This window comes from Macrotis lagotis, chromosome 2 (assembly GCF_037893015.1).
Source record: "Macrotis lagotis isolate mMagLag1 chromosome 2, bilby.v1.9.chrom.fasta, whole genome shotgun sequence".
In the NCBI taxonomy this organism is placed as follows: Eukaryota; Metazoa; Chordata; class Mammalia; order Peramelemorphia; family Peramelidae; genus Macrotis; species Macrotis lagotis.
In genome coordinates, this window is record NC_133659.1 from 47,840,844 (window position 1) to 47,985,022 (window position 144,179).

Here is a 144,179-nt window from a genome sequence, read left to right on the forward strand (position 1 = left end):
TGTAGGGTCAATATTTGAATGACATAAAGTATTTAAGAAGATACAGTCAAAGTAATAGTAACATGTGTCTCCTTGCCCTCAATGTTAAAAAAAGATATTGGGAAGGCCTTCAGAAACTTTAAATGGTTTTATGATGGAGGAAAAAGGATTAGAATGATCTAGAATGAGGACTGTGAACAGATTGTAGATTTCACCAGCTACGGGAGTATCCACGTTCATATGGTTCAATTTTATTTCTTTCGGTTTAAAAACATACACCTGTTAAGTATTTCTTCATAAGTTTGGTATACATTGGAATCAGGAAGACCTGTGTTCAAATCCTAAGGCATATTCTGGCTAGGTGTCCCTGAGAAAGTCCTTTAATTCAGATGAAAATTTACTTTATAGAGTTTAATGGTAATTATAGCTTTAAAAAATGAGTAAAATTATTACAAGCCCCTACACTTCTGAACTTCTCTGGATTATTAATTATCCTCATTGCTCTATTTTTTCCTGAGTAAGAAGTAGTCATTTTCCTCTAGGATAGTCATTTCATATTTCAGTGCCTCAGGTTTACCTACAAGATGCTTGAAAGAGTAAATATGTCATAGTGGATGTGGTGTGGATTTGGAATCAAAAAGTTTTGTTTAGTTGTTCCATTGGTATCTGGTTCCAAAATTAAGTGAAGGTGCTTAATATTTTTGTGACTTGTGTTTTTGTTTCAGTGAATCTGGCCTCATATCATGGTTTTCTTACCTTTTCCCTTTCCCTCCTCCTCCCACTGAAGTATGTGCCCCCCTTTTTTGCCCAGGATGAAGGTATATATTCATGGACATGGTCCCAAGACTTCTCATCATGGAGGGTGGTATTTGAGGCGTTCAGCGAGGATTAGAACCTCTTGAGTGAGGGTTTGCCAATCATTTTCAAGGCTGCTCATCCATTTGGTGTGTTCACCTTCACTGAAATTTCACCTGAATTTCTAAGAAGCTGTAACTAACATGTTCAATGGTCACATATCCATAGAGTTGTTTCAGTTGTTGTTAAATTATATCTAACCCTCTGTGATCCCATTTGGCATTTGTTGGCAAAGATTCTGAAGTGGTTTTCCATTTCCTTCTCTAGCTCATGTTAAAGAGACTGAAACTGAAGCAGGGAGGTAGGTGACTTGTCCAGGATTACATATCTATTTTGTATCTGAGTCTACATTTGAATCCAGGTCTTCTGACTCCAGACCCCTGCCCTCTGTCTACTGTGCCATTCAGTGCTGTCTCAGCAGACAGCAAAACCAGGTTGAGGGAAATAGATAAGCCTCAAACCTATCAGTGATTGGGGGATGTCAGATGCAAGCAGGTAATAATTTTCCCCAGCAGAATGGGAAAATGAGAATAATTTTTAATAATTTTTTTCCTGTATCTGTTAAGGAGGCTAAAACAGGTATTGGTCAGGCATCAGACAAACAAACATCATCTTCTGACTCATGAACTATTGTCTGTCATCTTGGCTTTTGTCTCACCTCTAGACTTCATTGATTCAGGATAAAAGAGTAAGGTTGATAAATTTGAGTGAATCTGTCTCACATATCCAATTGATAGGTAAGTCAAGACATCACCACATGGGAATATCATTGGTCTTGTTCAATCATCAGTGGTCATCATGGAAACTTTGACCTGCTCCATTTCTAAACTGGGCCATTTTCCCTAGGCTTCCTGGTGTCTCTCTGTTCTGGGGCTTGAACAAATTAGTGTACACACTTGATTTGCATTAGCCTTAGTTCAACTTAGAAATCCTGAGTTTAAGGGATCTCTCCACCTCAGTCTCCCCAGTGAGAGTGACCATAGGTCTGTGACATCAAGCCTGAATGGCTATACTTTTCTTTTAAAGAAAATTATTTAAATGATAATTTTTCCTCCCTACTCTGGAGGAGTTATTTACCATTTTCTATATTTGCTTTGAATTTTAGAGAAAGAATGTTTTTCAAAAAAGACCTGAAATTGACCTCAGACAATTAGTTGAGAGAATTTGAAATATGTCTATTTCTCTCTCAGGGTTTTCAAGGGTTTGGATCTGTGTATTCTCAGTGAAGGACCTAAGAGATACATCTTCAGTGTCTTTAGTTTTCATTTAAAAACAGAAATTACATACCTCAATTATGTACTCCAAGCTGTGTATATGCTTTTTTCAATTAAAAAAAACCCCAACTCTCAGTGAAATTGAGGTAACATTTGAGTATTCAGAGCATGAAACCTTATTTATTTATCTTTTTAAGCTTCTAAAAACATGGAGCCTAATGGAGTTAGTACTCTAGTTAAGAATTTTCAGATATTCCTTCCTGTCACTTGGAAAAATTAGGACACACTCCATTTGTTACCTAAAGACCTCTGCAATTGTACTCTACCCCTTACATTCTAGGCTTATCACATTCTATGTCCCATTCCAATTGCCCTACTCACTGTCACCAGTTTATGATGTTCTACGTCTAGATTGCTCCCTTCCATATACACTATCCTTTAGGTTTCTTCATCATCACCTCCACTTCTAAGATCCCCAAGCTTTTTCCAAGGATCAGTTCCAGAACAGTTTCCTATAGGAGCACCATCATGATCCAACAGTTGTTAGTTTCTGTTCCCCCCCTAAAATCACCTGGTATGGAGTTCATATTTACTTGCCTGTGTACATATTGATTTCTTCCATTAGCATGTAAATACTCTGAGGCAGGTCATATTATATTTAGTTTTCTTTTTATCCTTAGTACCTAAAATAGTGTCTCAACCTTAGTACTCTCTTAGTAGATTATAATGATTATTAGATTAAAACTAAAAGGAATTGAGTCCTTCTAATCCCAAACTTATTTTATTAATGAGAAAACTGAAACTTGAAGATGACATGATTCCCTTAATTTCACACATGTACTTAGTAGGAGAACTTGGCTTTGATCCTGGTTCCTCTCATTCTAGATGCAGAGTTCTTTGTATCATATTTTTTGTGAAACAATTGATTTCTAAAGTGTTTTACATAAGTTATCTCATTTGATGCTCACAATTCCATTAGTTAAGTGCTATCAATATCCTCATTTTACAGATGATGAAACTAAGTCTAGGGAAATAATAAAGACTCAGTAATCTTCCCAAGTTCACTCAGCTGTTCTAAATCTAAGGTCAAAGTTGTTTTTTTTAAATAAAGATTTTATTTATTTTGGGTTTTTCTATTTAATTTTCCCCCCATTCTTGCTTCCTTCTCCCACCCCCACAGAAGTCATTCTGTTAGCCTTTACATTGGTTCCATGTTCTACATTGATCTCAGTTGAATGTGATGACAGAGAAATCATATTAAGGTCAAATGTGAATAGAAATTTTAGCGACTCCATTTACTGTACTTGCTTAATAACCCCCTCCTCATTCCAGTTTATAATCTAATATTTTTTTCTCCAAGTACTAGAGCTGAAAAACTAGGGGCAAAAGTAATTGTAACTTGCTCAGGTTAAAAATCTTATTAAGTATCCAAGGCAGGATTCTTTTCAGGAGATCATGTTTCCTTCTAAAAAAGTTTCATAAATATTATTTTTTCTATTTTTTGTCCTGCATTTTCATAGAAGGCCAATGACATCAGGATTTCTTGTTTTCTTGTATGTTTCCTTATTTGTTTTATAAGGCATTGGGCTTAAGTGACTTGCTCAGGGTCACATAACTAGGTTTATAAAGAATATTTCTATATTAAGTGTCTGAGTTCGAATTTGAACTCAGGTCCTCCTGACTACAGGGTTGGTGCTCTATCCACTACATGACCTAGCTACCCCAACATTAGGATGTCTTAACTTGCAAGTGAGCTGAATTTTAGTGAATCAGAGTTGTGTAAAGTCATCAGCCTCACTATCTCCTCCAGAGACACTGGAATCCAGTAGAAGATGATTGGCAATGGGTCCACATACCTTGACCTTTTTAATTTAATATTTTCTTCAGGTCTGTTTGCCTGAGAAAATGTCCACTCAGCAATTAAAGGCTAGGTAGGAATTGAAGCAAATGATGCCTAAGGTTGCTTTCATAAAGGCATTAATCTGACCAATGAAGAGTTCCTAGCCAAAATAGAAGTTATATACACTAATTTTGAGCCATCAAACTCCAACAATGAGTATCAAAAATGCTGGGTGAATACTGAATCTCATGATGAAATAAAATGACAGTGAAAAGCCCACAACCACAAAAGAGAAAGATTATTCCTATAGCAAAACCAGGGGAGATTGAGTCGCAAGACCAAACTGAACCATCATAATTCTCAAAATCTACACAGGAAGCAGTATGTGTCTCTCTGTGTGTGTGTGTGTGTGTGTGTGTGTGTGTGTGTGTGTTTGTATATGTGTGAATATACATACATAATATACATATATTTATATCATCATGTGATATGAAGATTGGGCCACTAAGAAGATTCTCACTAAAGCATATCTGTATCTATATTTCTCTACCCATCTGTCTATCTATCTATCTATCTATCTATCTATCTATCATCTATCTATCTTTCCATCTATCTAATTTCACTTGTCAGTCAAAATGCTTCTCTTTCAGGGCAGCTAGGTGGTGCAGTGGATAGAACACCAGACTTGGAGTCAGGAGTACCTGGGTTCAAATCCGACCTCAGACACTTAATAATTACCTAGCTGTGTGGCCTTGGGCAAGCCACTTAACCCCACTGCCGTGAAACCCCACCCCCCAAAATGCTTCCCTTTCCAAGTTTTGGAGGAAATAAGCAAATTTGTTTTAGTTTGAACTTTCCCATCAAAGTTTCCCACAGAGCAGTGAACTTCTGATCTTCAGGCATCTCCCCAAGTCATTGGTGACCTCCTTCCTGTTGATACAAATTCATTAAGGATTTGAAAATGTTCTCAGTCAAATAATCAAGATATCTATAATTTCTGAGTATTCTAGAAGGACAGTTATATGCAAAGTTTTCTGATGGTGTTTTTTTCCTTTATCATAGGTCTTATAGTCATTTAGTTGTTCTAATTTTTCTCTTAAATGCTTATTTTATGGAGTAAGAATATCATTTCCCATATCTTAAATGGCTCTCTCAAGCTGGTAAGTTCCTCCATATTAATCTGAATTGCACTCTTTTTTGCAAGTATAGCAAAGATTCTTGAACCGGGTTGCTATTCCTGTAATGAGTAAACTTCTTTCCTATTAAATTTTGACTTTTCACAACTCTTGCCACTAGGGGAAAATTATATTTCTGTGTTGCTGTTTATTGAAAGAGGACAGTTTACTCTACTGATCTTCAAGCATCAGGAAATACAGTCCTTTTGGTAAAAATTAAGCAATAAATAAAAGACCTTTGGATTTAAAAGAGAGCTTAATAGAGACTCATAAGTCAATGGTAATCACAATTATTAATTGAATAGATATGACTAGGAAGCATTTTATCAGAAAACAAAATTCTAAGGATGGGGCAGGAAAGGAAGAATAGAGCATATGAATTATCAGTGTAATATGGCAACTCCTTTAGCTAATAATTGGGAGATGGCTAATTCTATGCTCATCCCTAATCTGACTACATCTGGAATAATATGAATTTAGTACTGGGCACCCCAGCTTAGAAAGGTCATTTATTAATGAAGAATAGTCAAAAATGAACACGAAGGATATTGTATATTAATTTGATGAAGAATGTATAGACCAGATAATAAGAGGAGGTGTATGATAAGTAAGTATTCAGAAGACCACCCTGTTCTATAGATCCCCAGAAGGGAGAACTAAGAAAAATAAATTGAAGTTACAAAGAGGACAATTTAGGATTTATGTCAGGAAAAGCAGAGACCCACAAAGAAAGATCAAAAACAAAAAACTTCCCAAGGTTTAGAGAGATCCAGAAGTGAAATGGGCTAACTCAACAAATAGTGAGTTCCTTTTAATTGGAAATCTTTATCCTAAGACTTTGATGAGTTTGTGGAAATTTTGAGGGAGATTCTTTTTTGTTTTTGGATTAGAGTACAACTAGGTGGGATCGAGTTCTTTTATATTTCTGAAATGCTGTGATTTTCTTCCAAAAATAGTTCTAAGTTATGAATTCTCAGTGGGCTTACAACAACCCAGCAGGCTGTTTATTTTTATTTTCTTTATTTTATTATCCTCATTCTCTTTGGTTGTTACTATATCTGATTTTTTTAATCTTCCAGAAAAAGACAGGGAATAGGAGGGGAGTAATGAGATTTTTCAACTCTTAGGAAGATTCAATGAAAATTCTTCAATAATATTTTGATCCCAAGTCACCATGTGATATGAAGATTGGACCATTGAGAAAATTCTCACAAAAGCATTTATTTATAATAAAGTTTTGGTTTTCTTCTTAAAGTTATTTTATTTTACTTATATCTGGAGAGTATTGCAAACACAAATTATATACACATATGTATTTCTATGTATGTATGTATTTTGTATTTTTAAAAACTGAATTAGGAAAGATAACATCTGAATGCTCCCATGACTAATTTCATTTCATGAAATAATATCCCCTTTCCATATTACTTTCATCTTCTACAACTGGAAGGATATTTAACACCAAACGCACCTCCCACCCATGCTTGAGTCTATTTGTACAGTCTTTGTCACATGTTTAGTGGAACTCTAATCAAATAACCTCCCAAGGCTTACTCTGATGCTGTCTCTTAGGCATCTATTTTCTGAGTTTTCAATGGATGCTTGGAAACCCTCCCTCAGAGGGACTGAGCTGCCTTGAGTACTTTGGCCTTCTTAATCTGGCTATGGGCACAAAACAGCCAGAAATGTGCCCAAATGGGTTGTTTTGCTGCTGTATCTAAAGGATGGCATCCATTTTAAATACATTTCCTACATGCCAATTAGTGTTGGAATTAAGCCAGTTCCTTCAGAAATAAATGGGATGTTTCCCTGAGAATTCTGTTCTCAGTAAATTCTCTGCCCCATCTTTCACATTGGCAATAGAGGAAAATGAGATACTAACTCCGCCTTTCTTTGTTAAAGTACACCAAGTGAAGGAATCATTGAAAAACCATTTCTAACAGCCTCCCTTTGGGAGCCAAATCTCATAAACTTGGTATTAGTAGTATTGGCCATTAATTTGTATTGCATCAATTGAATTTCTAGCTACTTGAGGATAAAATTAAACTTCCCTTGGGTAGGGCTCATAAGTAGGAAAAAAAACCAGACACTTCCTCTTTGTTTTTGATGCATTCTAAGTGACTTAATAATTAAGGGGGAAGAAAAATAGGAGCAGGAGGGGTCAGTACATATGATTTCATTTGAGATGGTAATATAAAGTCTAGAAAATCATTCCACTAATACAATAGAAAGTGATTTTATTAATTGTATAAGGTATTATTATAAAAATCAACCAAATAATAATCTTATAAAGATCCATTAAAAGTAGGATTTATCCCAGGAATGTAGGGTTGATTCAGTATTAGGAAAACAGTTAGAATACTTAATTGTATCAATTACAAACCTATCAGAAATCATTTCATCATATCAATAGATGCTGAAAAAGCTTTTGACAAAATACAGCACCCATTCCTACTAAAAACACTTAGAATAATAAGAAGTATCTATCTGAAACCATCAACAAGCCATATCTGCAATGGCGATAAGCTAAAGGCATTCCCAATAAGATCGGGGGGTGAAAGAAGGATGCTCATTATCATCGCTACTATTCAATATTGTATTAGAAGTGTTAGCTTCAGCAATAAGAGAAGAAAAAGAAATTGAAGGAATTAGAATTGGGAAGAAAGAAACAATACTCTTACTCTTTGCAGATGACATGATGGTATACCTAGAGAAATCCCCCCAAATCATCTAAAAACCTAAACTACTAGAAGCAATTAGCAACTTTAGCAAAGTCACAGGATATCAAAATAAACCCTTTTAAATCCTCAACATTTCTATTTATGACCAGCACGTTACAGCAGAAAGAGCTAGAAAGAGAAATCCCATCCAAAGTAACCTCACACAATATAAAATACTTGGAAATCTACTTCCCAAGGCAGACTCAGAAACTTTATAAAAACAATTACAAGACACTTCTCACATAAATAAATTCAAATTTAAATAATTGGGCAAATATCATCTGCTCATGGATAGGCCAAGTTAATATAATAAAAATGACAATTCTACTTAAATTAAACTATTTATTGCCTTATGAATCAAAATTCCAAAAACTTACTTTAATGAGCTAGGAAAAATTGTAAGTAAATTCATATGGAGAAATAAAAAGTCAAGAATTCCATCAGTGCAACAACGAGGGATAATTTTAGGATATTTGCGATGGATAACACCATCTGTATCCAGAGAAAGAATTGTGTAGTTTGAATAAAGACCAAAGACTATTGCCTTTAATTTTTTAAAAAAGTTATTTTATTTTGCAATTTTGATATACTTTATATTTTTTCCCTTAAGGATATGATTTCTCTCTCAACACATTCAACTTAGATTAATTTATAGTATGGAAACAATGTAAAGACTAACAGACTGCCTTCTGCGTGTGTGTGGGGGGTGCAGGGAAGCAAGATTTAGGGGAAAATTGTAAAATTCAAAAATAAATAAATAAATTTGTAAAAAGATCCCCTACCATGTACAGTTGTTTTATCACTTAAATTGCTACAAAATAATCTCTTCTCCGGTTGTACATGTCAGTAAAAAATCTAAATTGTATTTTACACTTATAAATTTGATAGTTTGCATCGCTAATTCCAGTCCATTCCTATCATTTTGAAATCTTTTTCGCTTTTGCTTTTCTTTGTTTTGTTTTTAAATACTCCTATTCCTTTCTTATATCTGAGATCATCAGTACACATCCTGAGAATGTTATTCTCATCTTCATTCAACAAACTGAATCAAAAATGTCACAAAAACCTTGAATATGCAACAAGAAGATTGTCCCTTAGTGTGTCTGAAGAGGCAAATATTCAAGAATGGCATCAATCTATTAATCAAAAATTTGGGGATCTGCCCATTTGTTAGGATATGATGACAGGATTTGGTAAATGTCTTGATGAAAAAATAACATAAACTTTTCTATCATATTCCCTAAATCTATAACTTGATAAACCTATTAAGCTATACCTCTCAGAATTGACATAAACATGGTAAAAGACATGGCAAAAGAATTCTTTTTTTTGCACAAATATATCAGATTTTCAAACTTTTTTATATGTTTTTCATTTGACAAATATGTATTAAGCATGGTACTTCAAGGATATGTAAACTACAACCCTTGCCTTTAGCGACCTCACATTCTAGAAAGAAGATAAGATACACACACACACACACATATACACACGCAAAACACATTTATGTATATATTTGTTTTAGTTTAGTGCTGTGTGTGTGTCAGAAGCACAAAAATAAATGCTATAGACCTTTTGAGATACACATCATGAAAGTATTAATTAATGTGCCAACTTCTTTTTCTAATCCTTTGGATATTGGTATTCTCTCTGGCCTAAATTTATCTCAGGTTTACTCATTTATTTACCGTTATATTCATCAATAGAATGCAAGTCCCTTAAATTCAGGGACTATTTTGTTCTGGCTTCCTTGCTCAAGATATAACAAATACTAAATAGTATCTAGAAACTTAAATATTCAGTGCAGAATAGTAGACTGGAGGGCAATCACTCTCTTCTGCAGTGATCAATAATCAGGGAAGACTTCAATAGTTGGCATTTGAATAAGGCCTGAATGGTAGTTCAATGTCTGTGTGTGTGTTTGTGTGTGTGTGTGTGTGTGTGTGTGTATGTGTGTGTAACATTTCAGACAAAGAGAATTCCAGTCCATTGGTTTTCAAATAGAACCTTGCTCACCAATCCCTATACCAATTCACCACTTGATGCTATTTTCCCATCCCTAGTTGTGGGGAGAAAGAGTTGAGAAATGAACTTTCATCAAAAGCAGTGGATATACTCCCATGTTTTTCTTTCTTTTACCACCAAAACCCTCAGGGGTTACATGTTTGTCTGAGCAAGCTGTCAGCCAATTAGAATTTACTGCTAGGGACGAAGTTGAGAAAGTTAATCCAACTCCTTCAAGGCATAGTTAGAAAGGAAATATGAATCTTAAGTAGTGCACTTTACTTCAACTGAAAACCAAAGAAGTCAAGTTAGGGAGAAGGAAAGATGATTTTAATGGCTTATTTTCATAAGGAAACCATTGCACACGCTATGTAGAAGTCATTTCCCTGCTCAGGAACAGAAAAAGTGAGACAAAAGAAAGTTGCTGGTAATATACATATACCTTCTTTTATCAATCCCTGTCTGTCCATTTTTTTCTCTCCCTCTTTCTTAATATCTCTTTTCTTCATTCCAATTCAAAATTTCCTCCCTCCTCTCTTCTCTGTTCCTCTCCCCATTTCTCCCTTCCTCACCTCTCCTCTCTTCTCTTCCATCTTCTCTTTCTCTCCTCCTCCTCTCTCATTTTCTTCTCTCCAGTCTTCTTTCCTCTCCTGCCTGACACATAAGTGCTATATAAATTCTTATTCCCATCTTCTCTTCAAAGTGCATTGTTATTTCACCTAGGTTTACATGCCCACTCTGTTGGTGACAGATGGTTGAGAAAACTGGTTCCATGATACAGAATTACACTCTAAATCAATCCCTGAGAGGCAATGGATAAATTCTAGCTAACATTTAGTTTTCCTCTCTCCAGCAGAAAGAACAGTCTAAAGAAATGAGAATGGGACAGCCAATTCCACTTTCCCCAGGGACACCCACAACTATTATTATTACACAGAAATACCACAACTAATGGACATCTATTTTATTATCAGCTCCTTTTTTTCCTATAAAATGTGCTAAACTAAATGCAATAGAACTTTCTCTCTTTGATTTTGTCAAGCATCATATCTAGCAGTAATAGAAGAAAAAATTAGGAAAAGAAAAAAATCATACAAGAGAACCATGAAAATAAAACTTAAAAGCTTAGAAAAGGAAGCACAAAAAGGAGAAAAAATGAACAAAAATTTATTGATGAAAACAACACCTCAAAATGTAGAATTAGGCAAATGGAGAAAAGGTAAAAATCCACTTGGAAAAAATTTTAAAATAAAGATTTTATTCATTTTGTCTTTTGCAATTTTTCCCCTAATCTTGCTTCCCTCCCCCCAGCCCCCCACAGAAGGCAGTCTGTGAGTCTTTACACTGTTTCTATGGTATACATTGATCTAAGTTGAATGTGATGAGAGAGATATCATATCCTTAAGGAAGAAAAATGAAATATAAGAGATAGCAAAATTACATAATACGATAACAGATTGTTTCTAAGTTAAAGATAATAGTCCTCCGTATTTGTTCAAACTCCATAATTCTTTCTCTGGATAAAGATGGTATTCTTCATTGCAGATAGCCCAAAATTTTCCATGATTGCTGCACTGATGGAATGAGCAAGTCCAAAAAATGATTCTTTTAAAATAAGAATTAATAAAATGAAAAAAGTTACAAAGTACACTGAAAAAAAACCAATACCCTAAAATTAGAATTGAGCAAATTGAAGCTAATGTTTCCATGACACAAGAAAAATATCAAACAAATATGAAAGAATGGAAAAAAGAAGAAAATGTGAAATATTTTTTATTAGAAAATCAATTGAACTACAAAATAAATCAAGATGTAAATTAAGAATTATTCATTACCTAAAATCATGATTTGTAAAAAAAAGAGCCTGGATATCATGTTTCAAGAAATTATCCAGAAACATAGTGCTAAGAGAACCAGGGAATAAAATGAGAATTAAAAGAAATCACCAATCACCTTCTGTAAGAGATAATAAAATTAATACTCCTAGGAATATTATAGCCAAAATCCAGAGGTTTTATGTCAAGAAGAAAATATTACAGGCAGTCAGAAAGAAACAAATCAAGTATCATGGAGCAATATTCATTGTTATACAGGATGTAAGAGTTTCTATATTAAAGGGACAAAACTTTGAAATATGATCTTCCAGTAGGCAAAGGATTTAGGAGTACGATAAAGATTCACCTACCCAGCAAAAATAAGTATAATCTTTAAAGTGTTAAAAGTAGATCTTCAATGAAATAGAGAATTTTTCAAAGATTTCTGATGAAAAGACCAGAACCGAACAGAAAATTTGATTTTCAAGAGAAGCAAAAAAGGTAAACCAGAAAGAGAAAACATAACACATTCAACAAGGATAAAATATTTATATTCCTGCATGGGAAGATTATACTTATAACTCTTAATAACTAAATCATTATTTTGCCAGATAAAAGGAATAAACATCAACATAGGAATATATTGACTACAATGTAATGGTATCCAAAAACCAAAATTAAGAACACAGGGGATTGCATTAAAAATGATATAATGAAATAAATTAAAAGTCGTGCAAGTTGGTAGATCTATGAATAAGGGAAGAATTTATGACCAAGAAAGAAATAGAAAGCATGTTATGATATAAAGTTTAACATTTTGCTTAACCAATGCAACCAAACTTAGAATGTAAGCAAAGAACTGGGAGGTGAAGGGGGATATATAACAAATGCCTCTAATAAAAGATTCATTTCTTAAATAGATAAATTTCTTCCAAATGATAAATGATAAAATTATATGAACAGGCAATTTTCAGATGAACAAATCAAATCTCTTTATAATCATATGAAAAAAACCCTGCTCTAAATCACTATCGATTGGAGAAATATAAATTACTAAGAAACAAACAAACTGAGATTTGTCTATTAGGTTGGCTAATATGAGAAAGAAGGACAATTATAAATATTGTATGGGATGTGGAAAAAGGGTTTACTCATGCACTTTTGGTGGAGTTGTAAATTGATCCAACCATTTTGGAGAGCAATTTGAAACTAAGAGCAAAGGGTATACTGTGCAGCAGCAATGCCACTAATCAATCTATATTCAAAGGATATTTAAAAGGGCAAATGAAACTATTTGTCTAAAAATATTTGTAGTAACATTTTATTTTAGTGTCAAAGATTTGGAAATTGAGGGGATAGCCTTCATATAATTAATGACTGAGCAAATACTGGCACATTATTGTAAAGGGATATTATTGAGTTTTAAGAAATGATAAACATAATTATTTTAGAAAAACCTGCAATGACTTACATTAGCTCATTCAAAGTGAAGTAAATGAGAAAAACATTGAACACAACAGCAGCAATTGTGCAATGAAGATTTATGAATTACTTAGCTTCTTTCAGCAATTCAATGATGAAAGACAAAAATCAAAGGATTTATAACAAAAATGTCATTCACCTCTAGGGAAAAAAATTGATGGAGTCTGAATGCAGATCAACATTTACTACTTTTTACTTTATTTTTGGTCTGTTTTCTTTCACAACATGACATATGGACATACGTTTTACATGATTGTACATATATAGCCTATGATTATATTTTTTATTGTCTCAAAATGGGGGGAGCTAAGATAAGGTAAGAGAGAATGAAATAGTAAAATTATTTTTATATATAATTGGGAAAAATAAAACAATTTAGAATTTGCACTTTCTGAAAAGTACTGAGCTGAGTGTCTCAGCTTCAGATATTTTTCAAGAGAAAAAAGGAAAGAAATTATCCCCATTGCCAATGATCTTTAATTTTATCAAAGAAAATAATAAATTCATATTATAGTTTATAGAGAATAATGTACAAAATAAACAATGGTAATTAAATTTTTAAAAGTAATTAGGAATTAGCAAAAAAATTCCATACCATTTCAAAAATCAGGAGATGATGTTTGAAGACGGCGGGGAGTGCAATATAAATACATACACACACGTACACACACACACATACACACACACACACACACACACACACACACACACACACACACACACACACATATATATATATGTATAGCCACACATAGATTCCCATGTATATAAATATGATAGACATATATAAAATGTCTTAATCATTACACATTATTATATACATATACATACATATACATGTGTATGTATATGTATTTGTCTTCCTGGCAGAACATTTCATGGATGTTTTTGAATGATTTTGGCAGGGATGAAAATCCAATACATACGTTATTTATATGCATACAATACAAATATAAGACACAAGCCCAGAAACATATAAATATTATTGCCTATTTTAAGGAATGTTAAAAAATCAACATTCTTCATCATTACTGTTTCTATAATCAACTATAAGTACAGAAACTAAGAGTTATTTCCTCCAGGAAATTTTCATCATTCCAAACAAAAAAGGAAGAAAAAGGCAAGTTATCCAAAACAAACTAAGAAAAACATTCCAACTAGAACCAAGGACATAGAATTGTGTTAACTCCCAGCCAAACCTGGTTTCATGGGTTATGTCAAGATCTGACTTTAGAAAATTTTACTAGATAACATATTCCCTTCCTTAGACTCCTTGTGGGATGTGGTCTACTCATATTTTATTACAAAACCCTCCTCTTTAGGGAGGCAGTAGGTATTTATTTTAACCACTGTCTTCTTTGATTCCCTCAAATGAAAAGGATCAATCTTGTTTCAGATCTTCATAGAGCTTGGCCTGAATTCATCTTTGCATTGATTCCAATCACCCTTATCATGGTAATGTGCATAGGTCTCTCTCCTGCTGGACTGTAAATTTCTTAAAATCAGGTTTCATATCATATCATATCATATCTATTTTTCCATTCTAAGAGCTACTTCATACTTTGACCATAGACAGTTCATAAATGTTCTATCTATTTGGGGGAAAATTATTTCATAATGGTAGTTTCTTTGAAATAAACTCATGTTATATTGGGCAAGGCAATCAAGCAGTCCAGGTTTTGAATTTTTCCTTTTATAAAAATGTATTAAAAATACTAGATATAGAAGAATTCTTCTTCAATGTGTTCAAAGGCATAAATTTGAAATCTATTATTGTTTATAATGAAAACCAACAATAAAAATAGAATTGCTTCCAGGAGAAGCAAACCAAGGATTCCTCCTCTCACCCCATTACTTGACATACTTCTAGAGATGGTAGCTATGATAAAAAGACCAAAAACAATTAAGGTATAAACATTAGTGATAAGAAGACAAAATTACTTATATTGGCAGAAGATTTGGCATTATAAGATAGGACAGTTAAGAAACTAATTGAAGTATTTCCTCCCCACAGATTTATTATTCCTTATCTCTCTGACTATAGGATATCATTCTGATGAGCTGGCAATACAGTGTGCATACCATGAGGAGCCAAGGACAGATTTGATTTATAGATTATCAAGGAGCCCAGTGAAGAGACTAGAGAATGTCTCTGAGAAAATCCTTCATGTCTCTAACAATTAGAAAGAAAAGTACTTTCAACATTAAAGGAGCTATGGATTCTACCTTTTCTGAACAATATATAAGTTTAAGCCCCCTTTCCCTTTGAGTGTATAAATACCAATGGAGAATATGTTCAAGATTTGTTGGTGAGAGCCTCAATTGTGATTCTTCTATCATCTAAGGAAATAACATTTCCTAAAAGCTATTTAATGCTCATCAATCATCAATTGAAACTGATTGGAAGAGAATTTGCTGGGACTTGTCAGTGGTATTAAAGAATCCCTCCTAAAACCCCCACTGGAAAGTTTACTATCCCTGGAAACCTGAGGGTGAAAATTCAGCCAACACAACACTAATCCTTAGTGGTTTGTGTGTGTGTGTGTGTGTGTGTGTGTGTGTGTGTGTGTGTGTGTGTGTGTGTGTGTGTGTGTGTATTCTATTGATTTTGAGCTCCTACTCACAATGTCTAACTTTAATTCCCTGAATCTCATTATAAGGTTTGTCCTTCATTCTTGATGATCATGATGACATCAGGGAGGTGATGCCATGACAAGCAATTGAATTGGATTTGAGTGAGGGGTTGTTGTGCTAAGTCACTAGTGTTACTTTCTGCTCTGAAACCATCTGGTCCAGTGACCAGACATGGATCAGGATGACTAGAGAGGGTCCTGGATGCAAGGTAGTTAGGGTTAAGTAACCTGCCCAAAGCCACACAGCTAGTAAGAGTCAAATGTCTGAGGTGGATTTGAACTCCCGTCCTCCTGACTCCAAGATCAGTGCCCCATCCACTGTGACATTTAGCTGCTCATTGTTACTGGTTTGACAGTTGAATGATTGATCTCATGCGGCTCCTGTCTACCATGTTATTAATTCTGTGGTTTCTGAGAAGGAATAGTGCTCCAAGAAAACCTTCAGTGTTCTTAAAGAGCACATTTCAGTGACTATTAGAGATATTTCAGAGGCTGATGATATGAGGAAGTCAGACATTTAGATGATCGGTCAAATTCAAAACAAAACAAAAGAAGTTACAGATCTCAAAGAAAATGGCAGCTGAGAATGAGAAAGAAAAAATAAAAGAACCAAATGTTGACATATTACTGCTGCAAAACAGCTTAATACTCAGATAATAAACAAAACATTCAGAAAGATATGGCAGTTAAAGGGGGATTGTTATTGACATTATTCAGAGGCTTCCTGTATGTTCAAGAATGGTGAGACCGGGGCAGGTAGGTGACACAATGGATAGAGCACCGGCCTTGGAATCAGGAGTACTTGAGTTCAAATCTGACCTCAGACACTTAATAATTACCTAGTTGTGTGACCTTGGGCAAGTCACTTAAACCCATTTGCCTTGCAAAAACCTAAAAAAAAAAAGAATGGTAAAACCAGTTAAAAACAATATACTTGCTATAGTCAAAACAATAGAAAGGTTGGAAGTCGGAAGAATGGAAAAAGGAAATTTTTTTTATTGATATTTTATTTTTCCAAATACATGTTATGAAAAATTTTCAACATTCATCCTTATAACTATGGATAATTTTGAGTTACAACATTTTCTTCCATACTCCCTTTCTACTCCCCTCCCCTCAATGGCAGTCATTAGGATTAAGGGAAAGAAATACATAAAAGATATTTTTTTAAAAAGTTAATGTAGTGTCCATCAGATTCTGAAGGATTTTTTGTTTTGTTTTATTTTGTTTTTCTTCCTCTGAATGGGGGTTAGCATTGTCCATAACCAGTCTAATATGGTTGTCCTTGTTCTCTGAGCAGTAGTTGCATCCATCAGGGTTGATCTTGTTGTTAATGTGTATATTGCTCTCTTAATTCTGCTCCCTTTGCTCAGTATCAGATTCTGTAATTCATTCCATGTTTCTCTAGAGTCCAACCATTTATGTTTTGTTATAGAACAATAGTATTCCATAGTATTCATGTACCATAACCTGTTTACTCATTCCCCAGTTGATGGGCATCCCCTCAGTTTCCAATTCTTTGAGAGCTGCTATGAATATTTTGGAACATGTGGGACTTTTCCCATTTTTAATCATTTCTTCTGGATATAGACCTACAATTAGAAGTACTGGGTCAAAAAGTACAGACATTTTCATTGCTCTTTGGGCACAGTTCCATATTGCTCTCCAGAATGCCTGGATCAGTTCACAACTCCACCAGCAAAGCATCAATGTCCCAGTCCTCCCACAACCTCTCCAATATTGATCATTGTCCCTTTTTCTCATATTGGTCAATCTGATATGTGTGAGGTGATACCTCACAGTTGTTGTAATTTCCATTTCTCTAATCAATAATGATCTGGAGCATTTTATATGATTATATTTAACTTCAATTTCTTCATTTGAAAACTGTCAATTCATATCCTTTGACTATATATCAATTGGGAAATGACTTGCAACCATGTAAATTTGATGAACTCCTAGTTGCGATGACTGTGTCCCAGATTTCTACTATGCTTCTAATTTTGGTAGCATTGATATTTTTAAGTGCAAAAACTTTTTAATTTAACGTAGACAAAATCATTCATTTTGCAGTTTATAATGTACCCTATTTCTTATTTGGGCATGAATTTGTCCTCTTTCCATAAATCTGATAGATAGAGTATTTCTTGGTGAAAAAGGGAATTCTTACTGATGCAATTCATGTTTTCACTCAGGGTTATAATAAAAGCATTAACCAAAAAAAGTCCAGGTGAATATTTAGGAATAGATCTCATAATGAGACTGAAAACAAAATATTTTGGGAATTTTTGATTCATTTGATCTGGACGTTTTGATACAATGTTGTATTTGCTATTATACTGAGAACTATAATTGTTCCCAAATTACAGACATTTCTAAATGGAAATGAAAATGAACAAAATGCCCTGAAAATATGCCATATAGCATGAAAGTTTGGGAAATTTATCCTAGAAATGGAGATAAACATGGATTTATCATTTGTAACTTATCTCTTTTCTAGCCCCCAGAAAATCTGTCATTTTTGTTTTGTTATTAAAGTTAAAATGAATTATAAATAATATAACATAATAATAAAATATGATATAAAAGTTAGCCTTGAGGGAAAATGGATCCTTCCTCAATCCAATTCTTCATAACAATGCGATGTGTTTTCATGATAAAGAATCAAAGAATATGTGTCAAAACTTTGTGACTTCAATGCTGAATCATATTTAATAAGTTTTTACAGCAGAAAGAGGGGATATTGTGAATTAGACATCTGTAAAAGGACACATCTTTTATTGCATAAGTCAATAAATTTTATTATTTTACTTTGTCCCAGTTAAGATGTGCAGCAGTGAGTTTGCATGTAAAACTTCTTCAAATTTAAATAGTATTAAGAAAAAACAGGAAAAATGTAAACAAGAGTAATTCCCTTCAAAATAAGTACAAAATATTTTAAGGGTTAACCTACAAAAGATTTACATGAGTAGAGATAAAAATCTATACATAGAGAAAATAATATTCATTATAAAAATATGAAACAGTCCCTTACAGATTGATTACCATAACAATCAGATTACTGTTAAAATTTTATACTTAAACAAAATAGCAAAATTCATTTGAAGGAAGGAAACATATAGAATCTCTGGGTAAATTACAATGAAAAAGTATGATTGGAGAATATAGAGAATTATCAAATATGAAATTATTTTATCTTATTTTTATATTTATTGTATATTTAATTTTGGGGGAAAACAAGCATTTTCATAACATGGTATAATCAAAATAGATGGTTGCACATGTACTTGCACATCTATTGTATAAAACTGGATATTCCTTTTATATGTAAAACAAAGCTACCACATACATTTCTTCTTATTTTCCTTTCTTCCTTTCTCTCAGTTCCTACCCTAGAGATAGCCACCATTAGACAAAAATATGTGGATATAAATGAAATCATTCTCTACATACTTATATTTAAGAGTTATTTCTCTGAATACAGATAACATCTTCCTTTATATGACCTTTGTAGTTAATTTGGGTATTTATAGCACTCAAATTACTTATTCACTCTAAGAACATCTTAATGCAATATTGTTACTGCTGTCTCCAACATTCTTATGATTCTCTTCATTTTCATTCTTCATTATTTCATGCAAGAATATGCATGATATTATTTAATGAAGGAGAGGTTATAGAAATTGCTAGACTCTGGTTTAAAAACAGATTATTAGATTAATAGGACAGAACAAAAGAATATGAGACATAGACTTCTTGTAGGAGAAGGAATATGAGCTGGGTTTTGAAGGAAATCAAAAATTGGAATTGAGGAGGGTAAATATTGCAACCAACAAGATAGTAGATTAGAAAGCTAAGGGACTTGAAGTGTGAGGGACAACCAAATTATGACTAGAACAAAGAGGGTGAAGGAGATGATTATATAAGAAAATTACCCCCCAAAAGGGGCAAGTACTGAAAAAGTTTAAAAGCCAGATGGAGGAATTTAAAGTGGATCCAAGAAGTAATAGGAAAAGAATTGAGCTTATTACATAAGTAGGGTAATAATCAGAAATTTTCTTAATGAATATTTCTTGAATATTTTCATTGTCCAACTTCCTAGGATCCAGAAGTAATTTGAAAATCATCTGTGAAATTAATTGAAATGAGAAAAGACCTGAGGTACAGAGCCAAGTTAGAATGCTATTGTAATACTCCAGGCAAGAGACTATAAGGGTTTAAATTAAGGTGATAGCTGTGGGTAATGAGAAAAGACCATAAAATATAGAGAATGAAAAAAATCAGTCATTACTATATCTATCTATCTATCTATCTATCTATCTATCTATCTATCTATCTATCTATCTATCTAATCTATCTATTGGGTAAATAGGAATGACGAGTCCAGGAATATGACAAGATTGTAAACCTAGACACCTAGGAGGATGGTAGTGACTTTTTTTATTAAATATTTTATTTGTTTTTTCCAACTATATGTTGTGGTGGATTTTACCAACCATCTTTTACAATTTTTCTCTCCCCCTCCCTACCCTACCCCCCCATCTCCCTGACAGAAAGCAATCTGATATAGACTCTATATTTAAAATCCTGCTAAACATAGATTGATATTGAACATATTGTGAGAAAAGAATTGGACTCAAATGGAAGATAGAAAATATTAGAGAGAGAAAAAATGACATAATACATAAGAGAACTTTTTAAAAACTGAAAGTAATAATCTTTGATCTTCATTTAAACTCCGCAGTTCTTTCTCTGGATATGGATGTGGTTTTCCATCAAAAAGTTTTTCAAAATTGTCTTTAATTATTGTACTGTTGAAATGAACAAGATCATCATGTTTGAATGTCATCGCACGTTGTTCTTAGTATATATAATGTTCTTCTGGTTCTGCTCGTTTCACTCAGCATCAATTCATGCAAGTCTTTCTAGGCTTTTCTAAGGTCCCATCCCTCATGATTTTTTTTTAGATTTTTGCAAGGCAAATAGGGTTAAGTGACTTGCCCAAGGCCACACAGCTAGGTAATTATTAAGTGTCTGAGACGGGATTTGAACCCAGGTTCTCCTGACTCCAAGGCCGGTGCTTTATCCACTATGCCACCTAGCCACCCCCTCATGATTTCTTATAGAGCAATAGTGTTCCATTATACACATAAGCCACGAATTGTGCAGCCATTCTCCAATTGTTGACTATGCCCTCAGTTTCCACTTTTTTGCCACTACATTTTGCCATGAATATTTTTGTATATGTGTGATTTATACCCTTTTTCATTTTCTCTTCAGGATACAGATCCATTAGTGGTATCATTGCATATAATTCCAAATTTCTCTCCAGAAAGTTGGATCAGTTTACAACTTTACCAACAATGTTTTAGTGTCCCAGTCTTCCCACATCCTCTCCAACATTGTTCATTTTCCTTTCTAGTTATATTGAGCAATCTCAGATATGTGAGGTGGTACTTCAGAGATGTTTGAATTTGCATTTCTCCAATCAACACTGATTTAGAGTAATTTTTCATATAACTATAGATAGCTTTGTTCTTTGTCTGAGAAATACCTTTTCACCATCTATCAATTACTGCATTATTGACTTTTGTTTTTGTTTTTTATAAATTTGGTGGAGTTTACTATGTAGAAAAAACATCCTTTGTCAGAAACACCTGCTGTATAGTTTGTTTCCCAATTTACTACCCTCCTTTTAATCTTGGTTGCAGTGGTTTTGTTTTACAAAAATTTTTCAATTTAGTGTAATCAAAATTACATAGTTTGGTTTTTATAATGTTCTCTTCCTTGGACATAAATTGATCCCCCTTCCAAAAATCTGACATAAATACTATTCTTTGTTCTAATTGTCTAATATTGCCTTTAATGTAAAAATCCTGCACTATTTTGGTCTTATCTTGGTATAGGGTGTGAGATATTGGTCTATGCTTTTTTTCTACCATACTAACTTTCCAGCAGTTTTTATCAAAGTGAGTTTTTATCCCAGAAGTTAGAATCTTTGAATTATCAAACAGTAGATTACTATAGTTGTTATTTCCTTCTCTCTTTTGCACCTAATCTATTCAATTGATCCAGTACTCTGTTTCTTAGCCAATATTAAACAGTTTTGCTGCATGATGTTTTATATTGTAATTTTAGATCTGGTTTGACTATGAATTTTTTCATTAATTCCCTTGATAAGCTTGACCTTTTTGTTTCTCCTTATGAATTTAGTTTTGTTTATTAATTCTAGCTCACTAAAGTAATTTTTTGGAAGTTTGGTGACACTAAATAAGTAATTTAATTAAGATTGAATTTTCATTTTTATTAGATTATTTCAGCCTACCCATGAGCAATTGACATTTGCCTAGTTATTTAGATCTGATTTTATTTGTGTGAAAACTGTTCTATAATTGTCTTCATAAAGTTTCTGAATCCATCTTGGCAGGTAGACCCCTCAAGTACTTTATAATGTGTGCAGTATTTTTTTCAAAAGGTTTTCAACATTTATTGTGATAAACATATGATTTCTCCCATGTTTGTTATTGATATGATCAATTATGCTAAGAGTTTTCCTATTATTGAACCAACCCTGCAATTCTGGTATAAAGCTTACTTGATCATAGTGTATTATTCTAGTGATAACTTGCTATAATCACATTGCTAATATTTTATTGAACTTTTTTTACATCCATATTTATTAAGGAATTTGATCTATAGTTTTCTGTGTCTCTATTGTCTTTTCCTGGTTTAGATATCAGCATCATATTGGTGTCATAGAAGGAATTTGTTAGAACGACATCTTCACTTATATTTTGACATAGTTTATTTAGAATTGGAACTACAATTGTTGTTGAATGTTTGGGAGTATTCACTTGTGAATCCAACTGGCCCTGGAGTTTTTTCTTAAGGAATTAGTTGATGACTTGTTGAATTTCTTTTTCTTAGATAGGCTTATTTGAGTATTTAATTTCCTCTTCTTTTAACCTGGGAAATTTATATTTTTGTAAATATTCATCCATTTCACTTAGATTATCAAATTTATTGGCATATAATTGGACAACAGAGTTCCCAATTATTGTTTTAATTACCTCCTCATTGGTGGCAAAGTCATCGTTTACATTTTTTTATATTAGTAATTCAGTTTTCTTCCTTTTTTAATCAAATTAAAAAAAAGGTTTATCTAGGTTATTTTTTCATAAAACCAATTCTTGGTTTTATTTATTAGTTCAATAGCTTTTTTGCTTTTGATATTATTAATTTCTCTTTTAATTTTCAGATTTTCTAATTTGATATTTAATTGAAGATTTTTAATTTGTTCTTTCTCTAACTTTTTAATAACATGCTTATTTCATTGATCTCCCCTTTCTATATTTTATTCATAGAAGCATTTAGTCATATCATATTTCCCCCCAATAATAGCCTTAAATATATCCCATAAGTTTTGGTATGTTATCTCATTATTGTTATTGTCTTGAATGAAAACATGAATTCTTTCTATGATTTGTTTTTTTGAGCTACTCATTTCTTAAAATTAGGTTATTTAGTTTCCTATTAGTTTTAGGCCTATCTCTCTATGGTCTTGTATTGCCACATTGTCTGAAAAGGATGAATTCAATATTTCTGCCTTTCTGCATTTGATTATAACACTTTTATGCCCTAATGCATGATCAGTTTTTGTGAAGGTTCCATGCACTGCAGAAAAAAGGTATAATCCTTTCTAGCCCTATTCAATTTTATCCAGAGCTCGTCTAATACTCTATTCACCTCCTTGACTTCCTTCTTGTTTATTTTGTGGTTACATTTTTCTAATTCTAAGAAATGAAAGTTGAAGTCCCCCACCAGGAGAGTTTTGCTGTATGTATATTCCTATAACTCATTTAGTTTCTCCTCTAAGAATATGGATGCTGGGGAATGGCTAAACAAGTTATGTATATAAATACTGTGGAATACCATTGTTCTATAAGAAACCATCAATGGTCAAACTATAGAGAAGCATGGAATGACTTATAGAATCTGATGCTGAGTGGAGGGAGCAGAAACAAAAGAAAAATGAATACTTAAACACTGTGATGTTGTATGGAAGCAGCATCTCTCAGCAGTCCAGAGGAAGTAAAACAAAACAAAACAAAACACACATGCACAAAACAACCCTTAAGAATCTGAACACTTTATAAAAATTATCTCTTATGTATCTCTTTCCCTTAATCCTAATTCCTCATACTGAAAATGACTAATCTGTAAATATGTTTATGAAAATATGTATATACAACTCTAACCTGACTATTCCCTGATGAGGAGAGGTGGGGTGGGAAGGGAGGATGGGAGGAAATTTTGTAAATATATACATGTGAATATATTTATGAAAATATATTTTTTAAAAAGGGGGAAAAAGAATTTGGATACTAAACTATTTGGTGCATACACATTTAATATTGAAATTAGTCTATGGTAACTCTTAGGAGATATAGTTTCTTTCCTTATCTCTTTTAATATGATCAATTTATGTAACTGCTTTGTGGGAGGATTGCTACCCTTACTTTTTTTACTTCATTTGAAGCATAATATATTCTGTTTCAGTCTTTTTTCCTTTAATCTGTGTTTATCTCCTTGCTTCAAATGTGTTTCTTGTAAGTAGTACTTTGTAGAATTTTGATTATTAATCCACTCTGCTTCCATTTTATGGGAGAATTCATCCCATTTACATTCATAGTTATCATTACTGTTTATCATCTTCCATGCTATCTCCCCTTTGTTTATATTTCCCCCTCCTTCTTTCAGCTGATCCCTCCTCCCTAGTGTTTTGTTTCTGAATACCACCTCTTTCTATGTATTTTCTCCCTTCTATCCACCACATTCTTTTCTTTCCCATTTCCTATTTCACCTTCTTCCTTCCCTCTCCTTTATCAGTCCAACCTTTCCTCCCCCACAATACTTGAAAGATAAGGTAATTTCTAAACTCAACTGAATGTGTCTGTGTGTGTGTGTGTGTGTGTGTGTGTGTGTGTGTGTGTGTGTGTGTGTGTGTGTGTGTGTGTGTGTGTGTGTGTGTGTGTGTGTGTTAATCCCTCTGTGTCAAATCTGAGCAGAGGAAGATTCAGGTGATTCTCACTTCCTTTCTTCTTTCCATTACAATTGTTCCTTTCCACCTCTGCTTGCGATCGAATTTACCTCATTAAATATTCACCTTTCTCCCATCACTTTACGGTCTTCTCTTTTTCAATGAAATATATTTTTAACCTTTCCATTAACATCTGAACATATCATAAATTTCTATAACTTCAGCCTAAATACTTTCCCTCTTATAGAGTAACAATTCTCAAGACTTATAAGAATCTTCCTCCCAGGTGCAGATGTTACCACTTAAGATTTGGGGTTTTTTTTTTCCTGAGTGTTTTGTTTTGTTTTGTTTTTCTTCCTCTGGTTAAGGATAATATAATCCATAATCACTCAATTTGTTGTCTGAGTTGTCCTAGCTCTCTGGACAGCTGAGAGGAGCTGCTTCCATCAAGGTTTTTAATCTCATAATATTGTTGTTAATGTGTACATTGTTCTCTTGGGTCTGCTCCCTTCAATCAGTACCAGATCCTGTAAGCCATTCAGTGCTTCTCTAGAGTCCAACCCTTTATGATTTCATATAGAGCAATATAATATTCCATAGTATTCGCGTACTATAACTTGTTTAGCCTTTCCCCAATTGATGGTCATCCCCTTAATTTCCAATTCTTTGTCACTACAAAGAGAAATCCTATGAATGTATTTTTTCTTTTTAATATATTTTTATTTATTTCATTAAATATTTCCTAATTACATTTACATTTTTAATAATACTTTTTTTAAAATGTTGAGTTTCAACTTCTTTTTTGTATATTTTCTTTTCTTTTCTTGGTTTATTTATTTATACATTTATTTATTTTTAAGAAAAATTTTATTTATTTTGAGTTTTACAATTTTCCCCTATTCTTGCTTCCTTCCCCCACCCCCCACAGAAGGCAGTCTGTTAGTTTTTACATTGGTTCTATAGTATACACTGATCTCAACTGAATGTGATGACTGAGAAATCATATCCTTAAGAAAGAAAAATAAAGTATAAGAGATAGCAAAATTACATGAAAAGATAACAGTTTCTTTTTTTTCTAAGTTAAAGGTAATAGTTTTTGGTGTTTGTTTAAACTCCACAATTCTTTCGCTGGATACGGATGGTATCTCCATCACAGATAGCTGAAAATTGTCCCTGATTGTTGCACTGATGGAATGACCAAGTCCAACAAGGTCGATCACCACCCCCCACCCCCCATGTTGCTTTTAGCATACAATGTTTTTCTGGTTCTGTTCATTTCGCAAATCCTTCCAGGCTTCCCTGAATTCCCATCCCTCCTGGTTTCTAATAGAACAATAGTGTTCCATCACACACACACACACACAAACACACACACACCCACCCACACACACACACATATATATATATATATATATATATATATATCACAGTTTGCTAAGTCATTCCCAATTGAAGGACATTTACTTAATTTCCAATTTGTTGCCACCACGAACAGGGCTGCTATAGATATTTTGTACAAGTGATGTTTTTACCCTTTGTCATAATCTCTTCAGAGTATAGACCCAGTAGTAGTATTGCTGGATCAAAGGGTATGCACATTTTTGTTGTCCTTTGCACACAATTCCAAACTGCTCTCAGAAAGGCTGGATGAGTTCACAGCTCCACCAACAATGTATTTGTGTCCCAAAATCCTACAATACCTTCCAACATAGATCATTGTCCTTTCTGGTCATATTGGCCAGGCTGAGAGATGTGATGTGGTACCTCAGAAATGCTTTAATTTGCATTTCTCTAATAATTAGTTAATTAGAGCAATTTTTCATATGACTATGGATCTCTTTTATTTCCTCATTTGTAAATTGCCTTTGCTTGACCATTTTTTCAATTTGGGAATGGCCTTTTTTTTGAAAATTTGATTCAGTTCTCTGTATATTTTAGAAATGAGTCCTTTGTCAGAAATACCAGTTGAAAAAAAATGTTTCCCCTAGTTTGATGTTGGTTACAGTGGTTTCATCTGTGCAAAAGCTTTTTAATTTAATGTAATCAGAATTATTTAGTTTGTTTTTTTAATGATATTCTCCATCTCTTCCTTGGTCATAAACTGCTCCATTCATAGATCTGACAGGTAAACTTCTTCTTGAGCTTCTAGTTTGCTTCTAATATTGTTCTTTTATGTCTAGATCCTGTATCCATCTTGATCTTATCTTGGTATAGGGTGTGAGGTGTTGCTCTAACCTAAGTTTCCTCCCTGCTAACTTCCAATTTTCCCAACACTTTTTTTTATCAAAGAGAGTTTTTATCCCAATAGCTGGACTCTTTGGGTTTATCAAACAGCAGGTTACTATAATCTTTTCCTGCTATTGCACCTAGTCTATTCCACTGGTCCACTACTCTCTTTCTTAGCCCATACCAGACAGTTCTGATGATTGATGCTTCATAATATAATTTAGATCTAGTAAAGCTAAGCCACTTTCTTTTGCACTTTTTTCATTGAATCCCTGAAAATTCTTGACTTTATTTCTCCATATGAAATTCCTTACAACTTTTTTCTAACTCATTAAAGTAAACTTTTAGAATTTTGATTGGTAGGGCACTAAACAGGTAGTTTAGTTTTGGTAGAATTGTCATTTTTATTATACTAGCTCAACCTATCCATGAGCAGTTCATGTTTGCCCAGTTATTTAAATCTGATTTTCTTTGTGTGAGAAGTGTTTTGTAATTGTTTTCAAGAGGTTTTTGAGTCTGCATTGGCAGATAAACACTGAGGTATTTTATAAGTCTAAAATTACTTTGAATGGGATTTCTCTTTCTAGCTCTTTCTGCTGTATTTTGCTAGTCTTTTATAGAAATGTTGAGGATTTATGAGGATTTATTTTATATCCTGTGACTTTGTTAAACTTGCTAATGATTTCTAGTAGTTTTTTAAGATGATATTTTGGGATTCTCTAGGTATACCATCATGTCATCTGAAAAGAGTGTTTTGTCTCTTCCTTTACAATTCTAATTCCTTCAATTTCTTTTTCTTCTCTTATTACTAAAGCTAATATTTCTTATACAATATTAAATAGTAGTGATGATAATGGGCATCCTTGTTTCATCCTGATCTTTTTGGGAATGCCTCTAGCCTCTCCCTATTGAATATAATGCTTGTTGATGGTTTCAGATAGTTACTGCTTATTATTCTAAGAAACAATTCATTTATTCCTATACTCTCTAATGATTTTAGTAGAAATGGGTGGTGTAGTTTGCCAAAATTTTTTTCAGTATCTATTGATAAAATCCTATGATTTCTGATAGGTTTGTTATTGATATAATTGATTATACTAACAGTTTTCCTAATATTGAACCAACCCTGCATTCCTGGGATAAATCCTACTTGGTCATCTGCTATGAATATTTTGCAACATGCATGACTCTCCATTTTTTTATGATTCCTTCTGGATATAGTCTTATAATTGGAATTGTTGGGTTAAAGTATATGAACAGTTTTATTGCTCTTTGGGCATAGTTCCATATTACTCTCCAGAAAGGTTGGATTCATTCACAACTCCACAAAAAAAGGCATCAACCTCCTAGTCCTCCCACAAACTCTCCAAAATTGATCACTTTCCCTTTTTCTCATCTTGGCTAATCTAATAGGTGTGAGATGATTTTCCATTGTTGTTTCAATTTTTATTTTCCTCTAATCAATATTGATTTGGAGCATTTTTCATATGATTATATATAGCTTTAATTTCTGCATTTGGAAACTGTCTCTTCTCATCCTTTGACCATTTATCAGTTGGGAACTTTTCATTTATCTCTTGAGTCTCATGTTTGAAGATCAAATTTTTTGTTCAACTCTGACCTTTTCATCAGGTGTTTGAATGTCACCTATTTTGTTCAATGACCAACTTTTCCTCTGAAAGAGAAGGCTGTTTGTTGGATAGTTTATTCTTGGTGGCAATCCATGCTCCCTTGCTCTCTGGAATATAATTTTTCAGGTTCTTCAGTCCCTTAATGGTGATGCAGCCAGGTCCTCTGCAATCCACACTATGGATCTTCTATATTTGAATTACGTCTTGTGGGCCTCTTGCAGGATTTTCACCTTGATCTGACAATTCTGGAGTTTGGCCACACTGTTCCTTGGTGCTTTCATTTTGGAATACCTTTCAGGAGGGGATAGATGTATTCTTTCAATGCCACTGGGATGTCTGCTGCTCACAACAAGACCTTGGGGAGAGCTGAGAACACTTGGAGCTATTTCTGTATTTGTACTGGAAAATGTCACGCTTGCTGACTGGAATGCTGGGGGGGGGGGGGTCATGGTTTGGGACATCCAGACCAGTGGAGCTGACCAAATGCTTTTCCTGGGCAGACTTGCTGGATCTCTCCCTGTGACCCCACTTGAGTCTTCCCAGTCTGCCCACCTCAAAGGCTTCCACTCCCATCACAGGTTCTCAGGTTAGTCTCCACCTAACCCTGCCACCTGGACATTAGGGCACTGATCTCTGTCCTGGGCATGGTCATGATCCCCTGTGACAGACCATTCTGGAATATGTTCCCCTCTCTGTTCCAAAACCTGTTAAGTGGTTTGATTCCTGCCAGTTATGAGGGAAAGCCAGGGGAGCTTAAAATAATGCCTGCCTCTCTCTCTGCCATATTAACTGGAAGGCCTCTGTTCTGATAGTGACTTCTACAACAAAAAGGAAATTTGGAAGTAAGAAAATGAATTCCATTCATTATCTGTATTATTGAATATTCTCTTCATTAATCTATACTGAATGAAATTGGGCAAGATAAATTCTCCTTTGAATATGGAGAGTATGAGATACTTAGGGGGCATCCAGTTCAAGATTCTGATAAGCAGTTAATCATGTGGGACAGGAATTCAGGAAAGAAATTAGACCTGGATAGCTAGATCTTGGAATCATCTATATTGTGTGATAATTGAACCCAGCATTACCCCCAATTTTGAGATTTTACTTATTGGTGAAGATTTATAAAATAATATTTATTTTATTGCAATTATGTGTTATGAATAGACTTTTTGATGAATAGGGATAAGCAATGAAACTATGATTAATACATGCACACACACACACACACACACACACACACACACACACACATATATATATATATATATATATATATATATATGTATATACACATATATCCTCCTCCTCCCTCACTGTTTCTTAAGATGTCTTTGTCAAGGAGAACAACCTTCTGAATGAAGGAGATTCAGTCCTTCACCATGACTATATGAATTATCAGTCTCTTTGAAGGCTTGCTACACCAAGCAAGAAATCCAAAGAACAGGTCCAATCAACAGAAAGAGATCAACAAAGCACTTAATTTAGCATTACTGAAAATTGTACCAAACTAAAAAGCAAGATAAATATTAAATGAAATGATTTTCCATGCATAATTAAGAACTGACAATATATCTCCCGTGGAAAAAAAATTTAGCTAGTAGAGCCCATCACAACTATTCAGATACCTTACATGGGATGGTAAGGATTTAGTCAGTTTTTACTATTATTCCTCAAACTTTATCCCATCATTTGTTTTTATGTTTTATTATGGGGGGAGGGAAAATAGTAAATAAAAGTCAAACATTTACAGCAAATGTTCTCTGTGTGGTTCAATAACTGAATCAAACTTCCTGAGGCAAGGCCCCAAACTCATGGAAATTACATGATTTATAGAGATCTTCAAGCACAGCCTAGAAATGGTATATAAAAAGACTGTGGTCAATAGTGCCATATTAATCATAAAAGCGTCGACTTGCTGCAAGTATTAAATAAATTTAACTTTTATAGGGTCTCCTGAAGTAATATCCTTCAGGGATAAAATGCACTCCTTACCTTCGCTGTTTCACTGCAAATAACACACACACACACACACACACACACACACACAGACACAGAGAGACACAGAAAGACAGAGAGACAGGTAGGGACAGAAAGACAGAGACAGACAGAGACAGAGAGAAGAGAGCAAGAGAGGCACATGGGCAGACAGAGACAGGGCCTGAGAGACAAACTGAGGAAAAGACAGAAATAGAGATAAATACAGGAGAGACAGAGGATAAGAGACCAAAAAGAGACAGAAAGAATTCATTTTTTTAGAGTACAGAGAATATTTAATCTCCACCCAAAGTAGTCAGCAGGGTAGCTAGCTGTGGCAATGGTTAGAGCACTGGACTTGTAATCAGGTAGGCTCACCTTTAGAAGTTCAAATCTGCTCTCACTTAATAAATGAATAACACTGAGCAAGTTACTTAACCCTCAGTGTCTTTCATAAAAATGAGCTGGAGAAGAAAATGGTAAATCAGTCTAGTATCTTTGCCAAGAAAACCTCAAAATGGGATCATGAAGAATCATCCATGACTTAACAACAAGAAAACAAAGCAGTCAGTGAATCAAATTTAAGGATCCCTGCTTAGAGTATCCTTTGGGCCTGGATCTCTCTGTCTCTCTGTCTCTCTCTCTTTCACACACACACACACACACACACACACACACACACACACACACACACAAACAAACACAAAACCAAACTCAGCATATCTTAGTTTGGGTGTTTTATATTTATTTTTCAAGAGAACCCAGGTTTTCCTGAGTATGTTGTTGACAGAAATTCTGAAGAGTCTTTTCAGCATGTCTACAGAGACAAGAGGAAGTGGCAGATTTGAAATCTCCAGTAGTGACTATGTGAATCATATAGAACATTACATGTGTTCCTGCATCCTCTTACATAGATTTTACTGGTCTTAGTTGCTGAAACTTTCTTTTTTTGGTTAGGAGGTAGGATGGAAGAAAGGAAAGAGGGAAGGAAGGAAAGGAAGGAAGGAAGGAAGGAAGGAAGGAAGGAAGGAAGGAAGGAAGGAAGAGAGGGAGGGAGGAAAGGGAGGGAGGAAGGTAGAAAATTTCCTTGATTCCTTTTGCTTTCTTTGTTTTTACATCCTTCGCACTTTAAATACAGTATCTCCATTGAACCCTCCCTGATAATAGAAATAAAAAGTGGAAAAAGTCAGGTAAAATCAATGAACAAAGTATCTGTCACAATATATTCACCATTTTGTTATAATAGACTCATATCTTAGTAACAAGAAGAGGCAGTACATTTTGTTTTCCATTCTCTGGAATGATGATCAATGATTATAATTTTTCTTCATTCCATTGTCTTTCATCATTGCATATGCTGTCTTGGTCAAGTTGTGTGTGTGCTGTCATTGCTCCATTTCCAGTCTTTTCAGATGCATCCTCCAATGCATTCTCCCCAAAAGGGGAGCTGGGAATGGCAGTATGCACCTTTTAGATTTGTTAATATACAGATATGTCTATTAACTACAGTTATGACTTTTGTACTAAAACAAGAGTCCTAATGTGGGAATTGGCTCCTCAATTCAGCGAGAAACATTCAATGAGAGCTGACTAGAGGCAACTATGTGGCACAGTGTATAGAGAGGGAACCTGAAATCAAGAAGATTTGAGTTGAAATGTAGCCTCAATACTTATTAGCTGTTTGACCCTGGGCAAGTCCTAAACTTTGTATCAGTTTCACCATCTGTAAAATGACCTAGAGAAGAAAATGACAAATCACTACAGTATCTTTAATTGAGAAAATCTCAAATGTAGTCATGACTGTAGTCACAACTGAAATGACTGAACAATACCCAAAGACTTTTCATTATTTGAACTATTGTAATCTTATTTGATTCTCAAAACAACCCTTCAATGTAGATGTGACTTCTCCCCCCACCCGTTTTTTTATACATGAGGAAAATGAGACTGAAAAATATTAAGTGAGTTGGTGAGGGTCATAGTTTAATAAGTGTCTGAGATCAGATTCAAAGGCAGGTCTTCCTACCTCTAAATGTTATCTCATTGAAAATTATCACCCGAGAAATTTTATGTGACTAAAAAAATAATTTCAAAAGAGATATAATGCCAAAGATTCCCTAGATTTAGAATTGTGGATAGTAGATTTAACATTAAACTTGGAGTCAGGGAAAATGGATTTAAATCCAGCCTGTGGCACTTACTAGCTATTTGACCATGCATAAGTTACATGAAAAATGTTCTACACTTGGCTACAAACCAGGATATAGTGGACTACTGTCTGACTGTATGCAAAGTGCTATATAAATGTCATTACTATCAAGAACAACATAGAATGTGCCATATCCCATTCTAGTTTCTCTTACATCATCTACTGGACATTTCAAACGGAATGTTCTGTAAATATCTCTAACTCACCATGCCCCATTATATCTTCTTCAAATAACTTCATTTTTTCCTAATTTCACTATTACTGAAAACATCACCCATCCCTAAGCTTCATAGACACTCAAGCTTTGCTCTCTTTGAAACTTCTCACTCTCTATCTTTTTTTTAGGTTTTTGCAAGGCAAACGGGGTTAAGTGGCTTGCCCAAGGCCACACAGCTAGGTAATTATTAAGTGTCTAAGACTGGATTTGAACCCAGGTACTCCTGACTCCAGGGAGAGTGCTTTATCCACTATGCCATCTAGCCACTCCTTCTCACTCTCTATCGTTCCACAATTAAATCTGCTGCCAAATTTTTCATTGTTGTCTTTACATCTTCCATATTGCTATACTACTCTGTACTCACAGAACCACTACTCCAGCATTCCTTCTGTAATAGTCTTGAAATTTGTCTATTCATCTCCAATCTCTCCCACTTCAATCTATCCTTGATATAGAAGCCAAAGTCATTTTCCAAAGTGCAAATCTGACCATTTTACAGACACCTCATTCTAATCCTCCAGCCCTGTGCCTCAGTAAACTCTAGTGACCATGCTTACTTCCAGAATCAAAGAAAGTCCTTTGTTTGATATGAGAACACTTTATAAATTGACTGACATCTTCATACCTTTCCAGTATTCTTAGATATAACTCTGTTCTAAAATCCAGTCACATTGATCTCCTTGATGCTCCTCTGACATAGTAATCTATCGTCAATCCCTATACTTCTAAAGTTTCTGTCCCTCCACTCTTAGAATTCTCCCTGTTTTTCCTTCCATCTCTAATTCCCTCGATTCCTTCAAAAGTTAGCACAAATCCCACCTTCCTTAACAAACCTTTCTGATTCATAACCATGGATAAGGCAACAAGAATTTAAGGATTTAGTAAATTATCAGCACTAAGCTAAATACCAGAAATAGAAATGATGCTTGTCCACCATTCTCAAAGAAGACCATGACATTAAAGAGGTGAACCATGACAAGGAAGTGAATTGGATTTGAGTGAGAGGGTGTTGTGCTAGGTCACCATAATCACTTTCACCTCTGGAGCTATCTGGTTCTAGTGCCAGATATGAATCAGAATGACTGAAGATGGCCCTCAATGAGAGACCATTCAGGTTAAGTGGTTTGCCCAAGATCACACTAGGTAGTTAGCATCAAATGTCTGATGGCAGATTTGAACCTAGGTCTCCCCGGATCCAAAGCTGATATTCTATCCATGGCACCCCAAATCTGGTCTCAGGCACCTACTACCTGTGTGACCTTGGACATGTCATTTTATCCTCATCTTGTAAAATAAGGATCATGAAGCATTGGGAACCACTGAAATGACTCAACAACAAAAGAACTGGAAGAGGCCTCAGAGGTTATGACATTCAACACCTTTAGAAATATAAATAAAAAGAAAAGGAATGAGAGTCTTTGTCCTCAAGGAGAATATACTTTAATGGGGAAGGATAATAGACAAAAGATAACTGGGAAGGGGTGGGATTTCCCCATCTTCTATCCAATTTAGGTAGTACCCTGATATTGAAATTTAGAAAATCAGAAGCACGGGTCTGGGGCATTTCCAAAATGGAAGGACCTGGAGGAAACCATCAATGGTGAAAAGTGTCCCTATGACATAGGGGTCTTCCAGGAAGATAGATCCACCAGAGTAGGCAATGAGGTCCCAGAATTTGAGTGAAGTTCTAAGATATAACCACAACTGAGCAGAGGTATTGAAGTCCAGAAAGTCAAGAGGGGAATGAATTTCAGCCAACCATGGCCAAAAATGGAAGGAGAAGAAACTCACCAATGGGAGAGGGAACCTAGCATGGTGGAAGGATTTTCGAGGATGTGGAGACTGATGTTGTATACTAATAGTGTTTTCCTCTCTGAGACCACCTCCTATCTATTCAATATACATCTTATTTGTCCTTGGTTATTTATACAGTGTCTCCCCCATTAGAAGTGAACTTGAGAGCAAGGGATGGATTTTTTGTGTTTCTTTTGTATCTCCAGCACTTTCAATAGTGTCAGCACATAGTAATACATTCTCAAGTAATGATTGCTGACTGGCTGAGTGAAGGTTATGAATCTAATCATTATGATTCTGTTTCAGTCTCCAAAACATTTTTGAAAGGTGATTCTCAGACCTTTTTTCAGTTTGATATTGTCTGTTTTATACCGTTTGGTGATGGTGTAGTGGATAGAGTGTTGGAATCAGGAAGAACTTAAATTATGTCTCAAATATTACTAACTTTTTGACTTTGGAAAAGTCTCATCATCTATCTGTCCAATTTCCTTATATGTAAAATGGAAATAATAGTATTTATCACTGTTTTGTTTCAAAAGTCAAATGAGGTAATATATATATATATATATATATATATATATATATATATATATATATATGTCAAAACTCTTGGTAAACCTTGATGCTTGGACTTGATTTTCAAAGAGAATCAATGATATCATGGTATGATGTCTTGACTTGATTATGAATAGGATTTAAGTGAGGCAGAGTTGCACAAAGTCACCAGTTTCACTCTCTCTTCCAGTCATTAAAATTCAGTGACAAGACAAGACAAAAGTCAAATCTTAAAGGACTATCTATATGGTAGTTCTTCTTAGTAACAGAAGTAACAGTGGCAAGCCATAACAACTCTAGAAGTAACTGCTCCACTAACAGTTATAATGATCGTAATAATCATTGCAGTAATAGTAGTAGCAGCAGCAATAGTACTAGTATTGGAAATATTAGTAATTGTGATAGTGCTTGTGGTAGTGGTAATAATAGAGGTCATGATCATTTTAGTGGTGTTAGTGATTTTGGTAGTGACAGTAGTAATAGTGGTAGTTATGGGGCAGCAAGGTGGTACAGTTGATTGAGTTCCAGTTTTGGAGTCAGGGGGACCTGAGTTCAATCTGATCTCAGACACTTAATAATTACCTAGCTATGTAGCCTTGGGCAAGTTGCTTAACCCTATTGCCTTGCAAATAGTTGATAGTGGTAGTAGAAGTAGAGGTAGAGGTAGAGGTAGTACCAAATTTCCCAGAAATTAAGACTAGATTTAAAAGAATTTTTACTTCAAAAGATGCATCAAAGCTTATTTTCAGGGGATATCTTATTTTTTTCATGTACAACAATCTACATTTTTCTCAAATACACAAATCTACATTTATTGATGTATAACAATCTACATTTATTCAAATACAGTCACATCATGTTTTGGAAAATTGTCCTAACTCTCCAAATTCCAACCTGAATTTCTTGTGACTCCATTTCCTATAGCACCATTGACCATAATCTCTCATGTCCAACTCTAGAATTTTCCTTAAATGAAAAACTTCTTGTCCATGTCACCTAGTGTTAGTGCATTAGCAACACAGCTGTCAGTGACTTTATTCTATGAATTCTTCACCTAAGTCACAACTTCCTACAGACTGGACTTCCCATTGTTTGTTTCCATGCTGATTTCTCTCCTTTCTATTTCAATGTAGTCATTGATTTCATGTGCAAATGGTCCTTGAATGACTTGTCTATGGCAATATCAAGAGTTTGGAGATAGGCAATCATTCCTGTGGGGAACATTATTTGAGCTCTGCTTGTCTCTGCAAGGAACTTCATGTGGTTAGCATGACAAGTGCTGGCTGAATCCCAGATTAGCAGACCTCTTTGGTCACCTGGCAATATAAATGGTAGTATTAAATTGACTCACTTCCTTATAACTGTTGCTTTTGTGGACTAGACTTTTTCTGTTTCAAGAGCATAAATACCTGAAACATATTCAATCTTATCTTTCTTGCCCTTAGTAACGATTAGAGGTGGTACTTTCTTTCCATCCAGACTTATCCATTGCACATTTTATTCATAGAATGTTGTCTGTACTCCAATTAATTGGTCATTCAGCAATAAATTTTGAGCAATAGGCATTTACCTCTCTTCAAAGGTTCCTGCTTGGAAGTATTTGCAAATACTTATCCTTTGATTTATCATTTATTTTAAATGTTAAAGGTAATAATATTATTTATATTTAATTATGTATTAATATTATTATTTTATAATCCAATTCATCAGTCATTTATTACAACAGACATACTAAATGCATTTGTCTAATTAGCAATCTTAACTACGGCTTATTTGGGCAGTATGGTTATATTAAGAAATCCTGAAAAATCATGCTAGGGCTTATTTTTGGAAAATAGGAGGAAGAGGATGAGATAGAGAACAAGTAATGGCAGTAAAAATAGGGCTGTCTGCAAAGGAGAGTGCCATCTGTAACCAGATAAGGAGCTGTGGAGTTTGAACAAAGTTCAAGGACTATTCCCTTTAATTTAGGAAAAAAACCAGATATCTTATTGTCTGATCTTGTTACCTCTTAGACTTCTTGTCTCTTCTTTAAGGATATGATTTCTCTCTCATCACACCCAATTTGGATCAAGGAATAACATGGAAACAAATTAAAGACTGACAGATTGCTTTCCATGGCGGGGTGGGGGAAGGGAAGTAAGATTGGGGGTAAAATTGTAAACCTCAAATAATATATTTAATAAAAACAAATTTAAATTTAAATTTAAAAAATAGTAGCAGTAGAAGTTGTAATAGTAGTAATAAAAGTAAAAGAAGAACTAATAGGAAGAGGATGAAGTGTAATAGTGGCAGAAGTGGTAATACTTCACCTCTTAGTAGAACAAAAATCTTCCCAAAGTAGAAAAATTTTAAAGTTATGTACATTTTTAATGAATTCATTTAGCAATATTTACTAATACATATTCTATATGTAATTCCAAAAATTCTCACTTTTATTACATTAAGTAGCTATAATTAAGTAGAGGTGACTCAAATTTTGTCCCAGGGTACGGAATCTAGAGGTTACTGATAGCTCTTGCAGTGCAAGGGAAAAAAAAAAGATACCCGAATTTAACTTTTGGTAGGAAGAATAATTGCTTAAGATGGAACATTACAATATGACCTGCTTATTTCCTTGGCTCTGGTCACATACCAGTTAAGTTTTATCCCAGGTCACCCTTTCTTGTTCTACTTGGTCACTCATCCAGATGATTATATCCGAATCCAAATGCCAGTTATAGCTCTTTCTGGTAAAGAATTGACTGTTGGTTAATTGACAACTTTTTTTGCAAAAGAATTTTGATATGACTTCTGTATTTTCCATTGATTGTAGGTTTTTTGTTTCTGGGTGAATTGCTCGTGTGTGACATGTAGAAAACACCTGTGATTCTATGAAACCAGATACTATCGCTATCCTCTAGGAGAATATAACGTAGTGGAGATTAATAAATGAATTTTTAGTGAAATCTTTACCTTTTTCCAATACATTCTTTCTTGGTCCCATTCCCAGTAGGTCATTCATTTTAATCAGAATTTAAAAAAAAAGAAGGTAGGGGACAGTTTGACAGAACCAAGCAACACTTTGATAAAATCTGACATTCACACCTACATTCCTCCAACTCTGCAAAGCAAAAAAAAAAAATCCCTTTGGAGGGGAGTAGCAGAGGGGGTAATGCAATAGTTAGTGTCATTGATCTCACACTTGGAACTGTACATTAATCATAAACAACAAGAGGAAATGCGCCTAAAGCAATTGAAATGAGAGTTGAGCTTCCTATTGGAAACGGTTGGCTTTGATCTAGGCAAAGGGTTTTCACTTTATGAGGATTGTCTTAAGAGAACATGGTAGAAAATTGAGTATGTGGGGAAGGGACAATTCCACAGCCATGAGGCAGGAGCCCATGAGATAGGAAAAAAAGATAGAATGAGTCCTAAGACTGGCACATAGTCTCTAATAATTAGGCAGTTTGAAATGAGTGCAATAGTTTTTCATTTAAAAAAAGTCCATCCACAAAACTGAAATCCTAAATATAACAAGTTAAATGATTCATTGTTTTTTAAACCTGCCTATCAGTTGTCACTAACCCTCTTTTGTCATCTGTGAAATGAAAAAGGTTGAAAGTTATTCTAGTCTTAACCCTATAATCCTCAAATCCTATAAGCCCTAAATTGTAAAATAGCATCTAAGTAGAGAGCCCCATTTCCACAAAAATCTTCCCTAGTTTGTGCAATCTTAGAGAAGTGGGGTTTATTATGAAGCTCAGAATCTGTTTGGATTACTACTGAGGTAACAGGGAGAAGACTAGCTCTTGGGGGTCAGCTGGCATTTGTGCCAATCCTAGGCTCTGCAGTAATTGATCTTTCAAGTCAAATCATAAGTACTTTAACTGTTACTTTTTTTTGAATCTCAGTCACCTCATTAAGATGTTAGCACCATCTTCTTTTACTCATTTTTCTTTTTTTTACTTAATGTTATTTTTCCCAATTATATGAAGAGATAATTTCCAGTATTCATTTTTGTAAAACTGTCTCCCTCCCTCTTTTCCTTCCCCCCTCCCCAAAGACAGTTAGCAATTTGATACAGGTTATTATAATGCATTAATCATGTGGTGAAAGAAGAATTAGAACAAGAGAGAATAATCAGTATTAAAACAACAGATTTAAAAAGTGAAAATAGTATACTATAGTATCACTCTTTCTCTGGATGTTGATGACATTTCCACCAGAAGTCACTTAGAATTGTTTCTGAGCACTATATATTGATGAGAAAAGTTTTAGTCCACCCATAATGTTTCTGTTGCTCTAAACAATGTTCTCCTGATTCTGCTCATTTAACTCAGCAAAAGTTCATTTAAATCATTCCAGGTTTTTTTGAAGTCTGACTACTCATCATATCTTCTAGAATAATAATATTCCATTATATTCATATACCACAACTTGTTCAGTCATACTCCAATGGATGGACATTCCAATTACCAATTCTTTCCCACCACGAAAACAACTGCTACAAATATTTTGGTATGTGTGGATCCCTGTTCCTTTTTATGATCTCTTTGGGATAGATTTAATAGTGGTATTTTTGGATCAAAGGGCATGAACACTTTGATAACCCTTTGAGCATAGTTACAAATTGCTTTCTAGAATGGCTGAATCAGTTTATACCTCCACAAGCAATGCATAAGTATTTCAGTTTTCTCACATTCCTCCAACATTTATCATTTTCCTTTTATATCATACTGGCTAATCTGATAAATGTGAGATTGAACCTCAGAGCTGTTTTAGTTTGCATTTCTCTAATAAATAGTGATTTAAAATATTTTACAAATGACCATAGATAACTTTAATCTCTTCCTTTGAAAACTTCCTATTCATATCTTGGACCATTTATCAATTGGGAAATGACTTATATTCAAGTAAAGTTGACTTATTTCTTATGTATTTTAGAAATTTGGCCTTAATTAGAAACACTCATAAAAATGGTGTCCCAACATTCTGCTTTCATTTTAATCTAGGTTGCATTGGTTTACTTTGTGCAAAACCTTTTAAAATTAATGTTATTAAAGTTATACAGTAGGCATTTCGTAGTGTGCTCTTTTCACTCATAAATTATTTTTCTTTCCATAGATTCTTTGTATTCTATGTCTAAATGTCTAAATTATGAACCCATTTCAACCTTTATATGCTGTGAGATGCAATGCCGATGGCTAGTTTCTGCCATATTATTGTCCTAAAGTTTTTGTCTTTTTGTCAAAAAATGAGTTCTTATCCCAGAAGGTGAAATATTTGGTTTTATCAAATAATAGCTTATTACAATTATTTACTACTGTGTCTTGTGTAACATTTATTTCAATCATCCCCCAATCTCTTTCTTAGCAAGTACTAAATAGTTTTAATGATTGATACTTTATAATATAGTTTTGCATCTGGTATGATTAGGCCACCTACCTTTTCATTTTTTTTCATTAATCCCCTTTATATTTTTGGAGCTTTTTGCTTTTCCAGATGAATTTTATTATTCTTTCTAGTTCTATAAAACAATTTTTGGCAGTTTGATTGGTCTGGCACATGGTTTTATACATTTATAGAAGTTTCCACTGATATCAACTCATCAGTCACGGAAAGAGAAATCCCCAGGTCATTCATTTCCTCCTTAAACTCAATTTAGGGGGAATCTGATATTGATGAGGAGGAAGCAATCATGATCAATATTCTAGAGTGAACAAGGACCTGCCTCAGCATAGGGCAAAGTAGGATAGGCAAAATAGAGAATTAATAAATGTATCTTCTATGAAATATTCTTATTTATATATTTTTAAGATGTGAAACTCAGAGAAGCAGAGAGGGGGGAAATTTCCAAAACTAAAGAATTAGTCAGTAGCAGAGCTGGGATTTATAGTCCTCCAGCTACAAATACAGTATTACATATATTAAGAAAGTTGTTTCATAATCTCAAAATGCTACAGTAGCCCTTTGCCCAAACTATAAGACTTCAAGAATTTATGATTTTATTTGGATTGTCCATTAGTCCCATCCCAGCCCCCAAACATCTCTCATGAAAATTATTGCTTCTTCATGCTTTGTGCTGGGTTCCAGAGTTGCACTGACCAAAAAAAGTCTACTTTGACTAAAATGCTATTCCCTGCAGCTAATGACCACCAAAGTTAGGTATGCTGATCCACAAACAAAAGACATTTAGTCCATCACTGAGACTTTTTAGCTTGATAAGATGGGTCTATATATATATTTCACTAGCATAACCTGTGTATAGCCAAAGACATGTCCAAACCAACAAGAGACATCAGAAAAGGACATTACCAAAGGTGTATATATAGTAGATATTTCATAAACGTTTATTTAATGAAATGACTGAAAATAGAGGAGACAGAGAAGTACCATTCAAAGAGGAAGAACAAGGAGAGTTCACTGTCTTAAAAGCCAAGAAGGAAACATTACGAAATCAGGTTGAAGTACCCATAGCTTCAAATGTTGCATGGACTGGGGGAGAAAAAATATTCAACAAAGGTCATGAATTTCAACAAGTGGGTTATTGGTGTCCCTTTAGGTATCATTTTCAGTAGTGTAAGTGGGGGTGGGTTCCAGGGTGGGGAATGGCGGGAAGAGATGGACTGCAATTCTTTCTAAAAATTCAATTAATGAGTGGATATTAAAGAAATTGAAGGTGGACATACATAGATTTCTTTTTGGAAATGTTTAACACTGAAAGGGAGGAGAGGGAGAAGGCAATAGTAATCAGAGGCTACTGAAAGAAATTAGTCAAGACAGTCTATAATAAAGTGCTAATTGTTGGATCTGTATAATAATCACATCAGCTTTTAATGCAGCTGAAAATACCAGCTGGTCCCTGCTACAGTGCTGTCAGCGGAAAGAATGCCAGACTCAGTATCACAAAGACTTGGGTGTGAATCTTGTCCCAGATGCTCATTTTCTGCATCCTCCTTGTTGAGTCCCAGTATTCCTGAGCTTCATTTTTTTCCATCTGTAAAATGAGAATTACAGTAACCCTTACCCCACAAGGTTATTAAAACTATCAAATCCTTTAATACATGGGGGGAAAAAAAGCTTTGCAAACTTTAAAGTATTATATAAATGTCAGAGCTATTGTGAATGTTGAAGATTCACTGACAATCACAGGAAATTTCTAGAACATTCCCAAATATGGTAAATCACACTGCCTGGCTTTTATACATGAGCATATTTGTGTAGGTATATATTTGTAGGGTGTGTGCGTGTGTGTGTGTGTGTGTGTGTGTGAGGCCAGGAAACAAGATTGATGCCATCACTTTATTCCTTTTCACCATATTGAGGTGTGACATCATATATTAAATGATCAATCAGTCGTAAATAATGTTTACTCTGGATTAAATGCTAAGATTTTCTTTTCTGTCCAGGAAAATTCCTTGCTTTCAAGAGATTTGTATTCTGGTGGAAGGATTCATGGAGATGAACTGCTACAAACAATACACCTACAGAGTAGGCAGTAGAAAATGAAAGTTAAAAACATGGGTCTACTCATCAGGGCATCTAGGTTCTGGTTTCAACTCTGCCACTTGGCAGATATGTGATCTTAGGTAAATCATGTAACCTCTCTAGGTCCCATAGGTTACCAGTAATCTTTTTATTCTATTTACCTCACAGTATTATTATTATTAGTATCTCATGAAAGATATATATATATATATATATAGATATATATATATATAGATATATATATATATAGATATATAGATATATATTAATGAAACACTGAAAACTTATCTGTAAATGGCAAGCATCATCTTACCCTCTTAAAATTGTCAGAAGATGGCAAGTTGGGTAGAATCAAAAGTCGGATGGGAGTGAACCATTTCAGGTCCCATTTTTCAGCTTCAAGTCTTAGGACAAAGTCTTTCTTCATAGGTAAAAGGAACAGTCACATTCCCCTTAAGCCTTCCACAGTTCTATGGCTATCAGAGAAATGGCTAATTGAGATATATATATATATATATATATATATATATATATATATATATATATATATATATATGGAGAGAGAGAGAGAGAGAGAGAGAGAGAGAGAGAGAGAGAGAGAGAGAGAGAGAGAGAGCCTCTTTCTTTCTTTTTTTTCCTCCTTGATTTGGAAACAACAAGGAGAGCACAGCAAATAAATTCCTTTTTTGATATAATTTTTTTAAAAAATTCTATCTAAATTTCATGAAAGCCTTTAAATATTTATCTACCTGAATATTCATAAATTACACATTTTTCCAACTGCCCTTCTTGGAAAACAAGACACAGCCTCTTTCTAAAACCATTTACAAAGGAATCACATTCAGCAGCATTTCCTTCCTTAGCTATGCTAGGTAGAAACATGTACGTAGTTGAGGCTGTTTCGCCTTTATTCTGTTCCTATTGGCCTTAGATTTCATTTAGAATTGAGGGACTTAGAAATGAACTTTCTCCTTTGACCATTCAGCTTAGCATTCAGAGCACTTCACCTGGAACTTGGATGATGGTTTAAAATGCTACAAATTCAAGTATTTAATGAGAAGGTTAGCTATTGTTCTTAAAGATCTCTTTGGATGTGTTGATGCATAGTCATTCTCATATCAGTCACCAGGTTGTTTTTATAGGAAACAGCAGCCTAATATGATCAGAATAGCTTTAGCAGAATCTGAGTCAAACAGTCAGGATCTCTGGCACCACAATGACAGCAGGACAGGAGCAAAGTTGGATATGGAGCTGTCAAGTCATAAGGAATGATGCTAAATATTGCAGAATTTGTGTTTTGCCAGTTTTGCAGGCCAAATGGAAATTAAGTTGACTCATAATATGTGAAAAACGTTGACCTTAATTGAGAAGTAGCATGGAATGGTGGACTGAGTCAGCTCCCTATCAGTCTCCACTCTTGTTTAAGTGTTGTTTCTGAAAAATAGTAATGACCATAGGAAAGTTAATTGTTTTAGGAAAACCATCATCATCATCATCATCATCATCATCATTATCATCATTGTCATCATTGAACATTGCCAATTGGGGCTGCTAGGTGGCGTAGTGGATAAAGCACCAGTCCTGGAGTCAGGAGTACCTGGGTTCAAATCCGGTCTCAGACACTTAATAATTACCTAGCTGTGTGGCCTTGGGCAAGCCACTTAACCCTGTTTGCCTTGCCAAAAAAAAAATTGCCAATCTACATTAGTGGACTATTTTATATTGGGAGTTTCTGAAAAGTAAAATTTTAAGTTTGCATAAAATAAGTTGTCCAATATTTCACAAAATTTTTCTAATAAGAATTTAACCAATATTAATCTGTTCAAGTGACGTATTTTATGATATAATTTCTTTTCTAGAAAGAAGTAAAGTGGAATCTTCATTTTTTTTAAGTATACAAGAAATTACCCTCTGAATATTCATTAACTTTGAGAATTTGAAAGGTCCTCATTGGTTATCTAGTCAGATCTATAACTCAGAAAGAATTCCCACTAACATAACAAATGATCATCTTGTCTCTATTCAAAGATATCCAATGAAATGGGGTATGCTAGTTCCTTTTTTATTATTTATTCCCAAATTATATGTAAACACTTTTTTCAATATTTATTTTTGAAAAGTTTTCTCCATTCTATACTTCTTTCCCTGCACCTAGGCTAGCAAGTAATCTAATAAAGATTATACATGTACAGTAATGTTATTTTTATTTCCATATTGGTTCTTACCCTTCATTATTTTTTTTTAGGTTTTTGCAAGGCAAACAGGGTTAGGTGGCTTGCCCAAGGCCACACAGCTAGGCAATTATTAAGTGTCTGAGACCGGATTTGAACCCAGGTACTCCTGACTCCAGGGCCAATGCTTTATCCACTGCGCCACCTAGCCGCCCTCTTACCCTTCATTATTGAAGAAGACCAAGACTATGTTGGAGACAAATGACAGTATGTTCAACTGTGGTTGATCAGACTAATATGAGCTTGGAATATTCTACCACAGGTTGGACACAAATAGGTCCCCAAACCTGTGTTGTTTATTATAAACTTATGTATGTTATATTTCCATTGAGTTGCTTCAATTCTGACTTATTCATAGAGTGCAGCAAACTCAATGATGAGGACATGCAATGTTGGACAGTCTTGTGCCAATGTCTCCTAGTTTGTACAACTGATTTTAAAGTCCTTAAGAGGGATCCGCAGGGTGTCTTGGTACCACTTTTACTGACCCCCCCACCACATGTGAACTCACTGTGTGAGCTCTTCATAAAATAGTATTTTTGGCAAGCATACATCTGGCATTCTATCAACATGTCTAGCCCATAGTAGTTGCATTCTCTGTAGTAGTAGTTTAGCTCAGTAATAGTAGCTTAGTAGTAGTAGTAGTTGTTTAGCTCAAGAAAGGACCTCATTGTCTGGTACCTTTTCCTGCCAGATGATCTTCAGAATCTTCCTAAAACAATTATTTAAAGTAAGTTTTTATTTATTTGTTTATTTATTTTGAATTCCACAACCTTTCCCTCAATCTTACTTCCTCCCCCCCCAGAAGGCCGTCCTAGCCTTTACATTGTTTCCATGGTATATAGTGATCTATGTTGAATGTGAAAAGAGGAAATCATACCCTAAAAGTAATAGTCTTTGGTCTCTGTTCAAACTCCACATTTCTTTATACATTGCTAAAATATTCTTGTTTAAGAGCAAACATAATACCCCTCCCCCACAAAAATATAGAACCTCATGAGAAATAAAGTAAAAGAAAGAGAAAAAAATGTGTTTCAGTCTGTGTTCTGATACCATCAGCTCTGTCTCAGGTGAATTGCATTCTTCATCAAAAGTCCATCACAGTAGCTACCTCCATACTTTTTCACAGTTGCTGCCACTGACTGTAACTCCTTTCATCCATTCTTCCCTAATACCATATAAGATGTTCTCTCTTTCCCTTCACCCTGTCCCTTTTCCAAAATGTGCTGTAGGGCAGCAGAATGGTACAATGGACAAAGCACAGCCCTGGGCCAAGAGGCCCCCAAGCCCACATACCACCCCCGGAGACCCAGCGAGTATCTGGCCCCATGGTCCCAGATAGCCCATCCAATCACGGCACCTTGCAAAAAGTAAAAACAACAGTACATTATATGTGACTATTCTCTCCCATGATCTACCCTTTCCTCCATCACCCACAACACCCCTCTTCCCCCTGTCCCCCTTCTCTCTCTTTTTTACTCCAGATGTCTATACCATATTGAGTGTGTATGAAGTGTGCTGGGGCTATTCCTGGGAGGCTGAAGTTTCTTCACTTTGGCGGGCTGCCCCTCTAACTCTGTGGAAAAGAGTTTTTCCACTATTTGCTGCTCTATCAAATGAGGAGGCTCATATGAGCATTATCAGCATCATTTTTCTCTACAGGAAAACATACAGTTCATCATCATTAAGTCCCTCTTAATTTACCCTTCTCCTCCATTTTCTATGCTCCACCTGAGTCATGGATTTGAAGGTCAAACTTTCTGTTCAACTCTGGTTGTTCCAATAGGAAAGTGTGAAAATACCTTGTTTCATTGAAAGTCCATCTTTTCCCCTGGAACAGGATGTTCACTTTTGCTGGGTAGTTGATTCTCAGTTGCATTCCAAGCTCTTTTGCCTTCCAGTATATTATATTTCAAGTCCTACCAGCCCTTAATGTAGTTGCTGCTAAATCCTATGTGATCCTGACTGCAGTCCCACGATATTTGAATTGTGTCCTTCTGCCTGCTTGCAATATTTTCTCTTTGACTTAGAAGTTCTGGAACTTGTCTGGGGGATTGTTATTTTTTTTTTGGATCTCTTTCCAGGGGAGATCAGTGGATTCTCTCAATTTCTATTTTACCCCCCCTGCTTCTAGGATATCAGGGCAATTTTCCTGTGTGAATTTTTTAAAAATGAGGTCAAGACTCCTTTCCTGATCATGACTTTCAGGTATCCCCCAAATTTTTTAATTAACTTTCCTGAATCTGTTTTCCATATCAGTTGTTTTTTCAATGAGATGTTTTACATTTTCTTCTAATTTTTCATTCGTTTGGTGTTGAAGTATTGCATGTTGATTTCTCATAAAGTCAGGAGCTTCCTTTAGCTCCATCTACATCTTAAGGATTTGTTTTCCTCAGAGAGCTTTCTTATCTCCTTTTCCATCTGACCAAATCTTGTTTTTAAAGTATTCTTCTCCTCACTAACTTTTTGAACTGTTTTATCTATTTGACCTAAGCATTTTTTTGGATCTCCCTAACTAAGCTGCTGACTTCATTTTCATGTTTGTTTCCTGCATCACTTTCATATTTTCCCCAATTTTTCTTCTATCTCCTTTACTTGAGTTTCAAAGTCTTTTTTGAGGTCTGTCATAGTCTAAGCCCAACTTCATTTTTCTTGGAGTCTTTAGATGCAGAAACTTGTTTTTCCTCATCTTCAGATTGAGTATTTTGATGCTCCTTGGGATCATAAACAAAGTATTTGTCAGTGGTTTGGTTCCTCTTTTTTTCCTCTGTTTACTCATTTCCTCAGCCTGTGCCTGGCTTTGGGGTGCTTCCTGAGCGTTTGAGCATTATTGGGACACCACCCCCACAAGGATTTCCATGTGTGAGATTTTGACTGCTCTCCTGGTCTGAGAATCACCACAAGTGTACCCCGTTGCCATGGGACTGGGGGGGGGTCCCTGTTCTTTCATGGGGGATAGACTGTGACCAGGATTTGGATGTGGTCAGAGCCCCAGAGTCCTGATCCAGGGACAGAAAACAGACCTGGGAAGTCTCTCTCTACTCCCCTACCTTCATTGGGCTGAGCACTCAAGGTATAATTGCCTGGAGGCTCCTGCTTGCTACCTCCTGCTTCTGTTTCCTGGATTTAGGCATGTTGACTGCCTGGACCCCACAGATCTGCTGACTGCTGCAACTGCCCTGAGGGCCTGAGCTTTGGGCTCACTCTAGCAGAGATCTCCCCTCTGATCCTCCAAGTTATGTCCGATGCTCCCAGGGCTGCAGGTGAGGAATCTGCTTCTGCTGCTGAAAGGCAAGGCTTCCAGGCATTTTGGGGCTGTTCCTGGAAGGCTGAAGTTTCTTCACTCTGGCAGGCTGCCCCTCTAACCCCATGGAACAGAGTTTTTCCAGTATATTCTAGGTTTCCTTAGCCTGGAGAATTGCCTCACTGGATCTTTCTATGGCTTCTGTCTCTCAAAAATGTAGTTAGAGTCATAATTTTAAGATCTTTGACATTTTAGAGAGAGCACCTAGGAGAATCTCTTCTCCTGCCACCATTTTGGCTCTGCCCCACTAAGACAATTTAAATGGAAGAGATAGAGTTTTCTGACATGGCACTGGTAAACTGCCCGGTTTCACAGGCATATATAGTAATGAAGTCAATACAATGGCTCTGTAAGCCTCCAAAATACTGAGCTAATTCTGACAATGTGTGTTTGTACCTCATTGTCAATGTGTAACTCCCTGGAAACAATACTGCCAAGGTTAATGAACTTGTCCATAGAATGCAATATTTCTCTATTTGTGGTATTCAATGGTTCTACATAAAATTTGGTGTAGTATATGCTGATGGAATCTGTTTACTTAGTATTAGTTGTTAGACCAAAATTAGTATAAAATATTAGACAAAATTAGCAGAGACTAAAAGGGCATCTCAGCTTCAGAGAATGTAATGAGTGTACAATTACAACTGCAAGCAGAAAAGCATGCCCTCCATTTTGGTCTTGGCTTGTAGCTTTTTCAAGTTGAAGAATTTACCATCAGTGCGGTAGCTGACTTTGATGTCATGTTCATCTTCAGTGAAGGCATTTGATAACATGGCTGAAAACATCATAGTAAAATGTTTGGAAGCAAGGACCCATCCTTGTTTCACTTTGTTGGGGACTGGGAAATCTCTAGAGCTTTGTTCACTATCCAAATCCCTTCCAAGCATGCCATCATGACACTGACATAAAATACTGATGAACTTCTCTGGGCAACCAAATTTTGACATAATTTTCCATGCCTGACAGTATCAAAGACCTTGGTCATATCTACAAATGCTATATGCAGACCTCTGTTTTGTTCCTGGCATTTTTCCGGGAGTTGCTGGGTAACAAACATTATATCAGCTATTCCTAGACCTTTTCTGAAGCCACATCAGGTCTCAGGGAGATGACCACCTTCCAGGTGAAGGATCAGCCTATTGAGAAAGAGTCTGGCAATAATCTTATCAGCAATGACTAAAAGACAAATACCACTATGCTTGTCCCAGAACGATCTGTTCTCTTTACTTTTATGGAGTTGGATGATGGAGGCATCCTTGTATTCTTGGGGGAGAACCTTGTCACACCATATGAGTTGGAAAATTTCAGTCAGCTTTTGGAAAAACAGTACCTTGTAGAACTCAGTTTGAATAGAATAATCATCAGGTGCTTTGCCATCTAATGGCATTCAAAACATCTTTTTCATTTGGAACTTCAACTAGAGATAGATTGACTTCAACTTGAGGTAAATGGTCAATGACTTCTGTGTGGATTAATGATGGTCTGTTAAGAACATTATGGGAGCATTCAGCCCAACTCTCTGGGATCATGTCCTTATCATCAATCAATATGGATCCATCAGCACAGAGTAGTTGAAATGCACCACCAGCTTTTGACCCATAAATAGACTTCAGGGTATCATAAAAGAACTTTGTTACTGTCTGCATAAAACTGAATTTCATCTGCCTTCTTACTGAGCCAAAAGTCCTGCAATTCTCTCTAAACTTCACTTTTGCATTAATTTCCCTATTAGCAGCACTCTGAAAGAAGAAAAAGAATATAAAGGGAAAATTCATGAGAAGACAAAAGCAAAAAAAAAAAAAATAAAACAAACCCAAATTTAAAAAAGTGAAAATAGTATGCTTTGAACTACATTCAGGTTCCATAGTTCTTTTTCTAAATATAGATAGAATTTTCCATCAATGATCTTTCAGAATTCTCTTTGAGTGCTATACTGAGGAGAATAGCTAAGCCAACCATATTTCATTAACAAACTGTTAATTCTGTTGTTATTATGTACACTGTTATATTGTTATTCTGTTGTTATTCTGTATTGTTATTATGTACACTGTTCTAGTTCTGCCTACTTCACTCACCATCAGTTCATTTAAGTCTTTCTAGACTTTTCTGAAATCTGCCTGCTCATTTTTTCTTATAGAGCAATAATGAATGTACTACTTCTTAAGGCAGTCTGCTCTACTTATCCAGGACTCTAAAAAGTTAGGCCATTTCTTACTCTCCTGAAATTAAGTCTAAATTTGTTTCATTTCAACTTCCACTTACTGTTTGTTCCCTTTAGCCAAGAAGAATGTCATGGTAGACTGTGTGGAGCGAGCATGAAAAGATACAGTTGGTGTCATGGGATTAGGGATAGGGTAGAAGCAGGTAGAAGAAGGCCAATAAAAAGAGGAAGAACCTAAGCTTTTAATAAACATTTACTATTTGCCTGTCACTGTTGTAAGATATTATTATCCTCTTTTTTTTCAGTTCAGGAAACCAAGGCAAATAGAAGTTAAATGTCTTACTCAGGGTCACACAACTAATAAATATCTGAGTCTAAATTCAGCATTCTATTCATCAATTCGACTGGAGAGATAAAAGGTGGCTATGCTAAGCAAATAGTCTCCATTAACTTGATTGACTTCTCTTTTGGACTCTGATGAGAGCAACCCAGGACTAAGCTGACCTGATGATAAAGTTCTCACCCAGAATGCAACTTTCAACCCCTGCTTTCCTGTCTTCTATAGAGAGTTCCATACTTTTTTTCAGCTCAAATCAGAACATAGGATATGTAGTAAATCAAATTCACAATAATGGCAGTCATGACTTTGAACATTCATTCATCAGGGAATGCTGAGTGAAGGAGGGTAGAAGACAATTTAGAAAATATCCCATGGACCTCAGAAAACCTAGTAAAAAGTCCTCCTTCTCTCCCTCCCTTCCTCTCCATCGGCCTTTGTAAGACTCACAGATGTTTTCTCTCAGACTTTCATCTTTGCTTCCCTCCATGACCCTTCCCCTCGAACTGATTCTTGTTTTTGACTTTGAATCTCAGTCTCTTGACTTGGCTGTAACTAACACCATATTCCTGTTCACAGACCATCCACTTGAAGATGATTGTTTTACACCAACATCTGAGAACCACCTCCTCTCCTGACCCTGACAGCTACCACTCCTTATTGTATGTTTAGAAGGAGGAGGTCAGAGGCTCCCAGAGAGAAACATCTGTGCCAGGGCCCGCTTTCCTTCAGCAGCTCTCTTAGTTTCCCTAGGATTTTTCCCTTACTGTTAAAGCAGAATTTCTCACTATTTCCACAGAAACAGGTTTGGACCAAGTCACCATAGCCCTAGTTGATATAAAAATCCTAGAATTAGCTAGAAGGAATTCTAAAAGTTAATAGATAGGGGGAACAACACATAGGATCTGGAGTCAGGGAGATCAGTTCTAATCTGACATCAGACAATGTGATCCTCAGTTTCCTTAATTGTAAAATAGCAGTAATAGTAGCACCCATCACATCAGGGTAGTTTTGATGTCCAAAATAAAATAATATATGCAAAATGCTTTGCAAATCTTGAAGATTCAGACATGGAATAGACTTTAGGTATCATCTTTTCCAATACTGTAATTTTTTTTATAGATGAGAAAACTGAGACCCAGAGTATGACTACCAGCATATTGTTACATAGATAGTAGATGAGCAAACTATTCCTTGAAAATGGATCTTATGATTCTCAACACCGTATTTTTTTCCATTACACGTTCTTTCTGAATATCTGTGATGTGTCTAAAGAGTGAGGAAGATGCTTTATTTAAATATCTCAGTGTACAAGTTTTGTGATTTTAAATTAATATCAACAACCTTGACCCAGTCCATCCATAAGGTGTCACTGGATGGTCACATTGACTGTCACATAACCATGAGGGGAAGCAGGGGAGGTATTTCCTTTATTGGAGGGCCTGCTTCCCATTCCAATAATTAGCACCTGATTCAAATTTAAACAAGGGCTCTCTTACAGGGCCAGCATATGGTTGTTCAGACCCAAACTAGATTACCAGGCTCCATATGGGCTCTGGAATGGGACAGCTTTTGGGCTGAGGTTTTCATTAAGCAAATGAAAGCCAGAGAATTTCATTTTACTTCAAAGGTGAGGGGCCCAATAGCAGCCCATCCTGTCACACTGAGAGGCAAGGACATTATTAATGGCAGTGATACACCAGAACTGGGGACCAGAATGTATAATGTTTGCCAGTAGATTCCTGGAGGTTCAGTGGAGACATGGAAGCCATGCCAAGGGACAATCCAGATAATCCCCAATCTCCTGATAGACATTCAAGCAAACTAGAACTACCACCGAGTCAGCTTAAATTCATCCCACAGTTGAAATAGCTTGTATAAGATAGGAAGCTCAAGGCTTATGGCCCGGAAGAGTTCTCTATCATTTGAGCAGTGGAAAAGTTATGTCATCACCTTAAATAGGAGCACTTAAAATTATTATTTTATTTTATTATGTAACAAGTATTTATTCTATACTATCTTCCATGACCCATCCACCCCTCCAAAGAATGGGAGAAAAAATAGAAAATAAAAATCCATTTGGCTTACGATAATAAAAGCTAACATTTATACAACATTTTAAAATTTGCAAAGTGCTAGATAGATAGATGATAGATAGATAGATAGATAGATAGATAGATAGATAGATAGATAGATCAGAACTACCTTAGAGGTGATCTAGTCCACAATATTTAGTTTACCTAAAAAAGAGGTGAAATCCATGGCTACTAATTCTGCCTTCTGAGTGTTAAAAGAAAAAAAAAATATTCATCTCTCTTTCACACAACATTCTTTTAAGCACTTGAACAAAGCTCTCCAGGCTGAAGTCATCCAATTCCTTCTGACAATGTTCACATGGAATTTACTTGAGCATCTTCACCATTTTTATTGTCTTTCTTGGGACACTCAAACTTAGCTAAATCCTTTCAAAAGTTTGGAGCCCATAAATAAGCTTGCCTTTAAATACATGAGATAGCTAGGTGATCCAGGGCATAGAAGATCAAAGGAAGAAGGAAGGAAGAAAGGGAAGGAGAGAAGGATGAAGGGAAGGAAGCAACAAAGAAAAGAAAGGAGAAAGGAAAGAGCTAGTAAAAGAAAAAGGGAAGAAAGGAAAGAAAAAAGGGAGAGAAGGAAAGAGAAAAGGAAGGAAGGAATAAAAGAAGGAAGGAAGGAAGAAGACAAGAAGGAAATGAGGGAAACAACAAAAAATATTAAAAGACAGGAAAAAGCAAAATTTGCAAATGACAATTTTGTTAATACTTCCTTAAACTTAAAATATACTAAAGTATAATACACAAAACAGAAATCCTTGCTTTTATAAGCTAAATTATTTTATTTGTTATATTTTGAAATATTTATATTTATTAGTAATTTCTTAAATTCATAATTAAAATTATTTTAGAACACTTTTAAACCTATAAGCTTTAAAGATGTGAGGTATTCTTATTTCACACATCATGCTTTGACAAGCAGTATGTAAAACTGCCATGAATAGATATAATTTTACTTTTATATAGAATTTTACTACCCTTGCAGTTCTCACTGGGTAAGGTTAATTGGTATCTGTCCTATACTTGATACACTCAAATATCAGTACAAAAGCCTCACATTTCTGGAAGAAGAAAGGGGGAGTAAGGATATATATCAATACAACTAACCCATCTCCCATAAGAGGAACTTAAGTCATATACTCAGGATAAATTCTATAGCCAGAGGTCAAGGGCAAGATGAAAGTAATATAGATTGTGGAACTTTGATGGATCTGTGATCTCATCAATGTGGATACTCCCACATATCTAACCTTATCCTTGCCTGTTCATTCTTTTGTGACTGTTGCTTGTGGACTCTCAAAATCCTCTACAGGGGTGTTGCTTCCATATCTCTCTGTCCTTTGATTATTCCCTCTCATGAAGTAACTGGAAGAAATTCTCGCCCAACAAATCTTTCTGATGACATGCTTGATTTTGCCTTCCATGAGCATATTCTCTCTTTGAATAAATTGTGCCTACAATGAGTCCTTCTATTTTTTTTCTTATGATACTCAAACTGAATTCTTCAGAAATTGTGAGTTTCACCCATATCGTATCATTATAAGATTCTTTTAAAATCACACCTGTGATTTCTTCATGATAGGGAAGTCCAGAGAAAAAGATCAGCAATTTCTGTAAGATTTATGGTCTTAGTGCTTTGCTTAGGACACTGAGATTAGGTGATTTGCTGAGGATGACATGGTCAGTATCTGTGAATAGTGAACCTTAAACCTACAACCTTCCTTACTTGGAGGTCTCCCTGTTCATGTATACTATGATGCTTCTGTGGAGAAAATATTGGTGTTAAAATAATTCATTATTTAAAGTAGAAGCAAGGTGCAAAGGAATACATTTGGTCAAAGACTTTGTCAATGGAATATAAGTTCTGGTTAGATTTATCATTCTAGGTTCAGTTCCAGGCATGAAACGTAAAAGATCATGCCCAATAAATTGACCAACTAGTGATCTATTATTTGGCCCTAGCAAGATAATAACATTAAACATCTTTATATTTTGTGGGAAATGATGCCATAGAGTAAGTACAAATCACTTATATCCAAGAATAAGGTATCATTAGAGAAACATGGCTAATTAATGCTGTCAAAAAATGAGAGTCATTGTAAGCAGTTCAGATCATAGGATCACAGCTTCAGAGCTGAAAGAAACTGATCCCATCCTTTTGTGCATAAGGGAATTGTATAGATTTAGGATCAGGAGGAATTTTAGATATTAACCCTTACCACTAGTTCCTTTAATAGGTGAGAAAACTGAGACCAAAAGTGTCATGTGATTTGTCTGAGGTTACAAAGGTATATGGCAGAGCTGGAAATTGAAATCAGGTTTTCCTGTCTTCAAATCTACTGATTTTTTTCAACTGAATGTTGTTTGATTTATCAATTGTTCTTTTCCAGACTTAAAATTTCCCTTTATTATGTGCTTCTTGTAAAAACCACAAATAATCTCACACATGAAATATAACACAGTAACTGGCACCATGAAATAAAGGTGAAATGTGATCTTTCAAGGGGCTGAGGTTGTTTAGCTTTCCTTGTTTGTGGTTTAGGGGTGTAATTGAATATGTGCATGTGTTTGAAATATAAGTTAGACTGATATAGCTCTATACATTTAACCAGTGGAGATAGAAAGATGAAGAAGAGATTACCCATCACAGAGATGCAGAACTCTGCTTTCCACTCCTCTGCTAAGTATTTTAGCCCTTTCCTTACTCACTGAAAAGGTATAAATTTCATTTTCCTCGGGAAAGGGGGTGGACCAGATCCCAGACCAGATATCTATCTATCCATGCCAGAAGAGAAGCACCCATATTTATATTCTGTGGCAACCAACTACATAGACTAAATGGAGTTATAAATCTATCACATGAAGGAATAATATAGAAAAATTAAATAAACACATTTACTGAAATTTCATACTTACAAAGCCTTTCTTGACAAATATATCATTCACTACTTCCCTAAAAGACATAATTTTATAATGAGAAATTCTTTTAAAAAATTAAAAATAACTTCAATATTTATCAACCTATCAGCTAAGACTAATATTATTTGCAATCTTACAGAGTAATCCAACTCTACAACTCTCTTTATTTTGGAGGTTAAAACATGATATTAGAATTTTACAACATATCTAGGTTCTTCTGGTTAGTTTACTTGTTTGCTTTTTTTTCCTCGGCAATTGTTTTAATTGTTCTGTATGCTGTTTTTCTTGTCATATGTATTTAATTTCACATCAAGTCCCAAATCTATATGAAGGGTTTCAAAAAGGGAAATAGTATAATTAAAGAGTGTTGCTTTTCACAATTTCCATTCCTTTAAAATCTCCAAAATTTGGCCATCAAATTCTGCTTGAGCTTCTTGCAAACCACTATTTCTATAGACACATTGTATTTGACATGTTTTCATATCATTAGGAGATATGCTCCTAAAGAAGGGTTTTCTTCTTTTATATAATGTATATATTTTAGCTATTTTATATATTTAGGTTCATATCCAAGATTACATACCTATATTATCTTTCCTCTTTTGCAATTCTTCTTTCTTTCTGTATAAGTATGTATAGACACACAATACATCCAACATGATATATTTACTTATACACAAATGTATGTGCATATAAACTCATATATCCCTATTTATCTTCATTACAGAAATATACAGCACCATCTTATTAAACTTTGTTGCCATCACAAGTAAATCCTATTGAAAAAATCTGGGATGATAACACAGCATAAAAGAGAGTTGGGAGTGAAGGCAGTTATATTGATGGGGCAGAAGCCAACATAAGGAAAAGGACTGCCAGCTCCTCCTCCTCTTCCTAGGAACCCCAGATGAAGGAGGAGTAGTTTCTGATCCAGAGGGATGGATACAGAGTCAGATTTCTTTTCGTAGGTGATTAAAAGACAAAGTACAAAAAGTGTGGTATTGGCAGAGAATCAAGACAGATTACAAAGGGGGCACACAGAAAAAGATGAGTCCACTATAAAAGAATTTTTTTCCCTCTCTTGTAAAAGAGCCAGGGAACAGCTATAACATGAACACTTTTATCTAAAAAGAAAGAAATGAATGCATGTAATTTCTGGGTCACGGTAATAGCTCAGCAGCCAATCTCTGCTTCGGCCTCACAGAATGGGCCTATGACCTTGGCAGTGTCCTTTTATCTTCTGGCAATTCAAACACCTTAGTTTATGTACTGGGAGAGAGTCAAAGCGCCAGAGCTGGGGAGCAGTTCTAGAAGTTGGAATGTGATCATCTTTTTTGGTCCCTTGATACCCAATTGGTGAGAGAATCACAGGTCTATGGAATTAGAGCTGGACAGGATCTTACAGACTGTCATTTTGAGAGAACTGAGGCCTAGAGAGTTGAATGATTTGATCATCACACAAATTGTCAGTGCCAATCAACATTCATAGTTAGGTCTGTGAGTCTTACAATGAGAATCAAAAAGGAATTTGGAGGCTTTTAATCCTTTTAGTCCTTTTAATGACAAAAAAAATTGTTTAACTGCATCACATTTATAATGGTGGAAGTCATTCCCCATTGATAAATAGTCAAAGGATATGAACAGACAATTTTCAAATGAAAAAAATTAAGACTATATATAAATGTTGAAAAAATGCTCCAAATCATTATTGGAGAAATGTAAATTAAAATAAGAATGAATTATCACTTTGTACCTATCAGATTAGTTAAGATGACAAAAAAGGGAAATGATCAATGCTGGAGAGGTTGTGGGATGACTGGTGGAGTTGTGATTTGATCCAACCATTCTAGAAAGTAATATGTAACTATGCCCAAAGAGCAATAAAGCTGTTCATACCCTTTGACCTGGCCATTCCAATTCTTGGTCTATATCCAGAAGAAATCATAAAAAAATGGGAAAAGTTACACATGTTCCAAAATATTCATAGCTCCTTTTTTGTAGTGGCAAAGAATTGAAAATTGAGGGGATGCCCATCAGTTGTTGAATGGTTAAACAAGTTATGGCACATGAATATTATTTTTGTTCTATAAGAAACTATGAATAGACATAAATAGTCTAACTCTAGAGAAGCATGGAAGGAATGAAAAGAGCTAATGATGAGCAAAAGGAGAGAACCAAGAGATCAATGTACACATAAACAACAACATTGTAAGATGACCAACCTTGATTTAAGCAGCTCCTCTCAGCAATTCAGAGCACTAGATCAACCCTATTAGACCGGTTGTGGACAATGCTATCCCCATCCAGAGGAAGAAAAGCAAAAACAAAACCAAACAAAAAGAATCCTTCAGAATCTGAGGAACACTACATTCATTTTTGTAAATATCTCATGTATTTCTTTCTCTTATTCCTAATTCCTTATACCAAAATTGGCTAACCTGTAAACATAGTAAACACAAATGTGTAAGTACAATGTTAACCTGATTGTTCACCACTGAGGGGAGGCAGGTGGGAAGGGAGGGTGGAAGTAAATTTTATAACTTAGAAATATACACAGGTATTTGGATGAATTTTTTAAAAAAATTTCATGACATGTATTTAGAAAACTAAAACCAAAAAAATATAAAAAATATATTATGTCAGAAATGTCAAATAATTTACCCAAGGTCACACAAGTAATAAGTGTCTGAGCTGGGTCTCAAAGTCCAGTTTCCTGCCTCCAAATCTATTACTACCATCACTATAGCCTAAAGTATCAAATTCTGAAGAAGGAGCAAGTTGTTCAGCTTCAATGTGCACGGAGGGTCTAGGCTATATGATCCCTCTCAGCCCTAATATTGAGGATCATGTGAGGGAAAAAAAACAAGAAACAAACTTTGCTTTTTGTGTAGGAAATAGTTTGATTAATCAAAATGAATCAATACGAAAATATTGCTTCTGATCCCCAATTATTTTTTTCTGTTGCTGTCAAATGAGCTTAAAATATATTTTTCACCCTTTTTTATTTTTATAAGCCTAGATTTCCCCCACATTTCTTCACCTTTGTGACTCCAAAGAGCAATCTATTATAATATAGTTATGTTTTAAAAGAAGAAATGTGATAAAGAAGGGAAAATTTCCAAAAAAAGCAACCAATATACAAAAAATTGTTATTATATCCAAAAATGTCCATGTTGTACAATCCCTCCTTCTTCTCAAAGGAGGAGGATGAGGTGTTTTCTCATAGCTCTTCTTTGGTGACAACCACATTCTCGATAATTTCACAACTTTTATTGTGGAATCCTTTTTGGTTGATGTTTTCATTTATGATGAGGTCATTGTGTATATTGTCTTCATGGGCTCTGCTTACTTCACTGGGCATCAATTAATGTATGTCTTTCTATTCTTTGAATATATTCTGTTGATCTGGTGAGCAAACTAAGGGCAAGGTCCAAATTCAAACAATTATATAGTCAATGATTAAAATTAGGAGTGGATTATTTGATTCTGTTTGTCAATGTCATGCTATAGGAGAACATTATACATTATTCTACAGTGACCATTTCATTCTGATAAGACTAGAATTCTGAAGTGAATGGGGAGTTTATTATAAGATTTATATCTTTTTATTCAGGACCTGTTATTTTAATGATGTCCATCCTTTATATTGAAGTCAATCTAGCTTGAACTACATTCAGAGAAATGGGAAGGAGTTAAGTTTCCAATCCACCCAGAAACATCATTTTGATACCACTGATAGTTAATGTTAATTGGATTATAAAATGTGAACTTAGCATTTTGAACAGTTAAGATCTATGATACATATCATGTTTCTTCAGAGTTAGAGAGACTATGAAATGCTTGATCACCTTCAATAAGTGTACTTATCAATTATACCCTTAATTATTATTATATGTCAAAATAAGGTCTTTGAGAGAGCCCAAGGCTCTAAGACTAAGGGATTCTGATGAAATCGGAATTCTTTCAATTTATAAAAATTTGAACTGAAATTAAAAGTACAAGTTTTCTGATCTCTATTATTTTAAGTCCTCTTGCATTTCTCTCCCTTCCTGTTCCCCCCCTGCCAAAAAAAGACATTAATTATAATATAGGGTTATTTTATTCAAAAAAAGAAGATAAAGAGATTTAAAAAAAACTTCCCAAAATTTCAATGACTGTGAAAAATGTTATACCATAGTCAATTTATGAAGATTGTTCTTGAAGCGCACATTTTGGTCCAAGAAAAAAAAAAATTCACCCTGAGTCACAACTAAGGAAATAGCAAAGCACCGTTTGTCTCAATTGAATTTCCATTCAATTTAATCTAACAGATATATTCGATGCTTCTTTTCTACCACTCACTCTACTAGGTGCAAGGGATACAAAGATAACAATTTAATGACCCATACTCCCATGAAACTTAAATACTATGGTGACAGGGATAGCAGGGATACAGATCCTGGATCTCCACTATCGATACTGGTAACAGGAAAGTATCATGTAATAATTGACAGTAGAACTGTGCCTTAAAAGTTAAAAAAAGATTTGTTGCTAGGATTTTTTACAGAACTTTCATTTTCAGTTGTGTTCCTCCCTCCAAATAGTCTTTCTATGGATACCAAGGGAACCACAATTTGTATCCTCTCTGCTGTTAGGATTTTGGAGTATCTCTACCAGTGTCATCCAAAAACATTCAGCTTAGTGTCAAAAGATCTAAAATAAACCAATCAGTATATTCAATGAAGCTAATGTCCCAAAGGGCTTAGTGCCCCTTTGCTCAGTATCGGTCCATGTAATTTTTGTCTATGCTTCTCTAAAGTCCAGACATTCATGATTTCTAATAGAACAATAGCACTCCATAATATTCATTTACCATAACTTGTTCAGAGCATCCCCTCAATTTTCAAATATTTGCCACTACACAAAGAGCTACAATAAATATTTTAGAACATGTGGGACTTTTCCTATTTTTATGTTTCTTCTGGCCATAGATCTCATATTGGTATTGCTGGGTTAAAGGGAACGATCAATTTTATTGCTCTTTGGGCATAGTTCCATATTGCTCTCCAGAATGTCTGAATTAGTCAAGACAAATTTTAATTATTTAAACCATTGAAATCATGGGGTCATTGAAATAAAGCTTGAAGGAACCTTAGAATCCATCAAATCTCACCCTTTCATTTTGCATTTGGGTAAATGGGAAACAGAAAAGTTAAATAACTTGGAAAGAAGGAAATAAGTATGAATTATAAACCATATAAGCACCTTCTATGTTCCAAACACTGTACTCAGCATTTTGCAAATATTTTCTCATTTTATTTTTCCAACAGCCTTTGAATGTTCCTGCTATTTTTATCATTCCAATTTTACAGTTGAGGAAAATTAGAGAAAGCGTCAAGATGATGGAGGAAGGGGAAGAACCAGGGGGAACCAAGGGTAACCCGTCCAACATTTTCCTCTAAAGAACTTTAAAAACAATGACCGAAATCAAATTTTAGAGCATTGAAACCAAAAAAGGTTGTGATAAGGTATTTTTTCAGGCATAAGACAACCTAGGAGGTCAGTAAGAGAAATCTGTGACAGTGGGGTTGGGGCCAACCCAAAGTGAACATGATGCCAACATGAGCAGCAGGCCTTAGAGGCCACTCCAACCAAGGTAACTGCAGCAGCAGTTTAGGGAGTTCTCAATCCAGGGACGGTAAGAGAATCAGACAACTGTTCAGAAAAAATATTATAGGGGATCCTTCACTGGTACTGGGTACAGCTGGAACTGATTGGCAACTCTATTTCCTATAACAGTTCGGGGTAGAAAGGAGAGCTTGTAGTCAGACCCAAGGAAACAAAGGCCTTGGTACCAGTTGTGAGACAGAGAGGAGCATTAGAACTAGTGGCTAGAGGCAAGCAGAAATGCTTCTTGAAATAAGACCAGAGCAGAGACCAAGAGAGCAGTCACCATACCTCTTTCACTTTGCACCATCTTGGGAGGACTAAAAAATTGCAGGCTCCCAGAACTAGCTTTGAAAACAAGAGTACTCAAAAAAGTTTGAAGCAGGAATAGAATTTTTCCATCCCCAGGTGAGAAGAACCAAACTTTAACATAAAGTTCAAAATCAAGAAATAGGCTAGAAAAGTGAGTAAGCAACGAAAATAGTACCTTGATTATAAATAGTAGCAGAAGAGGCCATTGACACACTCAGAAGAGGGCAACAACTTGAAAATAACTACAAAGAAAACCTCAAAAAAACTGCTAATTGGGCACAAGTACAAAAACAACTCCTGGGAGAGGTAAGGGAAGTAATCAGTAGTAAATAAATGGAGGGGGGAATGAGAGTAATGCAAGAAAATTTATGAAAAAAATTACAAGAATGGTAAAAAGAGTCCCAAAAATTCACTGAAAAGAACATTAAAAGCAGAACTATTTAAATAGGAAAAAAATACAAAAATGAACTGAAGACTTAAAATTATAGTTGGGCAAGTGGAAGTTAATGTCTCCATGAGACATGATAACAATAAAACAAAATTAAAGGAATGAAAACTGGAAGGAATTATGAAATATGTCTTTGGGAAAAAACAACACCCCTGCAAAATAGATAAAAAGAGATAATTTGAAAATTATTTTTGGTAAGAGAGGACCAACAAAAATAACATCATATTTCAAGAAATTTACAAGGAAAACTCTTCTAACATGCTTTATATAGAGAGGATAAAAGTAAAATTGATCACCTCCTGAAAGAGATGCCAAAATGAAAATTCCCAAGACGATTATAACCAAATTCAAGAGCTCCCAGGTCAAGGAGAAACTATTAAAAACAATCAGAAAGAAATCTATACTATAGAGCCACAGTCAAGATCACTTAAGATTTGACAGCTTTCACATTAAAGGAGCAAAGGTATTACAAAACTATATTCTGGTAGGCAAGGGAACTATAATTACAACCAACACTCAAGAATAACCTACCCAGAAAAACTGGGTGTAAATCTTTGGGAGGAAATGGATATTTAATGAAACAGAGAACTTCCAAGAATATCTGCTGAGAAGACCATAGTTGAATGGAAATTTGAGATTCATGCAAGACATATGAGAACCATAAAAAGTAAACAGGAAATATAAGAAATGCAATAAGATTAAAACTGTTTACATTCTTTTTTTTGCAAGGCAAATGGGGTTAAGTGGCTTGCCCAAGGCCACACAGCTACGTAATTATTAAGTGTCTGAGACCAGATTTGAACCCAGGTACTCCTGACTCCAAGGCCGGTGCTTTATCCACTACACCACCTAGCCGCCCCTGTTTATATTCTTATATGGAAAGATTATATACATATATATATATTATATACATATATATATATATATATATATATATATATATATATATATAAATCCTTAAAATCTTAATCATTATTTGGTAAGTTAGTTGTCAACATAGAATTGATATGTGTAGGAGCTAATTATATTGTATTAATTTTAAAAAAATGAAGGGATGAGAGTGATGCACTTGCAGAAGTGAGAAAGGAGAGTTAGAATGGAAATTTTACTTTATCTATATTTATATCAATATTGATATCAGAAAAAGAGGGGAGACCTATATGAACTAACTAATGAAAGGTGAAGTGAGAAGAACAAAGACATCATTGCACATAGGAATAACAATATTTTAATGATGAACAATTTTACAGGACATGATCAATGCAATGATTCAAGAAAATTCTGAAGGACTCATTAAGAAAAAAAATGCTAACCATCTGTGGAGAGAACTGATGAACTATGAGTGCAAACTGAAATAGAATTGTTCACTTCTCTCATTTTTTGGTGATATGATGAATATAGAAATAGATTTTGGAAGATTGATTAATGTAAAACTGCTTTTTTGTCTCAATGAGTAAGGAAAAGAAAGAAAGAGAATTTGGAACTCAAAATAAAAATTGATAAAAATATAAAAAAGGAAAAATAAAAAAAATGAGGAAGAGATTAAGGTTCTTACCCAAGGATTAGTTAGTCAACATTTGAGTCTGGATTCAAAGTTATCTTCCTGTCTCTGGTTCTATACCCAATCCATATCAACACCTAACTCCAAGTTTAGTAAAACACAAGCATGAAGTATTTGAGGCAAGAAGTGATCTTTCACTCCATGTACAATACTATTTACTATGTCAAACCTTTAGGTCTGTTGATGAAATCGTTACTTTGCTTAAGAACCAGTTTAAATTGGAAAAAAATTGCTATAATTTGATAATTTCTAGCCACACAGCACATCCTGAATATCATCAATCCTTTTCTTGATTCAGTTTGCAGAAATCTTCACTCTCCACCCAAAGTTACATTATATCTACTTTCCATAGATCATATATTTGCCAATTTGTTTCTACTAAGTAGAATATGAGATCTTTAAGGGCAGGGACCATTTCATATTTGCCTTTATCTCTCCCCTTGAATTGTTAAGTGGTACTGTTTCCTTTTAACTAAACATAATTTTATTGGTGTTGGGGTTTCTCAATGAGAAACTTGATCAATTAATGAGTCAGCATTACCTTTCAATATAATATGGTTTCAAAATTTATTAGGGACACTGAAAGATTGGCATCATGCATTGAATATTTTTCAGATAGAGATCTTGAACCCAGGACTTTCTAACTCTGAAAGCTGAATTCACTATTTCTTGTTGTCTCTCACCTGGGAAACAGTAGTTGCTTTTTGCACATTTCTTGAATTGAATTATATCTAATAAATGACAGAAGTCTTGAACTTTTCATTGATTCCAGGAAAATCTACACACCTATGAAATGACAAATACTAGAAGCATTGAGAATAGTGTGCTTCACTCAAAAGGTTTGACATGCATTTTTTGTCTTAGCATAATAAAAACATATTGTCCATGTTTTCATTAAAGGGAGTGGGATACTCCTTTCAGTTTATTAACTAACTTAGTTTTAAATATATTTTCTGAGTTTATTGTATTTTAATTTCTTTTGTTATATATTTCCCAATCATACTTTAATCTAGTGCAGATCACAATCATGAGTATTGTGGGCCAAATGGCCTCATATTTGATACCTCTCTCCTAGATATTCATATAAGGCTATATTTGAAACCAGTGATGCCTTTAGCAAACCACTCTCTGTGGAAAGAATAAAATAGTTGCTCAGTAAGTGCCTTTCTCTGCTCTTTGCTTTTCTTGTGACAAGAGATTTACAGTGGTAAAACGTTTCAATAGATATTTTAATTGGTGTTAATATAATTTTCTTGCCCAATTTCTTGTTTATGAAATCTTAAAAAAGGGTAAAGAATTATTATGAACAAAACTGTCTTCTAAAACTGAGAGACAGGGAGAATTATTTTTTTTTAACATTTTTGCAAGGCAGTGGGGTTAAGTGGCTTGGCCACACAGCCAGGTAATTATTAAGTGTCTGAGGTTGGATTTGAACTCAGGCACTCCTGACTTCAGGGCTGGTGCTCTATCCACTGTGTCATCTAGGCTCCCCTAAAACTGAAAGACAGGAGAGAATTAAATGTTTGAATAAAACATTATAAGAGAACCAAGTAATGAAAATCATTCCAAAGATGTGTAAGTTGGAAAATGGACAGTGGAAACGAATAGAATTTTTGCAGGAGTGCAAGATTCTCTTTAGGTTATTCTAACAAACTGTTTCCATCATAAAGGACAATAGAATCAAATTTTCAAGAACATCATAATCTTGAATGTACTTGTTTGGCAGGTAGAAATATCACTGAGAATAACAAAGGCAGGACAAACAGTCTTGTGCTAGAAGAACATGAAAGAAAATGACACAAGTATTTCTTTGGCATCATATGTGCTAGTCATGACATGTATCAACTTATCAAATCCTCAAAACAACCTCATGAGGAAGGTGCTTATGTTATTCCCATTTTATGGTGGAGTTTGTTTTCATTAAAGGGAGTGGGATACTCCTTTCAGTTTATTAACTTAGTTATTACTAAAATTAAGAAAATATTCATAATTTCATAACTATTAGCTCTAGAACCAAAGATAAATATCTTCCTGTTTGTCTTCTGATAAATCTTTTGATAAATTTAGGTTGTCACTGGAAATAATTATCAAAGAATAGAATATAAAATCCTGAGTAGAGATGATTTTCTTTTCCCTTTGTCTTTGCACAGTATCTGCCATAGAGTAGGTACTGAATAGGTAGTTGCTTATTGTTTGATTGATTTAAGTGAGTTTGAAAAACTTTTGAGAATATGTCATGACTTTGGAGTAATTTTATGCTTTTCATGAAGTAACCTTTGCTTAAGGAATTTCATTTTGGATAGATGAGTTTGAGAAGTCAGATTTAAAATAAGGTTAAGTTTGTCTGAAGCAAAGAGCAAGGTTCCACAACCAGGCTTGTAACAAGGGTATTAAATACATAATTGTGATAGATGATCTTTTTGAAAGTGTATTTTATGAAAGAGGTTGCCTGTGAATTTCCATTGTTTCATACGTCATTTTTTTCTACCTTCCATTTTGTCTTCAAAATCTAATGAGAGTTCAATTTAAATAGTTTGATTTCTCTAAAAATAATATATATATATATATATATATTGAATTTTTATTGAAGAATAGTCCAATATCATTCAAGATGGAAGGGATCTATTAGAATGTTTTATCCTACTTAACAATTGTTTTGCTTTATAGGTCCCAAAAGTTATGCTCCAAAACGTTGTTACTTGTACAATCATGACTAGAATCCATATACAAACATAAGTTCATATAAACATAAAATTTTGAACTATTACAGCAATATTCAATCACATATGTTTTTATCTCAAAACCAGTAAGCTATGAGTTCCAATCCTTATTCAGACATATATTGACTGTGTGATTTTGAACAAGTCATTTAAACATTTATAAAATGAAAATAAAAACATCTTAGTCTCCAAGTCACAAGCTTAATCATAGATACAAATGAATCGTGTATAATTCACTTTATAACTGCACACTGAATATATGCTTATATATAAATGTTTATGTGGGAATCTATCCGTGTATCTGTTTGTCTATCCATTCATTTTATTACTATTGTTCTTAAAAGAAAAATAGGGTAGATATATTTTATACAAGCATCTCTGCTTTGTATAATTATAGAAGTGCCTTGACAAAATTTAATCTGAAGGAATATAAGTAAAAATCTCCCAATTTTGGTTTTAATTTACAATATTGTTATTCCAGCTTTGATATATATTAGTAAACTAGTAAACATACATAGATAGATTAAATAGATAAATATGACGATGGTGTTGTATTTCCTTTTTGAAGAATACATAGATTACATAGATAAATAGAATGATGATGCTTGTCTTTCCTTTTTGAAGAAGACTATGACATCAGGGGAGGTAATAGCATGACAAGCATTTGAATTGGATGTGAGTGAGGAAAATTGTTCTAAGTCATCAAACTCACTTTGTCTTCTGGAGTCATCTGGATCCAGTGGCCAGATATGAATCAGAATCACTAGAGTTGGCCCTGGATGTAAGGGAATCAGGGTTAGATGACTTGTCCAAGGACACATAACCAGTAAGTATCTGAGGCCAGATTTGACCTCAGGTCCTCCTGGCTTTGAGATTGGTGTTCTCCCCACTGTGCCATCTAATTCAGATAGATGAATAGATATGGACAGACAATAAAATATTTACAAAGTTCCAGATACTGTGCTTAGGGCTGGAATCAAAAATACAAGTAAATAAGTCAGATTCTATCCCTCAGGGACTCCCATTCTAAGAAGAGAAGACAATACATAAAAGGGAGCTAATGAAGAGAGGGTGAAGAGTGTCTCTAGGTAAAAGAGATGAAATCATAATTTATTTTAAATCTGGATCCTGGACTGAAATAGTGGTTCCAGTGATAGAGCCACAGATCAGGAGAGTAGACTCTTAGAGAAGAGAGGTGATTGGCAAAAAGGAGGCAGAGTTTGGAGAGTAAGTTGAGGTGTGAGCGAAAATTAATGGAATTTTTTTGCTCTAATTCATGCCATTGTACATGAATGTGCAATGAAACCATACTGCTAGTCTGCATCATCACTTTGAACAGATGACCCTGGGTTCTGAATGAGTATTTTATTGAAGCACAAGCAAGATCAAGTGTTTTAGAAGCTTTTGGGAGGCTTTGAAACTATTTGGACCTCATGCTGGCATCTATTACCCAGAGACCACTCTAATACAAGCAAAAGAAACTCATTATCTGGCAACCAGAGAAATGGATATTTTTTCACCATGGAAATTCATGACACTAACTAATAAGGTATAAGGTTACATTCAGGGTCAATAGAAATAGCAGAGTTAAAAATAGAGTAAAACAATTGTTCAGAACAGAATTGAAGGACATACATATTAAAAGACAAGTATCCAGAGCATTACAAACCCAGGAGAGTGATTCATTTTGACTACCTGTCTAGGAGTAGGAAGTATCACAGAATCATCCAGTTCCAAGAGTTGATGGGATCTTAGACACCAGCTTATCTAGCCTTTGCCCAAACAAGAAGACCCTCTATAGAGGACTCAAGTTATCATCTAGACTTACCTTGAAGGCTTCCAATGAAGGAAATCTGGCTGCTCCCCAAAGGGTCTTTCTAATTACTAGGAACTTCTTACATCCAGTAGAAATTTGCAGCCTTCTGCATCCATCCTTTACTCCTAGTTCTGGAGCTATTCAGGATGTTTCATCTTTTTTCCACGTGACTGTCTGAAATAATTAAAAATAGCTGAGCCATTACTTCTCCATCTTCTCTTCTTCAAGATAAGTATTCCTTGTACCTTTAACAGATCCTGCTTTATTGAGTCAATAATAGTTCCCAACAAAAAAAAAAAAAAGCACTCATATTTTCATTAGAAAATGTAAAACAAATCAAGATCAGTGTCGGCCAAAACAGAGTAAACAACATTACCAAACATAATAAACAGGGATTAATTTATTGTGCAAAGGAAAAATAATGACTTCTTAATAACTATTGCAAGACAAATTATGTTAAAAGAAATCTAAAAAATTCAAACCTGAAAAATATCCATCTAAATTAGATCAAAATCTAAATGGTTGTGGATATGGTTTTGTCATTTCAGTCATGACTAATCCTAAGTGACCTCATTTGCAGTTTTTTTAGATATGATATTAGAGTGTTCCACCATTTCTTTCTCCAACTAATTATACAGGTGAGGAATAAAGGAAAATATAGTTTAGTGACTTGTCCAGGATTAAGTGACATGATTTAAATATCTACAGATTTCATTTAATTTCCTCTATTTGTGGAAAAGATGGACTTCAGAAAGGTAATCTTCAATTCATTCTCATTTGAAAATTATACATTCTAAGGGGTGGCTAGGTGGCACAGTGAAAATAGCACCAACCCTGGAGTCAGAGGGACCTGAGTTCAAATCCAGTTTCAGACACAAACATTACCTGTGTGACCTTGGGCAAGTCAGTTAGCCCCATTGCCTTGCACAAACCTAAATAAAAAGAAAGAAAATTATACATTCCACACTGATGTTGCCAAATTCCTGAGATTATATTTTATGGAAAATATAAGAACCCTGAATTCCCTTTGTCTATTACATAAAGGTGTGTTCACAAGTAGTATAGTAATAGATATGTTAAAGTTAGAAGGCATTAGTGATTAGACAAGACAGTTCTAACTTTTTCAGGTTCATAAAATCCTACATTTTCTGTACTTTGAGCACCCAATAAACAGATTAAAAATAGAAAAAAACACTTTTGGAGCAAGCAACAAACAAGGAACAAAAGCCATAACATCTAAGTATATATTCAAAAAATATGATATATATCTTGAAGAATGTGCATAAATGTTATTATTATATTCATGTCATGCATTTATTATACATATATTTTATGTATATATTATACACATATGCATGGTATATATGTATTTGTGAGCATATAGCTGTATCTATCTATATCTATACACATACAGATGCTATGATATTTGTTGAATTTAGCTTAAAGTTGCTTATCTTCAGATTCCAAGAGGAGAATCAAAAGGCATTCAATGGCTAACACATACAAGAACTAACTCTGTCCACTAAAAGAAAAAAAAGTTAAAAATAGTTGTCATGTAAATGTGTTTATGTAAATGAAGTCATGTGTTGATGGAGAGGTCACTGCTACCACAAACTTCAATGTGTTATCTTTAAGAAGACCAGACTTAGTAAGCAGAGCAAATTATGAAAGGAAATGATAGAAAGTGTACATTTCACTGTAGGCTACATAATATTTAGTACCTCCTGAATACCTAAATAGATATGATCTGGTGTATAATATTTTTGTCCTTTGTCCTCAAAGACTATGACATCAGGGAGATGTTATATCATGACGAGCACATAAATTGAATTTGAGTGAGGGGCTGCTGTGCTGTCACCAGGTTCACTGGTCAGATAGGAATCAGGATGACTGGATGTGCTCCTGGATTTAAGGCAATCAGGATCAGGTGACTTGCCCAAGGTCCTGCAGCTAATGAGAATCAAGTGAGGTTGAATTTGAACTCCTGTCCTCCTGATTCCAGGGCCAGTGTTCTATCTCCTGCACCATCTATAGAATTGTACAAATAGGCTCATTGCTTTTCATGGAATAACAGATGGGAAATTATTATACTATAAGGATGGACTTTAAAATAGCTGTGGAAAGTTCAACCAATCAAATGTACTAGCATAGAACCATTGTAACAATCAATCAATCAATCAACTTGCATTTGTCAATCATGTTATGACAGACACTATAAGAAGCATCCAAGATAAAAATAAGAGTAAAATCCAGACAACAAGGGCTGCAGCAACAATGATGACAACACAATAATCCTTGTTCTCGAAAAATGCAGTCTAATCAGGAAGGCAAAATGCAAACAATATATAGGCAGGATAAACTGGGATCACCTCAGTGCGACAATACAAAGACTAAGGAAAATTTAATGAGTCTTACTGAAACTCTGTTGAATTGAAGGAAGCTATGGTATCCAGTAGGCAGAGACAGGAGAAAGAAAGACTAGATATGGGGAATCATCCCTGAAAATATTTAGAGTCAAAAAGTGAGTTGTTTTTTTTGTGAGGAAGAATAAGGAGGAAAATATTACTGGGTTGATACACACACATATGTGTATATATATATATATATATATATATATATATATATATATATATATATATATATATATATATATATATATATATATACAAGAGAGTAGGACTTAAGAAGGCTAGCTATATTAGAAGGGGACACATAATGAAGGGCTTTGGAAGAAGGGCTTTGGATGCCAGAGTATTTTTCATTTGATACAGGAGAAATTTGCAATCCTCTTGAGTTTATTGATTAGAAGGACAAGTTAGGGGCTGCTAGGTGGCAGAGTGCATAGAGCACCAGCCCTGGAGTCAGGAGCACCTGAGTTCAAATCTGACCTCAGAAATTTAGTAATTACCTAGCTGTGTGGCCTTGGACAAGCCACTTAACCCCATTGCCTTGCAAAAACCTAAAAAAAAAAAAAGACAAGTTAAATGGTCACAATCACCTGGATAAAAGAGATGCATACAAACTTATTAACAGTATTGTCAATTGATGCCACTGAGCTAAATAATCATAAAGCCAGTTGCTCTGACCCTAAAACCCCAAACTCTTTCAACTTTATCAAGATTTTCAAGTAAGATGATTTCAAACTTATAGTAAAGTAAGCTGTAAGAAGAGATCTTAAGGGCTCCATTTTTCACCTGAATCTTGATATTTGTCCTTCATTCTCAAAGAAGATAATGGCACCAGAGAGATAATGGAATAATTTGTACATAATAATAATGTTTGTCCTTCATTTTCAAAGAAGACCACAACAACAGGGAGTTGATACCATGACACGCATAGGAATTGGATTCGAGTAGGGGGGAGGGGGCTGTGCTAAGTTACCAGCCTAACTTTCGCCTCCAGAGTCATCTCCACCTCCAGAGAAGGTGGCCCTTGTGAGGCAATCAGGGTTAAGTGACTTGTCCAAGATCACACAGCTAGTAAGTATATTAGGTCATATTTGAGATTATGTCTTCCCCACCTCAGGGTAGGAGCTTACAATGTTAATTAAGAGTAGGAAAAGTAACTTCGGGAAAGATTGTGGTTATCTAATGAAAGAGTAATGATCCATTAGGATCTATGACCTACATGTGAGTCTCAGCCATTTCCTATCTCTCAGACTTTTGGACACTCATGTAATTTTGATGAGTCTCAGTTTTCTCATAGGTTAAATGGGAAGATAGGACTAATTCATCACAAAAGATCCCTTTCATCTTTAATGCTCTGTGATTCTGTAATAACATTTTTAATCAGTAGTTTGGCAGAATTATTCTAACCTTGTTAGGCAAATTTCTGAAGGAATTTCTAAACGTGGGCCAACTGAACGTGTTCTTCCAAAGAATATATATCTGAGAAGTACAAAGACATTAAAACATTCCTTTTTGCACCAATTCCTTTGAAGCCATTATAAAAGTATTAGATTTCAGCAGCTGGTACAAGTAGCAAGTCAATCCCCAGCTTTTCACCTGTCAGATAGGTAAACATTATTAAGCATTCACTGGATCTTTGAGCCTAACATGGTAAGATATGACAACTCCATTGTCTCAATTCATTTTTCATGATGACTGAATTATACAACTTGAACTTAATAGTGCAGGAACATATAAATCACTGTGATTCCCAGTGAAAGTCAAGGTGGGGTGGAACGAATACTGGATTAGAGGACAAATGACTTGGCTCAAAGCTGTATTTCAACGGATTATGAATGCAAAGAGTCTTAAAGGCTTTCCAAGGTTATTAGAGGCAGCATATGTAGGTTGAGGGCTAGCAGAGTCAAGAGAGAGCTGGCCTTTATTCTGGGAAGTCCTGAGTTCAGATTCTGCCTTGAACATGTTCTGTTTATGTAATCCTGGGTAAATTGCTCTCAGCTACTCAGTAAAGCTCTAAGTTTCAGATAAAGGTGATTGCTTCCCCTATAGGAAGGGAATCATAGGTCCAGTCCCTCTACCTAGTGTGAAATGAAGCACGAAATAAGGAACCACTGTATCAGACTCCCACCAGAGACACTTACTTGCAAAGTGGACTTAAGCAAATCATTTTGCCGTTCTTGTGCCCACTTTCATCACAGAAATACATCTCTGAGGGGCAGCTAGATGGTGCAGTGGATAGATCATTGATCCTGGAGTCAGGAGGACCTGAGTTCAAATCTGACCTCAGACACATAATAATTACCTAGTTGTGTGACCTTGGGCAAGTCACTTAGCCCCATTGCCTTGCAAAGCTCAGAAATACATCTGATTTTAACTATGTATGGAAGTCTGAGTGAGGAAATTCTTCCCAAGATATGAAATTGTTGTTCAATTTAGAAAAATGACAGAGAAATGAAGAGAAATAGATAATAGACAGACATAGACAAATGAAAGATAATCAATGAATAGGTAGTAAGATAGAGAAGAGAGGAGAGAAGAGAGACAGAACCAGAGTCAGAGAGATAGAAAAAGACAGAGGGAGGGAGATACACAGTCAGGCAGATAGACTGATGAGAGTCAGAGAGAGAGACAAATGAAAGATAAACAATGGATAGGTGGTAAAATAGAGAGAGAGAGAGAGAGAGAGAGAGAGAGAGAGAGAGAGAGAGAGAGAATTGTCAGATTACACAGATTACATAGGGAAATGAGGCATGGTTACATGCTCAAATTGACAGAAATGTTATGTATCAGAAGAGGAAGAGCATGAAGCAGGATTTTCAGATAGATATAGCATTCTATTTTTAGCCATATAACAAATGCACACACGCACATGGTCTTATATGCATATATATGTAGTTATATAATGTCCAGAACTCACAATGACTAGAACAGGAGAACCCCTTCAGAGACTGCTGGGGATGAATTTAATGAGTAAACGAGCCCGACCACTCTCCGAGGATCTTTCAAATGTGCCTCTGTGGGATCAGTTTTGAAAAATAATATCACAATACAAAGCTGGGACTAACAAGTCCTCTCATAGTGACTTTGTTTCACAGAGTCCAGGGTGGGGAGGTGCAATGGCCTTTCCCAGGTGGTCACTAGGACCACCTCAAGTGTTGCTCGAGTGTTTATTAAGCATTTACTGACTTACTAGTAAGTAAACACTGGGAGAACTGCTGAGGATAAAGTCAGAAATCAGCCAGGGCTGCTCCCAAGACAGTTCAGGTTAATTGGGTGTTGGTGATGTTGTGTGTGTGAGGGGAGGCTAACAGCCCTGATAACCTCTTCTCTCACCTTCTTACCTCATTTCAAGACCACCTAATGGCCTGGGTGAGGCCAGAGGCCAGGGAATTTGTCTCCAATCTGTTTATCGGGGGGAACTGTTGGAGGGGTGGGGTTGTGGATGCTTGAGCCAAGCAGCTGCTTCCTATTAGAGCAGGCATGTCAGGACTTTGTGAATCCCAGACTCCACCCTTTCATCTGCTCCTCCTGTTCATCTCCCCAGCAGGATTCTAAATGCCTCTGACATCAACTGAGTTTGGAGGACAGCATTCTGGCGGGGAAACAACCACATATGAGTGGAAGAAGGAAAATTGCATGAAGGGAAGACAAATGCTAAAGAAATCATTTATTTTTTGTGCTATATTAAGGAAAAACTTAACTAAACTAAAATATAGGAAGAGCCAGGAAAGGAGAACACCAGTTAGAATCTCCACGGTCTTTTGCAAAGAAGCACAATTTTATAAAATAGTTATTGTTAACCCAGTGCCACATGGTCAGGCTGAGTGTACAAAAGTACTAGGCAAAATGTATATTCTATTCTTACCTTGACCTTCCCATTGAACAAGACTATTTGCAAGGGCTAAGAAATCATATCCAGCGTTCTAGCGTAAGGAAAATTTCACCAGGCTAGGAAAATGAGTTACATTATACCTACCATGAAATCCTTCACAAGTGATTTCTTCATCAATCTTTTGGTTTGTTTGTTTCTTTTTTGTAGAGAGAGAGTCAAACGCAGAGAAGAAAGAAGAAAGAGAGAAAAGAGAGAGATAAAGTAAAGTGAGAGATAAAGAGAAGAGAAATACAAGAGACGAGAGAGAGAGAGAGAGAGAGAGAGAGAGAGAGAGAGAGAGAGAGAGAGAGAGAGAGAGAGAGAGAGACTTGCCTATGCTATAAAGATGGTGTAAATCCAACATTCAGTTCGTATGGGGTATTTCTAGTACTGTCAAATTGCTGTTACTGATAGATCCCAGGTTGTTTCTTTTCAAATCTTGGCTGTAAGGCTAGGGCAGAGGCAGCATTTTAAAGAGAATTACTAGAAAAAAGTTTGTGCAGATCTGTCAGTGATGTTCCAAATGCATGTGAATTAATGCTGTTTTTGTTGTTATTATTGAGTTTGTTTGCTGTTCTTGTTGCTATATTCCTTTGTCTCCCTGGTGCTTAGCAGTGGCTGGCACATATAAACATTTGACAAATATGTTGACTATAGTTATCATTATGTGAGTTAATAATACTTCTATGAAGAGATCCTTGTGGACAGTTGTAAGTTGGGTCCTAGATATCCACAACATATTAGCAATTTGATGATTTATTAAGGGAAATTTTAGGTTTCGAATTTGGGCGTTTACTTTCTACCTTGTAGCACTTAGAACATAGATTCACAAGTGGAAAGGCCCTTATAAGCCATCAAGCCCAACCCCCATTTTTCAGATGAAAAAATAAATAGATCAATTTAGATGGAATTAAAATGACTTGCAAAAGGTCATATGGCTAGTGGTTTGTCTGAGACAGATATGATAGTCAACTGCATTTGTCAAATGAAGGGATTGGACAATATGGTCTCTTCCAGCTCTATTTCTATGATATTCTGCTATGATTCTATGATGCCAATATTCAGTGACTTACTGAAAGATATCTGCTTTTTTATTGTTGCTATTTGTTTTTCAATCATTTTCATTTTGTCTGATTCTTCATGATCCCCATTTGGGGGTTTCTTGGCAAATATACTGATGTCATTCTTTCTTCAGCTCATTTTTCAGATGAAGAAACTGCAGGCAAGAGGGTGAAGTGACTTGTCCAAGATCACACAGCAATTAAGTGATTGATGTCAGACTTAAACTTAGGACAGATGAGGTTTCTTGACTCTACACCTGGCACTCTATACACTATGGTGCCACTTAATGAAGACAGGTAAAGGAGAAGAATGATTATTTATTAACAATCTACTCTTTGTGATCCACATACAAAAATATCTTTTGCTCTATAAAGCAACCTTATGAAGTAGCTACTATTATTATCTCCATTTTTTTATTTGAATAAAGTGAAGCAGGCAAGAAATTGGGAATTGGGTGAGGTTGGATTTAAACTGTAATATTCCTAACACTAGGCTTCTCCATCTTTTTCTAGTTCCAAATGTTGGAAATAAGCCTCAGACATTAACCATCTCTACAATCCCATATAAGTCACTTATCTTCTCTAAACCTGTTTCTTCATCTGTAAAATGGGGGGGGGTCATAATTGTATCTATCTCATAGATTGTTGGAAGGATTAGAAATGATAAAATATCTAAAAGTTCTTTGACAATCATAAAGGGCATTGTAAATTTTAACTATTTTTATATGAACTCAGGTTTCCTGAATAGAAGACAAAAGCTCTACCTACTGGCCTCCATTGCTATTTATTTTTTATGATTTGTTGGAAGATCTGAATTGCAACCAATATCCTGTCCTATGAGTCAATTACTTTGGGACTCCTTATGGACTAGTTTAGTGCTTAGGGTCAAAGATGTTCTCAAAGGAATGACTCTTTTTTTTTCCTTTTTTTTTTAGGTTTTGCAAGGCAAATGGGGTTAAGTGGCTTGCCCAAGGCCACGCCGCTAGGTAATTATTAAATATCTGAGACCAGATTTGAACTCAGGTACTCCTGACTCCAGGGCCAGTGCTTTATCCACTGCGCCACCTAGCAGCCCCCAGGAATGACTCTTGCAGTTGGAAGTAAGGGCATGGGCAATCAGCAGGGCTTTAGCAAAAGGGAGCACTGAAGAAAACCTGGCCAACTTGAGGGAAAATATTACAGGAAAGGTATTGAGGCCCACTGTGGGACAGGACTGAGGAATGGGGGATGGAAATGGTGCCTGGACAAAGCCCCATTTGATGCTGTTGCTGTTGTCCTTTCATGAAAACCATGACATCAGAAAAGTGATGCCATGACAAGGAAGAAAAGTGGATTTGAGTGAGGGGATTCTATACTAAGTCACCAGCCTTAATTTCTACTCTGGAGTCACCTGGATCCAATGGCCAGTTATAGATCAGGATGATTACCTTTACTCCGGATGTGAGGCAATCAGGGTTAAGTGACTTGCCAATGGTCACACAGCTAGTAGTGCCTGAAGTCAGAATCAGGTTCTCCTTACTCCAGGGTCTGTGCTCTGTCTCCTCCACCACTTTAGACAGTACACATTAATTAGGGCTATGAGAACCTAAGTGGTACATGTTGGATGGAACAGAAAGACTCATCTTCCTGAGTTCAAATATGATCTCAGACACCAGCTGTATGACTCTGAACAAGTCATTTTACCTTTTGGCTTCAGTTTCCTCATCTGTAAATTAAACTGGAAAAGAAAATGGAAAACCATACCAGCAACTTTACCAAGAAAACCCCAAATGGAGTCATGAACAAAAAAACAAAGAATAGTAATCTTTCAATAAGCCACTGAATATTGGCATCATAGGATCATAATGGACTATCCTAATTTTGAAGCTGGAAGAGAGCATGTTGTCTAATTTCCTTATTTGAAAAATGAAGCAAGTGAGGGCAAAGAGAGGTTCAATGACTTGGCCTGTTATACAGTGGTAGAGTTAGGTTTCCAGCCCAGGTCTTCTGATGCCAAAGCCCTTCCCAGAGTACCACGATGCTTCCAATTTTCTTACATTCTCTTAAGGTTTGTGTGTGTAAATATTACAATTTCTTGTGTGGGTAAATATTATGATTTCTAGCCTATTACCATTAGGTAATAGGCTAGAACTGCTCACGTTCTGTCTGAGTAATTTGGGCATCTCTTGTCTTAGAAAAGAAACATAACAGCATAGGTAAAGATGCTAGAGAGAATTTGTATCATGAGCAAGAAGAAGTTTTCTACTCCCAGGGAAAAGATAGCCAGAGCCAAATATCTGATAACAGGAAATAAGCAGAAAAGCAAAATTTAATGAATGAGCATGTGCCTTAAATATAGCTAGTTACTGACATTAGTCTACTAATTCAATTGCCCTTTTCCATAAGTTCAGTTCAGGGAGTGCCTAATGAGTTCCTCTATGATTTTTATTCACCAAAATAGTGACAGAGTGTGATGTCCCTTCGCTGAATCCATATTTGCCAAATTCAAATGAAGAAATCATAATATTTAGCAACAGATGATAGGTAGCTAATGCATTGTAGGACACAGCATCATCAGATACAGCAGAAGGCCTTCTGTGCACTGGATAGCTCCTTTAATGAGAAGTTATGGAGGACACAAAATAAGAGTCCTGAAATACGGGAAGGTTCAGTTAAGTGGCATACTACACCAGTGAAGGGAATATCCACACCTAAGAGATTACAGATGTCTCAAAAGATTGAAGTAGGTATGTTGAACAAGCTAGTCCTGCAATTCTTCATGTTTCATTATTATATTATTCATGGAAGTTTTATTTTACACACTCTTAAAATATTTACAATCCATGATCATTGGAAAATCCATAGCCTGTAAATATATGGCAGTATCTGTTTAAATGTCTTGCCCTCATCTTTCAAAGATCCAATTTTGCCAATTAAATAACCCACAGAATTGATTTGACTTTTTTCCAATTGAGCATTGAATGACAAGTAAAAACTGACATCTTAAGCCACCAAATGTCTCCCTTCTCATGCAGAACATTTATAATTCTGCAGTGTTCAACTTCATTTGGTGAATTTTCTTCCACAAAGATAAATCCTGCCTTGCTTTCTGGCCTTCAACTCTTGCATATTAAATATCAACCTAGAGGCAGGTTTGTTTCTGACATTGGTGTAATAAGATTACCCTCGTGACTGGTTCATGTACCCTGAGAAGGCCACATCAAGGTGCTGACACCATCAAACTGCAGGCAACTGAATAAAGTGTCAACAGGTTCTGAATTGAGAGCTTCCTTCTGTTTCCCACGCAAGATGGTATAGATTGTCAAATGGGAGAGTTCGGGCTAAGGACAATTTGATTCTTTTTGCTTGGTCTGCTGAGGAAATCCCTGTCTTATATTCAATGATCTTATTAGATGAATCTTCTAAATCTTTTCAAGGGGCAAGAGTACCAATGGGGTGGTGGTAGTGGGTTTGGGATTGTCCAAGTTTCTTTCTTGGGCTTAAGGAGAACTTTGTAGAAGAATTAGACCTGTTATTGCTATTGAAGCAAGGCAGTATCCCTTTTTTAGGGGAGCATTTTAGCTCACTACTCAAAGTTTGTGAATTCACTTAAGACATCTAGTGGTACCTGAAAAGGAAAAGGATATGGTCAGATAAAAATCACTGTAAAGAAATGGATGGGGGTGGCTAGGTGGTACAGGAGAGCAGCTAGGTGGCACAGTGGATAGAGCACCGACCCTGGAGTCAGGAGGACCTGAGTTCAAATCCAGCCTCAGACACTTAATAATTACCTAGCTGTGTGGCCTTGGGCAAGCCACTTAACCCCATTGCCTTGCAAAAAGACCTAAAAAAGAATTGGATAAAAGTAGAATCCTTAAGTGGGCAGGACATGCAATAAAAGAGTGTGGTGGAGAGAGTGGTAGAATTAGACACTTACCAACTGCAAAATCTGGTTAGTTCCTTAAGTTTTCTGTGTCTCAGTTTTTTAACTGTAAATTGGAGATTATAATAGCACCAACTTCATAGGTACTTGTGAGATTGTAGGTAGATGGAAAGAGAGGGAGAGAGAGAGAGAGAGAGAGAGAGGGAGAGGCAGACAGATAAGTAAGATAGAGATAGGTAGACAAACAGAATAGAGATAGATAAATAGACACACAAACAGAATATAGATTGGTAGATAGATGATAGATAGATAGATAGATAGATAGATAGATAGATAGATAGATAGATAGATAAATAGATAGATAATCAGGCAGACAGATAGATAAGCAAGATAGTTAAGAGATAGACAAACAGGAGAGAGAGAGAGAGAGAGAGACAGACAGACAGACAGACAGACAGGCAAATAGATAAGACAAGATAGCTAAGAGATAGGTAGACAAACAGAATAGAGATAGAGAGATAGACAGACAGACAGACAGACATTTAGGCAATTGAATGGCTCAGTGAATAGTGGAGTTAGGAAGACCTAAGTTCAAATCTGTCCTCAGACACTGACTATCATGGTTGTCATTTAACATTTGTTTGCCTTAATCCTCTTTAGAAGGAAATGGCAAACCACTCCATTTTCTTTGCCAAGAAAACTCATGGACAGTATAGTCCCCAAAGAATTGGACATTGCAGAACAATAACATGCAAAAAGATAGAGCACTTTGCAAACTTTAAAGCAATATATTTGAAAGCTATATTTAATATTATGTTAATGCCTGTTTTAATGTGTGTTTTGTTTTAATTTCCTTTTTTTGGATCTTTCTGGGTTGCTGCAGTAAGAAGAAAGAAGTCAATGATCTAGAGAGACATTTTGCAGACCTGATATCCATTTTATGGCAGAGTTCAGCCATTTCTCCCCAATTCAGGTTCAGATATAGCTAGGTCAGTCCAACAAAAAGATCTCCCCAATGGGGAAGAGGAGCAGATACCTTTTATGAAAGGATGGCACCTCTGATGAGTATATATTTGGTTTCTTACCTCTGATGTCAGAGGCAATTAGCAGGAAGGTGAATGTTCCAGGGAGGAAGAGTCCTCCTGAAGAGGTTCGCGGAGAGGGTGCAGGTTGGATTATTGGTCAGGCAAAGAGAACAAGTTATTGGTAGAAAACAAAAACAAAAACAAATTCCTTCCCTCAAGGACCTCATACTTCAGTGAGAGGAACTAATCTATATCCAAAAAAGTAAATATATTAGACTTTGTCTTTGTTTTGAACTGGACTTTTGGCTTCATTATAGAGAATTTTCAGGGAGATGAATTAACACCTATTCTGGAACATTCCAATAAATACACACGATATAAATATATACATATGCGTACCCACAAATTTAAATTTCATATATACGGATGTACATATACACATTTGCCTTGTCCAATGTAATGAGAGATTATATGATTTAAGTAAGATTATTTAGCTAGTGTATGCTAGAGTCAGGATTTGAACAGCTCTTCCTAATTCCAAAGTCAACTCTTGTTTCACATTGCCATGTTGGATAGAGACATTTTCTATTTTTCTTTCCTTCCTTCTCCCCCTTTCCCCCTCACTTTCTCCTTCCTTTACTTTCTCTCTCCTTTCCTTTCCTCCTTCCTTCTAATACCAATGCAAACTTTACTTGAGGAACTTCCTGTGTCATTGTAAATCGCTGATCCGTTTTTTGAGGCACTGAGAAGGTTAAGAGGGGAAGTGTCTTGTGCCAACTGGCATATACGCACAATAAATACTTAATACATTCTGAAACAGAATGTGCACTTGAAGAATTGCCGAAATTAGAGGCGCAAGCTCAACTCCAAGCCTAAAATTCTGTCACGAAAGAAAAGGGCTGTGGGATCAAAGACTGGAACTTCTTGGAGGAGGATGGGGGAGCCCAAACCACCTTAATCATAAGCAAGAGACATAAAACCAAAATTCATTCACCCGTAGTAATAGCAACTGTTGACATTTCTAGACCATTGAGGAGTGAGGAAGGCAGAAAGTGAAACAGACAGAGAGTAACATAGAAAGACAGAGACAAAGAGGCAGACACACAGACGAGAGAGAGAGAGAGAGAGAGAGAGAGAGAGAGAGAGGAGAGAGAGAGAGAGAGAAGACAAAGCGAAAAAGGTAGACAGAAAGTGATTCAGAGATATGGAGAGAAAAAGAGAGAGTGAGAGTAGAGAGAGACAGAAATAGAGTGGGGGGGAGAGAGAGAGAGAGAGAAAGAGAGAGAGAGAGAGAGAGAGAGAGAGAGAGAGAGAGAGATCAGAGAAATCTAAATATATTCTACTCCTCCACAAATGTCAAAAAGCAAACATTTAAGTTACAACTGCCTGTAGGCAAATGTAACTCCATGCTGAGCCATGTGCTACTATCATAAACACTACACTGCAGGAAATCACTAACACTAACCATGACCAAGCCAGTTGTATCTTTCCAGAATTGGAAAAATAATTGACTTAATGAACTCACTCAGCATTTGAAAAGTTTCTTCTTTTTGGTCAGTCATAAGAAGAAAATGTGATTTCTACAAAAAAAAAAAGTTTGCTGTGCTTAGCCACGGGTCATTATTTAGCCATGTTGCTGTTTTAAGAGACTATGAACCAGGGCGGCTAGGTGGCATAGTGGATAAAGCACCGGCCCTGGAGTCAGGAGTACCTGGGTTCAAATCCGGTCTCAGACATTTAATAATTACCTAGCTGTGAGGCCTTGGGCAAGCCACTTAACCCTGTTTGCCTTACAAAAAAAAAAACAACTAAAAACAAAAAAGAGAGAGAGACTATGAACCTAAGTTAAAAGACAGGTGAAAAGTTACCTTAAGAAGAATGGGGAAAGGTTCATTTCTTTTAAATCCTCAAAACAACCTCATGAGGAAGGTGCTTATGTTATTCCCATTTTATGGTGGAGTTAACTGAGAAAGAGAGACATTGATTTATATAATAAATGACTAAAGGTGAATTTGAAATCAGGTCTTTCCTCTATCCTCTATTCCACCTGGATGCTTAGGAGACATAATTATGAGGGAACAGAGGACATAAACATACACACACACACACACACACACACACACACTATTTATGTCCTCCGTTCTTCATACATACACACATACACACACAGAGATATATTAAATCATTAGTTGCCAACACTGGTGTTCATCCACTTTGATCCCAACTATTTGACAGTATGGAAAGAGATGCTATAATTTTTGTACATCTGTCTTTTTATTGTTGCTCTCTTTGAGGTAGAAGTCCACACAATGCTAGATATGTACAGCTTAGTAAAACTTGAGGCATAGTTCCAAATAACTTTTTGGGATGGCTGAACCAATTCGCATCTCCACTAAAGGAATATTAACATTCCTGTATTATCATAACTTTTCCTATAGCTTTTCTTTTTTCTTTATATTTTAATATTGACAAATGGATTTCTCTCCAATTAGTTGTCTCCCTTTATTTCTGCAAAGATTATATTGTAGTTGCATTTTGTTAGATCTTGAGTGTGCCATGATAGGTTAAATTCCAGTTATTTTTACACAAATTGTAATTATTTGAATAGAATTTATGCTATTATCATTTCTCACTATTTTCTGATAGTACAAGGCAGATACGCTAATGATTTTTTGTTTGTGGATTTGGTTGTATTTTGCCATTTTGATGGCATTATTAATTATTGCAATATAAATATACATCATCACATCATTTGCAAATGTGTTCTGTCTCCCTTAAATTTTAGCAAAATTTTAAGGTTTTCCTGGAGTCTAATAGCCAAATTCTATGTAGTCAGCAATGACTTTCCTTCTGAAGTATCTGTCTTAGATTGCAGAATCCAACACTAAACATACTATTTAGGTTTAAACAAGGTTCATTCAAAAGAAGTATGTCTCAATTCTGTATGGAAAAGTGGTCACAATGACTTTAAAATTCATAAAGAAATACTATTCCACAACCATTACACCAATTATTTTCTGTTTTAAGGTCAATAAAATAACTAAAGGTGGAAAGGAGATGGTTGAGAAGAGAGAATTTTTATAATCAATTGTAAATTCCATTAGAATAAATTCCAACAAAAATCATTTGCTAACTACTTCTTATATGAAAAGTCTTATGTCAGTTATTGAGGGAAGTAAAAATATATTGAAAAAATGTTTATTGACTTCATGAAATTTTTGATGTAATAGTGAATGCTGTAGTCCAGTGGGTGAGATCCCAATTAGCACTGCACTTACCATTCTTTAATATTTTTAAATCACTCTTTAAATTCTACCCGATTTCCTAAAAAATTAGACTTGTTAATTATCTCAATATCATATCTTCACAATATCCAAACTTCTCACAATGCCCATCTATTATACCCTACATAGAGAAATACTTGATAAATTTTCATTGAATGAATGAATGTAATTCTTAGAAGCACTGAACCTAAGCCTCTCATTATAATTCTATGTCATATTTCTGATGTTTTGTATTTATGTAAATATCTTATACACAAATATGATTTGAGAAATAATTTATCATCAACTTGAGGTGCAATATGATGGACCTTAGACTGGAACCATAGAAGCAGAACATAAAATTAGCTTCTTCTGAGATTGAAGAGCTAAATTATACTCAATACAGTAAAATTGGTAGTGGGAGTGTGTTCATAAAATTTGAAAATCAAAAATATCCCTTGAATAATTTATTTACTCATATTGGATTCATTTAAATTATCTCCTGCAGATAGAATTTTTGTGAATGAGATTTAATTCACAAGTTTCTGAATGTTCTCTAAAATTTACATATCAATCTCATCTTTGATGATGAACTCCCAATTACTCATATGACAAATCTCTAAATATTTTAACTAAAAAAATACATCCAGTTTTTGGATACAGAAGATAGATACTGATTGTGTGGCATCTCCTACTTCCAGGCTTATGAGAGGTGACTCCATAACTGATTGTGAACATCTAAAACAAAATTATATAGATCCATTTTCAGAGTCACAAAACTCAATCCAACAACATACATATTATGCACTTACCATGTTCAAGTATTGTGTGAGCTGTGAAAATGGAATTTAGAGGGATATTCTCTTTAATTTCCCTTTCCTATTTTTCAGCCAAAGTATCTTAGAGTGAAAAAGTATTACAGAAACTCTGAATTATAATTTGCATCTAATGCTTAAAATAAACAAGTGCTCCTTCAACTTTTGCTTGAAAATCTCTACTGATATGGAATCCACTATTCCCCTCCTCACACAACACGTTCTCTTCTGTGTGCTCCAGATTAATAAGAAGTCTCTTCTTAGATTGAAGCTAAATCTGCTCCTCCATATTTTCCATCCATTGTCACGAGTTTTACCTCCTGGGGTCAAGTAGAAAAGGTCAATTCCTTCTACGATATGAGCGCTATAATGTTCCTCTCTCCTCTAAATGCTTACACATTCACAGAATCTTCTTTTCTTCAGGGTAAATATGTCCTGGTTCCTTTAACAAATGGCCATATGCCAATAAACCTGACGTCCTTTAACATTTTGGATGTGCTGTTCTATAATCTCCTTACCTTATGAATTTCATTCCCCAAATTCGATAGGCAAAAAAACCACCAATATTAACAATATTCCTGTGAAACTGGCACTGGCAAGGTCAAATTTTCTTCCTTGATGACCCTAAATGCTTATTACATTATAAAGTTATAATAAGCTTGTCATCAACTAAGACTCTCAGATGTGTATCAGATATCACCGACTCACCATTCCATAGGGATAAAATTCAGGTCAATAGGTCTTGTCTATTTACTTAATTTGTTTTTCCTCTTATTTGATCGATATGAAGAATAAAATAATTGATGGAAAGGAACCAGTGGTGTAAGTTGAAGTGGAAAAGATGGTTTCGCTTCTGAAAGGATTTATTTTGTATCAGGAATTACAAAGACCGCATATTCTCAGAAAGAGGCACAGATTCTCAGAAATGGATGGGGTACCAGTGACCATCAACTTTTATCTAATACCTGAATAAGAATCCTTTCTACAACTTCCCTATGATGTGATTTGGAATATTTTGGCTTGCTTTTCTTTGAAGATCTCAAAAGAGGAGGAATTCACTCCTCCTGAAAGTTCTGTTTGAAATTTGATCCCATTCAGTGCCTTCGACCTCTTCCACCCATTGCTGCTATTTCTGCTCTCTCAGGTTGAGCAAAACAGATACAATTCTTCTTTTATATAAGAGTCCTTTAAATATTTGAAAACCATCATTATGACATCCTTCCCTGATTCAATGCCTTCTCTTCTCCAAGCTAAATATTCCCAATTCCCCCCATTAATTCCCAAAGGATTCTCATTCATTAGTAATTCAATCAGCTCCACTAATTAATATCCTCTAATGCAGGAAGTGTGAACTCTCAAAAACAAATCAGCAATCCAGAATGTCAATCTGAAACCCAAGAAAAAGTAAATGAAAAAGGTAATGAGAGAGGAGATATAGTGAATTTATTTAACTTCAGGAAGGAGCAGGTCACTTTCTGAACTTGGTTTTACAAACACTCAAGAAACCCTATGAGGTAGAGCCCTGGAAGCAGAGAGGGACACTTGGCTCAATTTTGCTTTCCCTAAGTAGCTTGACAGACATAACAACCACTATCTGTTTAGCAGCTACCTTGTCTTCCCAGGATATTACTGGAAATGCCAATGACATTATGCAGATTCTCTTCTCTTTCTGCATTTACTGGATCCTGGATTCCATTCTCAGAAGGGTGAATCAATGTATTCACTCCCTGGAGAGAGGCGAACATCAACAGGAACTCATGGCAGACATGTCCCATTGTGTGTTCCTCACAAGTACCAAATGCTTTGGACATAAGTACCTCTCATCCCCTCTGCTGTCAATAATCCCTTCTCCCCAAACTACAAAGTCTTCCATGGCATCAGAATGCAGGTGCAGTACTGCATCCCATTATTATTTTTTTTAATCCTTAGGCATTCATCTTTGATTACAGAAGTTGAAACTTGAGAGCTCTGGGGAGGTCTGTTCCAAGGCAAGCACCACCTCTCCTGGCCCTTGCACAGTGTGCAGCTACTCGAAGACATCCTGGTACATTATCAGCCGACTCCAATTCCCCGCTTCTCTCTGCAGGTGACAGTGCTCAGGCAGGGCAGAACTGCCTAATGGGTCTGGTTTCACAACCTCTGGTCCCCTCAGAGGAACATGATAATGCTGCACAAAGACAATCTGAGCAACCCCTGGAAGGTCATTTGGCATCTTGAAACTGTGCTTTTGTTTCTTGGATGAAGCTAGAGGATCCTCCCTATGTTCCTTTGAAAGAGTATGGATCCGTGAGATTTTTACGGAATTGGTGTTAGACGTAGGGAAATCCATTGTAAGTCAAGTCAATGAATAGTCTACTATGGCAGACTTTTATTTTATTTTACAAAGGATACAACTGAGACCTAGAGAAGTTCATTGAACTGAGGTCACATGGTTATGAGTTAGAATCAGAATTTAGATTCTTTGATTCCAAACCTGGAACTCTGTCCACTATGATACGCTTAACAGAGCAATCAACAAACAACAGCAATACTACAATGGGCCAAACATTGTATTACCCAGTACTTGGCAATGGAGAGCAAACGATCTAAGTGGAGCAATCCCTATTCTCAAGGTGCTTACAATCTATCAGGAGAGAACTCATGCATATATCCAATATAAGGACCAAGTAAGTACAACTTAGCTTAGTTAGAGAGAGTATAGGGAATTGGGGGAGGTGATTAAGAGAAACTTTATACAGAAATCTTCTGAAAGGAGGAAATAATTCCATGATGCATAAAGAGAAGATGCATTCCAGAAATAGGATCACTGAAAAGATATTGAAATGGAAAATGAATATTGAGTGTGAGGAATGGTAAAATGGTAAATTTAGCTTAAAAAGGTAAAGTTTAGCAAAAATGTTATAAAATATATGTTAAGGTGAAGTTGTAAAGGACATTAAAAGTCAAGTATAAGAGGAAGCTAGGCAGTGCAATGGATAGAGCAACCAGCCCTGGAGTTAGGAGGACCTGAGTTCAAATACAGCCTCAGACAAAATAATTGCCTAGCTGTTTGAACTTTGGCAAGTCACTCTTAACCCCATTGCCTTAAATAAATAAAAATTTTAAAATCAAATGTAGGATCCGAGCAGAAACATGGATAGAGCACCAGAATATAGAATCAGGAAAAACCAATTTCAAATTTAATCTCAGATACTTATGAGCTGTGTGACCCTAAGTAAGACCCTTAATCTGTTTGCTTCAGTTTTCTTATTGGTAAAACTTGGACAAAAAATAATTGACTTCCAGGGTTTATCATGAGTTTCAAATGAGATAATATTTATAAAGCAATTAGCACAGCATTTGATAGATATGTCTTAGCTGTTGTAATTTTTTTTTAAATTTCTAGAGGCAATAGAGAATCAATAGAATTTATTGTTTAGAACTGAGATCTAAAATAAAGAAAAATCACTTTTGCTGGTTTGTGAAGAAGAGATTGAAATGAAGAGATATTTGAATTAGAAAGACCAGTCAGATGCATGCTGAAATATTACCAAAGAGAAGTGATAAGGACCTTAAAAAAAGGTAAAACTGATTATATAGGAAAAGTGAGGTGGGGAGAGAAGAAAGAGGAATTTGTGAGGTAGACATAACTGGATTTGGAAATTTATTACACATAGTAGTAGTGGGAGTGAAGAGTTAAAGATAAAGAAGTTCCAAAAAGAAACAGATTTTAAAAGAAAAATAAGTTTTTGTTTGTATGTGACAAGTCTATGGGCCATTCAAATTAAAATGTGTAATCTAAAGTTGATGATATGGAATTGTAGTTCATAAAAGCAACTATATATGTGTGTGTATTATATATATATATATATATATATATATATATATATATACATATATATATATAAAATCTATCTATATGTGTGTACATATATATATATATAAAATCTATCTATATGTGTGTGTACATATATATATATAAAATCTATCTATATGTGTGTGTAAATATATATATATATATATATATATATATATATAATACACCCATGGATGGATGAATGCATATGAATGTGTATATTAGATGTGTTTCTATGTGCACATAATTACACATATGACATTCATTAAAGTTTAATCAGTATCATGAACATTATCTACTTTACTTTCTCAACTAAATAATCAAGAAAAACAATAAACCATGCATGATTTATGATGTTTGCCCATTTTCAAGGTGTAAATGTTTACACTGGAGATTGAACAATTGGTTCTCATGGAACCAGTTCAAGTTGGTTCCAGCACACCCTCTGATCTCACTTATTACCATTCTGGTCTGCAGTTTAGATGGAGTGGAAGATCATATCATGGCATTTAAAGAAACTGAGGAACTATGAAGTTATGGTGAATGAAAGAATATAAATTGTATCTTGAAATATCCTCCTTGATGAATAGAAGTAATCCAGGAACTGAAATCATTGACAAAGGAAAGAATATAGTCTGGGGGTCACAGAGACAGCAATCCCTTTGATTTAGGTTTGATTTTTTTGCAATTTTTTTATTTATGTTCATCCATTTGTACATTCATATGTCCAAGTTATAAAATTTTCCTTCCCTCCCACCTTCCTCTGAACAGGGAATAGTCAGGTTAGCATTTTACATACATATTTTATTAAACATATTTACAAATTAGTCATTTTTGCCATGAGGGAATTAAGATTAAGGGAAAGAGATATATAAGATACAATTTTTATAAAGTGTCCATCAGAAGGGTATTTTCTATGTGTTTTGTTTTGTTTTGTTTTTATTCCTCTGATTGGGGGTAATATAGTCCATAACCAGTCAAATACCATTGTCCTAGATCTCTGGAGGAGATCTAGGAGCTGCAATCCATCTGATCATCTTATAATGTTGTTGATGTGTACATTGTTCTCTTAGCTCTACTGCCTTTGCTCAGCATCAGATCCCATATATCATTCCATGTTTCTCTAGAGTCTGTCTATTTATGTTTTCTTACAGAGAAATAATATTCCATAGTATTCATGTACTGTGACTTGTTTAGCCATTCCTCAATTGAAGGGCATCCCCTCAATTTCCAATTCATTGCCACTACAAAAAGAACTGCTATGAATATTTTGCAACATCTCGGACTTTTCTCATTTTTTAAAATTTCTTCTGGCTATAGGCCTAGAATTGGAAATGTTGGGTCAAAGGGTATGAACAGTTTTATTGCTCTTTGGGCATAGTTCCATATTGCTCTCTAGAAAGGTTGGATCCATTCACAACTCCACAAGCAATGCATCAATGTCCCAGTCCTCCTATAACCTCTCCAGCATTGATCATCTTCCCTATTTTTCATCTGAGCTAATCTAATAGGTGTGGGAAGACACCTCATTGTTGTTTTAATTTGCATTTCTCTAATCAATAGTGATTTGGAGCACTTTTTTCATATGATTATATATATAGCTTTAACTTCTTCATTTGAAAACTGACCATTTATCAATTGGGGAATGACTTCTGATCTTATAAATTTGATTTATAATTCATGATTTGAGAAATGAGACCTTTATTAGAGCTCCTACTTGTGAAGATTCTTCCTCAGCTTTCTGCTTTTTTTCTAATTTTGTAGCATTGATTTTATTGGTGCAAAACCTTTTAATTTAAAATAGTCAATATAATTCATTTTGCAGGTTATAATATGTTCTAATTCCTGTTTGGTCATAAATGTATCCCTTTCCCATAGATCAGATTGATAGAGAAGTTTTTGGTCTACTAATTTATCTGTGGTATTGCTCTTTATGTCTAAATCCTGTATCCATTTTGCCAGATGAAATTCTAAAAGTGTGACTTTCAAAGGAAAAATGGTTTCTGACTGAGATTGCCAAGAGGAAATGACTATAGGAAGCAAGAAGTATTATAACTCCTTGTGAAACACTAATGAGATGGGGAATGTGGTATCAGATAGAACTGTTAGATTCTAACTAGTATGAAGTAAATTTTTCTATTTCAAACAACATAAATCATTGATTTACTATTCATTCCATGTTCTCATATCTAATCTGTAAACATTGCTTTTAGATATTTATAGTCTACATTGTTTCTTTTTCATCCTATCCTAAATCCCCTACAAATCCTGGTCATGCTTCACTACTATTTTCCAGAGTAGCAAAAATCAATCAATAATCATTCAATCCACTTAAGGTGATGATGAAAAATTTGCCTGAGAATCACACAAACATGGTCAATTATTAGTGGTGATATTCAAGAATGGATAAAAAGAAGCAAGGATTATTTCATATTTGTCCTCGTATCATCAGAGTCTGGCACAGAGTAGGTATTCAATAAATTCCTATCAAATTGGAAAGTTAAGAAAAAGAACTGAACAGTAGGTTTAAAAAGTATTCAATTTTATTTTCTTCCAGATTGTAGTTAACAAAGAGACATTTAAAATGCCCATGAGAACAGTACCCATGAGAAATGATTCAATATCTGGAATCATATTTTCACTGATACCTATTAAAACCTTTGGGATGTGTTATTAACTCCCTTAGCCTCATATTCCTCAACTATAAATAAAGATTAGACTATGAGATCTCGAAGTTCCTTCCTCTTCTAAATCAATGATCCTATGTACCTACAATCCTTCTACCTTTACCAACTTAGCAAAGAGAAAACCTGACCTCCAGAATCATGAATTTGAAAAAAAGATGTTTTTGTCAATTATTCTATCATTTTTTTCAGGTAAAGATTCAGAAGGACGTGTGATTATGTTATAATTCAAGGGATGCTTCTCTTATTAGTTCTAAACTCTCCCTCTAATATAACCAAATAAAATATAATGATTCTATATGCTTATCTATATGCTTACTAAGTATATGCTGTATTCAAGGCACTCTACTAGGAGTTTTTGTGAGAGAAAAATAGAACATGACCCCTTGCCCTCAAAACAGCATGTAATTTAGGTGAAGAGATGAGACATTAAGTTATGAGGTAGTGTAATGTCAGGGAAAGAATACTGGATGTGGAGTAGACAGGAAAATTAAAATCATGCCTTATCTATTATTAGCTATGAAACCCAGGAGCAAGAGATAAAGATTCATTTTCTTAATGTACCAAATTAGTGTAATGCAACCTATGCACCATATCTCTTAGGGTTTCCAAGAGTACCAAATTAGATAATCATAATGTATATTTATAATATGAAGCCAGATTTGCAAATACCCCACAACAACCCCAGTTAATGTCCCCAAAGTACTATTTCAAGGTAGCATGGGGTGGTGGTTTGATAGTTGATGTGAGAGTCAGAAAGATTTCCTTTCATGCCCTATCCCTACCATACTGGTTGGATGACTAAACAAATGAACTCAGGTTTCAGGATCTCACATAACTAAAATTATAGCTGTTAAACAATGCCAATCTATGCCATTGATTTAGAAAGTTTGCTCATCAGGATGTTTCAATACTAGTAGAATAACAGGTGATAAGAAGAAAAAAGATATTATAACAATATAAATGTAAAGAGAATGCTTTTTAATAAGACAAATATGTAAGGGATGCTGCAAGCCAATCTATTATTAATTTTCCAATAGATTATATGTTTTTTTTTTGTTTCTAGATATGTTTCATCTTAATCTCTCTTCTAGTTTTCAAGCTCCTTGAAGACAAGTTTCAAATATCATTTTTCATTACTCCAAATAATTACTTAGTAGAGAAATGCAAATTAAAGCATCTCTGAAATACCACCTCACATCTCTCAGAATGGCCAACATGATGTGAAAGATCAATGATCAATGGTGGAAGGGATGTGGGAAATATGGGACACTAATACATTGTTGGTGGAGCTGTGAACTGATCTAGCCTTTCTGGAGAGCAATTTGGAATTATCTCCAAAGGGCAGCAAAAATATGAATACCCTTTGATCCAGCAATACTGGATCTATACCCAGAAGAGATGATGAAAAAGGATAAAAACATCACTTGTACAAAAATATTTATAGCAGCCCTGTTTCTGTTGGCAAAGAATTGGAAATTAAGTGAATGCCCTTCAATTGGGGAATGACTTAGCAAACTGTGACATATATATATATATATATATATATATATATGTATATGTATACATATATATGTATGTATACATAGATATACATATATATGTATACATATACATATATATATATATATGTGTGTGTAAATGTCATGGAACACTATTGTTCCATTAGAAACCAGGAGAGAGGGGAATTCAGGGAAGCAGGAAGCCTGCTGGAAGGATTTGCATGAACTGATGCTGAGTGAGATGAGCAGAACTAGCCCTAACAGCAACATGGGGGCCATGATCAACCTTGATGGACTCGCTCATTCCATCAGTGCAACGATCAGGAACAATTTGGGACTTTCTGAGATGGACAATACCATCTCCTATCCAGAAAAAGAGCCATGGAGTTTGAACAAAGACCAAAGACTATTACCTTCAAATTAGGGGAAAAATTATCTTATCATGTAACTTTACTATCTCATACTTTATTTTTCTTCCTTAATGATATGCTTTCTCTGTCATCACATTCACTTGAGATCAATGTATAGCATGGAAACAATGTAAAGACTAACAGACTGCCTTCTCTGGGGGGTGGGAGAAGGGAAGCAATAATGGGGGGAAAATTGTAAAACTCAAAATAAATAAAATCTTTCTTAAAAAACCACATATCATTTTTTCTTCTTTTACACCTAATCCCTACCTATAGAACTATAATTTTTACATGTAGTATTCTTTCAATAAATATTTATATTTTTAAATAAAATTTTGAAGTGAATTCTTAGTTTAGCCATCTATGAGCCCTGGAATACCCACCCACCCACCCACTTAGTTGAATTCATAGAGGAGAGAAAATTTGACTTGGCCTTTAAGAGACAATTGATTAGTAGAATAGAGAGACAGGGATTTCCTACCAGGGAGAAGAGTGTTGGAAAAAAGAAACCAATTTGGGGGTGGGGAGAGTATAAGATCTGTGATATAAAGATCAACAAGGTGACTTCTGGACAATGTCATGGAAAACTCATAGGATTCCATTCCTTTTATAGAGAGTAGAAAAGACTCATGGTCTCAGAGGTTGAAAGGAAGCAGACTGAGGTAACTTAAGAAATTTAAAAGTACTAAAAAGTCCTAATCCAGAACATTACTATTATATTTCCAACAGTTCCTAGCTGTATCATTGCCTCAAAAACTAGAATGTGAGATAAACTGTTAAAAAGATTTCAGATTGGTCAAATTCTTTGATCCAATATTAATTAAAGGTTGTATTGGAATTTAATAAAAAATTATATCATCTCTATTATGATTATTCAAAGATGTGATTTGGTCTTATTAAAAAAACTGACAATTATATAGTAAATATTTTCGTGTCAGGTGCTTTTCTCAAAATAGCCCTGAGGTTCCAAGGGTAATTAACCCCATTTTACAGATAAGGAAGATGAGACTAATCAATATCAAGCATAGGAATTGAACCCTGCCCTAAATCAAAGTCCAATATTTTTTCTACTTCTGTTCTTTTGTAATTCCACTTATCTGACACTTTCAGTTTTCACTTTTTCATTGTTAGTTTCCCTCCTGAATTCGTTTCCTGCAGAAAATATGTCCAGGAATAGTACCGTCTTCCCCCTGAAATGTTTAATTTATTCCCTGATTTTGAAATACACTCTTTTCTTGAGAGAATACCTCAAAGAGAATCAGTACATCAGACTGGGCCTTGACTAGAATTACAGGACCTGAGCATAAAGGCTACCTGTGACCTTGGATGAGTCATTTGACCTCCTAGGTTTCTGTTTGCTCCTCTAAAAAATGAGGGAGCTGAACTAGATGGCCTGTTTATGTCTATGCTTATATGATCTTATGGAAAAATACAAACTGTGGCTACCCCTATTTGTTACACTATGAAATTAAAACATTTCCCAACTGCATGAATAAAAAATATAGAAATATTCTCAAAGCTTTTATCTTAAAAAGTGGTACAAAGACAGAATCATGGGGAAGAGAGAAACAGAAAGTTTGTGGCTCAATTCCCCTTCCTATCTTAATAATTACTAGAGTTTCAGTTCATAGGAAGTCTCATGTTTCATATACCAACTAAAAATTCTTTGGACTTTGATTGAATATCAAAACCTTAGTTGTAAATAATATGTGATAGAATTTTTAAAGCTGGGAAAAAAACTCAGAGATCAACTAGTGCAGTTTTTTTTTTAAGGATGAGATAATTGATGGTTGAATAGGCTGTAATTTGTTAGTGATTATACAACTAATTAATAGCAGAAAAATGTCCTTCTCCCTATCTTCCTGGGGAATACAGGGATTCTTCAAGGGAATCTTACCCTAAATCCTAAAGGAGGGACGATGGTGGACAAAGCACTTTTCTGGTATCATCTAAAGCGTTCATTATCGTACTCTTTTTGTTTACTCCTTATTTCCTCCCTACCATAACTAGATTACCAAGTAAGCAATTTCTAAACTCATATAATTCTGGTCATAAGTATTTACTAGAATAAAGAAGAGAAGTTGGGAGTATATCATTGGATTATGGTAAAGGCCATCAAGGGCCTAAATCAAGAATGTTATAGCTAAAGCAGAAAAAAAAAAAACCCAGATGTGAGAAATGTCGGGAAAGCCGAATCAACAGGAATATTAAATACATAATCATCTGTTCTCTTAATGGTGTGGGGTTAGATTTATTTGTAAAACCATTCATGTAGACAGACTGTGATAGTCTATTTGAAATCACAAGATTTGAGTTCTACTTTTTTACATGACTTTGGGTTTCATTTCCTTATCTTTCCAGACCTTATTTTGTTCATTTATAAAACAAAGCAATCATATTAGTTTGGAGTTCTTAATCTATGATCCCTGTATTTTTAAAAATATATTTTATAAGTATATTTCAATATAATTGCTTCATTTTACTCTTATATATTTTATTCATTTGAAATGTAAATCTGAGAAGGACCTACAGGTTTCTCCAGACTAATGCTCTAAATTCAACGCTTTTGTTGTTATTTGCTTCATTTTTAAATTGTGTCTACCTTTTCATGATCCTATTTGGAGTATTATTTCTTTTTTTTTTTAGGGTTTTGCTAGACAATGGGGTTAAGTGGCTTACCCAAGATCCCCACAGCTAAGTAATTATTAAGTGTCTGAGATGGGATTTGAACCCAGGTACTCCTGACTTGAGGGCTGGTGCTTTATCCACTGCGCCACCTAGCCACCCTGGAGTATTCTTGATAACAACACTAGTGTGGTTTCCTGTTTCCTTCCCCAGCTCATTCTATGGGTGAAGAAACTGAAGAAAATAGTGTTAAGTAATTTGCCTAGGGTCACACAGTTTGTAAATGCCTGAGGTCAGATATGAACTCAAAAAGTTGAGTTCCTCACTCTATCTACTGTATCACCTAGCTGGCCTAAATCCAGTTCTAGACTTATGAGATCCTAGTAATACCTACTTTGAAATCTTTTCTTCATCAACTGGATCAATTACCTAAAAACACACATATACATGCAAAGTGTTGAAACCATCAATTGACTTGCTTAATGTAAAATGCAAGCATACATAGTTAGTAATGAAAACAAACCACTGAGACACGTAAACCCTATTACTTGATCTAGAAAGAAGTTCCCTATAGCTGCCAAAACTATTTTCCATGTGGTCCCCATTTCTAGAAGCAGAAGAGATATTCCAGTCATTTTTTTTTCTGTTGACAAACTTTGCAGCACGTTCCATTTCATATCCTATTCTCTTCCCTTCCCTAAAGAAAACACATTTCAACCATCATTTCTCACAAAAATCACAAACATAGAGGAAACCAGAATGGATATACTATAAAAGGTGATTCATTATGAACTAAATAGGGCATTTTAGGGTCTTAGTTCAACAACTGGAAGGAACCTCAACAATCATCTAGTCCAAACTCCCTCTCCCATTTTACAGATAAGGAAACTGAACCTAGGAATAAAAAGTGACTCAACTCAACTCATCCCAGAAATTCAAATAAAAGTCAGAATTTGAAACCAGTTTCTATTGGTCCAACATTAGAGTTCTTTCCATTATGTCATTTGACTTTCATTTCTCAAAAGGATCAATAACATCTTGACTTTTTCTGTGAATAGGATTTAAGTGAAGTACCTCGTCTTCCCAGTCATTAGTTTCACTCTCTTCCTGAGGCATCAAAGTCCAGTGACAAGACAAAAGTCTGGTGATGGCTCAGGACACAGTGGATAAGCTTGGTCTGTGGAATGTTCTAAGCACTCCACTGCTCCTGCTTCAGTCATCTTCATGGTCCATGAAACAACTTGCTGTCATCGGTCCATTCCATAGGGAGAGATCTTCACGCACTCGTGGTAGACATCTCCCTAAATCACACATGAATTTGGGGACTATTGGTTGGACTCAACCTGGTTTGACCCCTGGACTCTCAGTTTTATTATTTCATATTTATGGTATTATTGGTCTATAATTGTTGTGCATGCTACAATTTTTTTTTGGAGCCACAGGTAGATTTTCCACCAAAGAAAAACAAGAAAACTAAAAGTTTCAGTCAAAGTATCTGGAAGCTTATCTCTTTGATTTCTCCAGGGGTAGAGATGGGGGAGAATTGGGATGAATTTTCCCTTGCAAATCCCCAAGTATCTGTTTTCCTATGGAGCAAGACAATTCTTTGCAGAATAGGGTGTTAGATCAACAAAGAATAGACCCTAGGCATTTGTCATTACCATATTCCCCAACAGCTTTACTGGGCAATGAAGAACGCTGCCCCATGTCCCTTAAAACATTGATGAATTAGGTGACAGCTCTGCGCCTGCCACCATGAAATTAATCAGACAGTGTCAGCTGCTTCTGGGACCCTCCACGGAAGGAACTCCACGGCTGCATCATGGGAAGCCCCAAAGACCAGACGCTAACTTGTCCCTAGATTCTTTACTTTTCTTTATTGTTGGAAAAATGGCTTTAAAGAGAAATCCCCCCCAAGAAAGCAAAGAGCTCTTCCCAATCAGATCATATATAGTCTATTTGAGTGGGAATAACAGAATCATTTTTATCATTTTTTTTTCTTTTGAATTTACATTTTTAACCTTAGTGAGGAAGAACAAGGTGTCTCTGGCATTTTGTTAGATAGTTATTCTGAGAAGGAACTCAACATGTCAGATAGAGAACTGACCTTGGAGCCATGAAGACTTAAGCTTAAGTCTCCCCTTTGACATGGGCTGCTTGTTTGACCTTAGAAATTGTTAAACTCTCAATGATCTAGCCAATTCTCTAAGTCTTAGGTTGCAGAGAATAATAGCTAATATTAGTTCTTAATAAATTCCTTCAAAATTTGCAAAATGCTTCACACATATTATTTCATTTCATCCTCACAATGATCCTATGAAGTAGATGCTCTTACTACCTCATTTTACAAATGATGAAAGATACTGGTTTGGTGACTGGTCAACTCAAAATCACAAAGCTAATAAATGTGTCAAGATAATAGGGAAGTTGAGACGGGAAAGGAATAAGCACCTGAGTGTTCGTTATTTACATATAGATAGATATAGGTATGAATACATACATATAATATGACATAATATGGAATGATACAATGTGATACAATATAAAATAATACTGTATAATGAAATGTGCTTAATATATAATAAAATATATAATATAATAATAAAACTAGCTTAATATATCATATTGCATTAAATATACACATATGATTGGCTGGTTGGTTAGTTGTTGCCCATCATTCTCAAAGAGGATCAAAATGACATTATTAAGTTACAGTATGATCAACTGTGTGGCTCATTAGGTCAATATGAACTTGGAATGCTCAACTACAACAGAGAACAAATAGATAAATAGGCCATGAGAACATTTGGGGTGGATTCTCTAAATTCGCAAATCTTGTATTTCTTTCTTTGTTAAATATCTACAACTATATATCTTTATATAAACATATATATGTGTATGTGTGTAACTTTAGAATAATAAATTCAAATATATATATTTGTTTATATATCTCTATATAAAAACATATTTTTATATTTTTATCTGCTGTTAGAAAGTAATCTCCCTTAGTGGAAAGGCTTAATTGTATTCTTCTTTACTTGTTTGCTTACTTGCTCACATGTTTAATAGAGATATTCAAGAAGCAAAGAATTTCCTGAAGCAACTGTGCAAGGAACCTTGGTTTTATGTAGAGTGAAAAAGCCTAAGTTTGAATCTGGTTCTGTCATTTACTTCCTGGATGACATTGGGCAAGTGATTTCAACAAAAGAGCCAGTTTTGTTCTTTTTGAAATAAATGGGTAGGAGAAGATGGACCTACTCCTCCCCAAACAATCAATTTCTAAATATATGATCCTTTGAAGGTCTTCTGTGTTTTTTGTAATTAGATTGGAGCGGGTCTCTTGTTCTCTCTTGCTTTATAAAACAGGCAAACAACCTCAGGTTATTTCTAAATAATCATATTTTCTTGCAACCAACTATGGCAAGAAACCAAATATCAATAAAGAATAGGTAAGTCCCTGAAGGACAAAAGTAACTCTTCCCATACACCATCCCTAAATACCTTTCCCTTCTGCTTCAAGCATCCCATAGACACTCAGGTCCAAGCTTCCTGTAGTGAATACCTTTTTGTCCTCTCTGTCTCCAGGTTTTAATCACTAACTTTGTTTTCCATTATTCTCTGTCACTTGTCTCTCTAGGAGAAGATGCCTTCCAGTACCGCACCTAGAAATGCAGTTTCTTTAGTGTAACAAATTTGGAAAATGTGGGCAGCTAAAGATTATCTGCTTTACCTCTTTCTATTGTTACTCCACTGGCCCTTAGTTCTATTTTTCGTTTAATGTGCTTTGAGCTCCTCAGATAAAGGAAGCTATAGAAGTTCAAAGTCTGGTATTATTACTGTGTGCATCAGAGCTGTCTCCCCTCAATTCATCAATGAATGCTAGTCCATTGATGGAAAGTTGTATATTTTTTTGAAGTATGTTTCTATCACGTCTTTAGTGTATTACAAAAAATATTGAAGTCCATCCAGTGAATTGAAGGCTGTGTTTTTTGAATTCTGGTGTCAATCAATCCTAACAAGTGTTTCTTCGTGCTTACTCCATATTAGACAGTATGCTAGATATTAGGGTACAAATACAAAGACTGAAATAATACCTAATCTCAAAGATTTTGCCTTTAAACATGAAGACAAAATAAATATATAAGAATATATGTGATAAATATAAATAGAATGAATGAAAATAAATTTACATTGAACTACAATGAAGATAACAGTGGATTCCTACTGATCTGTAATCAGGAAGACCTGGGATAAAATCTGACCTCAGATACTTACTAGCTTTGTGTCAGTGGGAAAATCACTTGATTCTGCTTGCCTCTCTTTCTTCATCTATAAGAAAATGGCATTATACTTCAGTATCTTTGCCATGAAAATCCCAAGTGAAGTTTCACAATGGAAGAAACTCAGCAACAAAATGAAATGCAAGGTAGTTGAAGAGTCATGGCATCAACAGTGGGAAAGATCACAAAGGCTTCAGATTGAAGTTTGAATTTGTGCTGTACTTCAAAGAGAGAGAGAGAACTAAAATGAGGTAGAAGTAAGAAGGGGAGGATATTCTATACATGGAGGAGGGAGCTAGAATTTCCAAGGTTTTATTGATAAATCACTCAAAAATTTAGCAAGCATTCATTAAGCACTATAGAAAATATTGCATCATCTCCTCTAAGATTAAATGAACCTTTATGTTTTCATAATTTTCTTTCTTGAAAACAATTTCATAAATGGGGAGAAGTAACTTGTATTGTAGATAATGATAGTAGTGTTTTCTTAATTTTTATTTTTTCTCCCATGTCTGATATAGGTTATGCATGTGCAATTATGTTCAATGAATTCCTATATTAGTCATGTTGTGAAAGAAGAATCAAAACAAAAGAGAAAACCTGTGAGAAAGAAGAGGAAAAAAATTCAGATGATAGTTCTTTCTTTTTCTATCACAACTCTTTTGGAATTGTGTTTGGGCACTCTGTTGTTGAGAAGAGTTGAAAATCTGTCATAGTGGATCAGTACAAAGTATGGTTATTTCTATTTAAAATATTCTTCTGGTTGTGCTCACTTCCCTCAGCATCGGTTCATATAAGCTTTCCCAGGTGGGAAGTCCACCTGCTCATGATTTATTACAGAAAAACAACATTCCATCATATTCATGTACCACAACTTGTTTAGTCATCCCCCAATTGATTCCCTCAGTTTCCAATTCTTTTGTCACCACAAAAATGGCTGCCATAAATGTCTATACATTTTAATCCTTTTCCTTTTTTATGGTGTCTTTGAAATACAGATATAGTAGTGGCATTCCTGGATCAAAGGTATACACAGTTTTATTGTCATTTGGGAATAGTTCTAAATTTCTCTCCAGAATGGTTGGATCATTTCACAACTCTACTAACAATTTATTAGGGTTCAAATTTTCCCACATGCCTTCTAACACTTAGCATTTTCTTTTTCTGTCACGTTAGCCAATCTGACAAATATGAAGTGGTTGGTATCTTGGAGCTGTTTTACCACATTTCCCCATCTACAAGATGCATCCCTTTTCAGACAACTTGTGATCTACACACTGGGAGTGTCATATATAGTGGTTGTATATTTTTGTACTTGCATTTCCTGATGTTTTTGCACTTGTCTTTGCACTTATTGTTTTGCATTTGCTACTGATAGATTAGGCTACGTTTTGTCACGTTCTACCCAGAAATGACTCAGAGAAAATTTTTATATGGTGCTGAATTCAAATTCAATGTGATCCACTTTGCAAAAGTGAATGGAAATCATGCTGCTGAACAATAATTTGATCTTCCTCCAACTGAGAAAACAATCTGAGACTGGTTATGGGAAGAAGAAACCCTACTGAAAACGCCATGACAAAAGAAGGCTATGAGAAGTAAGGCAGTAACAAAAGGCTTAATTTAGAGAGTGAATTGAAGAGAAAGATTGGGGAGCAAAGAGAAATTGGAATTTCTATGTCTACAAAGATAGTTCAGTATGAGGCAAGAAGAACTGCTGATGAAAAAATAAATGACTGATTTCAAAGGACACAGTTGGTGCTTCAGATTCATGAAATGGAAAGGATTTAAGCATGCATGCACACACCAGACTTACCCAAAAGATGCTTGAAAGATATGAGCAGAAGGTCCTGGAATTTCAGGATGAATAAAACGAGTTCAATAACTTTATGTAATATAGTTTTTTCAAATTTTGGGTCCCCAAATTAATACATGGATAAATATGGTTATTTGCTTTTCTCAATTCAATAATAATTTAGAACTTTTTTTTCACATGACTATAGATAGCTCTAATTTCTTCATGTGAAAACTACCTGTTCAATATTCTTTGATGATTTGGTTGGATGGTTGGTTCTTGTCCATTTTAGAAGAATAGCAAAATGACATCACTATAATAGTTGATCAGACCAGTTGATCAGAACAATACAAGCTCAGAATGCTTTTCCACAGATTACACACAAATAGTCCGTGGAAACAACTGGGGTGCTGACTCTAAACTTACATATGTCACATTTTCTTTGCTTCAACTCTGCTTTTTTTGTAGGGCACAGCTCTATGCCATGTTGGGCAGTCCTATGCCAGTGTCTCCCTTGCTGGACAATAAATTCTAAAGTTCTTAAGAGAAACCTTCAGGATGTCCCCATATTACTTCTTCTGACCCCATTATGAGTTTAGCTTGTATGAGCTCTCCACAAAAATAGTCTTTTTTGGCAAAGGAATATTTGGCATTCTAATAATGTGACAGCCCATCCTTGTGGTGCTTTATGTAGTAACATTTAAATACTTGGAAGTTTAGATAGAGAAAGGACTTCAGTGTCTGGTATCTGCTTCTGCCAGATGAACTCCAGAATCTTCCTAAGACAGTTTAAATGAAAATGATTCAGTTTCTTGACATGGCACTGGTTGACTTCCAATTTTTACATGCAATGAGGTTAGCACAATGGCTTTGTAGATCTTCAGTTTGATAGGCTAATATCTCTTTTTTCTCACACACTATTTTTTTCAGAGCTTTGCAAACACTGAGCTCGATCTGGCAATGCAAGTGTCAATCTCATTATGAATGTGTACTTCCCTGGAAAGGACACTACCAAGGTAAGTGAACTTATCCACAGTATTCAATAGTTTTCCATTTGCCATAATTGATGGTTCCACCTATCTGTGCAACCTTTGGTAAAATGCTAACTGATAGAGCAACTGAGTTTACTTGGTGTTAATTGTTAGGCTAAAGTTAGCACAAGTATCAGAAAATTGATCCATACTTTGCTGCATCTAAGCTTCAGAGGCTATATTGAGTGCACAATCATCAAACAAACAGATTATAAATTAATATTCTCTCAACTTTGGTCTTGACTTAAAGCCTCTTCAAGTTAAAGAATTTACCATCAGTGTGCTGACCTTGCTGCCATGTTCATCCTCAGTAAAGAAGTTTGAAAACATGGTTGAAAACATCATGGTAAAAAGCATGGGAGAAAGGACACAGTTTTGGTTCACTCCATTAGTGACTGGGAAATCATGAGAGAATTGTCAAGTATCCAGAATCCAGGCAAGCACAGCAGCATAAAATTGACATACAATATTGATAAACTTCTTCCAACAATCAAATTTTGACATAATTTTCCATAAACACTTATGACTAATGATATCAAAGGCATTGGTCAGATCTATAAACATTGTATACAGACCACAGTTCTGCTCTTGGCATTTTTCCTGAAGTTGTCAGGCAACAAATATCATATCGAATATTCCTCAATCTTTCTGAAGCCACACTGGCTCTTAGGTAGATGATAACTTTGCAGGTGAAGGATCAGTCTATTGAGAAAGACTGTGGCAAGAATCATACCAGAAATGATAAAAAGAGAAGCACCTCTGTGATTATCTATTTCCTTTACCTTATAAAGATGGACAATGGAGGCATCCTTGAATTCTTGGGGGATAACCTCTCTATGCCATATAACCTAGAAAATTTCAGTCAGCTGAAGTAGTTTATTTGGCTCAATTCTCCAAATATATATATATATATATATATATATATATATATATATATATATATGTATGTATGTATATATTATATATATATAATTAATAAAACCTTTATCAGAAATATTGATTATAAATTTTTTCCTCATCTTTTTGTTTTCCTTCTAATCTTGGTTACATTGGTTTGTTTATGCAAAACCTTTTTGAATTTAATGTAATCAAAACAATCCATTTGGCATTTTATAATTTTCTTTATCTTTTTTATCATAAATCTTTTCCCTCTCTGCATATTTGATAGATAAATTATTCTTTGTGCTCATAATTGACTTATAGGATTATCTTTTACATGTAAACCATATGTATATCTTGATCCTATTTGGTATAGGGTGTGAGATATTGGTCTATGCCTAGTTTTTGCCAAACTATTTTCTACTTTTCACAGCAGTTTTTGGCAGATAGTAAGTTCTTCTCACAGAAGTTGGATTTTTCCCAGAAGTTTGGGTTTATCAAACTGCAGATTATTATAATCAATTACTATTGTTTCTTTTAAACCTAATCTGATCCACTGATCCCACCCCTCTATTTCTTAGCCAATACCAAGCAGTTTTACTGGCTGCCATTTTAAAATATAATTTTGAGCCATTTTCTTTTGCATTTTTTATTAATTCCCCTTTGGAAGTGAATTAAAGGAACTTTTGTTCCTTCAGATGAATTTTGTTACTATTTTTTCTAGTTTTATAAAATAATTATTGGTAGTTGGATAGGTATGGCACTGAATAAGTAGATTAATTGAGGTAGAATTGTCATTTTTATTATCCTTGTCATTTCATTTATCATATAGGTCATATTTTATTACAGCCTACCCATGAGCAATTGACATTTTCCCACTTGTTTAGATCAGACTTTATTTGTGTGAAAAGCATCCTGCAATTGTGTTCATATAAGGTCTTGCCTTGAGAGGTAGAATTTCAAGTATTTTATCCTGTCTAGAGTTACTTTGAATGTAATTTCTCTTTCTCTTGCTTTTGGACTTTGGTGGTAAGATACAGAACTGCCAATGATTTTCATTTTAACTTCTATAACTTTTCTAAAGTTGCTGACTTTGTCTCTCTACATGTATATTTCTCTATATATCTTTGTTTGACTCTCTGGATCTCTCCACTTAATGATAGCTCTCCTTTTGACATCAAATCCAGGCAGATTCCTCTATGCCTAAAATAGATCAAGCCATTATAGTTATTTTTACAGAAGTAATTGCTGTTTCTCATTATTTAGTAAAGGGTTTATTATTTAAGATTATATTTTCATTATGAAGAAATCATTTTGGATAGAGTTGTATGCTTTTTTATTGAGATCATATTTTCAGTGAGTAGTCCTCTAAATAGAGAGCTGCACTTGGAGTTATTGAAACAAATTGCAATGTTTCCTCAAACACCACCTATCTGTGCAACCTTTGGTAAAATGCTAACTTTTTTGAGTCTCAGTTTGCTTCTTTGAAAAATGAGAGGTATTGAATTTGATGTCACTTACAACCCTAAATATATGATGATATGATCCATGTGTTTAATAGTATATTTGTAATTAAATTAAGCATGGCTCTGATATTCCCTGCATTGTACACCCCCCCCCCCCCATTAAATACCTCTCTTCATTAAGCAACGTTTTATAATGTGGATATGTACCCTTAGTTCTGTCAGGATTCTTTATCCAAGAACTCAAACATTGTAGGAGTCCTGATCCTTAACAGATTTATAGTATAGCAGATTTATTAACACTAAACTAAAGGTATAAAAACACCAGTGACAAAAATGTTAAGTCACTGAAATTGGCCAATGTAATGTTAACAAATAAAATGCCTCACTTTCTCATCTGGGGGCCATCTAGAACCAGTGCCCAGACATGAATCATGACAACTGGAGATGGTTCTACATATGAGGCAGTCAGGATTAAGTGACTTCCCCAGGATCATTACTTAGTGTCAAGTGTCTGAATCCAGATTTGAACTCCAGTCCTCCTGAATCCAAGGCTAGTGTGCTATCCACTGTACCATCTAGTACATGAATAATCATGTTTAATATATTTCCGCATTAGTTGTGTTTTAAAAGAATTAGAACTAAGGGGGTAAAAACCATGAGAAAGTAAGAAACAACATAAATGAAACTTTTAAAAGTGAATATAGTATGTTTTGCTCTTCCTTTGAACTCTTTAACTTTTTCTCTGGATGTAGATAGCATTGTCCATAAAAGGTCTCTCAGGATCACCTTGGTCACTGAACTATTAAGAACAAATATCCATCATAGTTGATCCATGTTGCTGGTAATGTGGACAAAATTATCCTGGTTCTGCTCACTTTACCCAGCATCAGTCTTGCAAGTCTTTCCAGGCTTTTCTAAAATCTGGATATTCATGACTTCTTATAGCCTAACAATATTCCATCACATTCATATACCACAATTTGTTCAGTCAGATAAATGTATATATATATATATATTTACAGATATATACAACTATACCTATATGCATGCATCTATACAGATATGTGTAATACATTATGTATATATGTATATATATGTGTGTGTGTGTGTGTGTGTGTGTGTGTGTGTGTACATATGCATATCCATATAAGAATGGAGATAATGGGAAGCAGTTTTGAGAGTTCCATATCCATATCTGAACAGAACAATAGGAAATATCAGGTACCATTCAACTCAGGAAGATTTCCATAGAGTGGGGTTTCCCAACTGCTTACGAGATAAACATCAGATGATTAGGGAGCACTTGGAACATAGTGAAATCATAAAGAATAAGTGTTAGTTTAATGAATGAATGATTCGAATCTGAAGGGCCTACAAATACGACTTTGAAAATTATTCTTCTAATGGTAGTTAACCTTTGTTATAGTGCTGCAATGTTTAAAACTCATTTGATTCTTTTGTTTTCATTTTAATTCAACAAGCATTTATTTAGCACCTAATGTGTCCTACACATGATGCTAGGTGGGGGAGAAGATAATATAGACATATATAAATAAATATCCATTTAAAATGTGAGTTCCTTACTATTGTTCTATTAGAAACCAGGAGGGATGGAATTCAGGGAAGACTGGAAGGATTTGGATGAACTAATGCTAAGCGAGATGAGTAGAACCAGGAAAAATATTGCACACCCTAACAACAACATGGCAGTGATGATCAACCTTGATGGACTTGCTCATTCCATCAATGCAACAACTGGGGACAATTTTGGGCTCTCTGCAATGGAGAATACCATCTGTATCCAGAGAAAGAATTGTGGGGTTTGAACAAAGACCAAAGCCTATTACCTTCAATTTAGAAAAAAATGTTATCTTATTATGTAATTTTGCTATCTCTTATACTTTATTTTTTTTCCCCTTATGGATATGACTTCTCTCTCATCACATTCAACTGAGATCAATGTATGCCATGGAAACAATGTAAAGATTAACAGACTGCCTTCTGTGGGGTGTGGGGGGGAGGGAAGAAAGAATGGGGGAAACTGTAAAACTCAAAATAGATAAAATCTTTCTAAACATTTCCAAATAAATTAGTTCATAAAAGAAAAAAAAGTGAGTTCCTTTAGGGTAGGAATGTTTTTACTTTTAATTGTGTCTTCAGTGTCTAGATCAGTTCTGGGAAGGAAGTTGAAAAATTAATTGTCAACTATGTACTGGGTCCATGTGCTAAATATTTTACAAATATTAACACAAATGATCCTCCAATGATTTTGGGATGTAGGCACTAATGTTAATCTCTTTTTTATCATTAAGAAACTGAGGCAGATGGTATTTAAATGATTTACACATATCTAGTGTTTGAATCTGGATTTGGACTCAGGTCTTACTATCCTTGACTGAAATGTAAAAATCTTTTAATGAATGCTTGTTGATGGATTCCCACAGGGAGTCATTACAATCTGGAGGGATCACGGAAAGTCTCATATGAAGTGAGGCCCATTAGTGAGCTTTGAAACAAGCCAGGAATTCTAGGAGGCAGAAGGAAGGATGGTATGTAGCCTGACAGTGGGTAAAAAATAGGACAAAGAAATATTTTTTAAAAGTTAAATAAAAAAGAAATGTTTAAAATTGTTTGAAATTTTTTTTTAAAAGATTCTAAAGATGTGAGTCATGTACTCAAAAAAGACAATTCCCCTAACTATCCATGAAACCTCAGATAAATCATTTCACCTCTCTAAGACTCAGTTCCCTCATCTGTAAAATGAATCTTGGTGATTTTTAAAGTTGAACAGACATACTTGAGCTGCAGGGAATTGGGGAGTGTGGCTTCAGTAAGTGGGGAATAGTCAGCAATATATTTTAATCATGGTTAGCTTATTAGGATAATCCAGGATATCCTTAGTCCTTCATCTTTTTATTTTTCCATTTCAATAAAAGAACAAATTGGAGAAGAGAAAACTTCTCTAGCTGTCTGAGAATCTTGTGGTCACTTTACTTGCTATTTCAGATGAATTTCAAATTAATCAAATTTTTCCCATTGAAATTATGCTAAATCTCATTGAAACTGCAAGATATTTCATATCATTTTATAACATGAACTTCTAACATGCAATAATGGAAACCTATTGGAATATGGAGAGGTTAAATCTGCCAAGTATTAATGCCATGGAATTTCAAGAATTTTGAAGTTCTGTCAAAATTCAAAACCAGAGCAGATATTAAAGAATACTGTGATATAAAAAATTATACCTCTCCTTTGAGGATAGAAATTCAGTGGCTTGATAATACTTTTGGGTTGCCTAGTATTATTCCATGAAATGCTCGACTTGATTATGTAATGTCCCTTGCCAAAATAGTGTCCATCCTTCCATTAAAATTTGACTTTTCTTCCATCTCATTATTTTTTTTTTTTGGTGCAAGGTAATGGGGTTAAGTGGCTTGTCCAAGGCCACACAGCTAGGTAATCATTAAGTGTCTGAGACCAGATTTGAACTCAGGTACTCCTGACTCCAGGGCCAGTGCTCTATCCACTGCACCACCCAGCCACCCCCTCCCCCCATCTCATTATTTGAAGGCTTGGCAGAACTATCACTAAGACAGGTGTACTGAGTCATTATTGCAGGTCATCAAAATTTACAGATAATAAAATTTACATACATGATTTTAAAAGAGCAAGAAATTTTAATGATCATAACATTTATTTTTTTTAACTTTCCTTCTTTCTCTCAAGAATAATTAGATAAACTAGGATGCTATTTACATCATTTGCAATTAAATAACAGAATTACTACTTGACTTACTCCACCTTGCATCTACTCCTTTAGTAAACTACCTAGATGTGGTCATGTAGAACATGCCTTCTCTCTCTCTCTCTCTCTCTCTGTCTCTCTCTCTCTCTCTCTCACACACACACACACACACACACGCACACACACACACACACACACACACACACACACATACACACACACAGAAACACAAACACATAGTCTCTGTCTCTATATTTCTGTTTCTCTGTCTCTCTTTGTCTCTCTGTCTGTCTCTCTCACTGTCTCTGTGTCTCTGGGTATCTCTCTTTGTCTCTGTCTCTGTCTCTGTCTCTCTCTCTCTCTCTCTCTCTCTTTCTTTCTCTTGCTCTCACTCTCCCTCTCGCTCTCTCTCGCTCTCCCTCTCTCTTTCCTCAAACGTACTTTTTAGGGCATATTTTGCAGGTTTTGCTTCTAAATATGAAAAATGCTACGAATCACTATCGATTAGAGAAATGCAAATAAAACAACAATGATATATCATGTCACACCTATCAGATTAGCCAAGATATGAAAAAGGGAAAATGATCAATATTGGAAAGGTTGTGGGAGGATTGGGGCATTGATGCATTGCTGATGGAATTGTGACAAGCTCCAACCTTTCTGTAGAGCAGTATGGAACTATGCCCAATTAGCAATAAAATTGTTCATATACTTTGACCCCAAAATTCCAATTGTAGATCTAAATCCAGGAAAAAAATTTAAAAATGAAAAAGTTATACATTTCCCAAAATATTCATAGCAGCTCTTCTTGTAGTGGCAAAGAATTGGAAACTGAGGAGACGGCCAACAATTGGGCAATGACTAAACATGATATGGTACATGAATTTATTTTATTTTTTTTAGGTTTTAGGGGTTTTTTGCAAGGCAGTGGGGTCAGGTGACTTGCCCAAGGCCACACAGCTAGGTAATTATTAACTGGCTGAGGCCACATTTGAACACAGTTCCCTGATTCCAGGGCCAGTGCTCTATCCACTGCATCACCTAGCTGCCCCCTGGCACCTGAATACTATAGAATATTATTGTTCTATTAAAAAAGCCATAAATGCTTGAACTCTAGAGAAGCATAGAATGACTTACAGGATCTGATGCTGAATGAAGGGAGTAGAGCTAAGAGAACAAGGTACACACCAACAACAATATTATGAGATGAACAGCCTTGATGGAAGCAGCTCCTCTCAGAAGTTCAGAGAGCTAGGACAACAGTATTAGACCGGCTATGGACTATATTATTCCCATCCAGAGAAAGAAAACAACCCTTCAGAATCCGATGAACACTTTATAAAAATTATCCCTTAAGAATTTCTTTCCTTTAATCTTAATTCCTCATTCCAAAAATAACTATTACTAATCTGGAAATATATTTATCAAAATATATGTGTACAGGGGCGGCTAGGTGGCGCAGTGGATAAAGCACCGGCCCTGGAGTCAGGAGTACCTGGGTTCAAATCCGGTCTCGGACACTTAATAATTACCTAGCTGTGTGGCCTTGGGCAAGCCACTTAACCCCATTTGCCTTGCAAAGAAAATTTTAAAAAATTAAATCAAAATATATGTGTACAATGCTAACCTGATTGTTCACATCTGGTGGGGGGGTGGATGTTGGGAAAGGAGGGTAGAAGGAAACTTTATAACTTGAAAATATGCATGTGCAAATAGATGAAAATAAATATGAAACTTTTTAAAAATAAAAACACTAAAACATCCTTTTATGACATGGTAACTTCTTTCTTTAAATATTTTTATTTGTTTCTTCAACAACATGCAACAATAGTTTTCATCAATCATTTTTTGACAAGGTCTTTAAGTTTAACATTTTTCTCCCTCCCCTTTTCCTTCCCCCTTCCCCTGACAGAAAACAATCTAATAAAAGTTCTACATGTGTAATTATGTTAAATTTATGTTCATATTAATCTTATTGTGAAAGAAGAATCAAATCCAAACAGAATGGAAAAAAATTAGAGAGGGGAAAAAACCCCAACATATCATATAAGATAACTTCTAAAAATTGAAGATAGTAAGCTTTGGTCTGCATTCAAATTGGACAGTTCCCTCTCTAGATACGGATGTATTTTCTAATCTAAGTCTTTAAGAATTATCTTTGATTATTGTATTTCTGAAATGAATGAGTCCATCATAGTTGATGATCCCCCAATGTTGTTAATGTGTATAATGTTTTCTAGTTCTGTTCATTTCATTCAATTCATCAATTCATGTAAGTACTTCCAAGGTTTTTTGAAATCCTGTCCCTCATGATTTCTTGTAGATCAATGTGCTCCATCACATTAACAGGTCACAATTTGTTCATCCATTCCCCAATTGATAAGCATTCCCTCAATTTCCAATTCTTTGAAACTACAAAAAGACATGCTACAAATATTTTTGTATTTATGGATTTTGGTTTTTTTTCCATTTTTTTGTCATCTCTTTGGAATGCAGACCAGTAGAGGTATTGATAGATCAAAAGGCATTGACAGTTTTATTGCCTTTAGTGCATACTTCCAAATTCCTCTCCAGAAAGGTTGGAGAAGTTAGCAACTCCACCAACAATGCATTAGTATACTGTTTTTCCCACATCCCATCAAATATTGATGATTTTTCTTTTTCATAATAATGGTCAATCTGGTAGGTATACAGTATTACCTAAGAGTAATTTTAATTTGCAGTTCCCTTATCAATAATGATTTAGAATAATTTTGAACATGACTACAGATAACTTTAATTTCTTCACCTGAGAATGACCTTTCTATATCCTTTGATCATTTATCAAATTGGGAAAGGACTAGTTTATTTATAAATTTGAATCAGTTATCTATATATTTTAGAGGTAAATCCTTTATCAGAAACACTAGTTGTAAAAAATTTAAGGCATTCCTTATAATATTGTCTGCATTTTTGTACAAAACTTTTCAATTTAATGTAATCAAAATTATCCATTTTATCTTTTATAATGTTCTCTATCTCTTATTTGGTCATAAACTGCTCCCCTTTCCATAGATCTGACAGATTAAACTCTTCCTTGTTGTCCTAATAGGCTTATGATAAGAACTTTTCTGTCTAAATTCTGCCCCATTTTGACCTTATCTTAGAATATGGTGTGCGATGGTCTAAATCTAATATCTGGCATATTATCTTTCAATTTTCTCAGCAGTTTTTATTGGAATGAGTTGTTACTCCAGAAGCTGGAATCTTTGGGTTTATCAAATAGAAGATTATCATAGTCATTTTCTACTGTTTCTTTGGCACCTAATCTATTCCACTGATCCTCTATTCCATTTCTTGGCCAGCACCTAACAGTTTTGATGTCTGATGCTTTATTATATAATATTAGATCTGGTATGGGTAGGCCTCCTTTCTTCTTTGCCTTTTTTCATTAATTCCCTTGATATCCATGACCTTTTGTTCATACATCTGAATTTACTTACTATTTTTTTCTAGCTCAATAAATTAATTTTTTGGAAGTTTGATTGGTTTGACACTGAATAAGTAATTTAATTTATATAGAATTGTCATTTTTATTATATTAGCTCAGCCTATGAGCAATTGACATTTGCTGAGTTTTTAAGATCTTCTTTTATTTGTGTAAATAGTGTTTTATAGTTGTTTTCATATAGTTTCTGATTCTGCTTTGGCAGGTAGACTCCCAAGTATTTTATGTTGTCTACCATTACTGTGGATGGAATTTCTCTTTCTTTTTTTTTTTTTGCTTCTGTATTTAGCTACTAATATATAGAAATGCTGATGTTTTGTGAGTTTATTTTATAGCCTCTAACTTTTCTAAAGTTGCTAATTGTTTCAAATAGTTTTTTAGATTATTTTCTAGGGTTCTTTAAATATACCATCCTATCATCTGCAAAGAATGAGAGTTTTCTTTCTTTATTACTTGCTCTAATTCCTCCTATCTCTTTTTCTTCTCTTATTACTAAGACCAACATTTCTAAGAAAATATCAAATAATAGTGGTAATATTGGACATCATTGTTTCCCCTTGATCTTATTGGGAATGCTTCTAGCTTCTCCCCATTACATATAATGTTCATTAATGATTTTTAGATAAATGCTGCTTATTGTTTTAAGGAATACTACATTTATTCCTTTATTTTCTGGTGTTCTTAATAGGAATGGGTACTGTATTTTGTCAAAAGTTTTTTTCAGAACCTATTGAAATTATCATGATTTCTGTTAGGATTTTATTGATATGATCAATTTTGCTGATAGCTTTTCTTTTTTTTTTGTTTGCAAGGCAACAGTGTTAAGTGACTTGCCCAAGGCCACACAGCTAGGTAATTATTAAATGCCTGAGGCCAGATTTAAACACAGGTCCTCCTGACTCCAGGACTGGTGCTCTATCTACTAAGCCACCAAGCTGCCCCCTTGAAAGTTTTTCTAATGTTGAACCAAAACAGCATTCCTTGTATGAATCCCACTTGATCATAGTGTATTATCCTAATGAAAATTTGCTGTAATCAATTTGATAACATTTTATTTAAGATTTTTTTGCATCAATGCTCATTAGGGAAATTATTTTATATTGTTTTCTCTGTTTTGACTTCTCCAGGTTTAGATATCAGCACTATATATTGGTATCATAGAAGTTCCTTGATTATTTGATAGAATTCACTTATGAATCCATCTGACCCTGGAGATTTTTTTCTTAGGGAGTTCTTTGAGGCTTTGTTCAATTTCTTTTTTATGAGATGGAGTTATTTAAGTATTTCATTTCCTCTTCTTTTAACCAGGGAAGCTAATTTTTTGTAAATATCCATTTCACTGAGATTGTTAAATTCATTACATGTGGTTGGGAAAAATAGTTCTGAATTATCACTTCTCCTCATTGGTGGCTAATTCACCTTTTTTTCATTTTTGATACTAATAATTTTATCTTTTTTAAATCAAATTAACAAGGTATATCTAATTGCTTTTCTCCTTAAACCAATTTAGTTATATTTATTAATTCAATAGTTTTTGTAATTTTGATTTTATTAATTTCTTCTTTGATTTTCAGAATTTCTAATTTTGTATTTAATTGGACATTTTAAATTTCTTATTTCTCTAGCTTTTGTATTTGCATGCCCAGTTCTTTGAACTCTTCTTTCTCTAATGTTATTAATATATGCATTTAGATATATATTTCCCCCTAATAACTAATTTGACTATATCCCACAAATTTTGGTATGCTAACTCCTTATAATCATTATCTTTCATGAAGTTATTAATTATCACTATGATTTATTGTTTGATACACTCAATATTTTATTTCAAATTAATTATAGGTCTTGCTCTCCATTTCCTTTTATTGCATATGATTTTTCTTGCATCATGATCTGAAAAAAATGCATTTAATATTTCTGATTTTCTACTTTTGATTATGAGGGTTTTATGCCCTGATATATGATTTTTTTGTGTACACTCCATGTACAGCAATTAAAGCAGGTATATTCCTTTCCATCTCTATTTAATTTTCTCCAGAAGTCTATCTTACCTAGTTTTTCTAACATTCTATTCACCTCTGTAATTTACTTGCTGCTCATTTATGGTTAGATTTATCTAATTCTGAGAGGGAAGGTTGAAGTCACCCACCAGTATAGTTTTGTTGTTTATGTCTTCCTGTAATTCATTTAGTTTCTCCTCTAAGAATTTGGAAGTTATATCATTTGGTGCATACACAGTTAGAATTGAAATGATTCATTGTCTATGGTTCCTTTTAAGAGGACAGTTTCCTTTTTTATCCCTTTTATTTAGATGTATTTTTGCTATTGCTTTGTCTGAAATAAGGATTGCAACCCCTGCTTTTTTCACTTCATCTGGAGCATAACATATTCTGTTGAAACATTTTACCTTTACTCTGTGTGTATGTCTGCTTCACATGTGTTTAATATAAGCAGTACATTTTATTACCCTCCTTTTTATCTTCTTTCTGTTTGTACTTTTTTCCCTCCCTTCACCCTATGCTTTTTCACCAATGTTTTGCTTCTGAATACCACCTCCCTCAATCTGTCCCCCCCTTCTAATAGCCTACTCCTTTTTCTTCCCTCTTTTCCTTTTCTTCTTCTTCTTCTTCTTCTTTTCTTCTTCTTCTTCTTCTTCTTCTTCTTCTTCCTTCCCTCCCTTCTATTATTCCCTCTTCCATTACCCCCATTTCCCCTCCAATACTTGAATAGCAAGATAAATTTCTAAACTCAATTGAATAGGGCCAGCTAGGTGGCCCAGTGGATAGAGCACTGGCCCTGGGGTCAGGAGGACCTGAGCTCAAATCTAGTCTCAGACACTTAATAATTTCCTAGCTGGGTGACCTTGGGCAAGTCACTTAACCCCATTGTCTTGCCAATAAAAAACAAAACTCAATGGATTTAACTCTTTAAGCCTTACCCAATGACAGTAAGATTCAAGTAGTTCTCACTCCTTCTCTTCTTTCCCCCTGCTGCAATAGGTCCTTTGTACAACTGCAAGTGACCTAATTTATCCCATTCTGCCTCTCCCTTCCTCCAGTCTCATTATAATCCCTCCCTTTTTTAATGCCTTAATTTAAAAGAAAATTCCATCAAAATCAACTTAGGACAATAACTTCAACCTAAGTATACTCCCTCTATTAAAGTTTTGATTCTCATGAGTTTTGAGAATTTTCCTCCCAGGTAGGGATGTACCTAGTTTAATCTTATTGAATAGCAGTCTTTTTCTTTTCACCTGTTTATTTTTTTCATGTATCTCTTGAGTCTCCTGTTTGAAGATCAAATTTTCTGTTCATCTCTGGTCTATTCATCAGAAAAGTTTGAAATTCACCTATTTTGTTAATGTTATCTTTTCCCCTGAAAGAGTAAGTTTAATTTGATTGGGAAGCTGATTCTCAGTTGTAACCCAAGTTCCCTTGACCACTGGAATATCATATTCCAGGCCCTTTGATCCTTAAACATTGATGTAATCAGGTCCTGTGTAATTCTGATTGTTTTTCCTCTGTGTTTGAATTGCTTTTTTCTGGCTGCTTCCATAATTTTCTCTTTGAGCTGATAATTCTCAAGTTTGGCTACAATATTCCTTGGCATTTTCATTTTTGGAATCCCTTTCAGGAGGTGATCACTGGATTCTTTCTATGAGGATTTTGCCCTCTGGTCCCAGGAGTCAGTGCAGTTTTCCTTGATGATTTCCTGAAGAATGGATCCAGGCTCTTTTACTGATCATGAGTTTCAGGTAGTCCAATTTTTCTTAAATTATCTCTTCTGGATTTATTTTCCAGGTCAGTTGCTTTGTGAATTATGAATTTTACATTTTATTCTTCTTTTTTTCACAAGGCAATGGGATTAAATGACTTGTCCCAGGTCACACAACTAGGTAATTATTAAGTGTTGAGGTCATATTTGAAGTCAGGTACTCCTGACTCCAGGGCCAGTGCTCTATCCACTTTGCCACATAGCTACCCCAACCAAGTATTACACATCTCTTCTGTTTTTTTTTTATTTCATTTTACAGAGTCTTGGTTTCTCATGAAATCATTAGATTCCATTACTCCTCTTCTATTTGTCAGGGAGGTATTTTCCTCTTTTAGCTTTTGCATCCCCATTTCTATTTGGTCAGTTTTATTTTTAAAAGATTTTTTTTTTCCAATTGCCTAATTGCATTTTTAAAGGACTTGTTTTCTTCTATACATTTTTGTTTTAAGATGGTAATTTTTCTTGCATTTCTTTTCCCAATTTTTTTCCATTTGATTTTTAAAATCCTTTCTGAGCTCTTCTAAGAAGTCTTTATGGTCTGAAGACCAATTTATATTCTCCTCCATAGCTTCACATATAGCACCTCTTCTGTTCTCCTTTTATGAGCTTGTGTTTTGCCCAAATGATATAACTTCCAAATTCTTACAGGAGAAACTAAATGAATCATAGGAGGATATAAACAGCAAAACTATACTTGTGGGTGACCTCAACCTTCCCTTTCTCAGAATTAGCTAAATCTAACCATAAAGTAAACAAGAAGGAAGTTAAAGAGGTGAATAGAATGTTAGAAAAGTTAAGTAAAATAGACTTGTGGAGAAAATTAAATAGGGATAGAAAGGAATATAAGATAGCTTTCAATGGATCCTGGTTTTTTTCCCACCTTTCTTCATTTTGAGTTTTGTTCCCTATCCCAAGGTTGTTCTGTTGGGGGAGGGCCTTGATTGTAGACCTGGAGTATTAAAAGCCCTAGAGATTACTAACTACCCTGGGATCTTGATATTAGGAACTTCAACAGATTGTTCAGTGGACTGACAGGTAAGGAAATCCTGAGGCTGTCTCTCTCTGATCTATCTATCCTAGGGATATCATCTGACCTCTCCTGGCATTGGAGATATTTGGATCTAGCTGCTGGTTGTCTACAGGCTGCACAGTCACTGAACTAGGCCAGTCATGGAAATGTCAGAAACTCTAACTAAGGGGAAGTCAGTTGCCCACTCCCTCATGGGAGGAGGTGGGAACACCTGAGACTACAAGTGACCTTTTTTGCACAGAAATGCCTGAGGGCTCTCTCTTTCTCTGACTTGAAAGTCAGGGTGGGGAACTCAACTCTATTGGGCTGTTGGGAAAGTTAGTCCTCTCTTGACTATTTATGCCAGGACACCAAACCCTCCTCTGGGCTTGGAATGCCAAAGACATGATACCAAGTCTGGCCATTCCAACTAGTTGTGCAGGTTTAATATGGCTCCTGAGGACAAGTTCTCCACCTCACCCCGCTGCCCCTACACTGCCTCTGTTCTCTTCCTTGGATGTGCCAATGCTCTCCCTGTGACAGACTTTCTAGAAGATATTTCACTCTTATCTTTGGTGAGCTCTGCGGCTTCCAAATCTGTTAAGAGTCTTGATCAATGTCAATTCTGATTTGGGATTGTTTAACAGAATTCCTGTTTTCTATCCACCATCTTAATTGGAAGTCTCTCCATGGTAACTACCTTTTATTTTATCTCTGGTTACCCAATGTCTTAACCAAGGTAGAATAGTGGGAATAGGAAGCATTACAAAGGACTGGTCAGTGAATCAGACAAGCATTTGAAAGGCAAAGGATAGTCTATACTATTATTCACAGTCTACTGAGGGGAGGAGGCAGCATATAAACAACCATCTACAAGCAAGATTTATACAGGATGAGATGGAAATAATTACTTAAAACTGGAAAGAAGTCAGGATGTTAATTGGAGGAGTGAGAGGACTGCTGACCAGAGACAGTGAAAAAGTATGGAGTCAGGAAATGGAAATGTGTTTGTGGAGCAGCAAGGAAACATCCAATAGAAAGGTGAAAGTTAGATGAAAGAGTGGGGATCTCAGAGAGTATAATCTGTTAGGGGAAAATGGGCAAGAAAGGATACCTCATGAAGGAGAGGCCTGTCTTGGCAAACTGGTAGGTGTCTGTAGCATCAAAATATTGGGTTGATTTTTAGTACTTCATATTATTTAACCACCACAGTATTTACTCATAATGTAAGATTCTATAGAGGTAATATGCCCTGGTAAGTTGGGTAAGACATAGTATCCGAAGTGCTCTGAGAATAATGAATAAGTTTAAATCACAAAAAAACATCAAATAAACCAACTGCATCCTGAAGGTCTCAGCTGCATATACTATTGCCATGTCAATTCTGTATAAAACAGAGCTAATTATCCTGTCCTCTTAAATTTCCCCAGCTCCAAAATTCCATATTTCTTCCAATCACCTAGGTTTATAACTTTAGACTCATCCCCGACTCTTCTATCTTGACCATACAGAAGTATGTGAATAAAGATAACATGACTATGCATATCTGCCATGTTTAACTCATTCTTTTCATCATCCTTATAACCGCTCTTCGGAATTATTGTTAGCAGTCTTCTAGTCAATTTGCTTGCTTCCGGTCTCTCCCTTCTTCAATGCATTCCACTAGTTATACTATTTAAAAATCCAGGGCAAGTTCTTGGAAGGCAAGCGTTGCTTATTTTTATTTTTCTATGCCCATATATAATAATAGTATTATTCTGGGTAAGTCATCCAGTACTCTTGTAAACTATTAAAGTTTCAGAAAGAGTCCTGACCAATCTTGTAAAGAGTTTCCTTATCCAGGAGATGCCAACAATAGATACAGAAGTAGTCCCTATCTTATTTCTATCCCTAATGTTTAATACAATGCCATACCCACAGAAGGCCATTTGATAAATATTGATTTAATTCAATCTGATTCACCTCAGTCTTTAAAAATAAGTTCCCTACAACACCAAATCTGTAGCACACAAAGGGAGAATTAAAAGAAGAGTTTGGTGTCTTCCAAAAGAGCTAAATAAAATGTATAAAAATCTCTCCTCTGACTCTTTTCCTGGGCTCATTCTGACTTTTGCTCCATTCCCCAGCCTTTTCCTGGCTTATTCTGAATTTTAGGCAGGCTGGTGAGTGAGTGATGTGGAACAAATCTGTGTCCTTCACTCTCATCCACCAATCTAGCCCCTGTTTTTTTTTTGTTCTTCTGAAGACTCAGTCGGATCTCTTTAGCTTTCTGAATAAGATGTCTCTCTTCATTTCTTCTTTTTATTCCACATTAAACTCCACTTCAGCTGCTCCATAAATCTAGCTACGCTTTGTGTAAGAGGTATTGCAGCAGTTCCTGCTTTAGAATACAGAATGCCTGTAGTTCCTTAGAAAATGAACTCACCAGCACTTTTCAGAAATCACGAGAGATCACCTTTACCAAGGGAACTGAATTTTTTTCCCTCTTATTTAATTCAGCAAAATGTTTTGACAGGATATTAGAAACAGATGAATGCTATACTTTTGGTATTAAAAAATTTTTAATGGCTTTTCTCCAGAATTACAGAGATATGTATCACTTGGCCATGTGCTTTGGTATACCCCTGTTATGAGTCTCCATATCCATGGGAAATGTGATAAAAGAATTATGTCCAATGTTAGTACAATAGCATCAGTAAAAAATAAAAAGCAGCAAGTTTGTTATGGCCTTCCTCATGGAATCCCAAGATCATATATTCCATGCTAGAATAGACCACAGAAAGCAGCAGTTTCAACTCCTCCATTTTACAGATGAGTAAATTGAGATGCAGAGAAATTAAATAAATCTTAGGTAGTCTGAGGCAAGATTTGAATGTACAACTTCCTAATTCTTCTTCCAAGGTCCAAGGCAGCTGAACTAAGCTGCTGATAAGTCTCCTTACTTTTATTCTTTTCTTGTTCTAATCCATCCTCTTACTCATTGGATGAATCCTCAATACTCTTAAATTCATATTATTGAACATCTACTCCAAAACAATTAAAACAATCCTTCTCCTCAAGAAACTTGCATTTACTTGTATTATTTTATACTACTTCTCAGGAAAAGTTTAATGCTTTTCCAATGCCTACATAACAAAGTTGATATTCATTTTTGTGGTTTTTAAGTTCCCTTATAATCCTCTGCCTAATTTACCTGTCTACCTCTATCTCCCCCTTAGGCACATAAATGGAGCTAATCTTTGAGTCAGGCTGGTCTCACAGCCTCTTAAACTTTACCACCTACTTTATTGCTCTATCTCAATATCCTCTATGACTATTTTTAGTCTTAACCCATCCTTCAAGACTCTGCTCAAATTTCACTTTTAAAAATGAATACTTCCTTAACTAACCATATTAGCAAACTTCCAGTTCCTTCCCCCCGTTTCTTTCCTATGTTACCTCCTGCCAGAATGAAAATCTCTTCCCCAGCCTGGGATTCCCTCACTTTCTCTGATCTCTCCTCCATCTTAGTGCCTCTTGCCAGCCTACCCTTTGCAAGTCACTGTCCTATCCTGATGCCCACTTCCATCATGCCTTCTGGAACTTCCATCTCATTATATCATGATTTTCCTCCCCCCTACATCTCTTCCTCTCACATTCTTTCCATGTTCTTTCACTGAAAGAAATTCAGCACCTGAAAGAAGACACTCTATCTAGGCACATCCTCTCTAGTACAAGATGTGTCTTTTCCTCACGTCCACACAGAACCAGGAAGAAATATTTTTCTTCATCCACACTACCATTCTTAGACCCCCATCCTCCTTTGAATTTCACTTGATACATAACTATAACTAACAATTTTCTAGTTTCAGTCAACTATATATCTCCAGATTTTTCTTCTTTCTTCTATTGTATAGAGTTTAATAACCCTATAAGGGTTCAGAGAGGCCTAGTACCCCTGATGTGAAAGCTGTTGAGTCCTTTTCAGGGCTGCTTTATACCTTTTGTGTCCACCTGGTCACCTAAATCACCCATGGCTCCAAGAAGCTGTAGTATGTGAAGCAACCATATACTAATCAACCATCTTGGCAAATGGGTAAAATAAGATTGAGGATAACAAAAGGGTATCAAACTTCTCAGTAAGCTAGGGAAGTGTCTAACCCAAACATATGAAGAATTTCCTCAGTCGAATAAGCAAAAGAGAACAACTTGTTCCAATGGCCATGAAAGGTGGATAAAGGAGGAGCTGAAGGAGTGTCTAGAGTACTTAGGGCTTGGTAAGACATGAAAGATGCCAAGGTCATCCAGGTCATCACCAATCATCTTGACTTTTTGTCTTGCCACTGGATTTTGCTTTGGAAGAATGAGTGGGGTCACCAACTTTTGAGCAACTTTTCATCATTTAAATCCAATTTATGTATAAGTCAAAAGACATCACCCAATTGGGATGTTATTTTATTCCTCTTTGAAAACAATAGACAACAACCACCAACTAATCAACCAATAACTCAATACATGTATGAGTTTTCCTCCACTTCAAGCCCTGTCTGTCTTCCATTTAAACATTTTTATACAGACTAGTATTTCTCTACATAGGTTGACCTCTGAATTTACCTATCAACTTTTCTCTCACCACTTATATTTTCATTCTTTATCAATCATCCTCATAGAGGGCCATTCGCTTTATTTCAAGATTTCTACAACTATGTTAGCTTCAGAATTAATTTTTTTTGTTCTTTTCTGATCATAAGCTCCTTTGCTTCCAAATCACCCTCTTACCCTTGTTAAACCTCTTATTTGTTTTCATTATAACCCCCCATTATTCCATCCCTCCATGTCATTTCATTTCACCACCCAGCTCTGCCCCACTTTCTTACATTTGTAGTCTTTACCCTATAGTTAACCAGTTCTCCTGAAATTTTCTATCCTTAAATTATTCACTCCCACATAATAGCTCTGCTCATGTTTTGCCAAATTTCTACTGTTACCCTTAATATTTACCTTCTTTGCTTCCATTTAGATACTGACAAATGTCAATAGAATATGTCATATAAAACCTTCTGACTCTGTCAACTACAATTTGTTTCATGCAATCTCCACTGGACCATAGCTATTGTACAGAAATTGCATTCTTTCATACTGATTGCCTACCATAGTATTCATAAATGCTATTCAAAACCTCTCCTTTCCTCAACCCCACTACCATATGCCATCTTAGATTCTTTTAATGGAGGACTTCACATCCTATATTACTGAAAAAAACATCAATTCCTTCTACAATGTGAGCAAATTTTTTTCCTTACTCTAGAACACATAAATGTAACAATTATAATAGTGATAATAATGATTTGCTTTAACATTTTCCTTACCCAAACTAACCTCTATTTTCTTGATCCCATGTCTCCTCAAATTCTTCATACCCTCTCTTAGTTATTTCATTATCTATCATGGATTCAATTAACATCTCTAAGTAGATGTGTCACAGCTAAACATCTAATACTAAACTTTCTACTGAACTATAATACTCAAAGCGGGTTTTCACCCATTAGCATTTCAAAGTCAGCACATTGAAAATGGAACTCATTAAACACAACATATTATTTTTGATTGATTGATTCATCTCAAAAGTTAAGCCTCCTCCAAACTTCCATATTTCTACTGTAAACATAGTCAGAGTTGATCCTTCATTCTCTTGTCTATACCCAATCATGTACAAATCTTGTTCATTCTACTTCTCCAATATCTCTTATACTCATCCTCTCCTTTCTATTCACAAGGTCCTCCATACCTCTCATTTCCAAATCATTGATCCACATATGAAGGTATTTAAAGAAATAACAACAGAGTACATAGCTTGGGATCCCATGAACCTTAAAGATCATCCAGTCATAAACTATTTTCTAGACATGATCCCTGTCCTCATTAGCTCTTTAGAGATACGAAACAAAGAGCCATGAAAAACTAACTGATAATGTAGAGGTATACATAAATGTCAAAAGGGTGGTATTGAGAGTGATATAAGAATTGAACAGCAGATATCTCTGCTGATTAGAGTGGTCAGAGTAGGCTTCAAAAAAGCCCTGAGAAACTTAATTGCTCTGAAAGACAAGCTAGAATTTAGACAAATGGAGTGGAGCAGAAAGGAAAGCATTTCCTGCAGAATAATACAAACAGTCATGATGAAATAAGAAGTGAGTATAAATTTCTTGAGGAGGGGACATTTTTGTTTCTGCATTTTTGATCCCATCTTTTAGTCCAGTACTGTAATTATTTTAATATGTTTGGAGAATTGAATCAAAAACAGATAGTGGATTTCTTTTCCTTAGGAAGATTTTAAATGGTCTTCTTAGAGAATGAAGGGCATCATCATCATTATCATAAGAGGATTTTAATGAGAGACTGGGTAGTGGGTATATTATGGTGGGGCTTCTTATCACTTTTGGAAGACTAGATGACTACTGGGCTCCTTTCAACTCTTTAAGTTAAGTGATTCCATAAATTCAATACTTAAATGCCCTAGTAACATTTGTGATAGAGGACATAGACAAACATGACTAAAGTAGATGCTTCGTTTTCAATAAGAAAGGTAGGGTCAGTTAACTCTAATCCAAAAACATTTATGAAATGACAATTATGTTTGAGCGTCTATGCTAGATATAGAGGATAATTATTTGTCCATTTTGTTGTAACCATGTTTTTGATGTATGAGTACTTCTGCCTAAACAATCTAATTAATTTCAAATAACCAGAAAAAGCAGATCTAGGTTCAAATTCATCCTCTGACTTTTAAATGTGTGACATTAGGTAAATCATTTAGCAGCTCTGGCCATTAATTTCATTTGTAAAATGAGGGGGAAATACTAAATGGCATCTGAAGGATGGAAGAAAATAACTAATCTAATACATATCATGTAACAAGTATTATGCAAAGCACTTCATAAATGTTATTTCATTTGATTTTCATGATAACCGTTGCAGGTAAGTATTTTTGTTATCCCCCCTTTCAAAGTAGACATTACTCAGGCAAGTGAAGACAAATCTCTGCAATAGGTGGATAATATTAACTTGTTCCAATGGCCAAAAAGATGGATAAAGCAGGCATTGTGAAGTACTTAGAGCTTGGCCAGTCATCGAAGACACGAAAGTCATCCACTGTATCTCAGGTCATTGCCACTCATCTTCATTTTTATCTTGCTACTAGACTGAACTGAATGTGAAAGAGTGGGACTGAAAATTTTATGTAACTGCCTCATAAGGACTCAAGACAACACACTGTGATGTCATTAGTCCTCTTAAAAAATGAAGGGCAAACAACAATAGCCATGTTCTACAATAGAGGGATCTGAGGCAACGAGAAGTTAAATGATTTGCCTGAGTTCATATAATGAATAACTGTCTAAGACTGGATTTGAACTCAGGTCTTCCTGAACAACAGATCCAACACTCTAGGCACTAGCACAAGTATTCCTAATTACTTCAATCAGTGTGAACCCAAAGCTTAGTTTATTTTTTTTATCAACTACTTGCTCATAAAGCTATAGATGTTAAACCAGAAGGGACATCAGAAATCAAATAATCTACCCTCCGTTTTCATTTCCTTTTTATATATTATTCAATATGGTTTTATGTGAATCATGGTTTGTGAGTTATGCTAGGAGAGAGAAGACACACATACACAGACAAATACATAAACCTACACATACAAAAAGAAAGATATTTTGGATTAAGCTAATGGGAGAATGGAATAAATCAGTTGTTCTTTCTTAGGTTTGACTGAAGCTAGGTAGTGGGAGTCAAAGGTTAAACTTTCAGTGTAACACTAAATGCCTTGAATATTATCAAATATTAAAAATCATTATTTTGCTTATTATCTAAACATGAGAAAATGGTGGAAAATGTTAATAATGAAAATTTAACTTAAAAGTGTTTAATGTCATTTTTCCATATTTGATTGTTAAAAATTTACTGGTACACCCCTGCCTAAGGGTAGTAACCATCTTAGTTTAGGACCACTGCACCAGCTGTCCAAGTAATCTTCTGACCTCAAATTTCTCACCTCTCAAATTCATACCAAACAAAGATGCCAAAGTGGTTTTTCTAAAGTGTAGTTTGAACATATTGTCCTTTATTAAATACATTCTAGTTTCTCCCTATTTCTTCAAGGACCAAAAATCAAAAATCCTGACTTCTCCAATTGGCATTTATTTCAAATTCTCCACAATTGGCCCCAATCAACTTAGGAATGATTGATCACTTTCACATGAGGTTGTTAAGGGAATTCTGATGATGCTACATTTCCTAGGAGCATAGGAATAGAGATTTAGTGATGGAGGGGACCTAAGTGAACCTCAAATCCACCACTCTCTTTCTATAGCATTATCATAGCTTCCTCCCCTCCTTATCTGCCAACTTTTAGCCAAGGAATCATCAATCACCATCATCACTATTTCCTTCATCCTCCTCCTCTTCTTCCTCCTCCTCCTCCTCCTCATTCCTTATCTATGATACTTTATATCACATCTCTGTTCATTTTCACTGATTCTTCTGTCATTAGAGTTCACTCCCTCCTACTTTTATCTCTTAGAATCCTCATTTTCTGTTTTCTAAAATGTTTGTTTCTTTTACTCAAAACAAGAAATAATTCACATATTTCTATAATATGATTAATACAAAAACATGATTGAATATGAATCTGAAAATCTATTTATGTACAACTTGGTACTTCTTTTAAATACATAATAAAGTTATCGTGTAATTTTCTTTTTCTTTCTCTACCCTTCCAAATTAGAGATGATTTTCATTCTGTCACAAGTGTTTCTGTGTGTGTGTGTGTGTGTGTGTGTGTGTGTGTGTGTGTATGTGTATTCAGGTAAAAGAATTCATATATACTTCCAATGATCAATTCTTTTTCTGGAGGCAGGTAATATCTTCCTTTATATGTCCTTTGTAGTTAATTTATATATTTGGAGTGTAAAAATGACATTCACTTAGAGTTCTTTAAAAAGTATTGTTACTGTATACACCATTCTCTTGTTACTTTTTAAAAGGTCATCAGGTTAAATACCATCTTCTATATGAGGCCTTTCCTCATACCCTCCACCCCATCTTCTATTACCATTTACCTCCAAATTACCTCTTGTCTAGTTTGCAACTACATTCTGCATCCCTATAAATGGGCACATTATTTCTCCTTACTGGATTGCAAATTCCTTCATTATGGTGCTTTTGGCTTTGCAACAAAAGTCCCTACCACTACATCTGGCATATGATGTTCTGGAGTCTTTCAATCCTATCTAACTCTTTGTGGTTCCATGGACCATAGACCATCATTACTGATCATGGAGCTCTGAAGTGTTTTGTCATTTCCTTCTGCAGTGGATTAAGGCCAACAGAGGCTGAATGACTTGTCCAGGATCATACACCCAATGTCTGAGGGAGACCTGGCAACAGAAGGCATTTAATAAATGTTTGCTGATTCATTGTTTTGACCCAAGTCAGCTACCTCCTACTGAGTCATGAACAGGTATACATACATACATATATATATATATATATATATATATATATATATTTATATATACATACAAATATTCATTATAGATGCTCTACTATTTGTTTTTCAATGGGGATTATCTTCCTGACTTTGAAGGAGTTATCGGTATTTGACCTAGGAATTCTGACAATCAGATGAAAGACAGAGTCAAAATCCAATAACTCCATCCCTTCACACCCTTCAGCTCTACTAACAACCAGGCTGTGTTTATTGTTTCTCCAGAAGTGAGTGAGTAACAGCAGAAGTATGGAATGATGATGCCAGGTGGTCTAGCATCCTAGAGGTCAGATGAGTGAACTGGCAGAACATTTTAAAATATGCTGCTTTGTCAGAATGATTGGCAGGACTGTTCTGTGCATAAAATCCCACATTTCTCCGAATGCTAAGTTACTTGTCAAGAAGTCATTTTGCCATTTTTTTTGCCTTGTGTCATGTAAGATTCCTTGAAGCAACTAAAAAAACAGCCATAATCCATTTGATTTTCTGCCTTCCCACGAGGCAAACTTTTGACAGATGATAAATAGCAACTGCTGACAATCATCAATGTGAAGCTATCATGCTTTTACATTAAATACAAAAACAGAGTTGTAAAGTCACCAGGGAGAAGACTTTTGACACATAAGAGACAAATATATAATCCTCAGAACTAAATCACTGTTGGGATCTAAGCAAGCGCAACAAAGCCCAGCTGCTTTTACAAAGTCAAACTAAAGCTAACTTTGATACCGGGGACCTCGTGCATGTTCCCATCTAGGGCGCCATGATGCTTCACCGGGAGCTACTGCTCAACATGCAAACATCAGTGACTGCATGAGCACAGGGGTGATACCCATTTTATCATCTTGTCTCCTTTAATTAAGAGACCAAAGATGACTTTTCAAACAGTTAAAAGAGATTGTGAAAGTCTGACAATTAAGTTGGAGGAATCTAACTTTGAATAAAGTTAAGTCAAGTCAAGTCAATAAGCATGTCGTTCATTCTCAACTCCTGCAGACACTGTTGAAAATCCAAATATATTCAGAATAAATGAGAGTTTTTGTTCAAATGCAGGGAGACAACATTTAAAAGAAAGATGAAAAGTTAGAAGAAGAAAAAGAGTGAATGCCTGCCCCCCAAGCATTCATAGAAAGGAGTGAAAGCGGAAGATAAAACAAACAAATAAAAATAACACAACTAAACAAAACAGACAAAAGCACCAAACCCTATGTAGAGCAGGTGCCAACTTTTGATTTCATCCAACAAGCATCACTTGCACCTTCTCCTAGTGTAGACAAGCATTTCCTCTGTGATACATCACTGAAAGTTGACTGGAAACACTGAGAGTTGAATTTGTATTCCCATAGCCTCACAGTCAAGTTTATTTCCATGGTAGAACTTGGCACAGGTCTTCGTGATTTCAAGGTAAGCTCTCCTTGTTGGCTCCCATGGAGAGTAGGGGCTTCAAAAACATTTGCTGAAAAAAATTAAAAAAATAAAAGTAAGTGGAGAAAATACTGCATTTGGAGATAGGGTATTAGGATTCCAATCTGGCCTCTACTATGTGATTTGATACCTATGGGATATTGGACAGGCTATTTTTTGTCCCTTGCCCTCAATTTTCTCCTTTGTAAATGAAAGGAAGCTATGAAGTCTGTTTCAGTATGAAGCTTGTGATCTTAAAGCTCTATGAAAGAAATGGTCAAGTATTCTAATTATTCATCAGCAGAGGGAAGTTGTTTGAAGACTGACTTCCATTCTGCCCTCTCTTCCTCTTTGACTGTTGTCAAGTAATCAGGAGGGTTCTCAGATCATTATTTTCCTTAAGGTTAGCTTGCCAGAAGCTCTATGACACTTACTTCAAGTTATCTGGCCAATTTAGTCACCCAAAGCCCCCCTGGGAGCTCGTTTCCACCTCAAATTATGTCTTTTCTGTACTTTGGATTAAGTGAATGATTTTAATAGGGACATCTTATCTAACTGGCGGGGGAATAGCAGTTACTTCAAATTTCATGGTATTCCAAATGATCCTGATATCAAATTAACAAGGTTTTACTGCAGACTGTTTACTTACCCAATTAGTAATACACTGGTCCTTTGAATTTTATCTAAGTTTGCTTTTTGCTGCCTATTTGTCTTGGTTTTCCCTTGGGGAGAACAAAAGGGGGTTAAGCAGAGGTAGGGAAGTTTTTTATTTCCCTTTAAGACCACTCTTCTTCCTTTCTTTATTCCCTCCAGAGAAGACCAGAGACACTGAGAGAAAGATGGAAATGAGACAAACCGAGAGATAGCTAGGGATTTTTATGGTTCTACAGTTCCAGTACATGACCAGCTGCAGAGGATCTACCTCCATGATCTCTGAGCCCAAGGGGTAAGGGTGGGGAAACTTGGGTCTATACTATATAGAAATTGAGTTAAACTATTAAGAGTGTGAGTTGGTACAGAGTGTGTAAAGGGAATTAGACCCTTTGATGTCGGATCAGGATATTTGCATGTTTATTCTTGGTAAATATTCCTTTGTAAAACTTAATCTGATAAATGGAACTGAGGGTCAGCAAATCCACCTAAAATTGGGGAACACTATTGATGGGGACTAGGGCTAGGAGAACATAGACACTGCAATTCTCCTTATGGATACCAGAGAACCCTGGGGAAAGAAGGCAGTGCTGCTTGGCTGACTCCTGTGCGGTGGGCACCAGGGTAATCACTCTCTCCTAGACAAAATCTGCACTTAGTAAGAGTCCTTTTGTTGCCTGTTGCTATAAATCAAATACAAAACTTAAATGATTTCCCCTATGACTCTGATCCTCTCCATCCTTTGCATTACTTCATTTTCAGAGAGAGAAGTGGAGAGGAGGAGAAGGCTAAGGACTTGTGATTTAATTAAGGTAGAGAACTGCCAGTGTAGAAACTCCCTCAACAGATGTTGGACAGTGTCTCATCTGTTAACAGTGTTGTCTAGGGTACTCATAGGCTAAATGATTTCCCAGGATTGTATGGTTGCTGTGTGTCGGAGGTAGGATTCAAACCTAAGATGTTGTTTTTCTGACTCAAAGGTAACTTTTGTTCTGATCCCAAAGGAACTGAAAATAATTGAACCGTTTCATCTGAACCACAAAATGCTATGAGTCCATTATCCAACCAGGAGAGTGAAAATACCCTAAAATAGTCCTTATCACTATGAAGTCCAAAGATCCAAGCAGTGGGCCAGTGCACTCCATAGACCATTCAGCTGAAACCCTAAGGAGTGTTCCACTCTCCCATTCACCTTGGAGGGGAATCCTCTTATATTCTATCTCTCCCTCCTGGAAGGTGCTCCTTGAGAGCAGAAATGGTCTCACTTTGTAGATCTACAATTTAGCAAAGAATAGACATTTAACTAAGGCTTGTTTTCTTTTTTCTTTTTAATTCAGTCATTCATTCACTCATTCATTTAATTCAACAAATTATTTTTAGGCTTTTACTTATTAACAACTTTAAAGGCATTTGGATATAAATTTCATATCTTAACTCAGTTCCTATATAGCATAATCCAAAACCCATCCCCACCCCCCTACCCCCCAGTCCTTGAACTCAAATTCTAGGCAGCCTGGCTTCATAGATCTCCTCAATTCTCACTACAAATCTGGCCTGGAAGCCTGGCCCAAAGTCTGCTCTGTATGGATCAAAGGAAATAATTGGTAGAATGTGTTGTGAAAACTTTTAATCATTAGCATTTATATTGTGTCTCACAATGTGTCACAAAAATATTTTTGATTCAAAATCATGAAAGTTCTTTTCCTTAATCCTAATTTCTCATAACAAAAATTAGTAATTTGTAAACATGTTTAACAAAATATATATGTAAAATACTAACCTGATCTTCCCTGCTGAAGGGAGGGAGGTAGGAAGGGAGGGTAGAGGGGAATTTTGTAACTGGGAAATAGGCATATGAATAAAAATAAATAAATAAATATTTTTTTTTAAGTCATCTTGAAAGAAAATAAAATTTCTTAATAGGAACAGTGTATTGATGCTCTCAAACTGGTTCATTAATTTCTGATCAATTTCATTTCAATTGATAGTAGACGAAAACTATCAAAAAGGATATGAAATGTTTGGATTTCGAATATAGTCTCTATCTATAGATATGAATACAAGCAAATGTTTTTTTGGGGGGGAGTTTCATCAATTTTTTAAAGTATAAAGGGGTACTGATAGCAAAAAGTTTGAGAAATAATATAATAGAACAAAGGAATACCAAAAATGATGGGAACAAGGTTAGATCTGCTCATAAGAAATTCTATGACATTTTAAAACCAAGAACTGTGTGTGTGTGTGTGTGTGTGTGTGTGTGTGTGTGTGTATAAAAGAAAACAAGTTCACCTTTACCATTGAAGGTTGTAATAAAGATTTTGTTCACAGCATTATACTCAACTTGCTGTGCCTTCTTAGGAAATTGAAAATGATTTTTAAAAGATATACATGAAGAGTAAATATGTAGTTTTCCAAGCACACCAGCCAGAAAGGTCATTCTGCTGAATTTTTAAACCTGAAACTATGCAGAACAATTAATTATTATTCAAGTAGTCCTTACTGAGAAGTGGGAAAATGACAGCAAGGAGCCAGAGCCAAAGACAAAGTTCAGTTCTACTCAAGGCAAGTGATTTGGATTAAAAATAAAATTTGTTTCTGAACTCCATTATCCTTGTTTAGGGCACCTAAAGACTAGGTATTCCCCAAAAAAGTATGACCCATAAATTCCCATGGCAAATTTCTTGCTTTGGACACAAATGAGGCTTGAGGTCAAAACAATGTTTCTTAATTTTGCTGATTTATATTGATTACAATAAATTGGGGGGCATTATGATTATTGGAGCTGCTATCAGAAAATGCAAGATGGAAATTCTATTCCTTACTATCAGATTGAAGTTGTATAGGTCACTTGATTTCTCTGCATCTGAGTTCCCTTTGTAAAATGATATTAGGCTAGGTTTTTTTTTTTTTTTACAGTTTTGAAACTTTAAGACTCATGCAATGATCTTGCTTTCTATTTATAAAAAAGTGACTCTGGCAGAGATTTTTAATGGGAGAACATACTTGTAGGCCAAACATTGTACAATTTCAGATGAAGGGTTTGATCATTATATTATGCAACTATAAAAAAAGAAATAATTTTAAGGTTTTTATCTTCCTACAGGAATCACCAAAAACAAGGCATGGGGAAAACAAATTTCTATATTAAAATGTCTTCATTCTTGCCATTATTTCTCTAGTGAAACTTCACAAACTAATTAAAATCCAATTCAATCTAAAGTGAGAATTTCATGTATGAAAGATGAAAGGAGGGACAGTTTTAGTGTTTCTTGCTGAAACTCCTGGCTTATGTTGTACCTACGATAATGAAGTGGAAAGGAAGGAAAGCCACAAGTCTTCCATCCCCAATGCATACACTCAAGATAGATAGAGAGAAGGGTGGCTTCATCATTGATGCAAAGTAGTGTTGCAACTCCAGACCACCAAAAGAACAGCATTGGGTAATGCCTCTTAATTCACATTGCCGAGTAATTATTATTCTTTAAGATTCAAAGAAATGTAATTTTAGTTTTTTTTTTCATTATGTCATACCATGCATAGGCTTTATATTGGGCACTTGGAGTTCCAAGACAAAGACAGAAACAAAAAAACATTTCTTGCCTTCAGGAAGTTGACATTGTCGTAGGGAAAACAACATGTATTCATATAGAAAAAATTCTGTGATACTTGAAACTTCAAATGGTAAGTTGTGATGACAAATTTCATCACATAGTATTATTTCTTTTTTTTTTTACTTCTACTGATGCAGATTGGAACTTCCTTTGTAATATAAGACTATTAAGTCTTAGAACTTGGCCTGGGCATTGCAATTTAAGGACTTGTGCAGAATCACATTTTTTATTTGTGTCAGGGGTAAAAGAACATTTCTTCCTTTCTCCAGGGCTAGTTTTTTTCCTGCTACACCATGATGCTTCTCAACACAGCGAACATTAAAATAAAAGATTATTTAGTCAATCTTTCAGGAATGGAAACCAAGGGCCTATTGCAAAAATAGTTTAGTTTCCTTTACATGCCCAACATCAACAAAGATCTACAAGGGAGTCCTAGAAAGCTATGTTTCAGAAATATCAGAGAAGGTATGTCTATTTAGGTAGAGATTGGGCTAAATGACTTTTTACTTATCTCCTGAGTTAGCTGGGAAGTTCTAAAGTAAATTGAAAAATGGGAACCTTGGAAAAAATAAATTACCTTGGGAATAGCTGAGTCTAGTGGAAGATCCTAACAGCTGTCAAGTCCCATTCCTCTTTGCAATATGCTCTTTCATCATTCCATGAAAAAAAGATCTGGACCAACTAGTCCAGTTATTTAGTTCTCAAGGTTCAGGAGATCAAATTTTGGGTTTAGTCTCCAATGGGTCATTTAGTTTTACATGCAGAAAAATGCCTCTTTGTTCCAAACCACATGCTCTATTCCCCACCTTAAGCACACTCCCCCTTTTCTCTTTGCCACCTGTCTCAAATCAATCACCATTGCAGCCAAATGTTTATTGCAAACTCATTACCACTTGTGAGGGAGGCGGAAACAAAGCAAAACAAAGATATGCAGCTCATATCTCTATGATGTCTAGTCAATAATATAATTTTGCTATATATACATATATATAAACACCCCTGTGTATTAAGTACTCATCAGTACCCAGGGAGGGTACTTTTTCCACCATTGAAGAGAAAAATACTTCTACTTTGCCTATTATTGCATCATAGATGAGCTGGTAAACATTTAACAACTGGCCCTCTGAAAAAGAAAGATTCTTTTGTTAAGCTTAATCTTCATAATTAACACTTTCTTCATCACTTTCTTAAATTTAGACAATTCATAAAATAATTAATCAAATCCTGACACAACCTTTGCTAATTTCTGGTATAAATAGTGTGAATGCTTACACTGAAAATCTGAGTTGGTTCTTGTTTCCTGGTTTGAACAGTCTCTTAATACATTAAGCTTCCTCCTTATTATGGACATTCATGTTCCCAACATTGTCTTCTATTTCACTCTTTTGCATATAAGTAATGAGTCAGCTGTTCTAGCCTACTTGCTAACTTTTCATTACCTTTTTGGTGATGAGCAATTGTGATTCTACGGAGATTTTATAGAAATGAGATCATAAGCATATGAATGGTGGATACTGATGTCTCTTCAGTCACCATAGGGGAAGAAGGACAAATATATTCTATGATTTTTTTTTGGGGGGGGGAGGAGATTTTCCACTCCCCTTTCTTTCTGAGTTATCACTGAATATTTATCTCTAGGTATTTTAATTTTTTTCAACTAATGTTAGTGTTTGGCCAAAGGATTTTGAGTTTCTGAGAAGCTGTCATATTCCCTTTAAAGTGCATTTAAAGGCATTTCAAACAAAAATCTTGTTCATGAGTTGCCAAAATAATCCTCAACAAATAGGATCCAGTATTTCATGAACCCATTTACTAGCTCTATTCTCCAGTCTCTACCTTCAAGGAAAGTAGTAGCCACCTGTTGCCAGATCATTAATGCAAATTTTTCTAGATTGGTAAGAACATGCCAGGACTTATATTCTGTTAGTACTGATTTCAAGAAACCAGGATTAACTCCTTGTAAAAATTATGAATCAGCCTAGCATATTAGAATGAAAACATATTTTGACTTTGCTCATACAATGCTAACAATAAAAATAGTTATTTTAGTTATTTGTTTTTGTTATTTTCATTGCTATTAGACCAAAAAAAAGAAAAATTCTGTTCAAATAGTTATATGACCTTTTCATTTTCTAACTGGTATATTTACAGAGCCTACATCTTTATTGTTCCTTTTATTCATTTTTGGTGGCATTAATCATTTGGAAATCATTTCATATTTTCAAAAATTTGATGAGTTTTCATTACTTATTTCATTTGTTAATCTACTAAGGTACTTCATTCTCCTTTGACAGACAAGAGAAATTAACACAGCAGAAATTATGAGACTAGCCAGAGTGGTAAAGCCAGCCAGCTGAAAAAACTGATGATATGACTGCTTCCCAAATCCCTGGCAATTAGGAGTGATCCAGCTTCAAAACCATTCTTAATAACTTGTGATTGAAGACCCTTCATTATTGCTTTATTCTTATTATTTGAGGCACACTTCTGAAGACATAATTTAACTATCCCTAATTATAATGGCAATGCCTTCCTCATAACCTATTATTATGGTTAACCCAAATAGTTGTGTATTGCCTCCTAAGATATCATTGCCAAGGATTTTTTTCCATCTTAAATGTTGAACCAAAGGCACAAAATGAATGACACATTGATTATATCTTCTTTTATTTTCTCACTAAGCATATGAAACTAAGACACTAAACAAAAGGGAGTAAGCATGCAATAATGGAAAATCTGGATGTAACTTCTATCTCTGCCCCATACTAGTAGGGTAAATATCAACAAGTTATTTAACTTACTCTCCATTGCTCCAAACAACTTTAAAAATAAATAGATTATATCTGTGTTTCCTAACTTTATTTTTGAGAGATTCCAAACAAGGAATCTCTAAACAAAGGGCTCTCTCCATTGAGAGAGAATGTTCAGACCACAAAAATTACATAAAGAAAGAAAAGGGACATGAAATTTGATTCTTTTCCTCTCTTAGTGTTTTTTAAAGTTGCATTACTTTATTGGTAGAACAGTCATGGTTAAGTCACTTGGGACTAGGAAATAAATGACCATATTTCAGAATTATTTCCATTAGAGAATCAGAGAGACAGAAGAGGTTTCTAAGAGGGCTAAATTGTAATACCCAATTTCACTTTCTATTTTATCCTAAAAGTCATTAATTATTTCAAATGAACATGATTCTACATTTTTTCTGGTATTTTTCATAAAAAGTCTTCCAAGGTCATCTGAAGCATTCAGCAAGGTTTCAACTATAAATAGATTACAGGTTGGGAAAACGTTTAGTTCATCTGATTTTGAATTCCTCAGAAATGAAAACCCAAGATTATAAAATCAATAAACATTTATTATTTTGTACTTTATGTGCCAGACACTGACCTAAATGTAGAATATGCAAAAAGAAGCAAAAATAGTCTCTACCTTCAAGGAACTTATAATCTAATGGGAATTTAGAAGAAACAAGGTAGTTGATTAAGTAAATTTTGACAATGATGATGCATAAGAACATTCAGGAGGATGGAAAAACTTTCGGAGCAGAGCAAGAGAGGGACTGTTTTGATTTTTCTCTGTATTTCTATAGAAACATATAAATGTCTAACAAAGTAATCAATGTCTGAGGCTATATTTGGACTCTTGTCTTCCTGACTCCCGGACCAGGGCTCTATCCACATTTTTACCTACCTAGGTCTTAGGTAGTACCACTGACATTTTGGTACCTTAATCCTATTTGTAATTTCAATGCTGTGGGAACCTTTCATTGAACATTAACAATTCATCAAAGATAAATTAAGAATGAGTTGCTTCTCTGCCCTGGTGGAGACTGAATACTAGTTTTAAAGTGGTACCAGTGGCACTGAGATGTTAAGCAATTTGTCCAGAGTCACTCTGAGAGATTGCATCATGGGCATAACTGGAACTAAGTTCTTCTTGACTTGAACTCAGGTCTTGCTGAATTTAATACAAGTCATATATCCATTGTACCATATTGCCTCTATCCATGCTATATAAAAGTCTTTAATAAATTTTGATTAATTAATGAAATTAGAGCTGACAATCATAAAGATGTACTTTGAGGTTAAATTTTAAAAAAATCTATTCTCCAGTCTCCTTTAACTCTTTGGATATTTGTTCAGAATAAAAATAATCAATATATGTTGTAGGACTGTACTCCACCCAATTGCTCCCCTCAGACTTCTTAAATATCTGTATATCATAATATTATTTTACCATTTTGGTCCACAGGTCATTTACATGATATCTAAATAGTTATTAAATTCTGGTATCATCACAGAATATTTGTTAAATTATGGTATGACCCCCAAAGTCACAGATAACTATTATAATTACTGCTGCTGCTGCCACCTGGTTTTTACAACTCTGGATAGAAAGAAAAGGACATTCAAATCTCAAATGACAAACCACCTTCCAAATGAGGACATAATTCCCTGACCCTTCTCTTGAAATGATTTCTGCTGACATAAATGCTTGAGTCAAACTCCAGTATAACCCTTTGACAGAGAAAAATAGAGAAAAAGGAAGAGAAGACATAAATTCAGTAGTCAGTTGCTTTTTCAGTAACTTGACTCTTGAATTCCTTATAAAAAACAGTTTCTTAAAGAGGCCAACTGGAATTCTGACAGAGGTAAAACCCCTAAATCCCAAATGCTGAGGAAAAAAATATCAACCAAAGAAATAAAAATTAAAAGAAAGTACTTCCTATAATATGGTTTCCTCAAGTACTATATATAGATATATAAACAAGAATACAAATATTTGATTATGTTACTAGTATATAGAAAGGAAACATCTTAGAAAAATTTCCCAGTTGAATTCAATTTAGCAAATATTTGTTGAATGTCACTGTGCAAAAAAATATGTTAATAGTATGTAATAAAAATAAATCCTTATGACCTATATAACTTGAGGTGATGAGGAGGAGGAGGAGGAAGAGGAGGAGGAGGAGCTGATATTTATATAACACTTTAAAGTTTGTTAAGTATTTTATAGACTTATTTCATTTTAACATTACAATATCTTTTGACATAGATAACAGAGATGCTCTTTTACCCATTTTGCAGATGAGAAACCTAAGGGTTAGTTAGATTGATTGACTTTTCCAAGGTCACATACCTAGTAAAAGACAGATGCAAAATTAGCTCCCATATCTATGTGGCATTTGAACCACCTAATTATTCATGTGTAAAGTGAGAACAATGGAATAGGTCACTCTGATCCAGTCACCAAAACAGTAAATTTCTACCATGTCTATGCATTTATACTAGGAGATGGAGGTGATGTAAGTTAATTAATTAATTAATTAATACACATTCCCAATCCCCCTGTAGTATATAGACTAAAACTGAGGTAAAACCTAATACAGTCAAGTATAATATAATTTCACATGATGGGTACATTGAAGAGTTATATACAAAAGTAAAAATCAATGTCAGTCTCTTTAAGGAAATTGATTAAGGTCTCAAATTATGGACTTAAATCACAAATACAAAAAATATAAGATAGACCTGTAATAAAGACATAGAAGGGAAATTAATTTGTATGGGAATTCAGAGAAGGGAATGAAGGTATTTAGCTGCAGAAACTTCTTAAAGAAACTAAAATTTTTAAATATTTTTTTACTTTTTTTGAAAGATTTTATTTATTTTGAATTTTACAGTTTTGCCCCAATCTTGCTTCCCTCCCCCCCACAGAAGGTAGTCTGTTACTCTTTACATCATTTCCATGGTATGCATGGATCTAAGTTGAATATGATGAGAGAGAAATCATATCCTTAAGGAAGAAACATAAAGTATGAGATATGGCAGAATTACATAATAAGATAACATCTTTTTAAATTAATGATAATAGTCTTTGGTCTTTGTTCATACTCCACAATTGTTTCTCAGGAGACAGATGGCGTTCTCTGTCACAGATACTCCAATATTGTGCCTGACTGTTGCCCTGTTGGTATGAGCAAGTCTATTAATGTTGATCATCACTCCCATGTTGCTGTTAGGGTATACAATGTTCTTCTGGTTCTGCTCATCTAATAGCATCAGTTCATGCAAATCCTTGCAGGCTTCCCTGAATTCCCATCCCTTCTGGTTTCTAATAGAACTATAGTGTTCCATCACATACATACATATACCACAGTTTATTAAGCCATTTCCCAATCATTGGACATCTCCTCAATGTCCAATTCTTTGCCACCACAAACAGAGCTGCTATGAATATTTTTGTACTAGTGATGTTTTTACCTTTTTTCATAATCTCTTCAGGGTATAGACCCAGTAGTGGTATTGCTGGATCAAAGGGGAAGTAACATTTTTAACAGAAATTTACAGATGCATAGAACTTTAAAACAAACAATTAAGTGGGGATTCCAGATGGAAGAAAGAACATGAACAAAGGTTTTGAGTCCACAATCATAGAATCTGGAAGTTGGAAGGACCCTAAGTAACCAATGATTCCAATCAATACCTGACTAAAAAGCCCATCTATAAAATTTGGATAACAATAATCATCTAGTCTTAACTTGAAGACTTTCAAAGGAAGGGAACCAGGGGGCGGCTAGGTGTTGCAATGGATAGAGCACCGGCCCTGGAGTCAGGAGTACCTAAATTCAAATCCAGCCTCAGAAACTTAATAATTACCTAGCTGTGTGGCCTTGGGCAAGTCACTTAACCCCCATTGCCTTGAAAAAAAAAACCTTAAAAAAAGGAAGGGAACTAAAGACAGCTTCACGTAGGCAATTTCATGGGTTTATTTTTTATTGCTAAAATGAATAGTCATGCCTTTCTTTCCTTTTTATAAACATTTATTTTTTTCAAATTACTGCAACAGTCTTATAAAAGTAAACATAATAAAAAGTAAACACAAACACAAAGCTAGAGGAAACCTTAAGAAAAATAAAGTGAGGGGAGGGAAAAAAGCATGCTCTGTATTTAGATACCATCTATTCTGTCTTTGGGATGGATTGCATTTTTATTTTTTATTTTTTTTTGGGGGGGGGATTTTACAAGGCAATGGGGTTAAGTCGCTGTGTTAGGTAATTATTAAATGTCTGGGGCCAAATTTGAACTCATATCCTCCTGGCTCCAGGGCCTGTGCTCTATTAACTGCTCCACTGGTTTGCATTCTTTATACTAAGTCCATCCTCCAGTTACTATTGCTAGCTGTATTTCCCTCCATACTATTTCTCCCCACCCCCATTTATCCTATTATTTCTTTCCTGTCACTCTGTGCCTCCTCAAAAGTGTGTTGTGTCTGACCATTATCTCCCCTCTCTTTTATCACCTACACTCGCTCCCCTTCCTGTCTGCTTTCTCCCATCCCTTTCCTTTCCTATTTTCCTCTAGGGTAAGATAGATTTCTATACACTCTTGAGTGTTCCTATTATTCCTCTCTGAATAACTTCCGATGTGAATGAAGGCTCACTTATTCCCCCTCACCTTTCCTCCTTCCACTCCATCGCAAAGTTTCTTCTTGCCTCTTTTATGTGAATTATCTTCATCCATACAGCCTCTCCTTTCCCTATCTCCCAATGCATTCCTTTTTTCATCCATCGACTCCATCTTTATAAAATATTATGCCTTCTTATTAAGCGCTCCCCTGTGCCTTGACTTATTATGTTCCTTCTAACTGCCCTAATAAATGAGAAGGTTCATATGAGTTATCTGTATCTTCTTCCCACGCAGGAAAACACACAATTCAACATCATTAAGTCCCTCATAATTTGCCTTCTCGTCCACCTTCTCTATGCTTCACTGGAGTCCTGTACTTGAAGATCAGACTTTCTGTTCAACTCTAGTTGTTTCAACAAGAAAGTTTGGAAGTCCCCTATTTTATTGAAAATCCATTTTTTAGGGGCAGCTAGGTGGTGTAGTAGATAAAGCACCAGCCCTAGAGTCAGGAGTACCTGGGTTCAAATCAGGTCTCAGACACTTAATAATTACCTAGCTGTGTGGCCTTGGGCAAGCCACTTAACCCCATTTGCCTTGCAAAAACCTAAAAAAAATCCATCTTTTCCCCTGAAAGAATATGTTCAGTATTGCTGGGTAGTTGATTCTTGGTTGTAATCCAAGCTATATGGCCTTCTGAAATATTCCTAGCCCTACAAGCCCTAAAGATAGACACTGCTGAGTCCTATGTAATCCTGACTAGAATTACACAATATTTGAATTGTTTCTTCCTGGTTACTTATAATATTTTGGCCTTGACTTTGAAGTTTTGGAATTTGGCTATAATATTCCTAGGAGTTTTTATTTTGGGATCTCTTTCAGGAGATGATTAGTGAATTCCCTAGATTTCTATTTTCTCTATATCCTCTAGGATATCAGGACAATATTCCTGGAATATTCTTGAAAAATGAAGTCTAGGATCATTTTTTGCTCATGACCTTCAGCTAACTCAATAATTTTTAAATTATCTCTCCTGGATCTGTTTCCCAGGTCAGTTATTTTTCCAATGAGATATTTCACATTTTCTTCTAGGTTTTTTTTTTTCCCATTCTTTTGGTTTTGGTTTTGTTTTATTGTTTTTTGATTTCTCTTAAAGTCATCAGCTTCCCTTAGCTCCATTCTACATTTGAAGGAGTTACCTTCTTAAGAGAGCATCTTTCTTATCTCTTTTTCCATCTGAACCAGTTCTACTTTTTAAAGTATTCTTCTCCTCTTTGACCTGGTGGATTGTTTCTTTTCCATTTGAACTCAACTGGTTTTAAAAGGCATTATTTTCTTCAGTATTTTTTTGTTTCTCCACCAAGCTATTGACTTGGTTTTCATGATTTTCCTGCATCTCTCTCATTTCTCTTCTCATTTTTTGTGTCTACCTCCCTTACTTGGTTTTCAAAATCTTTTTTGAGATTCTTCCATGGGCTGAGAGCAATTCATACTTTTCATGGAGACTTTGGATATAGAAGCGTGACTTTATTATCTTCTGAATTTATATTTTGATCCTCCATGGAACCAAAGTAAATATCCATGATCATATTCTTTTTCTTCTGTTTTTTGCTCATTTCCCTAAGCTATGACTTGATTTTAACTCTGGTAAAATGTGGTTCGTCTTCTAGGATGGAGGATGCACTTTCCCAACTTTTGAGGTATTTTGCAACTTTTTCTGGGACCTCAATTCCTCCAAGGTCTTATGAGAGGCTCTGTCTGCTCCCTGGTCTGTGCTCTGATCTGTGCATGACCACAAGCTTTCCCTCTACCCTGGAGCTGTGAGGATGGTTCCTGCTTTACTATGACAATAAAGCTCCTTTTCCTGAGATTGGGGCCCACTGAGACCTGGATCTGAATATGGGCAAAATAAGAGAGTCCTGCTCCAAGGACAGAGGAGAAACCTCTGCAGTCTCCCCCAACCCCCAACATTCCACCCGTTGAGTACTCTGGAAGCAACTTCTGGATGTCTCCTCAGACCTGCTTCTGGTTTCCACAGCTGGGTCTGCTTTGATATAGGCACTGACCCGGGTTCCCCACCCACTGTGGTGCAGCACAGTTTTTCCACTCACCTTCCAAGATATTCTTGGCAATCCCTGGGCTGAGAGGTCTGGAAACCACCCCGCTGGCAGAGACTCAGGTGCCCCCAGGGCCCCAGGCACACCGTGAGATGTTCCTGGATGACTAGAGCTGATTTTCACCAGTGGGGCCTGGGATGTGCTGGGATCATCTCCAACTTGGTGGAACAGATCCTTCTTGCCGATCTTCCAAATTGTCTTCAACTGGAAAATTGCTTCACTCACTCTTTCTGTGGGTTCCACCACTCTAGAATTTGGTTTGAATTATAATTTAAAGACATTTGGAGTATTCTCAAGGAGAGTTTCTGAGATTTCCTATCTCCACTCTGTGGTCTTGCCTCCCCCTCCCTCCCATGCATTTCTTACATCGAGCAAAAATCTCTCACTTTCCAACTTCCACACATCCCTTCTTTATCAAACTTCCTGAACAAAACAAAAGCCATCTAATGCTCTTCTGGAAGTTTGACAGTCTTTCAAACCCTTGAAACCTTTGTACCCAGCTCTATTTCTACTCCCCACACAACTTTTTAGTCTGACCAGACCCCAGAAAAAATATATTTTCTCTTCTTTGAGATACTATGTCTCTCTGATTGTAATCAACTGATATTTTTAAATGATTTCTGAAATTAAAGATATTAAATATTAAACAGTAAATTAAAACATATATAAAGTTCTTCACAAATCACTACATAAATACTAAGTAGTATGAAGATTATGATGATGATGCAGCCTAATATTGAATTAACTATAGTCAGGAGCTAGTGAGTCAATTACTGGATATCAAGAGGAAATCTATTTTAACTGATGTTCTAATAAGACACTAGTTCATTAACATGGATGGCTTTTTATTGTTTGTCCTTCATTCTTGAAGAAGGTCATGACATCAGGGCAGTGATAGGATTACATGTCCATGAATTAGATTTGAGTGAGGGGGTGTTGTGTTGGTGTCACCAATCTCACTTTTTAATGGCCAGATATGAATCAGATCAGGATAATTTGAGATGGCCCTGGACACAAGGCAATCAGGGTAAAGTGACTTTCCCAGGGACACAGTGATTAAATTTCAAGTGTCTGGGGTCATATTTGAACTCAAGTCCTCTTGATTCCAGAACTAGTGTTCTGTCTACTCACCACCCAGCTCCCCCTATCAACACAGTTAGATTCATAAGAACATAGATTTAGTGCTGGGACATACATCAGATGTGATCAAATACATTTTACAAATGAAGAAACTGAAGCACCAAGTGATTCAGTGATTTTTCTCAGAATTACATAGCAAATGATTGAAATAATATTCAACAGGTCTTCAAAACCTGACTCCAAGTCCATCACACTCTCAAATAATATATCACACTGTCCCCTTACCAAACCATGTTTAAATATCACATTCCTCAAGTTTCTATTTCCCCATTTCATTAACTCTAAGATAGAGATGATAAAATGAGATAATATACACAAAAGTCCTCTGCAAATCTTAAAAGACTATATTAATATTAACTATTATATCACACATCAAATGAGACACGATATTAAACCACTCAGCAACTAATATACAATATAAATGTTAGCTGCTAATAACATCATCCTCAGTACTTTTGCTACTTCTACCATATTTTGGACTCTCCCTTCTTCTGTAGTTCCTTAGGGTCAAAACTGGAGTGTTAGTGCATCTTTCACCACAACACAAAACATCTAGAACATTTGGAACTCCAGCAGTATCATTATAAGAGGACTTTATAATGCTTTAAAATAATAATCAAAATATCCAATATTTATATACACTTTTAATATTCCCAAGCTTAGTATTCAGCTAACAATAATTTATCAAACCCTTAGCTCTACTCTATAACAGACTGACTGTTAAATGTTAGATAAAAATTTAATATAAAGAAATTCTTTCTTTCAAGGATCTTACATTCTAAAAGGAAAATACTATGTATGAAGACAGATATATAGATATATATATATATATATATATAGAGAGAGAGAGAGAGAATATATGTTCCTATATATATATATACCTATATAAATTCACATAGGCATATATGTAAAATGATAAGAATTATCTGGTAATATAATTTACTTATAAAGAGAGCATATGAATAAATAATATGAATCTATACTACATAATATAAATATTCAAATTTTATTTTAATATATGAATTTATATATATGCAAATTGATTTTACCTTCAATACATATTTTATATGTAAGTATATACACACATGGCTCTGTGTGTTCATACGTG